Source organism: Taudactylus pleione, unplaced genomic scaffold (genome assembly GCF_031769625.1).
Source record: "Taudactylus pleione unplaced genomic scaffold, aTauple2 ptg000378l, whole genome shotgun sequence".
In the NCBI taxonomy this organism is placed as follows: Eukaryota; Metazoa; Chordata; class Amphibia; order Anura; family Myobatrachidae; genus Taudactylus; species Taudactylus pleione.
In genome coordinates this window covers 8,514,526-8,635,000 of record NW_028284779.1, presented here as the reverse complement: position 1 = coordinate 8,635,000, position 120,475 = coordinate 8,514,526, and the positions used below count along the sequence as shown (strand labels likewise).

At 46.5% G+C, this 120,475-nt stretch overlaps 2 protein-coding genes across 7 annotated transcripts in view; both read right to left on the bottom strand.

Moving 5' to 3' along the window:
- Positions 1-3,258, bottom strand: part of LOC148507953 (uncharacterized) — a 139,874-nt gene extending 136,616 nt beyond the window's left edge. For all 6 annotated transcript variants that reach the window (XM_088445377.1, XM_088445381.1, XM_088445378.1 and 3 more), the window contains exon 1: positions 3,180-3,258. The gene's annotated coding sequence lies outside the window, so the exon portion shown is untranslated. The remainder of the gene's footprint in view (positions 1-3,179) is intronic.
- Positions 3,259-41,678: 38,420 nt separating this feature from the next.
- Positions 41,679-119,260, bottom strand: CAPN11 (calpain 11). Its single transcript, XM_088445376.1, has 23 exons — positions 119,058-119,260; positions 87,960-88,028; positions 73,624-73,877; positions 72,323-72,392; positions 66,479-66,597; positions 65,868-66,001; positions 55,293-55,461; positions 54,091-54,174; positions 53,888-53,973; positions 53,492-53,566; positions 52,549-52,709; positions 50,248-50,417; positions 50,070-50,081; positions 49,740-49,951; positions 49,477-49,516; positions 49,048-49,113; positions 48,911-48,968; positions 46,916-46,980; positions 46,356-46,424; positions 44,370-44,448; positions 44,117-44,230; positions 43,359-43,417; positions 41,679-42,269 (listed from the first exon to the last, which is right to left on the bottom strand). The coding sequence occupies exons 2-23, from the start codon at positions 87,976-87,978 to the stop codon at positions 42,243-42,245; spliced, it is 2,142 nt and encodes a 713-aa protein (XP_088301502.1). The 5' UTR covers positions 87,979-88,028; positions 119,058-119,260; the 3' UTR covers positions 41,679-42,242.
- Positions 119,261-120,475: the final 1,215 nt, after the last annotated feature.

The window sequence follows — 120,475 nt, the reverse complement described above, 5'->3', positions numbered from 1 at the left end:
TGTATAATACATTACTGGTAATAATACTCCATATAAAACACTGACAGTTACACTGTATATTATATTGCTCTATATAATACACTACTGGTAGTAATACTCCATAGAATACACTGACCATTACACTGTATAGTATACTACTCTATATAATACACTACTGGTAATAAATACTCAATATACATTATTGCACTGACAGTTACACTGTATATTATACTGCTTCATATGATTCACTACTGGTAATAATATTCAATAAAACAAACTGACACACATTTTATATATATATATATATTAGCAAATCAGATGGCACTCTCAAGACTTGTATCGCGTGAATAATGACCTCAATACCAGCCAGTATAGCCAACGTTTCAGGGTATACACCCTTTTATCAAGACTTACATAAATCATACAAATATTTACATTTTATTATATATATATATATATATATATACATGTTGATTTTGGAAGGGCACCCAAGCAGCTGCATGTCACTAGGAGTGCCGGACTCTTGGGCTATTTTATATATATATATATATATATATATATATTTTACTGGTAATAATACACCATATAATAACTGATATATTAGTGCTATGTGGGACCCATTTATCAATAAATATTTGTGGCTTATTCCACGAAAACACCCCCGAATGTATGACATGCTGCGATTCCTCCATTCCCACCGGCAGCCGTATCCCCCATAGGTTTCTATTGGGGATGCGATGCTGCCGTATTTACCAACTTCCAGAATGCGATGCCTTCCGGAGATTGGCCCCCGCAGCTATATGAAGATGGCTGTAGTCAACTGTAGCCTATGGGCTACACATTCCAAATTTCGCCGGTGGAGGGTACCCCCGGAACCATCCTCGGCAATGGCGGACGGGCATGTGCGGAAGCCCGGCAGTACTCAGAGCACATGGCAGGGACAGGCTCCCTGCTAGTGCCAGATGATACATGGCAACAGTAGAATCACATTTTGCAATGTGATCTTGGGCAATAACATTGCGCCAAGATCGCACTGGTAATGTGATTTTTGATAAATGCCCCCTATATAACACACTACTTGTAATAATACTCCATATAACACACTTACAGTTGTAATACTCTATATAATATATACTATTGTATATATTATATTACTAATAATAATAATAGTGCTACTCTGTATAATATACAGTACTCTATAAATAATACACTCTCAGTTATAAAAAGGGTGTATATAATACACTATTGGTAATAAAAGTTGACTCACGTATGATTTCCTGGCGGCATTGAATATGTATGTATATACTAAAGCAGTGAATATGAGCATGATGGTACAGTAGTAGTCATCACCTGCATCACATAACCTGATCCGGACAATGGGCCTGATTCAGAGCCGCTCATAAGCGGCCGCTCGTTCGTTCCGACCGATGTTTGTACAACTGCGCATGCGTACGGATTTTAATACGCATGCGTGAACCAGCCAGTGCGCCCGAAAATCGTGTGCTCGCTGAATAGCGAATGCCTGCTATTTTGAGTGACAGAATGAGGCGTATGTGGGTGGTAACAGGGGAAGGTGCTTGAAAACGGGGAGTGGAGATCAGAACACAGGCGTGCCTAAAGGTCAAAAAGGGCGTTTAGTTAGAACTGCTCGCATGATTGTGGTAGGAAAAACCAACCACAAGAATAGCGAGCAGTTCATACGCTGTCCGATGTACTCGATTAATCTAATATATAGCGGACATGACGTATGATGCGAGCGGCCTGGGGGCGTTTTTTTCAAAATTACGTTCGCATGTTTTGCTCGCTCGTTCAGACATAGAGGCGTGAACAGACCGCAAAGAGCGAACGGTTAATTTAAATAGCCAGCCCCTTTTTCTGGACGAGAGAGCACAAATAGCGTCCGGCTCTGAATCAGGCCCAATGTTCTCTAGTTACATGATATTGTATAATGTTATATAGTCCTCAATTTAAACACATTCTCTCCCTGCATGTGATGTCATACAGTATTTATTAGTGATTTATACTATTATACTAGGAGCAATAACATCTGTTACTACTGTACATTATGTTAATCACATGTGATGTCATACAGTATTTATTAGTGATTTATACTATTATACTAGGAGCAATAACATCTGTTACTACTGTACATTATGTTAATCACATGTGAAGTGATGCTGTATCACCCATTCACTTCTAAGCACAGTGCATGGGTACCATACTGGTAGCATTGGTGCACTACAAACCCCAGCAAGATATTGCTACTGACATTGGGTAAAATGTTATTTAATTGATTTTATATAGGTCTAGTTCTGGCGCTATTATTAACTCCTAGCTCTAATAGCATTGCACTGCTCCATCTACCCCCTGCCAGCTTCACAGTGATATATTCTGCAGACTTCCTATATAGAGATCTGCAGAACATTGCTCTGTTTCATCTACCGTTGACAGATAAATATCTGCAGATTATTACAATACGGACCTCTCTAGAGACGTGCAGAATATACAGTAGCTCTGTTCCACGTACCCCCTGACATATCCACGTTGACTGATATATTCTGCAGATTATTACATTACTGACCTCTCTAGAGCTCTGCAGAACATTTATCTGTCGCACTTACAGGTACATAGTAATATCTTCTGTAGATTACTAGTCACTGACATTTGAGATCTGCGGAACATCTATCTGTTCCATCTGCCCCATGACAAATACATCATAATATATTCTGAAGATTAGTCACTGAGATCTGCAGAACATTTCTCTATTCCATCTTCCCTTCCTTGCAGATACATATTGATATTATATTATTGAGCTCTGTAGAGATCTGCAGAACATTGCTCTATTCCATCTAACCCTGGACAAATACATTGGGACATATTCTGCAGATTATTAGTCACTGATCTGCAGAACATTGCTCTGACAGATATATAGGGCCGGATTCGGAGGTGCATGCAATTCGCACGCAGTGCCGATGTTCACGTAGTGGTGCAAGGGTCGCTGGTGACGTGTCAAGACACACCGGCAGTAGTACAGCGTGCAGAGAGGCAGAAAGTGAGCGTATCAGAGCTTGTACACTTGTACAGAAACTCTCCTCTGTGTATTTCAGCAATGTTGTCATTACCATCTCTGTTGAAAGGCTGTTCCATCCATGTACTACCACCCCCGGCCTGTGATCCCCATGTGAAATGCTGGCTCTTACCTTGTGACAGGGAGAGGGTCCCACTTCTGGCTGGTCTCCCAACACTCAGATGTCCATCCGACCACCTGGCTCTATATACCCATGGCCCTGGCCTGCGTGATGGCTGATGGATGGCTGATGGGGGACAGCAGCTGTGCTGGGGGCTGAGAGCAGCTGTTAGCTCCTGTTAGCGGCAGGTTAACCCTTCCATGTATAAGGGTGCTGGGTCTCTCCTCTGAAGAGACTCTCACTTATCCTGGGGAAATACGGATGATCCATAACTTCAATGGGGGAATAATTCTCTCCTCCACCAATCACAAACAGGGTGAGGGGAAATATAACACTTGTATGTGACCCAAATTTAGGAGGGTAGAACATGACCAAGCACCATGTGATCCTAGCCAAGATACTTGTGTCTTGGGCATTTTACACCCTCTGTTTCTTAAAAAGAAAAAAAAGACATACAAATAGACTAAAGTAATCTGTGCCCATCTGGACCCTAAGGCAGGAACCTAGGTTGTATAATGGATGATTCGGCTGTAGGCTGTACTTCTGAGGGTTCATAATGGCCATAATCTCTACAGACTTCAATGGATCATATAGAGATCTCAGATTTTATTTTATTTGATGTCACAAAATCATTGTGAAATATGTTAACATAAATGACTCTGTCTAGTATGGACCAAACATGTTTCGACTCTCATAGACTTCGTCCACTGTATATAACATCTTTTACAAGTCTAAAAGGTGCGTATCCACTACACGAGAGTGGAACAACTGTATGATTACAATATTGTAATCGTTCAATCGTCCATCATCCTGTGCAGTGGATAATGTGCCCACACTGAACGCTATGTCATTCAGTGCAGGCACCCTCCCTCATCCCCGAACATGCACAACCTGTCAATATTGACCGTTGGCGTGCATGTACAGGCAATGACAAATGCCGACAGCCAGCGGGAGCACGCATCGCTGGTCGTTGCCGGCATATTCACTGCACGATTAATGAACGATAAAGATGTAGTAATCGTTCAATTGCTCATTTTTCTTGTGTAGTGGATACGCACCTTAAATCTTAAGAATTTTCTCATACCTAGGGGCACAAGAGCCTATCTCACTACATACCACCGAGTACCTGCACATCACCTGTCTCATTACACCACCCCATGTACATGTATGTCACCTATCTCACTACATACCACCGAGTACCTGCACATCACCTGTCTCATTACACCACCCCATGTACATGTGTATCACCTATCTCACTACATAACACCGAGTACCTGCACATCACCTGTCTCATTACACCACCCCATGTACATGTATGTCACCTATCTCACTACATACCACCGAGTACCTGCACATCACCTGTCTCATTACACCACCCCATGTACATGTATGTCACCTATCTCACTACATACCACCGAGTACCTGCACATCACCTGTCTCATTACACCACCCCATGTACATGTGTATCACCTATCTCACTACATAACACCGAGTACCTGCACATCACCTGTCTCACTACACCACCCCATGTACATGTATGTCACCTATCTCACTACATACCACCGAGTACCTGCACATCACCTGTCTCATTACACCACCCCATGCACATATATATCACCTATCTCACTACATAACACTGAGTACCTGCACATCACCTGTCTCATTACACCACCCCATGTACATGTATATCACCTATCTCACTACATAGCACCGAGTACCTGCACATCACCTGTCTCATTACACCACCCCATGTCCATGTATATCACCTATCTCACTACATAACACTGAGTACTTGCACATCACCTGTCTCACTACACCACCCCATGTACATGTATGTCACCTATCTCACTACATACCACCGAGTACCTGCACATCACCTGTCTCATTACACCACCCCATGTACATGTGTATCACCTATCTCACTACATAACACCGAGTACCTGCACATCACCTGTCTCACTACACCACCCCATGTACATGTATGTCACCTATCTCACTACATACCACCGAGTACCTGCACATCACCTGTCTCATTACACCACCCCATGCACATATATATCACCTATCTCACTACATAACACTGAGTACCTGCACATCACCTGTCTCATTACACCACCCCATGTACATGTATATCACCTATCTCACTACATAGCACCGAGTACCTGCACATCACCTGTCTCATTACACCACCCCATGTACATGTATATCACCTATCTCACTACATAACACTGAGTACCTGCACATCACCTGTCTCATTACACCACCCCATGTACATGTATATCACCTATCTCACTACATAGCACCGAGTACCTGCACATCACCTGTCTCATTACACCACCCCATGTACATGTATATCACCTATCTCACTACATACCACCGAGTACCTGCACATCACCTGTCTCACTACACCACCCCATGTACATGTATGTCACCTATCTCACTACATACCACCGAGTACCTGCACATCACCTGTCTCATTACACCACCCCATGTACATGTGTATCACCTATCTCACTACATAACACCGAGTACCTGCACATCACCTGTCTCACTACACCACCCCATGTACATGTATGTCACCTATCTCACTACATACCACCGAGTACCTGCACATCACCTGTCTCATTACACCACCCCATGCACATATATATCACCTATCTCACTACATAACACTGAGTACCTGCACATCACCTGTCTCATTACACCACCCCATGTACATGTATATCACCTATCTCACTACATAGCACCGAGTACCTGCACATCACCTGTCTCATTACACCACCCCATGTACATGTATATCACCTATCTCACTACATAACACTGAGTACCTGCACATCACCTGTCTCACTACATCACCCCATGTACATGTATGTCACCTATCTCACTACATACCACCGAGTACCTGCACATCACCTGTCTCATTACACCACCCCATGCACATATATATCACCTATCTCACTACATAACACTGAGTACCTGCACATCACCTGTCTCATTACACCACCCCATGTACATGTATATCACCTATCTCGCTACATAGCACCGAGTACCTGCACATCACCTGTCTCATTACACCACCCCATGTACATGTATATCACCTATCTCACTACATAGCACCGAGTACCTGCACATCACCTGTCTCATTACACCACCCCATGTACATGTATATCACCTGTCTCATTACACCACCCTATGTACATGTATATCACCTACATCACTACATAAGACAGAGTACCTGCACATCACCTGTCTCATTACATGGCCCATTTATTATTAATTAGATATCTGCTGCTGCCCATCCATTTCCACTAGCACCGCAACCCCCATAGGTTTCTATGGGGGATGTGATGCTGATGGAAGATGGCATAAGCCGCTGTAGCCTATGCATTACATATCGCAATACTATGGGCTACACATCTCATTGCTAGTCGGGAGAGGGTCCCCCCCTGGCAATGGCCGCTGTGCATGTGTGGTCTGTCTGTGTAGAGTGCCAACTCCTCAGTGACAGGAACCGAGTGCTGCCCTGGAGCATTATGTGCAGCAATCGGCTTCTGACACAGTGAGGGAGCCGGCACTGTACACAGGCTGGTCCCCGGGGGCAGTCCACATTTCCGGGCCCCCGGGGTGACTAAAACGGGTGTTTGGGCCGAGATGCCACACCCCCTACCCTCGAGGCCACGCCCCCTTTTCCCCAGAAGCCGCACACTACTTTCCTCTCCGGGGCCCGCAATGAGTGTCGCCAGGGTGAGTAACGACACTGGCCCCTACATCACATTGTGTAACTTTGGGGTAGATTTATCAAACCTTGGAGAGATATAAAGTACCAACCAATCATCTAACTGCCATTTTTCAAACAGCCTGTAAACTGACAGGAGCTGTTTGGCTGGTACTTTATATCTCTTCACTTTATCACTCTCCAAGGTTTGATACCCCCATGTAACTTCATATCAGTTGTGTTATTATATTGATTCTTTATAATAAGACTTTATTATTCATCTATATTTAAAATATCTACTTTCTAGCACTGTACTGTAAATCTTTTTGCTGTTTCTATAAATCTACTGGTGGTACAGTTATCTGCTACAGCAGCTGGAGGTATATATTTATATTCAGCACTAAAGGGGTTAATCTTTGTTTTTTTTCCCCGAAACTTAAATGAAACAGTGACTGGTCTCAGGTGGCGCAGTTGGAATAATGGTGATGGGTATGTGGTAATGATAATCTGAGGAGGGGCATTTGGAGTAAACAGTAGCTGATTTCTGGTGTGGCACTAAGCTAAAATGGTGACTGACCTCAGGTGGTGGCCGTTGTCGCAAATGGTGACTGAGCTCAGTTGGGGCATTTGTGGTAAACATGGCTGATCTCAGGTGTGGTAGTTGGCATAAACAGTGACTCACCTCATGTGGGGCCGTTGGTGTAAATAGTGACTAGATAGGGTGGTTACCTTAAACAGTGTTTAGTCTCAGGTGGGGCATTTGGGGTATGCCATGACTGATCTTAGGTGGGGTAGATGGGGTAAGTGCTCCCCTGAGTTGGACATATAGGGTAAATGGTGGCTGACCTCAGATGGGGTGGTTGGAGTAAACAGTGACTGAGCATAGGTGTGGCATTTAGAGTAGACGGTGGCAGATTTCAGGTGTTCAGTTAGCTAAAATGGTGGCTGCTCTCAGGTAGGGCATTTGGCATAAATGGTGACTTATTTCAGGTGTAGCTGTTGGAGAGAGCAGTGACTGAGCTCAGGTGCTGCATTTGAAGTAAATGGTGGATGATTTCAGGTGGGTTGGTTGGAGTATGCAGTATCTGAGCTCAGGTGCGACAGCAAAAACAGTGACTGATCTCGGGTGGGGTAGTTGGTGTAAACAATTTCTAATCTTAGGTAGGGTAGTAGGAGTAAACAATGGCAGATATCAGGGTAGTAGGAGTGGGTGTGATATGTATTACCACCGGGCGTCAGCGGCTGTAAGTATTTACTAACCTAACCCCCCTAACCCTAACCCCCCCTCTAAGTGCCTAAACCTAACCCCCCCTTCCCCGCTGCCTAAACCTAAGTCCCCCGGGGTGGTGCCTAACCCTAACCTCCCCCCCGGGGGTGCCTAACCCTCCCTCCCCCTAGCCTAACCCTAACCTCCCCGGGGGGAGCCTAACCCTAAGTCCCCCCCGGGAGCCCTAAACCTAACCCTCCCCCCCTCCCCCCCCCCCCCCGCGGCTGTCTGCTGTGGCGCCCGGCATCCGCTCGATCGGGATGCTGGGAGCCGGACTCCAGACGTCGGGCAAATTACAGGCGTCTACATTTAGACGCCTGTCATTCGTCCCAAGTCGGGATAAAGCAGTCTGGAAGCCGGCGGTCGGCATTTAGACCGTCGGGTTCCATACTACATCCCGTAGGAGTAAACAATGACTGATCTCAGGTAGCGTAGTAGGAATAAACAATGGCTGATCTCAGTACATAACAGCGAGTACCTGCAAATCACCTTTCTCATTACACCACTCCATGTACATGTATATCATCTATCTCACTACATAACACCGAGTAGGAATGATGAGTGGCTGATCTCAGGTGGGGTAGTAGGAATAAACAATGGCTGGTCTCAGGTTGGGCATTTGGCGTAAACAATGGCTGATCTCAGGTAGGGTATTAGGAATAAATAGTGGATGATCCCAGGTGGGGCAGTTGGTGTAAACAATGGCTGATCTCAGGTAGGGTAGTAGAAATAAACAATGGCTGATCTCAGGTAGGGTAGTAGGAATAAACTGGATGATCCCAGGTGGGGTAGTTGGTGTAAACAATGGCTGATCTCAGGTAGGGTATTAGGAATAAATAGTGGATGATCCCAGGTGGGGCAGTTGGTGTAAACAATGACTAATCTCAGGTAGGATAGTAGGAATAAACAATGGCTGATCTCAGGTAGGATAGTAGAAATAAACAATGGCTGATCTCAGGTAGGGTATTAGGAATAAATAGTGGATGATCCCAGGTGGGGCAGTTGGTGTAAACAATTACTAATCTCAGGTAGGATAGTAGGAATAAACAATGGCTGATCTCAGGTAGGATAGTAGGAATAAACAATGGCTGATTTCAGGTAGGGTAGTAGGAATGAAGAGTGGCTGATCTAGGGTAGGGTAGTAGGAATAAACAATGGCTGGTCTCAGGTGGGGCATTTGGTGTAAACAATGGCTGATCTCAGGTAGGGTAGTAGAAATAAACTAATATAGTTTGTAAATATACAACCTATATAACTTTCAGGCGCTCACAATTGGTAATGATAGCTGACAGTATGGAAATAATGCAAAATAGTGTACGATAGCTGCTCCTAATAAGGAATATACCTGTGATTCCCACCTAGTAAAAAATATTGAAAAGTCTGAACATAGCGTCAATTAATACAATATGCAACACTGATAACAAGTGCTGGTATTGACTAGCATCGACTCATCAGACAAAGAGCGCTAATTTAGCAAAAAGTATATGACAATTTATTAACATCATATGTATGGATACACATATATCTACAACATAATTACATGGAAATAATATGATACATTAAATAAATATAGACACACACAAAAAAAAAAAAATTAAAACCAATCTGGTAAGAAAATATGGGTTGGCTTAAATATATAGCAATAACCAGAAGACATTCACCCCTGCAGTGGGTGTCTCCAGCATAAAAAAATTGTTAAGTTATTTAAATAGCCATATCTGCTCCACACAGCACTAGTCAAATTGTGGAAACAAGAAATCCGTCTTTCCTCTCATACAGGAGGGAGTTTTAGTATATCTCGGCTCAGATCTTTAACAAGTGTAGTTGTCTCCACTTAAAACATTTTATCCCCGTGATTTATATGAATCAGTTCATACAGCAGTGTACACTTTGATCTTTAGCATATTGTAATATAGGGCAATCTGCTTTAGTACAAATAGCAGAGTACGTCAATCAGCATGTTCAGCCCCAGTCAGTTCTCCCCCTCTCGTGCAAAGCACTGTTGCTTACCGCCGGCCGGCTGGTGTGAGGGATATTCTGCTCTGTCTATAGCAGATACTCCACGGTCATTAAATGCCAAGGTGTGGGTAGTTGTTCCTCAGGCTGTACATCCTTCACACTGCGATGTTCGGGTCGCTGCTGGTAGCTGGAGCAAAAGAGACCAAGTTTGTATATTGAAGGGGAAACCCTTACGCATTTCTCCGCTATAATAGATGGCGGTTTCGTCAGAGGGTATTTAAATAACTTAACACATTTTTTATGCTGGAGACACCCACTGCAGGGGTGAATTGCTATATATTCAAGCCAACCCATATTTCTTACCAGATTGGTTTTAATTTTTTTATGTGTCTATATTTATTTCATGTATTATATTATTTCCATGTAATTATGTTGTAGATATATGTGTATCCATACATATGATGTTAATAAATTGTCATATACTTTTTGCTAAATTAGCGCTCTTTGGGCCTGATTCAGAGCCGCTCGCAATTAGCACTCGCTCGTTCAGAAAAAGGGGGTGGCTATTCAAATGAACCGTACGCACTTTGCGGTCTGTTGCCGCCTCCATGTCTGAACGAGCGAGCAAAACATACGCTCGTTTATTAGATAAAAACGCCCCCTGGCCGCTCGCATCATACGTCATGTCCGCTATTTATTAGATTAATCGAGTACATCGAACTGCGTATGAACTGCTCGCTATTCTTGTGGTTGGTTTTTCCTACCACAATATTGCGAGCAGTTCTGTCTATAAAACAACCAAGTGACGTGGTCAATGACGCTGCTGTATTAATTATGCATACCCATAAAACGCCCGCTTTGACCTTTAAACACGCCTGCGTTCTGATCTCCACTCCCTGTTTTTAAGCACCTTCCCCTGTTACCACCCACATACGCCTCATTCTGTCACTCAAAATAGCAGGCACTTGCTATATAGCGAACAAACGATTTTCGGCCGCACTGACTGGTTCGCGCATGCGTACTAAAATCCGTACGCATGCGCAGATGGGCGAACATCGCTCGGAACGAGCGTACTGCCGCTTACGAGCGGCTCTGAATCAGGCCCTTTGATGAGTCAATACTAGTCGATACCAGCACTTGTTATCAGTGTTACATATTGTATTAATTGACGCTATGTTCAGACTTTTTAATAGTAGAAATAAACAATGGCTGATCTCAGGTAGGGTATTAGGAATAAATAGTGGATGATCCCAGGTGGGGCAGTTGGTGTAAACAATGGCTGATCTCAGGTAGGGTAGTAGGAATAAGCAATGGCTGATCTCAGGGTAGTAGGAATAAACAGTGGCTGATATCTGATAGGGTAGTAGGAATAAACAATGGCTGATCTCAGTTAGGGTAGTAGGAATAAACAGTGGCTGAGCTCAGGTGGGGCAGTAGGAATGAACAGTGGCTGATCTCAGATGGGGTAGTTGGTGTAAATGGTGACTAATCTAAGGTGGAGCTCCATTTTTTTTTTACAGTGTCACGTAAGGGACATTTAATGGAATGGCCCTTAAATAGTGGCTGATTTGAGGTTGGCAGATAGCTTAAACTGGCCCTGATCTCAGGTGGGCAGTTGGCATAAACGGTGACCGATCTCAGGTGGTGCAGCTGGAGTAAACAGTGGCTGATCTCAGATGGGGTAGTTGGTGTAAATGGTGACTAATCTAAGGTGGAGCTCCATTTTTTTTTTACAGTGTCACGTATGGGACATTTCATGGAATGGCCCTTAAATAGTGGCTGATTTGAGGTTGGCAGATAGCTTAAACTGGCCCTGATCTCAGGTGGGCAGTTGGCATAAACGGTGACTGATCTCAGGTAGGGTAGTTGGAGTAAGCAGTAAATGATCTCTATTGGACTATTTGGCATTGAAGGTGGCTGATCTCAGGTGGGTCAGATAGATAAAAATGTGGCTGATCTCATGTGGGGCAGTTAGCTAAGATGGTTGCTGATCTCAGGTTAGGCAGATAGCTAAAATGGTGACTGATCTCAAGTGGGGCAGTTGACATAAACAGTGACTGCTCAAATGGGGCAGTTGGAGTAAATGGAGGCTGATCTCACATGGGGTAGTTGGAGTAAATGGTGGCTGATCTGGAACAGTAGGAGTAAACAGTGGCTGATCTCACATGGGGTAGATGGAGTAAATGGTTATTGATCTCAGGTGTGGCAGTTGGAGTAAGCATTGGCTGAGCTTAGGTGAGGCATTTGGAGTAATTAATGGCTTATCTCAAGTGTGGCAGTTGGAGGATACAGTGAATGATCAATGGTGGGGCAATTTAAGTTATCTGCTATAGATAGGATGAGCGCTCTCATGTAGAAGAGAGTAAAGCCAGGTACACACGGAACGATATGCTACATGAGCGATATTGTTCAGTATTGTTGTCTCACCTGCTGGGCTCAATGTCGTTCCCGATATTGAACATACACACTGAACAATATCATTCCGTGTGTATGCAGCTTAAGTGTGGTTGATGTTAGGCGAGGGTGCCGGCATCGGTAAGTGCATACACACTTGCTGATGCTGGCAGGAGCATTGTTGCAGACCAAGTACACCCCTTCATTGTCAACAGTATTCCCTGACTGCAATGGGCCTCTAGACTTAATGGGTTCAGTTATTTAGGACATGGTCAGAGCTGCTATGGAATTCCGGTATCTTGAGGCGGCTATAGACGTGTAGTGTATTCAGTTTATACCCTGAAACCAGTGTAGGGGTGCCGGATGTCAGCAGGCTCTAGAGCCCTATTATAAGAATAGCACATTACAGGGAAGGACACCGCAACACATAGAATATATGTGAATAAAGAAAACTTTAGTTCCATCTCACCATATCTTAGGATTACAAGAAGCTGGGTACATTACAGCTACGAGGGCTGGGACATTCTCCTGGGGTGAGCTCACCGCCTGTGTGTGACCCCAACTCTCTGGGAGGGATTTTTTATTTGTTTTTTTCAATTTCTAACTAGGGTTGGCTCACATGATATCATCTTAGACATCGTTAACCCTTCACGATCCACATTCTGTATGGCCTGATCTAAGGGATCATGAGCAGGGTTATATACTCAGGGACAGCTATGTAGGATAAAGGTTACATCACTCTTAGAAGCACTATCCTTCATACTTCGTGCAGATTAGTAGTGTGAGTAAAATAGTGTCATCTTTTCACTGGCCACTATATTTTATCTTATTAACGGCCGGAGATGTGCTCTGAGGTCACATCCAAACTGACTACATCCAGATGTGCTGTGCCATGTTACCGACATTATTGCTCACAATAGCATTATCACCAACACACTTTGTAGCTAATGCTGGCCACCCCCGGGGCGACACTGCTGAGTGCAGAGGAATTGGGTACAATGGGGATTTTATCCCTTCTGATAACATCACTGCCCTGACCGCTTACTGCTGCTCCCTTCTGGTAACATTACTGCCCTGACCGCTTACTGCTACTCCCTGCTGATAACAACTCTGCCCTGACCGCTTACTGCTACTCCCTGCTGATAACAACACTGCCCTGACCGCTTACTGCTACTCCCTGCTGATAACATCACTGCCCTGACCGCTTACTGCTGTTCCCTGCTGATAACATCACTACCCTGACCGCTTACTGCTACTCCCTGCTGATAACAACACTGCCCTGACCGCTTACTGCTGCTCCCTGCTGATAACATCACTACCCCTGACCGCTTACTGCTGACTCCCTGCTGATAACAACACTACCCTGACCGCTTACTGCTACTCCCTGCTGATAACAACACTGCCTTGACCGCTTACTGCTGCTCCCTGCTGATAACATCACTACCCTGAACGCTTACTGCTACTCCCTGCTGATAACATCACTACCCTGACCGCTTACTGCTACTCCCTGCTGATAACATCACTACCCTGACCGCTTACTGCTACTCCCTGCTGATAACATCACTGCCCTGACGGCTTACTGCTACTCCCTGCTGATAACATTACTGCCCTGACCGCTTACTGCTACTCCCTGCTGATAACATTACTGTCCTGACCGCTTACTGCTATTCCCTGCTGATAACATCACTGCCCTGACCGCTTACTGCTGCTCCCTGCTGATAACATTACTGCCCTGACCGCTTACTGCTACTCCCTGCTGATAACATCACTGCCCTGACCGCTTACTGCTACTCCCTGCTGATAACATTACTGCCCTGACCGCTTACTGCTACTCCCTGCTGATAACATTACTGTCCTGACCGCTTACTGCTACTCTCTGCTAATAACATCACTGCCCTGACTGGTTACAGCTACTCCCTGCTGATAACATCACTGCCCTGCTCGCTTACTGCTACTCCCTGCTGATAACATTACTGCCCTGACCGCTTATTGCTACTCCCTGCTGATAACATCACTGCCCTGACCTCTTACTGCTACTCCCGTTTGATAACATTACTGCCCTGACCTCTTACTGCTACTCCCTGCTGATAACATCACTGCCCTGACCACTTACAGCTACTCCCTGCTGATAACATCACTGCCCTGCTCGCTTACTGTTACTCCCTGCTGATAACATTACTGCCCTGACCGCTTACTGCTGCTCCCTGCTGATAACATCACTGCCCTGACCTCTTACTGCTACTCCCTGCTCTCTTACTGCTACTCCCTGCCGATAACATCACTGCCCTGACCTCTTACTGCTACTCCCTGCTGATAACATCACTGCCCTGACCGCTTACTGCTACTCCTTGCTGATAACACCACTGCCCTGACCGCTTACTGCTACTCCCTGCTGATAACACCACTGCCCTGACCTCTTACCGCTACTCCCTGCTTATAACATTACTGCCCTGACCGCGTACTGCTACTCCCTGCTGATAACATCACTGCCCTGACCACTTACTGCTACTCCCTGCTGATAACATCACTGCCCTGACCTCTTGCTGCTACTCCCTGCTGATAACATCACTGCCCTGACCGCTTACTGTTACTCCCTGCTGATAACATCACTGCCCTGACCGCTTACTGCTACTCCCAGCTGATAACATCACTGCCCTGACCTCTTACTGCTGCTCCCTGCTGATAACATCACTGCCCTGACCGCTTACTGCTACTCCCTGCTGATAACATTACTGCCCTGACCGCTTATTGCTACTCCCTGCTGATAACATCACTGCCCTGACCTCTTACTGCTACTCCCGTTGATAACATTACTGCCCTGACCTCTTACTGCTACTCCCTGCTGATAACATCACTGCCCTGACCACTTACAGCTACTCCCTGCTGATAACATCACTGCCCTGCTCGCTTACTGCTACTCCCTGCTGATAACATTACTGCCCTGACCGCTTACTGCTGCTCCCTGCTGATAACATCACTGCCCTGACCTCTTACTGCTACTCCTGCTCTCTTACTGCTACTCCCTGCCGATAACATCACTGCCCTGACCTCTTACTGCTACTCCCTGCTGATAACATCACTGCCCTGACCGCTTACTGCTACTCCTTGCTGATAACACCACTGCCCTGACCGCTTACTGCTACTCCTGCTGATAACAACACTGCCCTGACCTCTTACCGCTACTCCCTGCTTATAACATTACTGCCCTGACCGCGTACTGCTACTCCCCTGCTGATAACATCACTGCCCTGACCACTTACTGCTACTCCCTGCTGATAACATCACTGCCCTGACCTCTTGCTGCTACTCCCTGCTGATAACATCACTGCCCTGACCGCTTACTGTTACTCCCTGCTGATAACATCACTGCCCTGACCGCTTACTGCTACTCCCAGCTGATAACATCACTGCCCTGACCGCTTACTGCTACTCCCTGCTGATAACATCACTGCCCTGACCGCTTACTGCTACTCCCTGCTGATAACATTACTGCCCTGACCGCTTACTGCTGCTCCCTGCTGATAACCTCACTGCCCTGACCGCTTACTGCTGCTCCCTGCTGATAACCTCACTGCCCTGACCGCTTACTGCTGCTCCCTGCTGAGAACCTCACTGCCCTGACCGCTTACTGCTGCTCCCTGCTGATAACCTCACTGCCCAGACCTCTTACTGCTACTCCCTGCTGATAACATCACTGCCCTGACCGCTTACAGATGCTCCCAACCCTACTAATATCAACATCACTTTCCTGTCCTCTAACAGAAGTTCCCTACTTATAGCAACATCACTGCCCTGACCTCTTAGAGCTACTCCCTACTGATATCACTTCCCAGAGCTCATACAGATGCTCCCTACTAATAGCGACATCACTGCCCTGTCATCACAGAGCTACTCTCTACTGATAACTTTACTGCTCTGTGCTCTTACATTTGCTCCCTACTAATAACATCACTGCCCTGTCCTCTCATTCTGTCATTTAACTGCTCCCTACTGATTATAGCACTTCCCTGTCTTCTCACAGTTGCTCCCTACTAATAGCAACACTGCCCTTTTCTCTCACAGCCCTCCCTAATGATAATGTCACTGCCCTTTCCACTTATAGCCATTCCCCTACTGATAGCATCACTGTCCTGTTCTCTCACAGACACTCTCTACTGATAAAGTCACAGCCTTGTCCTCTTACAGTCGCTCCCTACTGATAACATCTCTGGCCTGCCCTCTCACAGCCACTCCCTACTGATAACATCACTGCAGCCGTCTCAATCTTTTATCCCCAGCACCTATCAGTTTTAATTTGGTACAAGGACTCCATCAGGTTGCAAACTTCAGAGACATTGGGGTTTATAGTACTTATGTATTGAGGGTGCAACCAATCAGTCTATTTATTAGTAGTGCAGCCCTTTTATTATGATCAGAAGCGGTACGTGCTTACAAGGTCAGCGCGGTTGGTGTAATGGTTAGCTGTCTCACAGCACTGAGGCCTTTGGTTCGACTTCCACCATGGCCTCATTTACCAATGAGTTTTATCATTCACGAGTGGTAAAACGCGCTGTGTATGATAAATGGTGCTCCAGCCAATCAGCTCCCAACTGTCATCTGTTTGAAAAATGACAGTTGGGAGCTGATTGGCTGGAGCACCATTTATCATACACAACAAGTTTTATCACTCGTTGTGAATGATAAAACTTGTTGGTAAATAAGGCCCTAACTGTGGTGTTTGTACGTTCTCCCCATGCTTGCGTGGGTTTCCTCCCGCAATCCAAAAATATACTGGTAGGTTAATTGGCTCCCAGGTTGTTTTGTAATGTGGATGGAGGCCCAGCACCTTATTTCCCTCCTCTCACCTGGCGTGTCACTGCTGCTGGGATCTTTATCATAAGAGACATATTGGGTCACTGAGGAGAATTTATACCCATAACAAATGACGTTGGGTATTATCAGACATTGGCAAATCTATAATCAAAGGGGTTTTCCACCTTCCAATAACTGTCACTTAGAGGCTTGTGAGTGGCCTCCAGCTCTGTCATATCCAGGGGCAACTGGTATATGAAATGCTCCCTAATGATATAGATACATGGCTGAAAAACACAGAGGTAAAGCCATGTGTTTGGCAAAAGTTGCAGGAGGGCGCATACACACCAATAAGCCAGAGTCATCTTAAGACTGGCGATCCCTTTATTTCCTCTTGCATTTAGAGATTAGATTATGAGGATGTGATACAGCTGAGGGACAGAACTATTTAAGGCACCCAGAGTATGGCAGGAGCTCGGTGCGTCCCTGTGCTGGGTGCGGTAATGAGTGGTCCTGTACGTGCAGGGGGGGCACTGCTCACAATGAGGGCTCTGTACACATGCTATGTGTGTGAGTGGGGACAGCTGACACTGGACACCTGCTGCCATCTAACTCACTAACAATGGACATGTTGGGTCCTTCTCTGGGTGTGACACAAACTCCCTCAGAAACTATTCCTGGCAGGCCGAGTGTGGTAAGGTGGGCACATGCAGCTGCCATAGGCATCTTTAGCCCATGCAGGGTGCCCACCAGTCTAATTGACGTGTATTTTGCATAAAACACATTTATTTTCATCTTATTGGTCATTATGTTTTGTAGCCATAGCCAAGTTCGCTGATTCTGAAAACACTTTAAGGTGCCTACAAACTTGGCGATATTTTACCCGATCTGGACGATTCTGATGCATCGGAACGACAGATCGTGTAATATATGCTCAAATCGTGAGTCCCCACTCACGACCATGTTGTGATGCGCGTCCCCGCTGTTCGCACATCGCATCATCAGATCTGCCGTGGTGTAGGGCAGATCTGACAATCTGGAACACAATGCACTGTAAAAAAAAGAAAGAAAGGATGCACGATGTATCATTTGTACATACACCAAATCGTGAGCAGGACTGCTGGGGAGCTTCAAGAGGAATCATACACATCGTCGGATCAGCAGCACATCGCCAAGTGTGTAGGCACCTTTACACTGTCTTGTGAATCTGATCCCAGAAATCTGTGCGCATTTATCAGGCTAATGGAGGGACTTCTTTCCCCTTTAACGATACATTTACCATCCTCTGGTTGGATACAGATATCGCCAGTACGCTGCCAGTCTCATGTATTGCAACAAAAGATTGATAGGAAAGATTCCTGGACTGCACACCCTGAATATATATAATGGGAGGTGCTACCCGTTGAGACTTCTTGCAGACACAGAAACAGACAAATCACAGATGCACAACTCCAAATTACTGATTGCAAAATGTTATTGCATAATGTATATATAATCAATAGAGGTTATTAGCATAATCATGGCCAAGGTTATGGGCCTACCCACCATATCCAGGTAACCTCTACAGGGTAGGTCCCTAACATACTAGGGTTCAAACCCTGCAGCTTCCGGATGGGGGGTGCTGCTGATCGGCCAGCACGGCAGTCACTGGGGGAGGGTGCAAGGGTGCAGAAGGGCTGGGAGGTCCCTCTGACATTGGGAACTGCTGGAAGATTATCTTCCTGCAGCCGCTCAGTGTGCGTTTCTGACTGGTTGCATTTGTTGCGACCATGTCAGGAAACGCACAGCGTGGTCGCAAATGATGCAACCACGCCTTAGATATCGCTCACGAACACGATCAGATGTTCCCGGATTTACAACCCAAAGCTTTGTAAATAAGGTATCTTCATGTACTGTGCAGTGTTTCTTGTGCTGTCTGCAAAAAGCAGATAAGTAGCTGCATCTGCACACACTGTTGGGCTTGTACTTTCTGGTTCGTGAAATGAGACCAAGGTTTCAAACAATCATCTACTATTATAATCTACAAGATAATTTATCACAAATTAATGTTTATAAATTTAGGATGTGGTTGTTGTTTCCTATTAGTTAATTTGTGAATGATATATAATTTGACGATCGTATCAAAGTAATAGACGTGATACAGATTCAAAGACATAACCTCGGTTTCAGTAGTTATATGTAAACAGTTCAGGTGACTTGTGCCACAATTAGTCCTATGTGACGTGATTCTCAGGGAATCGATATGTAATGCTGACCGCCTGGATGCCTTCTGTCAAAATACCGACAGCGGCATCCCGATGGCTGGTAACCCGAACCCTCGCCGTTAGTGCCTAATCCTAACCCCCCCAGTGGTGTCTAACCCTAACCTCCGCCCTAAAAAACCCTAACCTCGCTACGCTGTCTAAAACCCCCCGGCTAACAGCTAAGACGCCCCGGACTTATCTTGTTCAGGCTGGCGTCCTGCTGGATTCCGGCGTCGGGATTAAGATAGGCATCGGTATTTCGATGCCCATCTTACGTCCCGTGTCGGCAGGGCCGGTTCTAGACATTGTGGAGCTCAGGGCGAAAGTTCCCAGTTGCGCCCCCCCCGAGTAATAACACACTATGCCACACGCAGTTATGCCCTTTATAACACATTATACCACACGCAGTAATGCCCTTTATAACACATTATGCCACATGCAGTAATGCCCTGTATAATACATTGTGCCACACACAGTAATTACCTTTATAATACATTATCCCCAATTCAAATTACACCACACAGTAGTCCCTTATGTTATGACACACAGTGGTGCCCCTTTTACATAATGCCAAAATGAGTGTCCCTTATACACAAGGCCCACAGTAGTGGTGCCCCTAATACATTGCCCACCGTAGTAGTGCCCCTTACACAATGGCCCCAGTAGTGGTGCCCCCCATGCAGTGCCCGCATTAGTAGTACCCCCAGTGGTAATGCCCCCTATAGTAGTTCCCCCAGTAGTAAAGCTCCACAGTAGTAATCTCCCAATTAGTAATACCCATTATAGTAGTGCCCCCATTAGTAATGCTCCCCAGTAGTAATTCCCCCATTAGTAGTGCCCACAGTAGTAATGTCCCTTATAGTAGTTCCCCCAGTAGTAATGCTCCCCAGTAGTAATGTCCCTTATAGTAGTTCCCCCCAGTAGTAGTTCCCCCAGTAGTAATGCCCCCATTAGTAGTAATGTCTCTTATAGTAGTTCCCCCAGTAGTAATGTCCATTAATAATGCTCCCCAGTAGTAATCCCCCCATTAGTAATGCCCCCTATAGTAGTGCCCCCATTAGTAATGCTCCCCAGTAGTAATCCCCCCCTATAGTAGCACCCCCATTAGTAGAGCCCCCATTAGTAATGCTCCCCAGTAGTAATCCCCCCTATTGTAGTACCCCCATTAGTAATGCTTCCCAGTAGTACTGCCCCCATAAATAATGCCCCCTGTAGTTGTGCCCACTAGTAGTAATGCCCCCTATAGTCGTCCCTCAGTAGTAATGCCCCTATAAACGTGCCCCCAGTGCTGGTGCTTCCGACTGAAAAAAAAAAAAACTACAATACTTACCTTTAGCCCTGCTTCCGCTGCCGTCTGGTCCGACCGCGGATCCTCGGATCTATGGGAGATACGTCATGACATCATGACGTCCCTCCCATAGTACTCTCTCTGCCGGAAGCCGGAGCTCAGTAGTGAGCTCCGGCTTTCGGCTGCAGGGAGGGAGCCAGGTGCCTGCTGATAACAAATATCAGCGGGCGCCCGGCAATGCAGCCTCCCGGCGGTGGCTGGCGGGGAAGGGGGCCTGGCGTACTTTTATTTACATTTTTTCTTCTAGGTTTTTTTTCAAGGGGGGGGGACTCAGTGGCGCCCTCTAGGTGTCGGCGCTCCGGGCGACGGCCCTGTTAGCCTGCACCTAGAACCGTCACTGCGTGTCGGGAATCAGACCGGCGACATGCCGTTTGCCGGTCTGATAACTGCATCCCGATTCTCAGACTATACAGTACACAACTTCTCAGGAAGTGACACATGTCTTATTTAGGAGTCATTATTTCCTTTGATAGTTGCAGGTGTAAAAATTAGTTTTAGGCCTTTATATCCCGATTATCACTGTGCCTGATATGATCTCGCTCCTGTGAATATGGACTCGTCCACACGAAACGCGTTCAAGAAATGACATGTGATGCCAGGAGACAGCAAGTGAAAAGGTGTATAATAAATAACAGTAAATGGTGTACAGTATGTTCTGCCTATACAGACCGCAATGAATGTGAGACAGATATTTATCTATACAGAAATATATAGGTGTAGATTGGACAGTGATCGTGAGCACACAGCTAATAAAATAGCTGCTATTAGCCCAGATTTATCAACGAGTGATATTCTTGTTATCACTGGTTGCTAATCTTAAATGGTGCTCCAACCAATCAGCTCCTAACTGTCATTTTTAAAGACAAGACAGGAGCTGATTGGTTGGAGCAATGTTTAAGATTTGTAACAAGTGATAACAAGAATATTACTCGTTGATAAATCTGAGCCATTGTGTCATACATAAAGCTCTCCCGGCCTATGGCTGTACATTTTGCTCGGTCTCTGTGGTGGTGAGAAGCCATAATCGTGTGAGTGATGCCCATTCCCTGACCCAGCCTCCAAGATGCAGCATCTGGAAGCACATAGGGTATAGCATTTCCCTTCTAACTTCAGCATCCCCCGACTGCCCAATTGGTGCCACCCAGCATCGGGGAATTTCTGGGGAGAATATTGGTATAAAGGTTTATTTGGTCAGGACCCTCCGCCTAAATGATTATACCAAACGTCATTTGTAATGGGTATAAATTCTCCTCAGTGACCCAATATGTCTCTTGTGATAAAGATCCCTCTAACACTATCCATGTCTCCAGTGTTTCTCCTCCTCAGAGACTATGGGGCCCATTTCTCAAAGTGTATTTGAGGTAAAATCCCCCGGGTGTTTTCGGGGGTTTACCTCACATACTAAGTACCCCCCGTATGTATGAAGGAGGGACCCCGTGTCCCGGATGATACATCCCGCCGAAGAGATCGTTTTTTGCAAAACGATCAGGGGCGTTACTGACATGCCCTGATCACTTTGCAAAAGCGATCCTTGATAAATGGGCCCCTATGACACGGTTTGCTTGCCCACAGGTTGGGTACAGGATCATCATATGCCCAACTGACTAACAATGCTATTTACTTACAGCGTAGTTAGTTGATGGGTGTTGTACTTATGCGGTTACTCAGTTATTTTCGGCAGGGTTTTTGTTTATCCCCTTGTACAGAACAGCAAATTCTTATAAATAAAAACAAATAATTACGCTCGCTCACATGTAATAATTATAATAAATTTCTCTTGCGACATCATTGTGGGCTAATTGTTACATTTTGATTGGCACTTTGGGCCTGTTTCAGAGGTCTTTTGCCGCAGTCGTGCCTGCATTTTTATGCTAATGCCACGTCCACTTGCAGCGACTCTATTTCCATCATGGTGTATCTGTAGGCGCACCATCGATGTGCAGTTTCTCCGTCTGTGTATGGCCTCCTGCGTGAGTGGTGGTGCATCTTTTAAAGCAGCTGCGGCGTTTGGGGGGGGGGTGGGGTGGTGACCAGGGACGTTCGACAAGACGGGGTACCGAACCCAGTGATTGCAGACTTCCTGGACCCAGCAGACCTGTTCCAACGGCCATTCTGGAGTAAGCTTCAGCTGCGACCATCAATGACCGCACCACTCAGATCACAGGTGTATGCAGTAGGCGTCTATTTCCTACAGACACCTCCTGTGCCATTTGCATTTCAGTTTTATGGTATTGCTCAGCCCCTTCCCTGCAGCTGTGCAACACCATCCACATCAGAATCTGTGGGCAGCCAATTGGAAAGCATCGCTGTGTGACTCGGACGCAGTACAATAAATATCAGTCATTTGCGCACATGTCAGCGTGCGTCCGCCTCTGAATTAATTTTTTTTTACAATAATAGCACATTTTTAATGATCTGTTGGGCATTAATTTTTTGTTAATAGCTAGTAATTAATGACATGTCTATTGCTTGCTTTCCATATCCTCTGACTAATAAATAACTTTTCCTGGCAATCGTTTCACAATATGAACTCGTCTGCAGGGAAAATATTATTTCCTTATAGGTGACACTGGATCATTTCCTTGTAAACTCTGCGTCATATTCAATCTGCCTGGAATTCTCAATCAATAATCATCGTTCACCTCGCTACGTAATATCAGCATTATCTCCTCGTAGCATTTTATACACCATCGCCTACTGCTGCATTGATGTGATAACAAGAGCTGATACTCTCCCATGTATGGAATGGAATTCTGATACAGTTGCTGGACAATGTGAGTCTCCTGGAACTGTATACAGTATGTGGAATATTCTATTTTTGGACTATAAACAGACATCTCTCACAACAGGTTTGGAAGCCCCAGCAGCTGACGGTCACAATACCTCCATTGTATTTCTCTGCTTACAGCTGTGTCTCTCTAGATCCATCTCATCACCATAGAGAGTGTCAGCTGTCTCTTCCTATATAATGCTTAACCATCTGTGGGCCCCTGAGAGCCTAGAATTGACCCTTCGCCGGCCGCAGAATAATGCAGGGAGACAGGCGACTAACTCTGTTCCAGCAACTGCGACCCAATCTGATCTGTGACTCTGCTGTCACACTGCAGAGATAAAATGATTAAATGATGTATTACATGAAATAGTCAGTGATGTCCCCTTCCACTGATAGGGGTAAGCTGTAGATTATCATCCTTTTACGCCAGTGTGGTGTGGTGCAGATTGTGTACATCCTCGGGTTACTCAGGATGTCCGGAAAAATCACGCTGCGGGGGTAAGTGAAGCTGCGTCCATTGCCTTTGGCACATCCAGAAAACATGGCCCACGTTGTCTGGAGCGCTCCATGTCGCTGCACCTAAGTCCCAGCAGCATGTCAGACACGCTGCGATGTTTGGGGCACTGCGAGCGGCATTGCATTCATAGATCTGCACAAGCGCAGATCTAAAAACATTGGAGAGGTGTGTAAACTTTACATACGGAATAGCACACCGACCCATTACACACCATAGCAACCTGGCCAATCTACGGCATAGCACCCACCATACCAACTTGGCCAATCTACGTTATAGCACACCGAGTCATTACACACCATACCAACCTGGCCAATCTACGGCATAGCACACCAAGCCATTACACAACATACCAACCTGGCCAATCTACGGCATAGCACACCATACCAACTTGGCCAATCTATGGCATAGCACACAGAACCATTACACACCATACCAACCTGGCCAATCTATGGCATAGCACACCGAGCCATTACACACCATACCAATTGGCCAATCTACAGCATAGAACACCGAGCCATTACACACCATACCAACCTGGCCAATCTATGGCATAGCACCCAGAGCCATTACACACCATACCAACTTGGCCAAACCACAGCACAGCACCCCGAGCCATTACACACCATACCAACCTGGCAATCTATGGCATAGCACACCGAGCTATTACACACCATACCAACTTGGCCAATCCACAGCATAGCACACCGAGCCATTACACACCATACCAACCTGGCCAATCTACGGCATAGCACCCCGCGCCATTACACACCATACCAATTGGCCAATCTACAGCATAGCACACCGAGCCATTACACACCATACCAACCTGGCCAATCTACGGCATAGCACCCCGCGCCATTACACACCATACCAACTTGGCCAATCCACAGCATAGCACCCCGCGCCATTACACACCATACCAACCTGGCCAATCTATGGCATAGCACACCGAGCTATTACACACCATACCAACTTGGCCAATCCACAGCATAGCACACCGAGCCATTACACACAACACAGGCCTGACCCATATTATGTTACAGTTGGACACACCACACTCTGACCTGACCCCTCTCACACCATGCTGACCTGAGTACACCAGAGAGACATTTGTCTGGTTTATTATTATATTTACAGTTTCACAGAATTATGCTGGGCTCTGACAGAGTCCCCTCACTTAGTAGATATATGAACATTTGTGGCAGCAGCTTCTACATAACAATTGCTGGGTGATGACCCTATATAAGGACACAGACGTGGCGGTGTAAGGAGTTATTCGGGCAGTGACCATCCCGGCCCTGGGTGTTGGTTATTATCCAAGTACTTTCCTTTATGCGGCCTTACATTAAGTCTGGGACAATAACATTCCATTCACCGTAAGACACAAAGGGGTCAATCCTATAAGGTGCAAATTGCAAGTAGCAAGTTTGTTTCTTGAAACCCGCAGACTTCGCACTAATGCGCGATCCCGAGAACTCTCCAGTCCAATTAAAAATGCCTATTTGCTGTACTCGCAGCAGAGGTTTGCAAATTAACTGCCAAATGAGATGTGAGAAGTGCATAAAGTGGGGAGACCATCCTGGACCCCCCAAAATTGATAATTTTGTTGGCAGGACCGTATAGAAGGTTGTTTGTGGGCATTAGGAAGGTACTGAAGGGTTTTAAATGGTGGCAATTTTTTTTCTGTAAAATTCAAAAACAATTATAAAAAGCTTTTTTTTTATCTCAAACTAATTAAAACGAAAAAAATTCAAAAATATAAATAATTTTTTTCAATTAAACAAATTGAGTACCTAAACTAACAAAACAGTTGATTTTGGGGGTATTTGAGAACATTTTCTTTTTTACATCCAAAATTCCATGTAATTATTGGACTAATTAAGCTAATTGGAAACCTCCAATTGCCTAATTAGTCATTAGGGGGTTGTCCAAAGAGTTCAGCACGGTGCCCCGACATTTTCACCTTAAAATACAGATTTTCCCTTCCATCTCTCACCCTCAGGGAGGTGTGAATGGAAAAATGTGAATTCAGTCTGACTGGTTCAGTGCGAGTTGCTAATTGGATTGCAAAATGAATTCGCTGTGCGAATTCGAAGAGAAAATAGCAACTCGCAATTTGCATCTTATACCTCTTTTCCACCAAAAACCCAGGTCCGACCTGGGTTTTTGGACATGGTTCCAACCCTGGTCAGACCCATTTACACTGCACCTTTGATCTGGGTTACTCCCAGGTCAGCCCTGTTCACACTGAACTCAGGTCTGCCCTGCTAAACCTGTGAGGTCATAAAAAGTGGGAGGTGAATGCTCCACAACCACCAATCCGCTCATTTTAGGCATGAGCCAGGTCAGATAACCCGGGTTGCACCGTTTACACTGCACCATTACCTGGGCCCATCCTGGGTCCAACCCTGGTAGCTACCTGGGTTGGTTTGCAGGGTCACTTGACCCAGGTTATTTTTCAGGGACCCTTTTACACTGAGCTGTGACCCGGGTAGACCCAGCAAAAACCCAGGTTTTTGCTCTGGTGTAAAAGGGGTATAATAGGATTGACCCAAAAGTATTTAAGAGGATTTCTTACATAATTAATGTATTTGTTTCTCTTATTTAATGATATTGGAAACTGGGGACATTTTTCTAGACACATACATTTCCACAGACAAACATTGGAATGTTCCTGAGAAATAGCTCTGTATATTATAATAGAATTTAAAAAAATTAGCATTTAGGGAGCCCTCTTGTGTTAGGGAGAAGCATTGCAGTTCTGTATTCATAGTTCTAGGTGAATGGGCAACTAATAGAAAGCTCTATACCACTTGCTATAATCCACCCACCTTCCAGGCAATGCTGCATTGTCCCCACCTCCAAAGCCTTCCCTACCCCCTGAGGCCCCTGCTCTGCTGACAGTAGAGAGGTTTTAAGGGCATTACTAGGCCCTTACCCAAAAATTTTCTAAGGTGGCGATGCACTGTTCCGTCCCTGTCTCCCACTTACTATAAAAGACTGATACAGGATGTCCACATGCTGCTTTCAGGACACATAGCCTAACTCCTACATAGAGGAAAACAGCAGATCAGGCTCATTATCTCCATTATCTTTTCCTTTTTAAGCTTTTGTGATAAAGGAATTGGGGAAGTTATTGTTGGAAGGTATATATGTCCCAGGTTCTTAACTTCTATCGGCTAATCACCAGGTAATGAGCAACCTTGATTGCCAGACTACCTGTGAGAGGCTGATAAAATTTGTACATTTTTCTAGTCAGTCTTTCGCTACCTGGGGTATACAACTGTGAAGACACTGGTTTTGTTTGATGTAAGTGCTGAGCTAAATGCAGTTTTGTTTGTGAGTTGGACATTACAGTAGATTGTTCCACCCAGAGAGAGGGAACTTTATGTTAGAGTCAGACAGCCTAGGTTTTATTTTTATGTTTTGTTTATTTTAAGCTGCCAAATAAAACTAGCTGTGGATACTTGTGTCGAAGCACTAGACAGGTGTGCTATTGCTTCGCTGCTGCAAAAGAAGTGCTGCCATTTACCCCCAGTTGATGGCACCCCTAGCCTGATCTTGCAACACTTTATATAATGTTTATTATGTCTTATACAGTACATGTCACAAGCCTCCACTGTGTCTTGCCTAACAATAGTGCTCCAAGTTTTTCTCTCATGTCCATTGCTAAGAGACCGGGACGCCGGGCTGTCATTCCGAGAGGTCCTCCTACCTGGCTGCTCTATTATCTTCGCCCTGTCCTGATAGGATCCCTCTCCTTTTTTACCTCTGCTGAGTCTCTGCTCAGATGCTGGCTATAGCGTTCATTATGTGGCTTCCGGTTCCGTGTGTGATATCATCCTCGTGGTGTGTTCCAGTCTTCTCCTGTCTAGCATATATCTTGCTAGTCAGTACTGTACTGTGGCATCTGAGGCAACTTTGTATCTATTTCATCGCGACAGTCTCAGCCTCACTGCAGTGTTCCAGTGGACCATTTGTTTACAGCTGTCTCAGTCACACTGCTGCATCTGAGTGGACTCTTGTTACTAACTTTTACTACTGTTTCAGTCGCACTGCTGCGTTTAAGTGGACTACAGTTATTACATCACAGCTGTCTCAGCCACGTTCATATCAGCCCTCAAGACTGCAACTTGGCCGCAAGGCTACATCCCAGCCAAGTACACATCAGCTCTCAAGGCTGCAACTTTGCCGCAAGGCCACATCCCAGCCAGATATACATCAGCCCTCAAGGCTGCAACTTGGCCACAAGGTCACATCTTAGCCAAGCTCATATCAGCCCTCAAGGCTGCAACTTGGCCACAACCTCAGCCAAGTACACATCAGCTCTCAAGGCTGCAACTTGGCCATCAGGCCACATGCCAATCAAGTACACTCCAATCCTCAAAGCTTCTTTATCAATTGACTCATCAATCGATTCCTCAAAGCTACCTTATCAATTGACTCCTCAAAACTGCTTTACCAATTGATTCCTCAAAGCTTCTTTATCAATCGATTCACACCTCCTATATTATGAGCATTCTATTCCTGATAAACCATTCTACTGTGGATCATCCCAGAGATTCATAACAATACATTATTGTGACTTGTTTGTCCAACTTAATGCTTTTTATTTCTCATATCTTACCTCTCTCTTGTACACCCTGTCACACACACACACACACACACACACACACACACACATTACGCTCCCCATCCAGTCCTAGATTTCTGACCAGAGACCACATCATCATCACTACTAAGATGATTACTCATATGGAAAACTAGTTATCTCCAGTTATCATCACCCTAGCCACCCTATCCTACAGTATTACTTATCCTCAATCTAGGATGTACACTCTCACGCGCAGGGCCTTCTTCCCTCGCGTTTTTCTTCCTAATAACAATGTTTATTATTTAAAAAAAAATATTAAAAGACCCATAATGGCCGACCCACCCCTTATAGGTGCCATTTTAAATAGTTTTTCAGCAGGGGCAGCAGTCGCTATGTATTTCAGATATGACAGATTTTTTAATGATTAACTTAAATGCAAACAATTCAGTATGATAAGTAATAGGGTATTAGTGGCAGAGAAAATGTTGTGTGGTCTATTTGTTATATTATCAGTACCATCCAGTACAATGGATCCCCAACTTCTTTTATTCCTCTGTCTAAGAAACAGTATTGCGGGGTTGTCTTGTGCCAGGATTTGCTAAGAGGACCACCCTTCTTGTGGCAAAAAAAAGGAAGAGATGCAAAAGTACTTCACTATGGGGCACACTATAGCAAACAGTTAAAATAATAATACCACTGTCACTCTCACATTTCCCTCAAATCCTTATCGTGATAACATGGTGGTTTCCTGCATATTTAGCCTCTTCCACAGATTTCCGTTCTTATCTTAAGTCAAAATGGTCCAATTTTATAGATGATAATATTGAACACTGGGACAACCCTGGACTCATGTGGGAAACCTCAAAAGCGGTGTTAAGGGGCCACATCATTGGTTATATGGCTAAGCGAAAACGCGAAACAATGACTACTTGTACTACATTACGTGCATCTGTTACCCAAGCCTTTGCCACATATACTTCAGATCCATCCCCTGATCATCTGCGGCTTTATAAGCAAGCTCGCCAGCTGTTAGAGTCTGGAATTCTCCAAACATAAATATTATCGCTGGGGCAACAATGTTGGACGTTTTTTGGCCACCATAGCCAAATCATGACGGCCTAGGAATCATATCTCTGCAGTTCTTAATCCTTCTACTTGTTCTCCTGCTACTGATTCACAGACCATTTTGTCCCTATTTAACACTTATTATTCAACACTAAATTCCCCACAGCCAGTTGATTCAGAACAACAGAGACTCATACTAGACGAGGCTCGTCTACCTAAACTTAGTCAAGACCAACGTGACATCTTAGATTCGGAAATCACTGAACAAGAACTTTCTGAAGTTATTAAGGCCTTGCCCGCCCATAAAGCCCCTGGTCCAGATGGCTACTCAGGAGAGTACTACAAAATCCTTCAAGATGATCTCTCCCCACTTCTTTTAGATTTGTTTCGCCATATTCATCGCGACCCTCCCTCCCTTAGGTCTTTTAATATTTCCCATACGATTCTACTACCCAAGCCGGAGAAAGATCCCCTCCTTCTCGGTTCATACCGTCCCATTACATTATTAAATGTAGATTTTAAATTACTTGCGAAAATCATGGCCACTCTTTTGACTGAACACCAGTTAGGATTCGTGGCAGGAAGGCATTCGGTTAAAGGTATCCATACTGCTCTTGCCACCATAGTTGCCTCCAATCAGAACCCTCACGCTCAAAACATACTCCTGAGCCTTGATACACACAAGGCATTTGATACAGTTCTCTGGCCTCACTTATTTGAGGTTTTGGGTCGTAGAGAATTTCTCCAAACTTTATTAACCTTCTTAATTTTTTTTAATCATTCCCCCTCAACGTAATGAATGATTAATGGATTACGTGGTACTCCCATGGACCCAGGAAGAGGCACTCGGCAGGGCTGTCCCCTCTCTCCTCTCCTTTTTAATCTTGCCATTGATCCCCTCTTTCGTATTTTGCAACAATGGTCTAGTTCTCAGGGAGTTCGTGTGGGCACTCAAAATGTCAAACTCACAGTATACGCAAATGACATTCTTTTATACATTCAGAACCCTCAACATACTTTACATTTAATTATGCAAAATGTCAATTTGGCAGCATCTCTGGCCTTCAAATCAATGCAGATAAATCAAGAGCAATGTTTCTTCACCCCACCATTGTCAGCCCCCATTGCGCCTCGCTTTTTTTCCTTCTCCTGGGCCTCCTCACAGTTGGAATATTTAGGTATTATTTTACCCAAAAACTCGACTTATTACTGAGGAGCTCCGGAGTTGGAGACATTCGACGCTCTCATACCTTGGAAGAGCTGCCCTTATTAAAATGATGACCTTTCCCCGTCTTCTTTATATGTTGCAGGCATTACCCATTCTTCTCATTAAAAAGGATGTTCAATTAATTGTTTCGGCCATTTTTGTGGTAGGGCTCGCATCAGTCTTAGGAAAGTATGCCAACCTAAATCTAATGGAGGGATAAACTTCCCTAATGTTCTAGATTATAACCATGCCTCCTTAATGAGGTTTTTGATTGATTGGCTACAAGATCAAGAGATATATGCTAATACGTCCCTTGAATCACAATTTTTACCTATTATGGCCCTGAAATATTTCCTTCACGATCAAGAGGTTCCGACAGAGGTCCCTGACAATCCTTTACTAATGACTGCTGCAGTAGGCGCCTCTGGCATATTCTGCGTCACAGATCTTGTCTTAATGCTCACAAATCCATTCACCTTCCTCTGTTGGGTAACTTGGATTTTCTAGATGGAGGGGCAACATATCCCGTTACGGTATGGAGAGAGAAGGGAATTTATAATATAAGTCATTTGCTTTATGTAGATACTCGGAAGCCCCTGCCATTCTCTGAGGCAACCGCGAGATTTGAGACTCTAAAGGGCTTATCCTACTGAAGTCTCGTACACTATTAACCGCTAGTTCATATAATGAACTCTTTTTAAATGTGTATCATAGGACTTATTTGTCCCCTTACAGATTATACAGAATGGGTCTATCCAACTCTCACAATTGCCCTAGATGTGCCAAGGAATAGGCCGATCCAGTAGTCCAGGGTTTCTGGAGGCAAGTATGACAGGAGGCTGAAAACCACCTAGTCAATTTTGTACCATTTACTCCAGAATGGGCCATCCTGGGTATCTTTCCAAGGGGTCAGAGGCTCACCGCGGGGAGCAGAAAATTATTACTTGCAATAAGTGCCACAGCAAAAAAGACCTTTTTGCAGGATTGGATACACCCAACTCCCATCAATTTTCAATTATATAAAGAAAAATAAAATTTTATTTTCCGTATGGATTGGATTGAAGCGGTGTTTGAAAAGGAGAGGAGGGTCGCCTTTTTTTTTTTCCCCGATACCTGGGAAAGTTTCAATGCGACTCTGCCAATTTTAACACAAACCCAAATTTATCATAGTATGTGTCTGACCCAATGGTATGAAACGAGAATCCTTTTGGGTGATCCTCCTATTACGCTGCCTGGTGGGTGAGTGCCGGACAGTCTTTCTTTTGTATTTACTTAGTAAATAATTATTTGTTTATTGTCTATTATTGGTGTCTAAATTTTAATTTGTATAGGATTAAAATGGTAATTGCTTCAATAAAATTAAAAAAATAAAATAATACTTTCTATTAATAATAAGACTCACCACAGACAGACATACTAACACAAACAGAGAGGAAAACAAATAGAGATATACAAGGATGCCAGGGAGGGAGTGGTGGGTACTACTTACCCGGGCCAAGGCTGGTTGGGGGTGCTCAGGTCAGCGATCCACCCACCGCAGAAAAATTCTCTCTGCCCACTGCCACTGTGGCCGCTTGTGTGTAAGAGCGAAGCCACAGATTGGGCAGTGAGCATAGAGTCAGTCTCCTCTCTCTCACTGCCCGATGTGCTGCTGCAGCTACGCTGTATAACCGTAGGATGTACTAATAAGACTTGTGTAAAAGTCTCTGAAATGTGGCATCAGACAGAGCATCTGATTAGACATAAGCTGTGTACACACTATTTTATGTATCATATGATATATCGTTCCAATGTGGATTGGAACGATATATCATACGCATCTGTCATTCCCGATAGTCATGTTAACAGCAATGAGTCATTCATTGCATCATCCCATCTGCTATGCAGGACAGCAGATGAGACAATGCAAAGATTGACGCAGTGCTGTTACATGCAGCATATAGCGATACATTGTGCCGTTGAACACCATATCGTGCAGTGCATATAGCACGTGCGATTTATCGATACATCGTCGCTGGGTCGCACAGTCATATGGTGTGCACCCAGCATTAGACTGAATGCTTAAAGAGCTCTGACTCCTACTTTCCCCCGTTTGCTGTAGCATTGGACAGGGGATGAGCGGGTAGGCACAATGGCTCAGTAAAGGTATCAGTACAGCGATGTATCTTCTGTTCGCAGTGAAGTGCCCTGACACAGCCGCAGTGCTGGGCAAACATGGAGAAGCCCCCGATGAGAATACAGCTTTCCAGTGAACAAGCCTCACTGTGAGATGTGCATCCGGTCACAGGGTACCCTTGTAGCGCTTGAGGGTACCACCCCAAACACCAACACTACTAGAACCTGCCTCCGACTATGACAAGGTGCCGCTCTCTTTCAGCTGTACTCTCATCGGGGGCATCTCCAGGTCTGCTCTGCGTCGTGGCTGCATAAGGGTACTTCACTACAGACAGACCTAACAGGTGATACAGCGCATTTTTTAAATCAATTCTTCTAAATCAATAGCGATGAGCCTCATCGTTTCTCCTGCTGTTCTCTCTGGTTTGCAAAAGGCTCTCTTTAAATGGCATCCTTCACATTTAAAATATTTAGGAGTGCGTCTTCCCAGAGACCTCTCTAAGGTGCACTCACTCATCTTTGTTCCCATCCAAGATCCAACAGGAGCTAACCTCATGGACACATGGGAGCATCTCCTGGTTTGGGAGGATGAATGTAATCAAAAAATATGAGATATGGTAAGAACTTACCCTTGTTATCTCTATTTCTACGAAGTCCATAGGGTTCCACAGGATACCTTGGGGTATAGGTGTGATGTCAGTCGCAGGGCACCAAAGAGTTAAGCTTTCAGCCTCCCAGGATGCACTGGGTCCCCCTCCTATACCCCACCCCCGAGCCAAGGCACCTCAGTTAGTTACCAAGCCATAGGCCGGAGGAGGAGAAGGAAGAGAGAGAACAAAGGAACAAAGATCTGGACACATACAAGAATCACATTCTCACCAGAGGGAGACGGAAAACCGGTGACCAGAGCAAAGCCCATCTGCAGCACAGGTGCGACAGGGCGGGAGTCCTGTGGAACCCTATGGACTTCGTAGAAATAGAGATAACAAGGGTAAGTTCTTACCATATCTCATATTTTCTACTTCAGGGTCCATAGGGTATCCACAGGATACCTTGGGGATGTCCCAAAGCAGTATCCTTTAAGGGTGGGGACGCTCCTGTGCTGAAAGGAGAATCCGCCGCCCGAAGGAAGCATCCTGAGAGGCGAAGGTGTCAAACCTGTAATACCTCACGAAGGTATGGACAGAGGACCACGTAGCAGCCTTGCAGATCTGGACTGCAGAGGTACCACGTCGAGCTGCCCACGAAGGACCCACAGACCTAGTGGAATGAGCCTTCACAGAAGGAGGAACCGGCAGGCCTTCATGAAGAGAAGCTTCAGAAATAGCCATACGGATCCAGGCTGCCAAAGTTTGCTTTGAAGCAGGCCAACCCTTTTTACAGAAGCCATAGAGGACAAACAAAGCGTCCGACTTCCTAAACGAAGAAGTGCGGTCAACATAAGTCCTTAAGGCCCGCACAACATCCAAAGAGGCCTCACCCACGGAAAGACCCGGTGAGTTAAAGGCCGGAACAACGATTTCCTCGTTAACATGAAACTGGGAAACAACTTTGGGAAGAAACTCGGGCCGAGTGCGGAGCACTGCCCTGTTCCCATGAAAAACCAAGAAAGGGGGTCTACAAGAAAGAGCCCCTAACTCAGAAACACGTCTGGCCGAAGCAATAGCCAGAAGGAAAACAGTCTTAGCTGTTAGCCATTTAAGATCCACTGAGCCCAGTGGTTCAAACGGCGGTCCTTGGAGAGCCCTCAGGACCACAGCCAAATCCCAAGGCGCCACAGGTGGAACAAAGGGCGGCTGAATGCGGACAACACCTTGCATAAAGGTGCGCACATCCGAGATTGTAGCAATCCTACGGTGAAACCAGACAGATAGGGCCGAAACCTGTACCTTCAAAGAAGCAAGGCGAAGCCCATGATCTAGTCCCGCTTGCAGGAAGGCGAGAATCCGAGACAGACGAAACTCCCGCGGTGCATAACCTCTCGGTCGACACCACTGGAAGAACGTATGCCACACGCGATGGTATATCCTCGCGGAAGACGGTTTCCGAGCTCGCAACATGGTACGCACCACAGAGCTGGAAAACCCCCGGGACCTCAGCATGGCCGTCTCAACAACCACGCCGTCAAAGACAGCCGAGTCAGGTCCGGGTGACGACAAGGACCCTGAGACAAGAGGTCCGGTCGTAGCGGCAACCGCAGAGGACTGTCCACGGACAGACCCTGAAGGTCTGAGAACCAGTGCCGTCTGGGCCACGCGGGAGCTATCAACAGGAGCGTCCCTCCTTCCTGTTTGAATTTCCGGATTACCCGTGGAAGAAGGGAGACCGGAGGGAACAGATATGCAAACCGGAACGTCCACCGGACGGACAGAGCATCCACCAGAGACGCCCCTTCGTCTCTTGTGCGAGACCCGTACACCGGCAACTTGTTGTTGTGCCGGGACGCCATGAGGTCGATCTCTGGAAGACCCCATCTGTCCACCAGTAGTTGAAAAACGTCCGGGTGCAGGGACCATTCCCCTGGATGAACATCCTGGCGACTTAGAAAGTCCGCCTCCCAATTGAGCACTCCCGGGATGAAGACCGCTGATATGGCCGGAAGATTGCGCTCCGCCCAAACCAGGATCCGAGACACCTCTATGAGAGCCGCCCGGCTTCGAGTTCCTCCTTGCCTGTTTATGTAGACCACGGTGGTAGCGTTGTCCGACTGGACCTGTACCGGGTGACCCTGGAGAAACCGATGTGCCTGCTGGAGAGCATTGAAGACCGCACGGAGTTCCAAGATATTGATTGGAAGCTCCGCTTCTGTCGGAGTCCACCTGCCCTGGAACAGATGTGGACCCGAAACTGCTCCCCAGCCCCGAAGACTGGCGTCCGTTGTCAACAGGACCCAATTTGGAATCCAGAACGGACGTCCCTCGCTGAGGTGGGTCGTCTGTAACCACCAAGCAAGGGACAGGCGAACCTCTGGGGTGAACACAATTGTCTGGGACTTCAGAGACTGAGGCAGCCCGTTCCACTTTCCACCGACACCATGGAGCCCAGTAACCTCATCGCCGAGTGTAGAGACACCTGGCGGCTGTGCAGACAACTGCGCACCCTTGACTGTAAAGCAGAGATCTTTTCCTCCGTCACGAAGATCTTTTGCTGCCCCGAGTCCAATAAGGCTCCAAGATGCAGAATCCTCCAAGACGGGATTAGAGTGGACTTCTGCCAGTTGATTAACCAGCCGTGCCGTTGCAGCAGGGCAATGGTCAGGTCTAAGTGGCGTAACAGGAGCTCTGGAGATCCCGCCACCAATAACAGGTCGTCCAAGTACGGCAACATGCGGACTCCCTGCAGCCGCAGAGAAGCCGCCATGACCGCCATCACCTTGGTGAAAACACGTGGTGCTGTCGCCAGGCCAAAAGGTAACGCCCGAAACTGGAAGTGGTCGCTGCGGATTGCAAACCTGAGGAACTGTTGATGGCGCAAAAGAATAGGGACATGCAGGTAAGCGTCCTGTATGTCCAATGACACCATGTAGTCCCCCGGTTCCAGCGCCAGAATGATGGACCGTAGGGTCTCCATCCGAAACTTCGGTACCCGCAAAGACTTGTTGAGTGCTTTGAGGTTGAGAATCGGACGATACGACCCATTGGGTTTCTGTACCAAAAAAAGATTTGAATAGAAACCCTGGCCCCTCTACCTTCTGCAGCTCTGTAGCCTTGTTCCGGTCTGATGGTAGACCCGTGGTGAAGAATCGAGCCGGGGGTCTGTGCCGGAAGGAGAGGGCGTACCCGTGGGAGACCACCTCCAGAACCCAAGTGTCTGTCATAGTGACCGACCAACACTGGGCGAACTGCAGCAGGCGGCCTCCCACCCTGGGATCCCCCAAAGGGAGGCCTGGACCGTCAGGCCGCAGGCTTGTCATCTGTCTTGGGGGCCAGACGTCTGGTACTCCATGCCTGCTTCCGGGGCTTGACCGATTTCCTAGGGCCAGCCTGACGAGGAAACGACTGTGGTTTGGGCCTGCCCTGGGCCCTAAATGACCGAAAGGACGATGGTCCAGAACCAGAAGGAGCAGCGGCCGACGGGAGACAAGCCGATTTGGCTGCCGCCAGCGTGGCCACAATCTTATCCAGATCCGGACCGAAGAGAACTTCTCCGGTAAACGGCAAGGCTTCCAGACCCTTCTTGGAATCTGCGTCCGCCTTCCAGGATCGCAGCCACAAGGTGCGACGAGCAGCTACCGCTGCTGAAGAAATTCTAGACACCAGAGTACTAATGTCTAGAGCCGCCTCGTTGATGTAAGTGGCCGAATCACGGAGATTGCCAATCAACTCCGCCTGTTCGGCCGGACAGTCGGAATCAAAAGAAGCCTCTAATGAATCCGCCCAGCGCTCCATCGCTCTGGCAACCCAGCAAATGGCCATAGCCGGCCGAGCTGCCCCCCCGCAAGGGAATAAGCGGACTTCAGGCAGATTTCCACCTTGCGGTCCGTAGCATCCTTAAGGGAGGACATGGATGCATCGGCAATGTGGCACTACGGACAAGACGGGTCACGTGAGAATCCACCTGTGGAGGGGATTCCCACTTAGCAAAATAATTATCCGCGAACGGATAAGCCACCGCCAGGCGTCTCTGCGGCTGGTATCTTTTGCCAGGCTGTTTCCACGCCTCCTCTAAATGGTCCACCAACTGACCCGAAAGAGGAAAGACTGTGGCATCGCCCTTCACATCTTTGAAAAAGGCATATTTAGACTTAGCCGCTGGGGGAACTTCGTCCTCAATCACCAAGGCTGTGCGGACCGCCCGAATAAGTCCAGGAATATATACTTTGGACTTAGCATCAGCGTCCTTAGTATGGAGAGGTTCCTGATCGTAAGGATCCAGAATCTCCCCATCATCAGACGTCCCTTCGTCATCCTCATAAGGAGCGGACAGAGACGCCACCGGCCGTTTATGAGGCCGCATCACAGACTCCCCTTGCAATACAGACAAGTGCTGTACAGAACTCGTCAGGGAGTTAACCCACGCTGCCTCCTGAGAAACCGGGAGCGGGGAAATAGGGAGACTGTGGGGTACCACCAATTGTCGTGGGAAACCCTGCATGGGTGACGACACCACAGACTGCTGGGACAAACCCATCGGAGTAAACGCGGGCTGCGGAGCTAACTGGCCCACTAAAGCTGTTAGCGCCTGAGCGAAACAAGCCCAGGACGGCTCCTGTACCGGTGCTGTAACCGTAAGAGGCCGCGCCATGGACAAACACTGCCGGCAAAGGCCCTCCGCGCTACCCTCCCCCTCCGCTAACGGTACTTTACACGTGGTACACTGTAGCCGGAGGGGAAAATCACTTTCAGACATGATGGCACCACGTATGTGACCCCTCTCACCAATTATATATTAAATAGGCGAGAAACCACCCTGCAGCACCGCACCGCAAGGGCTTAGCAGAAAGAACAGGGACAGTAATAAAGCTGACAGTTTAGAGAAGAAAAGTTACAGGCAGCGCTAGCACAGTCACATACAATGCAAAGAAAATCAATTCCTGCACTAACAGCGCTGATCACTCAACTACACAGACACAGGGCCTGGTAGGACACAGCGCTGCATACACAGACCTGACCACAGCGGAGGAGAGGTATGCGGGGGGACCCAGACCACGATGCTTCCGTCCAGTGCTTCCAGCAGCGTTGCATTGGAGAAGATGGCCGCCGAGGAGCAGAGAGGAGGCTAGCCTGGGGGAGGAGCGCTGACACAGGGCCAGTCAGCACAGTGCAGACAGGGCTGTGTGCAGCGGGGGAGGCGCCGGCTGTGAGACAGGGAAGGCGCGCTCCCCTGGCATGCATTTAACCCCTGGGACGCCGCAGCGCTACCGCTCTGCTGCGGTCCGCTGTCCCAGGGGGTAGTGGAAGCGCAGGTTGGTCGCCTGGCTCCACGCTGCAGCCAGTCCCCAGGGAGCCCCCTGCCTGGGGACTTAGGACCATGTGATCAGCGGGGACCCACCACGGGACCCCGCTGCTTACCTCTGTCCCCCTTGAATCCGGCCATGGTCCGGAACATCTGGGGTCACCGCTAGCTGTGACCCCAGATGCCCACCAGCATCCCCGGATCAGTACCGGCGTTCTGGTACCGGCGGGGAGTAGGGAAGACAGCATGGACGTCAGGACTGACTGTCCATGCTGTTCATCCCGATGTGCAGCCACAGCTGCATGAAGAAAAAGCTTCAGGGGCTCTTCTAGCCCCCACTCCAACAGGTGCACCCGACTCCGGCCGGGCACCAAACTAAACTGGGGTGCCTTGGCTCGGGGGTGGGGTATAGGAGGGGGACCCAGTGCATCCTGGGAGGCTGAAAGCTTAACTCTTTGGTGCCCTGCGACTGACGTCACACCTATACCCCAAGGTATCCTGTGGATACCCTATGGACCCTGAAGTAGAAATGAATATTTAACCCCATTTGCTTTATCTACTGCAAACTTTACCGGTGCTGATCCCACATGGTTGGTTGGTTTACAGATCTTCACAGGGATAGAAACTTTGTGGAGGGTGGGAGAACTCTCCAGTATAAACCAGTCACGTATCCAGGGGGGGGGCGATTGGAGCGATGGCCCCCCCTTAGCACAGTTTGTCCGACCTTTATCATCTCTCTCCTCTGCATCATTCAGACGAGAGAGATGATAAAGGCTGTGCTGTGATCGGAGCTCCAGTCTCCCAGTCAGGGGGATGTGTAAGTGACAGGCTGTCACCTGACCCGGGAGCCGGGGAGGAAGTGATCACAGCCGGCTCCTCACACCCTGTGATCAGCTGTGTGATCTAAACAGACCACACGCTGATCACTGCTACAAAAAAACAACTTACCTCTGTCCAGGGACTGAAGATCGAGGCTCCGGTGATGTCCTCCCTCCAGTCAGCTGGTCTCCTGGCTCCTGCACTGTGACCCTGGTCAGCTGCTGCATTAAACAGCTGACCGGGTCACATGCAGGATAGGAGAGCAGCTGGCCGAAGCCCGGAGGGAGAACATCACCGGAGCAGCGGAGGTAAGTGAAAATCGAGGGGGGTAGCCGCGAGGGGGGGGGGGGGGTCGGTGGGGGGGAGGGGGAGTTGCCGCAAGGGGGGAGGGGGTGGAATTAATCATTATTTACTCGCCCCCCCTAATACAACAGTCTAGATCCGCCCCTGGTATAAACATGATGTTTTGTTTATGAGACGTCATTTGGGTGAATTTCAACCCTCATTTTAGTACTTATTAATGAGCAGTTTTGCTCAGCAGCAGTGCTTAAAGTGGTCCTAGAGAAGTGGTGGAACTCACCCACCCTTGGCGCTTTTTCAATAAAGGGACAGCGCACGCCGAATAAAGGGCATGGTCTCAAAAGAAAAGGACGTGATCACACAATAGTATTCCCAATTCAAATTACGCCACACAGTAACACAATCCTATCCACATTACACCGCACATAGTGCCCCTGATTCACATTACACCACATAGAAGTGTCCCTTATTCATGTTATGACACACACTAGTGCCCCTTTTACACAATGCCCACAGTAGTGCCACTTATACACAATGCCCACAGTAGTAGTGCCCCTAATACACATGCCTACAGTAGTAGTGCCCCTATGCAATGCCTCCATAAATATAAAATATTCCCCTATATATATTTTCATGGACTTTGGTATATTTTTATTTCATTTATATGTACTCGATACCCTTTTATGTGTTATGGCAGCTTGTCATTTTTCCCATTTCTGTGAATTTAACATTTTATAAAATTTACTTGCACACAAAAAAAAAAAAAGAAAAATTGGATGATGCAGATAAATGGCCGCTTACAGTCTGATATTTTGTCCCATCAATTTCACTTCATAAAAATGGCGACAATCAAAATATTAAGCTTTAAAAACAGAGGGCCTGATTCACTACCGATCTCTATTGCGATCGCAGCCACGATTACGCACGCAGACCCTCTGCGAAAATACGCTAATGATTGCAAAGCCAGCATAGAGACGCCAACTACGCCTTTCACACATCTGTAAATACCTCGCAGACCTGCGTATTCATCGGTACCATCGAGTAACATCGGCCCCTCACGCACGATTACAACAGGCCTGACATTACTCAGAAGAAGTCGCAGTACACAAGCTGCATATGCCGTCGCAGTGGCTAATTTATGAACGCCCAGGAAACGGCGTTCAAACGGACAGACACGTCTGCGTTTCTACAACCACTCCCCTGTCACCACCCCCAAATGCTGACTTCCCGTCCCTCGATCTGCGGGGGCTTTGTATCTGCGTAGGTGATCGCAGTACGATTGCAATGCCAACTCACTCACGCGCACTGTGGTGCATGCACAGTACGCGCCATCGGCCAATCTGCGCACGCTGTTGCGATCCGTGATGAATCAGACTCGGAGGTAGGAGTCGTATCAGTCTCTCTGGGTCACATTTTCTAAGTCAGCAAATTTCGCTGTTCGTCACCCACTACTGGCGCAGTCCGTTCTGCCCTACAATGGTTACACTGACACAGAGGAATATGAATTTTTTTTTTATTAACATGCGGTCTGGCAATATCCCCAGCCAGAGAGACATTTCCATGTTCCCAAATGAAGAAACAGCCAGTCAGCCAAACACAAATCCCCCCCCAGCCGCTGTCATGTATTTAGCCCTTACAAGAAGAGCTACCTCTCTCAAATGAGAGAGGGTCTCTGGGGTCCTTAGGCTGCAGGGCCCATACTTCATACAATGATTTTTGGAGGGACGAAATTGCTAATAGAAAGGTTGGGAAGAAAGAGCCCCCGGAGGGGGAGGGGCAACACCGCCACAATGATTGTACTGAATATCTGTAAGGCACCGGAGAGCCTCTCTCACATGTAAGTAAGCAGTGCTCGGATTGGCTGGATCTCAGAGTTTGGCTAAAGTGCATCGGGGCATTGGGTAGAAAGTTTTCTCTTGTGCAGAGGCTTCTGGGAAATCTGTGGCCGGACCACAGCTCGTGACGTGATGCAGCATGTTTGTGTTCTAGTGATTAAATCCCTATAGGATGAGGTTAGCGAGAGCAGGTACAAAAAAGGGAGTGTCTGGAACCCAGGAGAAATCAGCAGGGAATCTATCCGCACATTGTCAGCGTCAACCACTGCAAAAGAGGAGACAGCAACAGGTTATCACTGCAACACACAACTAGCCGGTATCTACCCCAGGGACACGACCTTTCTGTAACTTCCTACATCACTACCAAGGGATCATTGTTACATTATATTATTACAGCACACTCAAGTCTGGAGATTCTTCCTTACGGTCATGTAAATGATCCACTTTGTATTGATAACACATTGCTACAGCTTTATATTCTATATATGTAATAACTGCGAGAAGCTCCATTCTCAGGGTTAGCAAATCTTAGACATCCACTAAACCTAACAAGCTACTTTCTATAGGATCCATATGGCTGATGATAATCAAAGGTTACATGCAGAAAGGTCTTAGGAACTGTCCATCAATGAGGACATTTAGAGGCGGCTGCAATTCACGGAAGCCTGCGGCCGTATGAAGACCAGACAGGGACTACTATTTTGTTATTAATCACGGGGGCCTGTACGATATTATACAATATTGGCCATGAATTAATCTGTATAGTGGACAGCTAGTTGCATAGACTGATGCCGCTGCCTGTACTTTGCTGCCCTCTGGTGCACATTCTGTATAATACCCTAACGCTCTACAATTTAAACCTTAAGAATTATTCGCAAAATGTGCGAGAGCCAGCGTGAGATAGAAAAAGAGAATTTGTCGGCAGATAAGAACAACTTGGCCCATCTAATCTGCCCCATTTGATAACTGATGACTGAGATAACATAAAATAGCTTACATATAGCTACATAGCACGGGTTAAATACCTCAAGTTCTGTCATTGACAACATGTTATTTATATATATTTTATGTGTGTATTTGGGAGTGTTTCAAGATGTCCTTTCATTCTGTAATGCATGTTTACATTTTATAAAGCCTACAACTTTGTTGACCTTCGATTGCATTGGAATATTAGGCAGACACTGGGCAAAAAGTACAATATTTCATCCTTGGCCCCAACTCCTGATGGATGAATCTGTCCTGCAGACATCAGCCATACCGTCTGCTTCCCCTCTGGACCACTGCAGGTTAGTTGATGCATATTATTTGGGTGACTCAGTGGTAAAGAACGTAACAGAGCAGCTCACATACTCACCTCTCCCAGTTTCATTTCTGCCGAGCCACTACCGTCGGGATCCATAGCCTTGAAAAATCCTGGGGGATAAACAGTGTGGTCAGTAAGAGATCAGATCCCACCGGGTTCGCGACTCGCTGACGATCACTTAATACAATGGCCGAGTATCACGTGTATTTTTAGGGTTCCTCCCATTATGCTGATACAGAGGTGTCCTTATACACTGTTCAGGTCACGGCAAATAGCCCCTCTCTACGCACAAGGTCCCAGGTGACTGTTGCGCCGAGCGTCTTTCTAGCTCAAAATGTGCATTTTATTCGCGATTACAACCGGAAGCGACAAAACGACTTTGCACTGATCAATTTGACGTGAGACATTTGTACATCTGTGTGCGAATAATTCAGAATCTGTGTAAGCAGCGCTACGATGCAGGGCCGCGGCTTTTACTCACGCCAAGTTCCGTTGCGCTTCATCTGCGACTTCATAGGTGGTTTAATACTAATTCCTGTGCGGTTAAAGTCCAGCGTCTCTAGTTTTGCTGCGTCTGCGATGCTGATAGGATGCAAAATTTTAAGGAAAAGGACGGTGTGCTACACCCCTGGGAGCGTCTCAGTCTCGCAGTGCATCCCACGCAGTAAGGCGTATAGACACTACGTGCATAAGAACACATCTGTAGCCGAGACCCAACTACCTCTACCATGTGCGATATCCGCAGATCAATCTAACACCTAGACTGACAGGCCCCAGCCAGAACAGAGGCCTGTACACGGGGGACTCACTGAACATCGCATCCAGCTTCACCAGACAGCACACAAAGTTGTCAAAGTCAACTCCCAGGTCGTCAGAGTAACGAGCCACCAGCACTTGCATGATCTTATTATTCAGCTTGAACCCTAAACAGAGGGAGAACGTTTATAGGTAACAATATATGGTCACATTACGGCCAAGCATCATCTATGAGAAGAACGTGTCAGGATTATAATTCTGTGCTGAAGGTAACGGCACAGACCCAGCGTCCCCCCCCCCACTCACCCGCACTTTCCAGGGCAAGACGCAGCTCATATGAGCTCATGGTTCCAGATTTGTCCAGGTCGTGCTGCCGGAACACCGTCTAACGGAGAGAGGGTGGAAGTGATATAACAATATACAAACTAATACATTCTATACTGTACCCTTGGGAGGAGAAACCGCTACACGAGGTCTCCAACAAATGCTGCAAGTTTTTAAGCTACATTTTTATTATTTTATATTTTTCAATCACATAAAAAATAATGATGGAGCCAAAATAATGTAAAAAAATAAATAACTGGATCAAACATGAAAAGACATTCGGGGGGGACTGAGAACAGAAGGAATAACAGCAGCTTATGTTCAGCAAACACAACAAACATGAAGTAAGAACAACTCATTTAAATACATTTACACAAAAGTAACTTTATATTTATTTTAAATGCGGCACTAAATTTCTGTTAACAGCTAGCTCCTCCGAGTCCCTTATATGCGGCCTGAACCATCAGTTAAACCAGGGGGTCTTTAGTGGAAACTGAGGGTCCCGTTTCACACTGCCACTGGAAGACAGTCACATTTCCACACACTGACCATGTATCAGTCTCTCTCATGTCTCATCCTGCCGCCTCGCCCTGGATGACCCAGCACTCTCTCAAATGAAACATGACCAAAGCGGAGCTAATTTTTTTAATCCCTTCTAGGGCCACCTCATCTCGCCCCATCTCTCTGTTGAGAATATCGCCCTCCTTGCTGTCCCCCAAGTCCACTGCCTGAGTGTCATTCACCCCACACATTCAATATTTCTCTCACTCCTGCTGTTTCCACCTCAACATATCTAGGATCAGGCCCTGATGCCACAAAGACTCTTCTATCTCCCGCCTCAACTACTGTAACCTCCGGGTACCCACCTCAATCTATCCTGAAGGCAGCGGCTAGTCTCATTTTCATCTCTTGCAGCTCTGTGTCGACACGCCCCCTCTGCAACCTGCTTCATTGGCTCCCATCTCCCTCAGAATCCAGTTCAAGCTCTTAACTCGCTCATATTAAATCACTTCACCTCCTCCTAAATCTCCAACCGTGTTTCTGTCCACTCCCCCTCCTGTCCCCTCTGCTCTTCCCGCAATTCCCACCTCTCAGCTTTCTTCCGCTCCAACCCCTTCCTCTGGAACTGGAAAGTCAGATTTTCTATCAGTCTCGCCAGCTTCAAACGTGCGCTCCAAACACATCTTTTCATCAGAGCCTACCATCCTTCCTTCCTTCTAGATCTACATCTTCCTCTCCTCACCGTCTATTCCAAATCACCTTCTAACTGTTCACCCCTTAGCATCTAAGCATTCAGACAGGGCCCTCCTCCTCTCACATGTGTGCCCCATAGCATTATATATGCCACCAGTGCTCCTTGTCTCCTAATCCCATTCAGCGACTCAGACACTGTATACTCGCCCTTACGTTGGGTACACGCTCATCAAGTGCTGAACTCCCTTTCGGTCACCTCCTACACTGGCCCATCAAGATACAGTGAGTCACCCTACCCTCGCCCCTTGTCCGTGTCCTACCTAGTCAGTCAGTTTATCACTCTGTGTTGTCCCTATGATAGGTCACCTTACATTTACTGTACCTGCGATAGGTCAGTTATGTATATTCCCTGTATGGAGTTAAGGACACTATGGGCTTGATCCAATTAGCGGGAGTCCCCTCGCGACACCAGTAAGTGCAATTATATGCCGCACTTATGGCAGCGCCAGGCTCAGATTTTTTCTTTGCAGCCTCGTATTGCTGCATACAAAAATGTGCAAGTCCGGTATCAGGCCGCAAGGGGGGCAAAATGTACGCCGTTGCCCAACTTCAAACCGAATTGGATTAAGACCAATGAGGTGCATTACAAATAGAAGATAATATCAACACTTTCCTGGATTTACACATTTCATGCAATTAATGTCTGTGGCCCCAATTTTAGGAATATACTCCTAAAAAAAAAAAAAGTGCCTTTTTATCCCCCATAGAACTTACCAGCCAATTCCGGATTTTGTTCCACAGAATCTGAAACTCCACAATGCCCAGCTTCCCGCTGCCATCTTTCTGTGAGCACCAGCGTTAAGGAGATTTTCTAATAAACAGGAAGGCAGAAGAATTGGGCCATAGGTTTGTGTAGACCTATTTGTGCCACAAGGGGATTAATGATCGCACTCCTACTTTATGTACATACATCTGTTATGGAAATTGGATTGTATGTGGGACTCAGGAAAACCTTCCACATGGAGTAAGTGATGATGATGATTCTGGGATACCATACCCTGCCATGTTATATAGAACATACTGGCCTCATACAGGTCTAATCCAATGTACCCTTCTACTGATATCATAAGATGTATGAGAGACCTACAGATTATGGCATCCGCTTTCAGGAGTCCCGTGTGTGGAAAGAAGGTTGCCCCACACAGCTTATTCTGGACAGGATATTTTAAACACCATCTAATTTGTAACCACCTAATTGCCCAAACCAGCAGGACCTAACCAAGAACCATTTATTATAGCCCTGACAACGCCTTATATTGGCTGACGTAGGATACATCCATCATGTTGACCATCTGCCGACACGACTCCATGCTGAAACCATCTGTCTTAATGTCTTTGTCTAGAGAGAGAGAGAAAAAAATAAAATAAAATAACATTCTTGATGAGATTTGACCTATACCAGTATTCTGATGGCCCCATAGATGTCCTCTCACATAGCTTATCCATGTTAGATGTCGGAAGGTGGTCAGATAATGATAAGGGTATAATAGGTCCTTCCTATTTGGAGATATAAATATTGGACAAAAGAAGGTACTATCCTGGTCACACTTTAAGTGTGTGTGTGCGCGCGTGAGTATGTGTGTCTGTATGTGTTTATGTGTATAAACAGGGCTTGACAAATTTTTCTAAAATCTAGGATCCAGGATGAAAGTGTGGAGCACAGCTCTGTGTGCTATGCAACTGTTATACACACTATACTAGTCCACAAAGTGGTCACAGTTGAATGGATACAGTAAAATGGAGGTCCCCTCACTGCTCTGCACAGCTCCCCTGCTCCACACCCCACACTCCAGTAATAACGGACCACATTTCACATAAGATAATAGTGCCAGAAAGTACAACAAAACCCCCCTCCCGTCGTGGTAACAACACTATCTCTCTGAAGCCGCTCCGCAATCCCTGGCTACGTATAGACCCTACGACCGGAAAGTTCTATGCAGCCGGAGATAGGAGACAGTAGACAGCCGGGACGTACAGGAGGATCAGCGTAGACTGGGACAGACAACAGGGATCAGAGCAGGCCAGGATGGGGAGGAGTGGTCAGTGCAGGCCGGAACAAACAGAGGTACAGCAGTCACTCCTGTGCATGACATGAACACTGCAATACTATAGGCACGAATCTCCACCGGAGCTAATGAGGATCTGCTTCCTCTCCCTCACTGCAAAATCTAGAAGCCAGGCAGCAAAATCTGGTAGCCATGGCGACCTGGCCCCCGGGATTTGTCGAGCCCTGATATACACCCATCAGCCGTGTGCTGCAAAAACGGCACTAATCCTACGAGACATGGACTCCAGAAGACCTCTGAAGGTGTCCTGTGGCATCTGGCAACAAAATGTTGGCATGCAGAACCTTTAAGTCCTGTAAGTTGCGAGGTGGGGCTTCCATGGCTCGGACTTGTTTTTCCAGCACATCCCACAGATGCTCAATCAGGTTGAGATCTGGGGAATTTGGAGGCCAAGTCAACACCTTGAACTCTTTGTCATGTTCCTCAAACCATTCATGAACAATGTTTGCAGTGAGGCAGGGCGCATTCTCCTGCTGAAAGAGGCCACTGCCATCCGGGAATACCGTTATCATGAAGGGGTGTACTTGGTCTGCAACAATGTTTAGTTAGGTGGTAGGCATCAAAGTAACATCCACATGAATGGCAGGATCCAAGGTTACCCAGCAGAACATTGCCCAGAGCATCATACTTCCTCTGCCACCTTGCCTTCTTCCCACAGTGCAGTCTGGTGCCATTGCTGCCCCAGGTACACAATGTACACGCACCCAGTCATCCACATTATGTAAAAGAAAAATTGACCAAACAGACCAGATCACCGTCTTCTACTGGCCCATGGTCTAGTACTGACGCTCACATGCCCATTGTAGGTGCTTTCAGTGGTGGACAGGGGTCAGCATGGGCACTCTGACCGGTCTATGGCTACGCAGCCCCAAGCTGTGATGCACTGTGCGTTCTGACAACTTTCTATCATAGCCAGCATCAACTTTTTCTGCAATTTGTGCTACTGTAGCTCTTCTGTGGGATAGGACCAGGCGGGCTAGCCTTCACTCTCCACACATATCAATGAGCCTTGGGTGTCCATGACCCTGTCACTGGCTCACCGATTGTCCTTCCTTGGACCACTTTTTTTAGGTACTAAACACTGCATATTGGGATCAACACATCAACTTCACTCGCTGCCTAATAGATCACACCCCTTGACAGGTGCCCTTATAACAGACTAATGTGTGTCCACCCAATTTCCCACAGGAATCACTGACTTACGTCTTGTCACCACTCTGTTGAGTATAGTTTTGAGCTCAAATACACTAATCTCCATATCCTGGAGGGAAGAAGAGAGACCAATGTCACCATAGAGTCCATAAAACCAGCGATACATAAACCCCTTCCTATCAACTCACGTCTCCCGCCAGCTGCCTGAACATGTTCCTGAAAGAGTCATCAACATCGTCCTCTGTTATGTCCTCCTGAGAAGAGATGGAACTGTTAGGACAAGTCAGCACTTCAGTAAATCTAGTCTACAAAATTAAGCAATCCCTGTATTGGCCAATAGATTCCTAATGGGAATGGGGAGGAGGTGAATCAGTCTTACACTAGCCTCTATTAATTAACTGTCTATAGTAGTGTAAAAAATCCTGCTACTATTGATGTAACCATCCCATGACCCCTATCCCCACTCCCGGTCCCAGTACCCATACATAATCCCCAATCTGCTGGTCCGGTATTCCCAGCTCAAGCATTCCAGATGTTCAAACACCTCTGCCCAGGTACTTCTAAACACTGCCACCTGTGGACCCAACCCAACGTCTCTGGCTGGAGTAGTTTCTCACCTGATCAGGAAGATCTGCTGATACCTCCTCATCCAGCTCCCTGTAGAAGAAAGTCATAGGTTAGGGACCAAGCTGCACCCCAAACCCTTGCTCACCAATACTAGAGATAGACTATACTTTTATATGCAATTCACACCCTTCTAATAGGCGTTAAAAATGTTTTTGTTACTTATCCTGACCCTAATCCAAAAGGCACAACGTCGGGTGTATTAATTACAGAGGGGAAAGAATGTTACCTCAGATAACCCTCCCCCAACACTCACTCAACGTCCGACTGTTTCTCTGTGAATACCCTCAATACAAAGTCCCCCTCTTTATTTGGTTCAAATGTGGATGGGACAATGAGATACTCTCCGGGAGGAAGGCGGATCTCGTTGCTCACTTCCCGCAGGTTGATGAAAGTTTCGGAGCGGGCACAAGACTGATGCCGTAAGAAGAAATCCTTCTTTAGATGGACGTTCTGGCAGCCTTTGAACTGCAACAGGAAGGAAAGAGCGTGAAACGCGTTGGGTCACTGTGGAAACATCTTCCTAGATATCTGTGTGAAATAGGGCATTCAGGAACCACAGATTACCCACGTACAACGTACTTACCTCATCAGGTACCTACAGGGAAGAAGAGAAAAAAAAAAACTGATTAGTGACATATCGGAACCGCTATTATATCTATAAATTGTAAATCTGAAGATATTTCCCTCTTGTAAATCACTAGAGCGATGCAGTAACATCTATAAAGGGCGAATTTCTCATTTGTATCCCAGCGCGGTCTCACCTCGTACACCGCAAAGCCGATTGTGTGCATGTCTCCTCCAACTTTACGTTCCCGCCTTCGGTTCTTCTGCATTAGGGCCACAAGGAAGCTGCAAGCCAGCTCGTTATCGTCTGGGTCATCGTCCTCCTCCAGGAGGGTGATCTTAAACTGAGGGTTAATCCAAAAAGTGGCTGAAACAAGAGGGGCAACATAGGTAACAAATGCAGCAATGTTTTTCTTTTTAAAAGCGCTGTCATTTAATACTTTAAGCTGTCCCATGTGATGGGATCAAATTGACTTATAAGGAAATAAATGTATATAACCATGCGTACAGAAAGGCTATCTGTATATTCAGCGCCACAACCATACGCCAGGTGATCAGCAGTGACCCAGCCCATGTAAAGCTTTATCATTATTCTCATTGTGTTCCATCAATATCTATTGTACCCAGATAAGGGTGGGGGGAGACACAACCTGCACCTCTCCACTACGGTAGAGAAGTCCCATTGGTTCCCAGCCAATGGGAAGACGGGGGAATTCCAGTTGTCCCTTAGAACGGAATAATGGATAGAAGGTCCCTTTAGTGCATGTGTACGGAGTAGGACTAAGAAGAAATGTAGCGTATACGGTATATACAGTAACTGAACGGTCTTCATTCTGAATGTATACAAGTCCCCTAATCAAGGTGAGAGCATTCAGATAATATCACTTAGGGACGGATTCTGAGCTGCACGCAGCAGCGCCCATTGGCGAGTTTGTGCAAACACCGCAGCCAACTCCATCCCTGATATACGCCCACGTGGCTAAATGTGCAAGGACTGAGACACCCACTTTTAGCATCCAGGAACGCTGTAATACAGATTGGAACGTCCTTATACTCCACCATCGGGTCGCACCATCCAAACTTACCGTCTTTCCCAATCGCAGCAGCACCTATTTACGTACACTCTGTGCAATGCAAGCGCTGCAGGACTTAAGAAATTTCCACTCATGCGCAGTTGCAAAAATAAAAAAAATTTAATTAAAAATGCTCAACTACGTGAACATCGGCCCAGCGTGCGGATTGTGGGTCTGATTCTGAGATGGACGCTAATGCGATCGCAGCTGCAAAAATATGCTAATGTTTAAAAGACCACCCGAGCATAAGGACGCCCACTGCTGCCTACTTACCTGCGTGCAATGTCACTTACCTGCGTAAATAACTGTAACATTGACACACAGCGAGCGGCCATCTTGCCCTTACGCCAGGTCCGACCAGTCGCAGACTTGGCAGCTCTCCTGCTGCGTAGGAGATCGCAATGGCTAATATATGCGCGCCCATATAACGGCATTTAAACCGACAAACACACCTGCATTTTTCTGACCCCCCTTTACCACCCCTAACTGCGGACAACCTGGCACTTTGCGATGGGATCCTCAGTGCGTCCGTAATTACAATGCGATTGCTGCGCACTCGCAATGTAACTTAGACGCATGCGCAATGGCAAATATTCGCTTGATTGTTTGAAAAACGCATTAGCGTCCATACCTGAATCAGCTCCTGTGTGCGGGCCTAGTGCTAAACTCCTAACCCTCCCCCCAACCCCGTTACTTACCGGCGTCGGAATTCCCTACGCCGGTAATGTAAGCATCGGCATCCCAACTGCCGGGATGCCAAACGCATCCATAACAAAGGAATAATCTCAACGTCCTTCACCTTGATTAGGTGAGTTGTATACATTAAATACAAAGAGCATTCAATTATATACAGTATGTACTATATACAGTATGGACTATATTTCTTCATTGTCATTCCCTGTACACCTGCACTAAGGAGAACTTCTATCCATCTTTCCAAGTAAGTAACCTGCCCTGTGCTAAGAACTCCCACTTCCATCTGCCCCTCATCTTCTATACTGCAGACAGAATTACTAGAGTTTCTTATCTAATAGGCCCTATGGTTCTCAAACTCGGTCCTCAGGACCCCACACAGGTCACATTTTCCAAGTCACCCAGCAGGTGCACAGGTGTATTCGTTACTCACTGACACATTTTGAAAGATTCACAGGTGAAGCTAATTGTGATTGTCAGGAGACCTGGAAAACATGTACTGTGTGGAGTCCTGAGGACCGAGTTTGAGAACCTGTGTATAGGGGATAGGGTGGGAGGGAGCAGAAGGGATCGCTATGGACCATTCAAGGCTGACCACTATGTGCAGATTCCCCATCTCTGACAGAAATGTGTTTATCCCAAAAAAAAACTATTTCACATTTTGCTTCTGACCCAAAACTAGAAACATTAATATGATCAGTGGGAATTGATGGATAACTCTGCTGCTCTCACCGGGGTTATTTCTGCAGCCCCCGGCAGTACTGCCCCTCCGCCAGGTCCCATCATACAGCGTTGTGTGCCACTTGCCGATATCATCCTTGCTGAGTGCGTCGGGCGTGAGATTACAGATCTCCAGCCGGTTGAACTGGCGCAGGAATTCCTGGAAAGACATCCTGAGATAAAGGAAAGTGAAGAGAATAAGTCAGATTTTTATATGAGAGTAGAAAAAAATCCAGGGATCAATGCGAAGGGATAATATGGAAATCCCAAGTAGATAACCAACAGACACCCTAACATGCGTCATGAACCTATTGTCTCAGCAGCCCGTGACATGCAACAATGTTTTGGTGGGACTCAACGGAACCTCCCGCAGGACCAACCACTTAGGTTGCCGGACACAAGAGTCCGAATCTCATAAGTTACGCACCGATAAGAGTGCGTCTGCCCCTCTCTCCTCTAATTGGCTGCACATGTCCGTCATCTGTGAAGAGAAGCAGAAAGAAGATCCTGCCTCTACAATGCAGAGCGACCAAGGAAAGAGGGTCAGTGTTGGAGTGAGGGGGTTCATATGGAAGGGATGTGAAGGGACAGGGAGGTGTACTAATTTATTGAGGAGTGTGGTTGCTCACTAATCATTGGGTGGGACATATTTTATTGGTGAGGATTATTTATTTTATGATGGGAGGGTAGAGAGCAGAACATTCTGCCAACTGTCCCGATTCTGGATGGGTAGTTCTGAACTTGGGTGACTGACCTGCTTAGTCAGAACTTTGGTCAGACTGCAAGGACAGTTAGGCGATGTGTTCTACATCACGCAGTCCTGCTTGTGGTGTTATAATGAGGGTGGCACTCCAGAAAAAGTTTTCAGTTGGAATGTTGACCATCTGGCACCCAAAGTGAAAAAACATTGCCCACCCCTGGGTTAACCTTTCATAATTCTTTCCGAACATCTCACCAGAATTCTCCGTCTTCCATCTTCAGCTGTAGGTCTTCACGCTCAGAAGGGTCAACTTCATTCCACTCAGAGGAGCTGGGGATTAATCAATGGATGGTCAACTGGTCATTTCTACACATCGCTGTCCATCAGCATCCACCTTCATCAGCTAATCCTGTCATCAGTTACATTCAAAAAGATCCTACCACTGAATTCTGGACACTTCCCAATCACTTCCCCATAGTAACAAGCAACTCTACTCTGAAGCAGTGACACATATAAGTATACGGTTATGGCCACGTTACTAGAACTCTTGACCCATAATAGTCCAGAATCCCATTTGCCCAAAGTTTACAGGCAGCCACTTTTAATAAATCCTCCACAGAACAGGGTCCACAGATAAAGATATATTCTCACTTATCACTCCAGGCTCCTGTCCATTCCACCTGCCCCCAAGGATTGCGAATACGAATGAGCTTCTCTGTTTGACCTCGGTAATTCACCTGTCAGAAATGAGGGGAGGGGATGAGAAGGGACTTCATGAATGATCAAACTGAAAGAACCAGGGTAGCAGTTCATTCATTTATCCAGTGCCCGAGAAAAGCCTGTGTTGCACCCACCTCTTTAAGACCAGTTACCGAATACGCATGGCCCTTCACAAGCTTCTTAAAGGTCACAGCTTCCATGTCAAAGGCACTTGTTATCTAAAAGCACAGACAAAAAAAATATTCACATCAGAGAGAGAATAGATCATGTGACTCTCAATTACAGCTCAATAGACATCCTACTACAGGTCAAGCCAATCCCAAAAAAGGCTCGAGACATTCCGTTAGAGCTCAAGAAACAGATCTTGGATGGCCAAAACGGACGATACCAATCAATCATCCGGCTCCATTGCATCTTGTTAGCACAATTGGAAGAGGACCAGACACACAGCATGGTAATTTTCAACCATACCCAATAAGGAAATGATTAATATTGGGAAATGTGGTCAGTTGTAGTGACACACGCTGTAATCTTGTCCATTCCCCTGTCCCATCATAGCACATGAGCGCCAACAGATCCCAACATGGCTGATGATGACAGAGGACAAGAACGCTATGTTACATACAACATCCCAATATGCTATGAGCGTTGCGTGTGCATCTGTGAATGCATCCCATGTCTTTTCATATTGCATAAACTTAGATTCTTTCTCCGTAGGCTAAGGGCTAAATTTAAGAAGTCCTTGTTGAGGCATATTCTTAGTGTGGTAAAGGCTGCAATAATGGCGCACTGGAGATTCCCCCCCCCCCCCTTCCAGCTCCCTACTAAATTCGACTTTTACATGAGTATGGATGAACTCATTATGTCTCCAGCCGCCAAGTACCAGGAGTATTGTGCGACTTGGGCCAGTTGGCTGGACTGTAACGATTCTGCTCACTATCGCTCCTTTTTTCTCTGTGGCACGATGAATTCTCCTGTCTGTGCAAGAGTTGCCACAACTGTTTTGCCTTGCATACTTTTATTTTCTCTTACGGTTGTTCTGCACTGGAAACCACCATAGATTGTTGCGGCTCATATGCTCAGGGAAGTCCCCCCTCCCGCATCCTTTCCCGCTTCTCACCTTTGTGTGTTGTGTTTTACCCTCTTTTCTTGTTTGACTATATGTACTGATCTGCTCTGTAGTCCTTGAAGTCACACGCTAAGAGTCATTGTTTTATGGTTACCAAGACGCCCTTTTACAATCAGCCTCTGTTTTCGGTACTTAAATAAAAAAAGATTGCAAAAATAAATAAAATAAAGATTATATTAGATTTAGTAGCCATTTAAAATGTAGTACATCAATTGAGCAGCCCAGGAGCGACCCTCGTTGTAGCGCCCGGCTGATGATTTTGTCAAGGTCTCGGGGGGCCTTTTTAAGGTCATACATTGTGGCGACGCCACCGGTGAAGTCCTCAAACCCTTCGGTAGTGCTGCCGCCGGAGAGCGCCTCGTAAGAGCCATTCAGTCTGGAGGAGAGAACCAGAGATACCATTATAATAAGTATATATAGTTCGTTATACCAGAGATAACATATCGATAAAGTAGATAAATACTTCTATGTACATATATACAGGGCCAGATTAAGGTTTGTGGGGGCTCTACGGTAACTAACTTGTGGGGGCCCCTACAAATAAAATATGAATATGATAGGCTGGTGATGTTTTTAAAAAGTATAATGCGTAAGTACTCCCAGTACCACAAATGTCTTGAACACACTGTAGTGGCCCCAAGTTCACATTATGCCATACAGGAGCCCCAGTTCACATATACCAAAGTGTTAAAGTAGCTCTGTGTGTGGGGGCCCCTGGGCAATCATCCCGGCTGCCCTGTTAATGCGGCATTGCATACATACCGCTATAGTACACCTCCGTTATGTATATTTACATCACATCATCTATCCACAACAGCCTTCTAACCAAATTTGATCAAATAACAAGAGATATGGTAAGAACTTACCTTTGTTATCTCTGTTTCTACGAAGTCCATACGGTCCACAGGGTTGACCTTGGGGTATAGCTGGATCTGGATCCACGGGCACCACGCAGTTAAAGCTTTGCTGCTCCCAGGATGCACTTGGGTCCGTCCTCCTCTATACCCCGCCCCGGCCACAGGCACCTCAGTTGGTAAGCAGCTAAGGCCGGAGGAGGAGACTAAACAGAGAGAAGGAAGACTGGAACACACAAGAAACCATACTCACAGAAATGGGAGACGGAAAACCGGTGACCAGCCACACAGCCCATTTGAAGCCAGGTGCGTCAGGGCGGGCGCCCTGTGGACCCTATGGACTTCGTAGAAACAGAGATAACAAAGGTAAGTTCTTACCATATCTCTTGTTTTCTACTTCAGGGTCCATAGGGGGTCCACAGGGTTGACCTTGGGGATGTCCCAAAGCAGTTCAACTAAGGGCGGGGACGCTCCTGTGCTGAAAGGAGTACCCGGCGCCCAAAGGATGCATCCTGAGAGGCGAAGGTGTCAAACGCATAAAACCTCAAAAACGTCTGAATTGAAGACCAAGTAGCCGCCTTACACAGCTGAACAGCGGAGGCGCCACGTCTAGCAGCCCAAGAGGGACCCACAGAACGAGTGGAATGAGCCTTAACAGAGGCTGGCACAGGTAAACCCTCCTGCGCATAAGCATCACAAATAACTGAACGAAGCCAACGGGCTAACGTTTGCTTGTTGGCAGGCCAACCCCTCTTGTGAAAACCGAAGAGGACAAACAAAGAATCCGACTTCCTAACCGAAGCAGTCCGGTCCACATAGATTCTAAGTGCCCGGACCACATCCAAGGAAGCCTCACCAGCAGCAAGATCAGGTGACTGAAAAGCTGGCACAACAAGTTCCTGATTAATGTGGAACTTTGAAACCACTTTGGGCAAAAACTCAGGACGCGTGCGGAGCACTGCCCTGTCCTGGTGAAAAATCAGAAAAGGAGGGCGACAGGAAAGCGCCCCCAATTCTGAAACCCTCCTGGCCGAAGCAATTGCCAGGAGAAAAATGGTCTTAAACGTCAGCCACTTGAGCTCCACCGACTCAAGCGGCTCAAAAGGAGGACCCTGCAAGACCCTCAGTACCACCGTCAAGTCCCACGGAGCCACCGGAGGCACGAAGGGAGGCTGGATCCTGAGAACACCTTGGAAAAAGGTGTAAACATCTGGCAGTGTAGCAATCCGTCGCTGAAACCACACGGACAAAGCAGACACATGAACCTTCAGAGAGGCCAGGCGTAAGCCGAGGTCCAAACCCGATTGAAGAAATTCCAAGATTCTGGAAACCCGGAACACCTGCGGATCATAGTTTCTGGATTCACACCACTGAAAATAAGTGCGCCACACCCTGTGGTAAATCCGCGCTGAAGCAGGCTTGCGTGCCCTAAGCATGGTACCAATCACTGAACTGGAGAAACCCCTAGACCTCAAGACGGCTGTCTCAAGAGCCACGCCATCAAAGACAGCCGACCCAGATCCGGGTAAAGGCAGGGCCCCTGAGACAACAGGTCCCGAAGCTGAGGAAGAAGGTACGGAGCGTCGATGGAGAGGCACCTCAGATCGGAGTACCAAGGACGTCTGGGCCACGCCGGAGCCACCAGCACGAGCGTGCCGCCGTCCTGCTTGAATTTCCGCAGAACCCGAGGAAGTAAGGATATCGGAGGAAACAGATACGCCAGGTGAAACGTCCATTTCACCGACAGAGCGTCTACCAGACAGGCGCCTGCGTCTCTTGTCCTTGACCCGTAAACGGGCAACTTGTGATTGTGACGGGAGGCCATCAAGTCCAGCTCCGGCAGCCCCCACCTGTCCACGAGTAGCTGAAACACCTCTGGGTGAAGCGACCATTCCCCGGGATGCACATCGTGACGGCTGAGGAAGTCCGCCTCCCAATTGAGGACTCCGGGAATGAAGACTGCCGAGATCGCTGGAACGTGACACTCCGCCCAAGCAAGAATGCGAGACACCTCCGACATTGCTGCCCGACTGCGAGTTCCCCCTTGGTGGTTGATGTACGCCACCGTGGTGGCGTTGTCGGACTGCACCTGAACCGCCCTTCCGTGAAGAGCGGGGCCGGACGACTGCAGGGCCCTGTACACAGCCCGCAGTTCCAGGATGTTGATGGGGAGAAGTGCTTCTTCCGCGGACCAACGACCCTGAAGCGATAATGAGCCGGTCACTGCCCCCCAACCCCGAAGACTGGCATCCGTCGTGAGCAGGACCCAGTCCGGGATCCAAAAGGGGCGCCCCTCGACCAGATGCGCCGTCTGAAGCCACCAAGCCAAAGACTGCCGAACCTCCGCGGACAACACCAGCATCTGAGAGCGGATCCAGTGAGGTAACCCGTTCCATTCCGATAGAATCAGCCCCTGCAGGGGCCGGGAATGGAACTGGGCAAATTCCACCATGTCGAATGTCGACACCATGGACCCCAGAACTCTCATAGCTGAATGGACCGACAGGCGGCAACTGCTCAGGCAACTGTGTATCCGCAGCTGCAGGGAGGAGACCTTCTCTGGAGTCAGGAAAATCCGCTGCTGACGAGAATCCAGCAGGGCTCCCAAATGAGCCATCCGCTGTGATGGAATCAGGGAGGACTTCTTCCAGTTTATCAACCACCCGTGTGCTTGAAGACAAGCAATGGTCAGGTGGAGATGTCGAAGAAGCACCTCCAGGGAGCTCGCCAGCAGCAGAAGATCGTCCAGGTACGGCAACAGACGTAGACCCTGACCCCGAAGGTGGGCAGCCATAACCGCCATCACCTTGGTGAACACCCTCGGAGCCGTGGAAAGGCCAAAAGGCAACGCCCGAAATTGGTAGTGATGGTTCAGGATAGCAAACCTCAGATACCGCTGATGTGCCAGTGCTATGGGCACATGGAGATAGGCGTCCTGGATATCGAGGGAGACCATATAATCCCCGGGTTCCATTGCCAGAATGATGGAACGTAACGTTTCCATCCTGAACCTGGGAACTCTGAGGTATCTGTTCAGAGACTTCAAATTCAAGATAGGGCGATGAGAACCATTGGGTTTCTGTACCAGAAACAGAGTAGAATAGTACCCCGTCCCGCGCTGAGACTGCGGAACGGGAACAATGACCCCTGCTTGTAGCAAGGATTCTATAGCTACCTGAATCTGACCAGCTTTGGTCTTGTCCAGAGAAGGACTCGTACAGAAAAACTGGTGGGGCGGCCTGAACCGAAAAGACAGGGCGTACCCCTGAGAGACTACTTCTCGAACCCAGGCATCCGTGGTGGTATTGTGCCAACACTGGGCGAATTGGAGAAGTCGGCCTCCCACTCTGGGGTCCCCCAGAGAGAGGCCCGTCCCATCAGGCAGCAGGCTTATCCTCCTGCTTGGAAGAAGGGCGCCGAGCACTCCATGCCTGCTTCTTGGGCTTGGGTGCGGCCTTGGTCGCCGAATGTCTCGGGAAGGACTGGCCCTTGGCCTTACCCTGAACCCGAAAGGACCGAAAGGCAGAGCTCCTCACTTTAGCCGGCGCAGAGGCCGAAGGGAGAAAAGCCGACTTGGACTTAGCCAAAGTATCCACTATTCTGTCCAAATCCGGACCAAATAGTAAATCACCATTAAAAGGCAAGGCCTCCAGACCCTTTTTTGAATCTGCATCAGCCCTCCAGGACCTCAGCCACAGGGAGCGCCGAGCAGACACCGCTGCAGCCGACACCCTAGAAGTGAGCAGGCTGGCATCCAAAGACGCTTCCCCAATATAGGAAGCTGCATCCCGCATCTGTCCCACTAACGCTCTCTGGATATCCGGAGCCTCATCAGGAAAGGTATCCTCCAAGGCATTGGCCCATGCCTCAATGGCTTTAGCCACCCAGGAGATAGCCATGGACGGGCGAGCCACCGCCCCGGAAAGAGAATAAATGGACTTTAAACAAGTCTCCACCTTCCTGTCCGTGGGATCCTTCAAAGAGGAGATAGACGGCAATGGCAGCGTCGCGCTTTTGATCAAGCGGGTAACGTGGGAATCCACCGCCGGCGGAGTTTCCCATTTCCTGCAATGAGCTTCAGGAAAAGGATAGTTCGCCGCCAACCTCTTCTGTGGATGGAACCTCTTACTAGGTAATTGCCAGGCCGCCGCCATATGATCCGATAATTGATCAGACAGGGGGAACACAGTTGAGGTCACCTTGGCCTTTTTAAAATTAGGAAACTTCGACCTAGGAGCCGGCGCATCATCCTCAACATGTAGGATAGCCCGCACCGCCCTAACTAAGGCTGGAACATTAATGGAGGACTTAGCTTCCACCTCCTGCCCCATGACATCAGAGTCAGAGTCCTCATGGATTTCTCCATCATCTGAGGACACTTCCGAGTCCGACAACTGCGCAGCTAGTGAACTCACAACCGGACGTTTAGACACCCTTGGTGGCACATCACCTTGCAACATGGACTGAAACGCCGAGGATGAAGCCGCCAGACTCTGTACGGAGCTGGATAGAACATCCACCCAAGGCGGAGGAGCCGTCGGAGCAAAACTCTGCAAAGGCACTACAGACTGACGCGTCCCTGGGGAAGACTGCACATACACAGGCAGTCCCGAGTAAGGACCCACAGTCTGGGCCCCGGGGGAAGACCGCAACATTTGTGGAACCCTCGGGGAATGGGGGATGGTGGGCTGCGGTAACGCCCTAGAAGGGACCGCTGATGGGACCGATAACCGGTCCGCAATAGACGCCAGCACCTGTGAAAACATCGCCCAAGGAGGGTCCTGTGATACAGGGGGGTTGGAGGGGCCCGGTACCAGCTGGCACCGCCCGCACAGACCATCCTGAGATAAGTCCTCCCCATCAACTCCAGCAGCACAGCGTCTGCAGGAAAATAGCACAGGAGCCACAGAGCGCTCAGTCTCCTCATCAGACATGATACCGTAAATCACAAGAAATAGGTATCACCAGAGGAATTACGGTTTTAACACCCGCGCACTCACCAGTATGCGACACAACAGCCCAGATATGGTACTGTGTAGCACACAACAGTATGTGACTGACCCCACAAATACGTGTTTTATATAAGTGAGGGTCTCAGAAAAACGCCCTTCCCCCACACACCTGCCGGGCCGTAGGAGAAGGAAAGGGATAGTTATAAGCTGACAGTAAGGAGAATAAGTCACAGACAGGCAGCACTAGCAATAGTCACATACAATGCAGAAAAGTTAATACTCACTGCACCTTCCGCTACAATCAACCGCCCAGATTCAGTGTCTGGGAGGGCTATAGCGCTGTGTACACTGTCCTTTTGCAGGGGAGAGGTACACAGGGGGACCGGTCCACTTGATACCGCCTGGGAGTCTGCGATGTGCCAGTAAAGATGGCCGCCGGAGACCTCAGAGGAGGAGTGGCCGAGAGATAAGAGCAGCTCAGCGACGCCAGACTCCTAGTTGAAAGGCGCGCTGAGCTGAGGGGAGGAGCCACTAGACAGGGAAGGCTGCCTCCCCTGGCTAGCAATTAACCCCCGGGTTGCCGGTCCCGCTACCAGCCTGATACCCTGGTGGTCTAGCGTACACGCGGGGTATTCCTCAATTGAGGGGGAGCCCGCCGCCGCCGCTAGCGCCTCCGGTCTGTCCCCAGAGACCGGAGGCTCCTGACTGCATTGAAGTATCCGCGGCCCGCCGCACGCGGCGACCCGCGGCTTACCTGATCCCCGTCGCGTCCGGCAGCAGTCAAGGGAGTCCCCAGAGCCCGGCTAGTACAGGCTCTGGGGTCCCGCCGCGATCCCCAGAGCTGTACTGGCGTCGCGGCGCCAGCGGGGAGAAGGAGCGGCAGCGTGGACGTCCTAAAGGACAGTCTGATGCTGCCGCTCTAACAGTGTAAAAAAAGTAGAAAAAAATAAAAAATTTCTCTTTTAAAATAAAGCTTAGGCCACTGCGACAGGGTGACCCGACTCCGGCCGGGCACCAACTAAAACTGAGGTGCCTGTGGCCGGGGCGGGGTATAGAGGAGGACGGACCCAAGTGCATCCTGGGAGCAGCAAAGCTTTAACTGCGTGGTGCCCGTGGATCCAGATCCAGCTATACCCCAAGGTCAACCCTGTGGACCCCCTATGGACCCTGAAGTAGAAACCTTGGTTACAACCGCTCTGGTGTTTTGTTTTACACCTGAAGGTGTAAATTTTATGGATATTGGCAAAAACTTGTCATGTAATAGTGAGCGGTTCTTGTGCTCCTAATTTTTATGTCATTTATACGGATTTACAGGCTATTTATAAAAAACCTCACACTTCGTAAATGGTTGCAGGGATCTGACAAAATGTTACCAACGCAGCGCCCAATATTAGATGAATTTGTGCAACAGGCTGTTGGAAAAGGAAGTATCCCGACACATGTGTAAGTAAATGACAGAGCACTGGGGTATAAAAATGTGCTTTCAAATCTGTATTTCAATAAATGTACCTTTGGCATTGCAGCCTGTCAGCGGACAAGGACCTTGACTAGGGATATGCTGTTGGCATGTATTTAAAAAAAATATATACATATTTTTTTAAATAACACACTTATTTTGTTCCTGGTGGTCTAGTGGGGATCTGGGGTATCCTTATGGTGGCTTCTGTCCACTGACTGCGGGGACTAGAGCTCTGCACTACTAAGAGGAGTATCCACCATCCTGTAGGTATAGTGAGGGGCTGCTCCTAGCCGGCAACTACAGTCAGTCAGCTGCTGGAGGGTCTTACTACTGTGCCTCCTGAGTGTGAATGAACTCAGCAGGTACAAAGAAAGCTGGAAGTCCCAACCAGCCTTCACTAGCGGTATTCAGGGGACCATTGTCACAGGACCAGCCACTCTCTGGAAGGTTTTTTGTGGGTGATTAAATAGAAGAACTCTCCTACCCAGACTGAAAATGTGTGTGTGGCCGAACCTGGTCCTGATAGGTCACTGCTCCTGTGCAATTCCATTCTATCAGTAATTGCATTTTTGGAATTCTTCCTACTGGAACCTCTTACTTCTAGGTATGTGTGTGGTCACTCTGTTGCAGCACCTCCAAATAGTGACGCATAATTCCCCACTAGAAGCTTAATCAGGCAAACTGGGCTCAAATCAAATCGCTTATCTGGGGGGTCACAGGATACAGGCAGATGCAGACATCAGGAAACAAATCAATGTTTATTATCTCCCTCCAACAGAAAATATTCCCAATTAAAGGTACTAGGAAAATTAGATGTACTTGGAAGTTCAGATATATATTCTGAGCTCACGAAATATCTTTTCATACAAAGTTCAACACACGCATGTTGGCAGCAGGTAAACCAGACCACTGACTATTTAAACCAGTTAAGATTAGTTGCCAGATCTTGCATGCAAATCAATACATTTGTACACCTATCCACCGTTATAACCTTACATCGGGAAGAAATGCATTCCAAAACTGAATATAAACTCAATTGGCAGCAATCGGAAAATATTCAAAGAATTAACTTGATTGACAAAGTAGAATACCCATAATGGAGCATAACCCCCTGCGGTGCATCTAGTTTAAGATTCTACAATTAATCCAACTATTTATTTTGAGTCAAACCATAATATGATTATCAAACTACATGCCACAAGCAGCAAAGCCTTAATAAATGAAATATATTAAAAATAAATTTCTACAAACTACGCAGATTACTAGAACTTGACCCCGTTGAGTGTTGGATATGAATTATTCCGGCAAATATAACATTATTGAAGGTGTTTAATGATACTTTGTATAACAATAGCTATATAGTCAGTCCATGTTAGATGCATAGTGCCAATATTTCCCCTCTATATTGCAACAGCGCAGGAACTATTTCTGTGCCGTAGTGGCCAATTTAGCCACGTGGATCGGGTCCCCGCCCATAGCCTGTGAGGGGAATGGGCTGTTGCAAGGTTGTTCTCTATTATGTTCTGACAACTTACCAAGTGTAAAAGAGAGGTCCAGCATCACTCATAAAATGATAGACAAAGACCAAGGGTGGATTGTAACAGGGTACGAATTTGTAAAATTGCAGATTTTTTTAGCATTTTTTTTTTTATATATAGGAATGTAAAAAATCAGTAATTGGGGCATTAATTTACAATCAAGTGCAATTTTATGGTTGAAACATACAGGTAAAATAGGGGTCACAAACGTTGCGCTGTCACCTGGTTATTTTAGGTTGGACGTGTTTCACAACACTCATGGCTCAAAATAAACAGGAAGAATGCAGCGGTATACTGGATATGCCAGACACTGACATCACACGGATGACCAGGACTGGCATGTTATATGTAATTGAGTGTAAAAAAATTAAAAAGTCCAAGTAAGTAAGTAAAAGAGCTGACATATTTCCCCCTTCCCCAAGGTGGCCCGGGCTGGTTACAGCTACTATGGGGGAACAAATAGCGCGGGGTCATCAGAATGCGTAACAAAATGAAATATTGCACGTGAGCATCAGACTTGCTTCTAATTGTAACTTAACTTAAGCATTTCATATCTATAACTCAGGGATGTTACCTGCTTGTGAGCAGTTTGTTGAGCAATAAACCGTCCCAATAAACGACTGACCCGAGTCAACCGGAACGGGGCGGAACTGCGTTCTTTCACTTCTACTTGGAGACGGAACCAGTTCCGCCTCCTCCGACCCACCTCAGCCAATCGCCGCAGGGAGGCTCCATTTGCCGGGCGCCCGCTGAGAATTTGTTACCAGTGGGCGCCTGGCTACCTCCCCGCAGCGCCAGCAGCAGCCGAAGGCTGGAGCTCACTCCTGAGCTCCAGATTCCGCCTCCCGCAGTGTGCAGTGCACTATGGGAGAGACCTCATGACGTCTCTCCCATAGCTCAGAGGAGCAGCCAGGCGGACTGAAGTCAGCAGACGCAGGAGCGGGGCTTCAGGTAAGTATTGTTGTTGGGTTTTTTTGTTTGTTTAAATGGCTTCTCTATAGGGGGCATTACTTCTGGGGGAATTACTAATGGGGGGCATTACTCCTGGGGGCACCACCACTGTGGGCACTGCATAATAGGCACTACCACTACTGGGGGCACTGCATAAGGGGCACCACTACTGGGGTCACTGAATAAGGGACACTACCACTACTATGGGCACTGCATAAGGGGCACTGCAAAATTGGCACTACCACTACTGGGGTCACTGCATAAGGGGCACTACCACTACTGGAGGCAATGCAAAAGGGGCACTACCACTACTGGAGGCAATGCAAAAGGGGCACTACCACTACTGGAGGCAATGCATAAGGGGCACTACCACTACTGGAGGCAATGCATAAGGGGCACTACCACTACTCGGGCCACTGCATAAGGGGCATTACAACTACTGAGGGCACTGCATAAGGGGCATTACCACTACTGAGGGCACTACATAAGAGGCATTACCACTACTGAGGGCACTGCATAAGGGGGCACTACTGCTGTGGGCATTATGTGTATTAGGAGCACTACTACTGTGGGCATTATGTGTATTAGGGGTACGAATGTGGGCATTGTGTAAAAGGGGCACTGCTGTGTCTTAAGAATGAATAAGGGACACTACTATGTGGTGTAATGTGAATCAAGATTGTACTACTGTGTGGCGTAATTTGAATTGGGAATACTATTGTGTGACCACACCACTTTCTTTTGAGACCACACCCCTTTTTTACGGCGCACACTGTCCCTTTTTTTTTTTTTTCTTTAAGCGCTGAGGGGGGTTGGTGAGTTCCACCACTTTTTTAGGACCTCTTTAAGCACTGGACCTGACCAAATATACAAGTGTGTGTCTCAAGTCAATACCAAACAGATATTTTGTTTTTCTATAGACAAGAGGGTTTCACATAACCAAGAAGAACTCATCTAACCCATGTAAATCCCACCGGTTGGTCTGCTCAATGTAACTTTGTGTCTGGTGTGGCGGGACGCATACTCACTTGGCATACGCCTTCTCCAGCAGGGCGCTCCAGAACTCCGAACACTCGGCGGAGTGGACAAAAACCAATTCTCCATCCTTCACCGGCAGACGGTCATCTATTACCACGTCCACCCACTCTCCAAACTGCCAGATCTAGAGATGGGGTAACAAGGGGTGCGCAGAGGTGAGGGACCAGACCAAAAGGAACTCTCATCCATAAGAAGGTTGGGGGTGGAGGTCATTTTCTATATTGTATAACTATAACCCATGTCCTCCCTATAGTGACTGTACTGGTAGTCCTGTGACCTCTGTTGAGTCTTCTGTTATTGGGTGCCTATCAATGGCATAATTATATACATACACACATAAATACATTCACCTATACACATGTAACTGACAGAACTACAGAGAAAATACATTTACAGATGTTCTAAAAATATCCCATCGGTCAGGATGAGCAATAAATGAAGCCATCACTTCTGCATTATATTGACATAGAATCTAGAAAACCTCCGCTCTAGTCACCAACCTTCTCCATTCCCATCTAATGTGCCCCCTCCCCACCACTACGACCACAGCAGCAGACTTTGCTATTATAATAACGCTTCTTCTCCCGACGCCCCGTCATACCTGGAAATGGAAAATTCCAGCATAATCCTCCTGGAAGCTCTGTCCGTGGGGGACGACGCGGTGTAAGAGATCCTCATTCAGCGTCAGGGAACCGATCGCAGCCAGAAGCCAGCAGTCACCTTTATATGAATATAAGAAGGGGCATAACTACCAGTGGCATCCACGTTATATTATGTACCCATTGTAGAAATAGGTCATACAATTAGATGCAGGCAGTCTGAACATGACTTGTGATTTTATCCATTAACGTGCACAGCGCATGTCATTAGCGTGTGCACCCAGGGAATTCTAGAGATGCTCTGTGCCGAATACGCAGGGTCTAGCACTATACCCCCATGTATCACAGTGTACCCCCAATCTGCCCCATGTCATGTCTCACCCAGTTATCCCCCATCAATCCAACTCCTTACCACCGTGTACCCCCAATCTGCCCCATATGGTGTCTCACCCAGTTATCCCCCATCAATCCAACTCCTTACCACCGTGTACCCCCAATCTGCCCCATATGGTGTCTCACCCAGTTATCCCCCATCAATCCAACTCCTTATCACCGTGTACCCCCAATCTGCCCCATATGGTGTCTCACCCAGTTATCCCCCATCAATCCAACTCCTTATCACCGTGCACCACCAATCTGCCCCATATGATGTCTCAACCAATTATCCCCCCAACTCCACCTTACTTACTTATGACCTTATTAAGACACATTAGTGTCCCAAATTCATACTGTACCATATAGTAATTGCCAGTAAATTTTATATAGTACTTGTACAACTCCTTGTCTGGCACACTTTGGATCCTATGTGCGCAGGGGTTCCTCAGGTTGGAGGTCCAGCACCAAATCAAATTATTTATGGTCAATGTAATGTAAATATGTGGGCAAACAGAAGCGCAAACCTGTCCTCCACTATATAACTGAGCCTAAGGATGACAGGTAGCAAACTTAGGGGTGCCATGAAAACAATGCTGATACTCTAGGGCACCGTGACTCAAAAAAGTTTGGGAACCACTGGAATAAACTGTGTAGAAAGAACCAAATACAGATATTTTATCAGACTTTATTCCATGGCTATATAACTATGTTGTTACAGAGAGGTATATTTACTAAGAGGCAAAAAGCCCTTATCATTCTCAGCAGTGACTAACTAGGCTTTTTTTTCTATCACCCTACACATCAAAATGGTTACTGTTGTTGATATGATTGGCCCATGACAGCTCCCCCCGAGCCTTCGCACAAGGAATCCATTTAACTTTTTTTTTTCCCAATGTTTAAAAGTTGCTTTTCTTTATCTTTTTGACCTGTCGTTTAACCATTTATTTTGGACAAACGGAACGGCATACACCTATCCCCAGAGAATGACAGTAAGTTATTCAGCAACCTCAGCAAGATTTGTTTGGCCCCAATAATGAACATTCTAACTCGATGCGAGCGCTGGGGCAATTCATCATTGCTCCAGCAGGGAGACAGCTGATCCGAAAATCAGTTATCTCCCCGAAGTACATCACTGATCCGGGATGGGTAGGCAAATCATTGATGGGAATTGACACTTTATACTTCTATTGATTTTGTTGCAATCTTCGTGTACGGTTACCTGAGAAACTAGACTGACCATCTAAGACCAGTCCTGATGTAATAAGGCCACCAAGCTCTGCAATGTGTTGCATTGCTGAGCACTAGCGCACGCAGGGGGCGTTTCTGAGTACCCAGAAGCCCCCCCCCCTGACAGACTGGAGAGCAGGCACCATTTTCTTAAGCTCCACCCCCTCATGGAGAAATGCAGCGATTCGTATGTCAATCGCTGTCAAAATCCTGCGTTTGCCCCTGCTGCAGGATCCACATCATCATGACACATCGGCCTACAAGGTGCAGTTCTCCCACCTGTCCTCAGCCCACCAGCCGTCTCAATTGCTGCTTCCTGCTGTTATTTGCAAACCGTCCATTGTTATCATGGCTTAACCTGTATTAAGCATTAGGATAACGGCATTAGGCTGCGGCTCTGCCACTTTGTCCTATAACTGAAGTTTCTAACTTTGTAGAAAATGAAAAACACTGGAATGTTAAGTACATTAATAAATACAGTGTACTATGAATACATTTATAATTCATTGTAATTTCTCCTAAGTATTCGCTCGGCTCCAGCTTGTCCTTTGTTCAGTTCATATTAGGAAACTATGACTATTTCAATTCTCCAATCACATCATGGCAAAGTAGTAGTGCAGGAATGTCCGGCAGGGCAGGTGTTAAGGATTACTGACAAACGTGGCTTCTATAATTAGCAGCTATTCCTGAGCTATCACACACACAGGGTAAGCCAGGCTGACCAAGGCTGGAGAGGGTGTGAGAATGGACACCGGGCTGCATTATGTGTGTTACAGTAGCTGTGTACCAACCATTGGTGTAACATCAGATTTCTAGTACTGCTTAACAAATAAAAGGAAATAACTACACAGTACCTGATTGTTCTACTTCCCAAGTGCTGCTGCCCAGTGCTGTCCGGTGTAACTACAGGTTTAAGGCTGTGGTATTTGTATGATCAGTAGCAGCAACAGGAGCAGAACATTGTGTGCTGGGTGCAAATGGGTCTAGATGAGCAGTCTGGTAATGCCCTGCTTTATTTTCATTGTAGTTTTGTTTCTATGGGGAAGATGTATGAAGCTCTAGGAAGTGATGAAGTCAGGCCCGGCGAGAGGGGGGGAGGGGGGGGGGATGACTACGGGCATGCCTGTGCTGGGCCCCGAAAGTTCTGACGGGGTCCGAGGGCTCAGGGCAGTGGCGTAACTACGGAGGGTGCAGGGGGTGTGGTTGCTATAGGGCCCGGCGGATTAAGGGGCCCGACGACCCAGCGATCGCACCCCTTGCACCCTCCATTTGCCGGGCGCCCGCTGAGATTGTGTCATGACGTCACTCCCATAGTTCTGAGGAGCAGGCACTGGGACGGACGGCAACAGGCACTGGAGCGGGGTTTAAGGTAAGTTCTTTTTTTTTGTGTGTATGTCGGGGGGGCATTACTACTGGGGGCATAATATGGGGGCATTACTACCGGGAACATAATATGGGGGCAATACAGGGGGCATTACTACTGGGGGCACTAAAGGGGGCATTACTACTGGGGGGCATAATATGGGGGCACTACAGGGGGCATTACAGGGGCCTTACAACTGGGCATAATATGGGGCCACTACAGGGGCCTTACTACTGGGGGCACTAAAGGGGGCATACTACTGGGGGGGGCATGATATTGGGGCACTCCAGGGGTCTTACAACTGGGGGCATAATATGGGGCCACTACAGGGGGCATTACTACTGGGGGGGCATAATATGGGGGCACTACAGGGGGCATTACAGGGGCCTTACAACTGGGGCATAATATGGGGCCACTTCAGGGGCCTTACTACTGGGGGCACTAAAGGGGGCATTACTACTGGGGGGGCATAATATGGGGGCACTACAGGGGCATAATATGGGGCCACTACAGGGGCCTTACTACTGGGGGGGCATAATATGGGGGCACTACAGGGGGCTTACTACTGGGGGGGGCATAATATGGGGGCACTACAGGGGGCATTACAGGGGGCTTACAACTGGGGCATAATATGGGGCCACTTCAGGGGCCTTACTACTGGGGGCACTAAAGAGGGCATTACTACTGGGGGGGCATAATATGGGGGCACTACAGGGGCATAATATGGGGCCACTACAGGGGCCTTACTACTGGGGGGGCATAATATGGGGGCACTACAGGGGGCTTACTACTGGGGGGGCATAATATGGGGCCACTACAGGGGCCTTACTACTGGGGGCACTAAAGGGGGCATTACTACTGGGGGTGCATAATATGGGGGCACTACAGGGGGCATTACAGGGGCCATAATATGGGGCCACTACAGGGGCCTTACTACTGGGGGCACTAAAGGGGGCATTACTACTGGGGGGGGGGCATAATATGGGGGCACTACAGGGGCCTTACTACTGGGGGCACTAAAGGTGGCATTACTACTGGGGGGGCTTCATATGGGGGCACTACAGGGGCCTTACAACTGGGGGCATAATATGGGGCCACTACAGGGGCCTTACTACTGGGGGCACTAAAGGGGGCATTACTACTAGGGGGGATATAATATGGGGGCATTACAGGGACCTTACAACTGGGGCATAATATGGGGCCACTACAGGGGCATTACTACTGGGGGCATTACTACTGGGGGTGCATAATATGGGGGCACTACAGGGGGCATTACAGGGGCCTTACAACTGGGGGCATAATATGGGGCCACTACAGGGGCCTTACTACTGGGGGCACTAAAGGGGGCATTACTACTGGGGGGGCATAATATGTGGGCACTACAGGGGCCTTACTACTGGGGGCACTAAAGGGGGCATTACTACTGGGGGGGGCTTCATATGGGGGCACTACAGGGGCCTTACAACTGGGGGCATAATATGGGGCCACTACAGGGACATTACTACTGGGGGCACTAAAGGGGGCATTACTACTAGGGGGGGCATAATATGGGAGCACTACAGGGGGCATTACAGGGGCCTTACAACTGGGGGCATAATATGGGGCCACTACAGGGGCCTTACTACTGGGGGCACTAAAGGGGGCATTACTACTGGGGGGGGGGCATAATATGGGGGCACTACAGGGGGCTTTCTACTGGGGGCACTACAGGGGTCTTACAACTGGGGGCATAATATGGAGCCACTACAGGGGCCTTACTACTGGGGGCATTACTACTGGGAGGGCATAATATGGAGGCACTACAGGGGGCTTACTACTGGTGGCACTACAGGGGTCTTACAACTGGGGGCATAATATGGGGACTGTCACTGCTGGCATCGGCAAGAGGTCGGGGTCAAGGGGGGGGCCCAGAAATATCTGTGTACAGAGTGATAAAGGACCAACCACTCAGCTCCCAACTGTCATTTTTCAAATACAGCCTGTAACATGACAGTTGGGAGCTGACTGGTTGGGCGTTTATCACTCTGCACTTTATCACTTCCCAGAGCTTCATACATCTGCCCCAATGATTCATAACAGACACAAATATTAATTTATTCTGAACAGAAACCCATGCTGTTGATTGGCTAATAAAGATTAAACATCAGCCTTAAGGATCTATTCTCCTGATTAGTGTCAGAAAAAGTTTCTCCTCTGATAAAGTGAAATGTTGTCTCTTTCCCCCTCAGTGATCGGATATTTCCATCGTGCACAGGAGGCCACACAGGATGTATTACTATGCTGGGCAGGATGTCACCCTTACAGTATTACAGACCAGCTGCCATCCTGCCTGGTATAAAACCACTGCCACCAATTATAATAAAGTGCCATTGAGGAGGTCACAGCCTGGCATAACAGAGCAGTGAGGTGCCCTCACACCTGGCAATGCCTCCATGATTACTTTACTAGGAGAAGAGACAGCGGCACAAGTCTCTCCTGGAAGCTGCTCACCAAAACGCAATCCTTTGTGTGAGGTCCAGCCAGAACCATGCATTAGCCAACCTAGGCCCCCATGTAGAGCCAAGATCACTCTAACCAGTATCATGCCTTAGAACCTACGAGGATATAATCAGAATCTGGGTCTGGTAAATGGCACTTCCAGTGATGTAAGAGATGGTTTGGAAGCAGATTTTTATTTTTTTTTCAATTGGCCTAATTGACTATAAGGGAACAGAGCCCCCCTGTGGCCAGAGATGACCAGTTTGTGATCTAGCATAGGGTACACCATGCATATATACTGTCATGTTGCCGGAGAGTTTCCCTTTAGATATATTATTATTCATGAAGCATATACTGATAATATGTTGTGACCGATACATATCACCGGCTCTGACAGACTTACCTAGGGCTCCCTGACAGATGTCTGTTCTGGTAGCTCCACCAACAATGAACTGCGGATCCCCAGCTATTTCCTGAGGAGGAACACAGAGGAGAACATTACACGGGACCCCTAACATCGATCGCACCCAAACCGGCACTGCTGCCGGGGGCGCACCCCAACCGGCACTGCTGCCGGGGGCGCACCCCAACCGGCACTGCTGCCGGGGGAGCACCCCAACCTGCAACTCATTACGCAAAGCTGAGGGAACATAGTAATACCATATTAATAAACAATGATAGAAAAGTGAAGTGTTAGACAAAAAAAACCACAAAGCAAAATAAACATAAATGAAGTGAAAGCTGACATTTGTCTAATTACAGTCTTTATTATATTTGTTAAGATTCATTTTGCTGACTACAGAAATACAGATTTTAGCAGCATTTGGTTTAATCTTGTGTCTAACACTTTACAGAATGTCTTTAGTGTAATAAGGGCCTGATTCAGCAGCCTACGCCATTGTGATCGCAGCTGCGATATCGTACGTAACACAGCTGCGAAAATATGCTAATGCTTGCCAAGGTACAGCCGGCATAGGGATGCCCACTGCGGCCTTCTCATATCCGTCCAATGTTGCTTTTCTGCATAAACATCGGTACCATCGTCGCACATCAGGCCGCCTCGCAGCATTTACCCCAGGTGTGACCAGCCGCAGAAACTGCAAGACTCCTCGCACGCAGAGAGCTCCCATGCCGCGTGTGCTATCGCAGTGGCTAATTTATGCACTCCCAGGAATCGGCGTTCATACAGACAGATACGCCGGTGTTTTTCGGACCACTGCCCTGTCACCACCCCCAAATGCTGACATCCTGTCGCTCACTTGGCTTGGATTCCTTTGTGCGTCTGTAATCACAATGTGATCGCTGAGCACCCGCAGTGCAGCTTGTACGTATGTGCAATGGCAAACAATCGCTCTGCGTCCGTAATCGCTATTGCTTACGCTGCTGAATCAGGCCCTATAGCCATTTCTCTATACAATAAACCTTTTCAGGACGACGTTTGATCCGTGGGAGGCTTGGAAAGATTATAAAAGAGCAGTCCTAACAAGTCCCTCTCCAACCACTGCAGAACTACAGGGCCCTGTACGCTGGGTCTTGTAGTTCCACGACACCTGGTAACCTAGAGACATTTGGCTGCAATTTCCCAGTCACTATGATGAGGGCTCACTGGACTCTTACTGGTTTATATCACAGTGGACAATATATTATATAATGTGGGGCTTATACGCCCTCTAGCCACATCCGAGACCCCGTTGTCACACTCACCGATGGCCGCTTCCACCGCACCCCTTGCACTTTGCTGGAGCCAGGACCTAGCTCTTTAAATCCTAAGGAGGAAGTGGCAGTTGGGAAGTGGGGGTCCTCAAACAGGGTCCCATTCTCCAGACAGGACTGGCGGAGGGTCTCATAGTCCTGGTTCAGGTATTTCACAGCACACTCGTGGGACCCCACTCCGGATGCCTTCAGCCGATCGATCTTTAGCTTAGACGCTATGCCACCGAAAGGCATCATCTTGCCCGCTGGAAGAGAAGAGGAGACAGTTAGTGAGAGATCTGGGGGCTGCAGGGTGGGGGTGGGGGGCAGATATACTTCATTATTAAATTTCACAGATTAGCTGCTCTTCCATCCCTCGTTTTACAGACTCGTGATGCAGGGAAATTACAGCGAGGCGTGGGGTCTCCATCCGGTGCGTGCACAGTGCACTTTAAAGAGGTCTCTACCACTGAGCCTTATGATAGCATTACCCTATCAGCGTCAGCTTTTGTATTGGGGACGTATTATCGCTTTCATTCACAAGACAGATTTAATTTAATTTAATGAATTGCAGCGATAACTAGTTTAGTTAGTTACTACTGCACTAGAGACATTAGGCCTGATTCAGCTTTGGGAATAGAGTAAGAAAGAGCAGGTAACTGTGCCCCTTGGTAATACCATGCTGCATTACAGGTGGGGCAGATGTAACGTGTGTAGAGAGATCTAGATTTGGGAGGGACCGGGTCAAAATGTCATCTAAATTAATAAATTATAATAAAGCTGTGCAGTATTTGAGGGCTACATACAGAAGCAGCCAGTATTTACCCTGCATACAAAAAAAAATGTATGTATTTGCACCCCTTGCATTGCAATATGGTTTGTCCAGGCAAAGAGTTACCTGCAATGTTGCACTCTATTCCCAAAGCTGAATCAGGCCCATTGTACATAAATAGACCCCTATATGCGTTACAGATCTACTGGCCTAATTACAATATAAATACAGTATAGAATAGATAAATGATTAGTGTGTAAATGGTTGGTTCATCTCTTATCAAGGTGTGACTATATAATACTAATATAGCCCGCTGTCATTACTGATCTAATATTAGGTCAAATCAATTATAAATAGCTCTGCGATGTTAATGCTGAAATTATGAGTGAAATACTCCAATAATTAATAAATTATGTTTCTGGCTTATATCAGTGAAGCGGCCGATGCAATGTGCCCGGCACTGAGAGGGGCTCGGCCATGCAATGTGCCCGGCACTGAGAGGGGCTCGGCCATGCAATGTGCCCGGCACTGAGAGGGGCTCGGCCATGCAATGTGCCCGGCACTGAGAGGGGCTCGGCCATGCAATGTGCCCGGCACTGAGAGGGGCTCGGCCATGCAATGTGCCCGGCACTGAGAGGGGCTCGGCCATGCAATGTGCCCGGCACTGAGAGGGGCTCGGCCATGCAATGTGCCCGGCACTGAGAGGGGCTCGGCCATGCAATGTGCCTGGCACTGAGAGGGGCTCGGCCATGCAGGTCCATCTGCTCTACCTTTCTGGGCATTCCAGGACTTTCCAGATTAGGTCTCATTGCACATGCACTGGTACCCGAGCACGCTCAGTAAAACCATTTGGGTCCGTCAAGAGCAGATCACTGGTCCCCAAAATGGCGTGTTATGTACCCGACTGCCATTATTATGTCACCTATTTACTCCTGTTAAAAAGTAGCAGCAATAGGAATCCTATTCCTATTGCGGGATGCAGTCAGGAAGCAGACGGTCGAAATGCTGGATGCCGGCTTACTGACTGTCTAATCCCAAGGCCTATCATTATCCCTATGCCGGGAGCCCGACGCCCGGCATACCGAACGAACGAATGTAAGCCGGGGGGGGGGGGGGGGTTATGGGGGGTGTGTTAGGGTTAGGACCAACCCCGGGAGACTTAGGTTTAGGCTGCAGGGATGGGGGGGTTAGGTTTAGGCACCAGGGGGATGCTTAGGGTTAGGCACCCCTAAGGGAGGGTTAGGGGGGAGACAGAGTAAGTTGAACTTACCTAAATCGCCTATCGGGATAGTCACTCCTGCCGGTCTTCCGGCGTCGGGATTTCAACATGCCAATATGCTATTACCTTACTAGTCCCATACTGCTGCTTCCTTTATACTCCTTACACTACTGCCAAATACGGATTCCTTTATACTTCTACACTCCTGCCAATATACTATTACCTTACTCCCATACTACCGCCAATTTACGGCTTCCTTTATACACTTGTACTACTGCCATTATATTGCTTCCTTTATACAGTACATCTATACTACTGCCATTATACTGCTTCCTTTATACAGTACATCTATACTACTGCCATTATACTGCTTCCTTTATACAGTACATCTATACTACTGCCATTATACTGCTTCCTTTATAAAGTACATCTATACTACTGCCATTATACTGCTTCCTTTATAAACTTGTACTACTGCCATTATACTGCTTCCTTTATACAGTACATCTATACTACTGCCATTAAACTGCTTCCTTTATACAGTACATCTATACTACTGCCATTAATGCTTCCTTTATACAGTACATCTATACTACTGCCATTATACTGCTTCCTTTATACAGTACATCTATACTACTGCCATTATACTGCTTCCTTTATACACTTGTACTACTGCCATTATACTGCTTCCTTTATACAGTACATCTATACTACTGCCATTATACTGCTTCCTTTATACAGTACATCTATACTACTGCAATTATACTGCTTCATTTATACAGTACATCTATACTACTGCCATTATACTGCTTCCTTTATACAGCACATCTATACTACTGCCATTATACTGCTTCCTTTATACATCTATACTACTGCCATTATACTGCTTCCTTTATACAGTACATCTATACTACTGCCATTATACTGCTTCCTTTGTACACCTATACTACTGCCATTATACTGCTTCCTTTATACAGTACATCTATACTACTGCCATTATACTGCTTCCTTTATACAGTACATCTATACTACTGCCATTATACTGCTTCCTTTGTACACCTATACTACTGCCATTATACTGCTTCCTTTATACACGTATACTACTGCCATTATACTGCTTCCTTTATACACCTATACTACTGCCATTATACTGCTTCCTTTATACAGTACACCTATACTACTGCCATTAATGCTTCCTTTGTAAACCTATACTACTGCCATTAATGCATCCTTTGTACACCTATACTACTGCCATTATACTGCTTCCTTTGTGTACCTATACCACTGCCATTATACTACTTCCTTTGTACACCTATACTACTGCCATTAATGCTTCCTTAGTATAATGGCAGTAGTATAGGTGTACAAAGGAAGCATTAATGGCAGTAGTATAGGTGTACAGATTCCTTTGTACACCTATACTACTGCCATTATACACCTACACTACTGCCATTATACTGCTTCCTTTATACAGCTATACTACTGCCATTATACACCTACACTACTGCCATTATACTGCTTCCTTTGTACACCTATACTACTGCCATTAATGCATCCTTTGTACACCTATACTACTGCCATTAATGCATCATTTGTACACCTATACTACTGCCATTATACTGCTTCCTTTGTACACCTATACTACTGCCATTAATGCATCCTTTGTACACCTATACTACTGCCATTAATGCTTCCTTTGTACACCTATACTACTGCCATTAATGCATCCTTTGTACACCTATACTACTGCCATTATACTGCTTCTTTTATACACCTATACTACTGCCATTATACTGCTTCCTTTGTACACCTATACTACTGCCATTATACTGCTTCCTTTGTACACCTATACTACTGCCATTATACTGCTTCCTTTGTACACCTATACTACTGCCATTATACTGCTTCCTTTGTACACCTATACTACTGCCATTATACTGCTTCCTTTGTACACCTATACTACTGCCATTATACTCCTATACTACTGCCATTATACTGCTTCCTTTGTACACCTATACTACTGCCATTATACTGCTTCCTTTGTACACCTATACTACTGCCATTAATGATTCCTTTGTACACCTATACTACTGCCATTATACTGCTTCCTTTGTACACCTATACTACTGCCATTATACTGCTTCCTTTGTACACCTATACTACTGCCATTATACTGCTTCCTTTGTACACCTATACTACTGCCATTATACTGCTTCCTTTGTACAGCTATACTACTGCCATTATACACCTATACTACTGCCATTAATGCATCCTTTGTACACCTATACTACTGCCATTATACTGCTTCCTTTGTACACCTATACTACTGCCATTATACTGCTTCCTTTGTACATCTATACTACTGCCATTATACTGCTTCCTTTGTACACCTATACTACTGCCATTATACTGCTTCCTTTGTACACCTATACTACTGCCATTATACTGCTTCCTTTGTACAGCTATACTACTGCCATTATACACCTATACTACTGCCATTAATGCATCCTTTGTACACCTATACTACTGCCATTATACTGCTTCCTTTGTGTACCTATACCACTGCCATTATACACCTATACTACTGCCATTATACTGCTTCCTTTGTACACCTATACTACTGCCATTATACTGCTTCCTTTGTACACCTATACTACTGCCATTATACTGCTTCCTTTGTACACCTATACTACTGCCATTATACTGCTTCCTTTGTACACCTATACTACTGCCATTAATGCATCCTTTGTACACTTATACTACTGCCATTATACTCCTATACTACTGCCATTAATGCTTCCTTTGTACACCTATACTACTGCCATTAATGCATCCTTTGTACACCTATACTACTGCCATTATACTGCTTCCTTTGTGTACCTATACCACTGCCATTATACTGCTTCTTTTATACACCTATACTACTGCCATTATACTGCTTCTTTTATACACCTATACTACTGCCATTATACTGCTTCCTTTGTACACCTATACTACTGCCATTAATGCTTCCTTTGTACACCTATACTACTGCCATTATACTGCTTCCTTTGTACACCTATACTACTGCCATTATACTGCTTCTTGTATACACCTATACTACTGCCATTATACTGCTTCCTTTGTACACCTATACTACTGCCATTATACTGCTTTCTTTGTATACACCTATACTACTGCCATTAATGCTTCCTTTGTACACCTATACTACTGCCATTATACTGCTTCCTTTGTACACCTATACTACTGCCATTATACTGCCATTAATGCTTCCTTTGTACACCTATACTACTGCCATTAATGCTTCCTTTGTACACCTATACTACTGCCATTATACTGCTTCCTTTGTACACCTATACTACTGCCATTATACTGCTTCCTTTGTACACCTATACTACTGCCATTATACTGCTTCCTTTGTACACCTATACTACTGCCATTATACACCTATACTACTGCCATTATACTGCTTCCTTTGTACAGCTATACTACTGCCATTATACACCTACACTACTGCCATTAATGCATCCTTTGTACACCTATACTACTGCCATTATACTGCTTCCTTTGTACACCTATACTACTGCCATTATACTGCTTCCTTTGTACACCTATACTACTGCCATTATACTACTTCCTTTGTACACCTATACTACTGCCATTATACTGCTTCCTTTGTACACCTATACTACTGCCATTTTACTGCTTCCTTTGTACACCTATACTACTGCCATTATACTGCTTCCTTTGTACACCTATACTACTGCCATTATACTACTTCCTTTGTACACCTATACTACTGCCATTATACTGCTTCCTTTGTACACCTATACTACTGCCATTATACACCTATACTACTGCCATTATACTGCTTCCTTTGTACACCTATACTACTGCCATTATACACCTATACTACTGCCATTATACTGCTTCCTTTGTACACCTATACTACTGCCATTATACACCTATACTACTGCCATTATACTGCTTCCTTTGTACACCTATACTACTGCCATTATACACCTATACTACTGCCATTATACACCTATACTACTGCCATTATACACCTATACTACTGCCATTATACACCTATACTACTGCCATTATACTGCTTCCTTTATACTCCACTACTAGTGCCATTATATTCCTGTAATAAATCACACGTCCAAACATTAGCATAACTAAAACTTAATTAATTATAAATAATATAAATAAATCAGTCTAACAGACAGTACTATACCATCCTATACCACGACTGTAATATGCAGAACATCCAGCAATTCACTACAACCTGGCCTGAGATGCTAGTGACACCCACCTAGGAGTTGTCAGTACATCTATCAAGCGACTCCGTAAAACCAACACAGGTTGTTGTTACACAGGATGTGTTACCAGTGATCCCCTCCTCCCGAAGGATGATCCTTTAATGGGCAAGCCCCACACCTACTACAAGACAGAGGACAGATGCTACAATGATAACTACCCAGGAAAACAGATTACCTGGTTGCTGTTGGGAAATGCACAGAAGCCGCAGCCTCACCCCGGGCTTCTTCCCATATCTGGGCTCTGAGTCATCATTGGTTCTGAGCCAGCTCCTGTCACTGTGTGAGGAGGAATCCCTGTACCAGAGTCGGAGTGTATACAGTACGTGGGTGCGCTGCCTCTTCCGTAACAAAAAAAGCTCAGACTATCCCCACAGAATAGACACCCAGATCCGCATTATAATGTTATTGTACTGCAGTAAGCTGGAGCATTCAGCTGTAATCCTCAGGCCTATTTATTCCTTTACAAAAGACTCACTAAACACGATTCCAATGTGCTGGAAATCCAGAGATAACCTACCTACGTGGTGCCTCTACCACTTCAGTGTGACAGGACCTAAAGCACAAAGCGATTGATTCAGAGGTGGATCGTTTTTTTTTTGTCGACGAAGCAGAGCAGAAGAGGACGGCGTGAGGAGAAGCCGGGGCCGCTCCACGCCACACTTTCAGACTATGCCATCTAGCAGAGTAGTTTTGTCACTTTCAGTTGTTTTATTTATGCGAATAAGATATTTTTTCAGCGAGAAAGACGCCCGAAGTATCCGTGTCGCCCGGGACCTGGCCTGTCAAGAGGGGCTATTTGCCGCAAATTGAGCAACATCTGTATGTCTGCGTCAATATAATATAATAGGAGTGCGTCATAAATTGTCACTCACTCTCAGACTCGGGGGGAGATGTATCAAACCTTCTAATGAGGATAAGTGGAGGTTTTGCCAATAACGACCTGTCAGATTTATCTATCATTTATCTTGTACATTCCATAAAACGGTAGCTGATTTGGTTGCTATGGCAGGATGGGTGGAGCTTGGGGAAAGTGGGAGGAGCCTTGCAGCACCCCAAGTCGCGTCACTGTGCGGGCGTGCCCAGCACTCTCTGAGATGCCAGGCTGCCCCTAGGCTCCACCGCCTGCAACGTGAATAGATGCCGTCTCTTCTCTCGCTGCTTACCCAGTGTGTGTTCCTCCAATTCCCAAACCCCCCCACACACACACACGCATACCGCAGGACACTGCGGCCCGTGGGATGGACAGTCTTAGAAAAACGTGACTGTCCCGCTGAATGTGGGACAGTCGGGACCTATGCTATGGGCGACACTTCCTCTTGTCCTTTTTAGAAGGTTTAGAGCATTCCTCAGGGAAGGTAAAAGGCATATTTGCTGGGGTGGAACTTAGAGCTTGGGGTCACCAAGACTGAGCATTTGACCTGCGAAAGTAGTCTGCCATCCTGATACATAGTGTTAAACCAAATCATATTTGTATACTGTACAGGAAGAGTGTGTGGATCACCCTCATCCTGTCTACTTCCTAGTGTATAATGCCAGGAATCACAAATGTGTATGGAGGGGGCTGGGCTAAACCATACTTCTCTACTATCCTGGATGGTGCAGGAGGCTCCCGATTTTTCGGGTAACCCCCCCGCACCCCCCCAGAACAGTGACCATATCTCAGGCATCCCTCCCACTTGCTAATGAAGTGGACAGAATGGGGGAGATATTAACGGGAATCACCAGTCTATGGGGGAGAGGGCGAGGCTTAATGATGGACCAGCGAATTGCGGAATTTTGCCATGGCGGGGGTGTGGCCTAATGACATATGCTCCCGTCCCCGCCCCCGAAAGTAAACAGCTGCATCCCCCTTTCTGGGCTTCTCCTGGAGTGGAGATGGAAAATGTAGGCAAGTGTGGGCTAAAATAAGGCGAATCATGCCGTTCCAGCCCTGCTCCGACCAACACACAGACATGCCATCTCAGACCTTGTGCCGCAACAGGGATGGGGCCTAATGAAGGGAAGAGCCCTGCCCTGCCCCCAAAGTGCTCAGCTACATAAAGTTAGCAACTATGCAAGTTACAATGTGAGCATCATCTTGAAGGAAGGTATTAGTAACACAAGATATAGAGTATACATGTGTGATAAATACAGTATAACACACCAAAGTTAATCACGCAGGGAATATGTTTCTTTCAGGGATGTGCAGGCAGGGGAGGCATACTCATGAAATTTGATATAAATATCTTCTCTGTATTATTCTAATCATTTTTATAACTTCTAAAACATCTTCCTTGTTTATTTTAATCATTTTTACTTATCACTCACCAGCTTTGTGGAGCTCCCTGGGACTGCAGGAAGATGAGAGATGAGGCAGCAACAGCACAGCGTCACTTCTGTATAGTCACAGACACTGCTTGCAGAGCTGGGGGCGGGGCCACACCATGGGGAGTGAGCTGCACAGTACCAGCTAATAGAGGCATGCCTCTGAGTATGGGGGCGTGCCTTGAGCACTAATGGTCACCATGGATGTGTCATGTGACCAGGAAGTGCACTGCTGTGTTTAGAGATTGGATCCCAGTCAGCAGCAGCAAGAGAAGACACAGTGATGCAGGTAGGAGAATCAATGGACACTAAAGCTTAGTATAGTGAGTGGAGAGTTACAGGGCTCTATTTACTACAATACGCATTTGTAATGCAGATTGTAGTGTGATATTACGGACTAAATTCGCATTGTGAATTCAGGCAATATCACAGGGATTTACTAAAAATCCCTTGCAGGGACAGAGCTTGCGATAAAGCTCTGTCCCTGCGAATCCCCTCCGCACACTTATCACAGTATTTTTGCAAAAAATACTGTGACAAGTGCCGGCGCATGCGCCGACGACCGTAGCTAAGCCCCACCCCCGTGATCGCAGCCCTCCCCCTCCCTTAATTACACTTTTTTTTTTTTTTCATTTACAGTGAATCAGCTAATTACTGAGGCCGGCTCTGGGCTCTGCTCTGCCCATTAGAGCGGAGCAGGAGTCCGGTAACCGGGGGAGACCCTGGATAACGCCACCTCCTGGTGGCGTTATTATCACAGGGCTTACCCCGGTATTTTTTCACAATTTATTTTAATAACTTGCAGACAGATCACATTTCCCATTACAATTATGGGAAATGCGATCTGCTCACTAAAAATAAGTGATAATTAGGGGTTGGAGTAGAATTTTACGAATTCTACTCCAATTGCCCTTTAGTAGTTTAGGTGAAATTAAAATAATGTGAAAAGGGTGTGAAAACACCCTTTTTCACTTTATTTTAATAAAAATAATGCTAATAAATAGAGCCCACAGTGAGTAGGGGGATAAGACAGGTTACCAACGCTCAGACCCATCTCCATGTGTGTCTACCCAGCCATTGACCTCACCGCATGACACTAGTTTCTATGGCACGCCTGACTTCCTGTCACACAGGATGTAGTTGTCTGAATTTGTAGCCAGAAACAACAGAATTGCCAACTCTCATCCAAACAGCATGAATAGAATTTCAAACACCTTTAGATTAAGGAAGGCATGTAAACCCTAATACAGTATATGAAAACATTAAAGAACATATCTCTACACACCTTTTAATGTCACGACATCAGTGTAAGGAAATATGTCATCCTGCTTCTCCTGTATATTCAGACATTTGTCCTTAATGTGGATTTCCCTGCTCAGTAACCATTCCATATCCACCACAAGATGGAGGTCTAGAGACTCACCATCCATGATTGCCAGGTACCTCTGGCCCCAATGTGATCTCCAAAGGCATATTCGTTAGTATCACTGCGATACTAAACAAAATATGACGCTGGTAAGAAGACTCATTATTATATGGTGCCCCAAAATAAATAGTTATGGGTTCATCGTGCCATCTAAACCATAAGCGCTGGCTGCTTGGGAATAAATACTGTTATATCCAGTGCAAAACCTCAATCTGAAGTCTGTAATCTCACGTACAAACATGATGTTCCGGATCACCACCATATTACAACAAGAAGGAGAGGAGGACCACGCTGCAGTTAAGGCGCACCAGGCACTCGCTACTCACCCCAAAGTCCTACTTGACGCAGATGTCTGCTCACACATCGTGAGGGTGTGAGCAGAAATCAGTGATAAGTACAGCCTCGGGGCTCGTTGCCCTAAACAATTGAATAGCTCCTGGTCATTTTAGACAGGAGCGATAAACCTATGAATCGCCCTCAGTGAATATAATATTACAGTATGCGGTGAATGTACTGGTTTATACTTTTATCACAGTGTAGTAAATGAATAATTACCAACACCCAGGTTTTTATCTCAGTCTACTGTGGAAAAAGGACAGGAGAGGAATAGGAATCACTTACATGAGAAACGTTTCTATTGTCCAATAAACCGGCCGGCCGGGAGTCTAGTATTTATTAGTGATTCTCTCCCCTTCCTATACTGATATATAAAGGTCACATTCTCACTATTATCCTTACACACAAATGATCCCCTGCCTAATAAGGAAAGTGATTACTAATGGTATAAATATTTACATTTCCCTCCCACACAGCCAGCTCTATATCTGTAGGCCTGGTCTGCGCTTATTCTCTGTGTCCTCCTAATCTAGTGCTCCTATAAAGGTCCTCCATTACTACCCTCCATTTCTATGCCCATATCCTCCATTACTACCCTCCATTACTATCCCAATACCCTCCATTACTATCCCCATACCCTCCATTACTACCCCCATATCCTCCATTTCTATGCCCATATCCTCCATTACCACCTCCCATTACTATGCCCAAATCCTCCATTACCACCTCCCATTACTATGCCCATATCCTCCATTACTATCTCCCATAACTATCCCCATATCCTCCATTACTATCTCCAATTACTATTCCCATATCCTCCATTACTATCCCCAATTACTATATCCAATTACTAGTCTTATATCCTCCATTACTATCTCCCATAACTATCCCCATATCCTCCATTACTATGCCCATATCCATTACTATCTCCAATTACTATCCTCCATTACTATCTCCAATTCCTATTCCCATATCCTCCTTTACTATCCCCAATTACTATATCCAATTACTAGTCTTATATCCTCCATTACTATCTCCCATAACTATCCCCATATCCTCCATTACTATCTCCAATTACTATTCCCATATCCTCCATTACTATCCCCAATTACTAGCTTCATATCGCCCATTACTATCTCCAATTACTATCCCCATATCCTCCATTACTATCCGCAATTACTATCCCCATATCCTCCATTACTCTCCCCAATTACTATCCCCATATCCTCCATTACTATCTCCAATTACTATCACCATATCCTCCATTACTATCTCCCATAACTATCCCCATATCCTATATTACTATCTCCAATTACTAGCTTCATATCGTCCATTACTCCCTCAGCGGCTTCATTCTTGGCAGGCTCCTTACCCAGCAACCTCATGCAAGGTACTTTCCCTGGTCAAGGCGGGTAATCATGACCCCGTAACTGATCACAAGTGCTTTACTGAAAGGATCACTGATAGGGGGTGGAGGACTCTCAGAGGGTGGCTAATACTACTGTAGTTATGGTGCTGTATTTACATTACTGTATTGTATGCTGTGTACAATAAAGGTATTGTTGTACCATCACTAGCGTCTTTCCTGTGGGATCAAGGGACTCAAAAGGAACTGGGGTGCCGTGCGGGATCTATAACTGCTGCCTTACTCAAGGCAGTGACTTCCAATCGGCGAGGATAATGCATTTATAATCCAGGTATGCTCATACTCTTATCCTCCATTCCTATCCCCATACCCACCATTCTTATCTCCATATCCCACCATTCCTAGCCACACATCTTGCTATTCCTATATCTGTACCCTCCATTCATATCACCACATCCTGCCAGTCCTGTCCCCACATCCTGCCACTCCTATTCTCTTTTCCTATCCCCACATCCTGCCATTCCTATCCCTGAACCCTCCATTCCTGCCAGTCCTGTCCCCACATCCTACCACTCCTATCCTCCTTTCCTATCCCCACACCCTGCCATTCCTATTCCCTGCACCCTCCATTCCTGCCGGTCCTGTCCCCACATCCTGCCACTCCTATTCTCCTTTCCTGTCCCCACATCCTGCCATTCCTATCCTCCTTTCCTATCCCCATCCTGCCGGTCCTGTCCCCACATCCTGCCATTCCTACTCTCCTTTCCTGTCCCCACATCCTGCCATTCATATTCCCTGCACCCTCCATTCCTGCCGGTCCTGTCCCCACATCCTGCCATTCCTATCCTCCTTTCCTGTCCCCACACCCTGCCGGTCCTGTCCCTACATCCTGCCGGTCCTATTCTCCTTTCCTGTCCCCACATCCTGCCATTCCTATTCCCTGCACTCTCCATTTCTGCTGGTCGTGTCCCCACATCCTGCCATTCCTATCCTCCTTTCCTATCCCCACACCCTGCCGGTCCTGTCCCCACATCCTGCCGGTCCTGTCCCCACATCCTGCCATTCCTATCCTCCTTTCCTGTCCCCCCCACATCCTGCCATTCCTATTCTCCTTTCCTGCCCCCACATCCTGCCATTCCTATTCTCCTTTCCTGTCCCCACATCCTGCCATTCCTATTCTCCTTTCCTGCCCCCACATCCTGCCATTCCTATTCTCCTTTCCTGTCCCCACATCCTGCCATTCCTATTCTCCTTTCCTGTCCCCACATCCTGCCATTCCTATTCTCCTTTCCTGTCCCCACATCCTGCCATTCCTATTCTCCTTTCCTGTCCCCACATCCTGCCATTCCTAATCTCCTTTCCTGTCCCCACATCCTGCCATTCCTATTCCCTGCACCCCCCATTCCAGCCGGTCCTGTCCCCACATCCTGCCATTCCTATCCTCTTTTCCTATCCCCACACCCTGCCGGTCCTGTCCCCACATCCTGCCATTCCTGTCCTCCTTTCCTATCCCCACATCCTGCCATTCCTATTCTCCTTTCCTGTCCCCACATCCAGCCATTCCTATTCTCCTTTCCTGCCCCCACATCCTGCCACTCCTATAATCCTTTCCTATCCCCACACCCTCCATTCCTATCCCTGCACCCTCCATTCCTGCCATTCCTATTCCCCATTCCTACCCCCACACCTTCCATTTCTATGCTCCAGTAGTAACCCCATTTCCACCAATGGCTTCTACATTCCATGCACAAATAGATCATTAGCTAAGGGGCTCTGGACTGTATGGGATCCCAGCTACACACACCTGCAATAGGGAAGAATATGGGTCTAGTAGGGGTACAGTACACATGTGTTTTTTGCACACCATGGACATAAGAGTGTAAAAAGCGATAATTACATTCAGAATGTAGATTTAGCCTGTGAGATATAGAACGTGTCACTTATATAGTCTATAAAGTTAGACTGGATTAGGCATTTTAAATATCAACTAACTCCAGGTAAGTTGTACAAAAAAAAAAAAAAGTGGAAAAAGCAGAAGTAGACTGTTATCCTACTGTGAATACAGCTTACAGCTCAGTGCACTGGACAGGAGACAAATGTGGCTATAGTGTTATGTGGCTATAAGCTGCCAGAGTGATAGCCCTCAGAAATTCACCAAGCACGGTGAGGGTAGGAGGTATTCTGACCAGTCTGTGCAACATCGCAGGAAAATGCTGAATCGGCAACTGTCTCACTTATCTTGCAGAGTGATAAATTAGAGAGTAATAAAGTACCAATCAGCTCCCAACTGTCAGTTGACAGGCTGTGTTTGAAAAATGACAGGAGCTGATTGGTTGGTACTTTACCACTTTCCATTTTATCACTCTCCAAAGCTTAGTGCATCTCGCCACAAAGCAGAAATCCAGTGAGGTCTCATCCACAACCAATGTGGATATCCACAGAACTCACTAGACAAAGAACCTTGATTAATAAATTAATTAAAAAAAAAAAAAAAAAGTTTCACATTCCTCTATATGGCACGTTCCCCACAGTTATTTAAAGCACTGGCCACTCAATGTTATAATAAAGGGCAGCTGGCATATGATCTATAGCATACATACCTGATGATATGGTCGCCATCAGCACTTACAGTACTCCGAGGAGCAAGGTGTGCAATGGTGTGCGTGCGGCTGGAGGTGTGGTATTGATTGCAGAGTGCAGGTAAGAAAAATAAAGAGAAATGGCAATCAGCGGAATAAGCAACATACGGGAATACACAGAACTGTACCATAATATAAAATACATAGCCATGCTATTATAGCAGACAGGGCCCGAGACAACAGGGGACACAAGAAAATACACAGTATCGTACCTTAAAATAACAACATAACAGTGCACAGGGCCCAACACCACATGTGACATAAGGAAATATATAGTATCGCACCACAACATAACACACAGTACACAGGGCCCAACACCACATGTGACATAAGGAAATATATAGTACTGCACCACAACATAACACACAGTACACAGGGCCCAACACCACATGCTACATAAGGAAATACATAGTACTGCACCACAACATAACACACAGTACACAGGGCCCAACACCACATGTGACATAAGGAAATACATAGTATCGCACCACAACATAACACACTACACAGGGCCCAACACCACATGTGACATAAGGAACTATATAGTATCGTACCACAATATAATACACAGTACACAGGGCCCAACACCACATGTGACATAAGGAAATACATAGTATCGCACCACAAAATAACACACAGTACACAGAGCCCAACACCACATGTGACATAAGGAAATATATAGTATCGCACCACAATATAACACACAGTACACAGGGCCCAACACCACATGTGACATAAGGAAATACATAGTACTACACCACAATATAACACACAGTACACAGGGCCCAACACCACATGCGACATAAGGAAATACATAGTACTACACCACAATATAAACACCACATGTGACAAAGAAATAGATAGTACTGCACCACAATATAACACACAGGATCCGCATGTAACAGCATCAATTATAAATCAGGTTCACAAAAGTCTCAAAATCCAGTTACAACTTCTCGGAGAACAATACCTTAAAGAATAGCTAGTTCAGCATTTCCCAATCCCGGTCCCCATGGTCCAATCACAGTCCAGGCACTAAGGAGATCCGTGCAAGAGAACAATTATGACCTCAGTCAGTTTGATTTACCCACCTACGCAGAAGCAGGGATGTCCCTTACAGCTGTGAGATGACCATGAGGACCGGGTTTGGCAAACACTGTGTTACTTCATAAATATATACACGTTTCAATAACTTATGAAATATAATATTTCAAGTAGGGGGGGGGCTGGGGGGAGGCTTCTTCCCTATGCAGGTTAGTCGGCTAGACAGTAGCTACATAAAACACACACACAGAAGGTAATTTATATATGGAGGATGCACAGTGCCCATCTGTCCTCCTCGCACGCATAGGTAAAATCCTGCTCTGTCTACATAAGCTATGGCGGTACGGTGGGTACAGGAGGAAGCGAGCATGGAGGGGAAAAATAAAATGTTCCCCTATTCACCATTAGTTTTTTTTTTCCCCCCTACAATTTTGCACATTCAATCCCACACTGCATTACAGGGTGATTATTGTTGCTGAAGTCACCATTTCAAGGCCTGAAATACTACTTACATTGAAATGTTACACAGACGACTCTTTGTGGTCCGGCCTGAATTATAGATTGTTTTCTAGAGCACAATAAATATAAGATATATGGTACTTATGTTAAAGTGTGACTCTACATGTGTGAGAGCCTGCTGTAGGTGTGACCCTATGCATGTGTGAGAGCCTGCTGTGTGTAGAGCCCTAAACATGCGGGAGAGCCTGCTGTAGGTGTGACCCTATACATGTGGGAGAGCCTGCTGTAAGTGTGACCCTATACATGTGGGAGAGCCTGCTGTAAGTGTGACCCTATGCATATAGGAGAGCCTGCTGTAGGTGTGACCCTATGTGTATGTGGGAGTCTGCTGTGAGTGTGACCCTATGCATGTGTGAGAGTCTGCTGTAGGTGTGACCCTATGCATGTGTGAGAGCCTGCTGTAGGTGTGACCCTATGCATGTGTGAGAGCCTGCTGTAGGTGTGACCCTATGCATGTGTGAGAGCCTGCTGTAGGTGTGACCCTATGCATGTGTGAGAGCCTGCTGTGAGTGTGACCCTATGCATAAAGGAGAGCCTGCTGTGAGTGAGACCCTATGCATGTGTGAGAGCCTGCTGTAGGTGTCACCCTATGCATGTGGGAGAGCCTGCTGTAGGTGTGACCCTATGCATGTGTGAGAGCCTGCTGTGAGTGTGACCCTATGCATGTGTGAGAGCCTGCTGTGAGTGTGACCCTATGCATGTGTGAGAGCCTGCTGTGAGTGTGACCATGCTTGTGTGAGAGCCTGCTGTGAGTGTGACCATGCTTGTGTGAGAGCCTGCTGTGAGTGTGACCCTATGCATATAGGAGAGCCTGCTGTGAGACCCTATGCATGTGTGAGAGCCTGCTGTAGGGGTGACCCTATACATGTGTGAGAGACTGCTGTAGGGGTGACCCTATACATGTGTGAGAGACTGCTGTAGGGGTGACCCTATACATGTGTGAGAGCCTGCTGTGTGTGTGACCCTAAACTGCATCACATTCTAAACAACCCCACTGTGAATATCAGGCACACATACACACACACAAATTGCTCCCTGCATATGCATCCAATATGGAATTCTAACCAGCAGAAATCTTACAGCAGTCAGATACATTGTGAAGGTCACATAGATACATTATATTCTCTAGTACAACAAAAAGACACAGAGTGACAGATAACCAATTACTGACACTTTACTATTTACCAATAAAATACTGTGATATTGAGCTCCCTGACAATACTAGCTGGCAGCAAGACCAGGCTAGTACACACGTGTACAGTGTGCTAGTACAGTTACACACACACGCGTGAAGGTATGCAGAGACTGAAGTGCATCATTTATGAAATAATGGGTACAAAATGCGATATGACAGACTTTGAAGTAGAACGATTATTGACGCTCACAGCAGCGGTGCAAACATTAGCAAACCGGCTGCCCTGGTGAATTGGTCAAGGGTGGCAGTAACTGGCTGCATGTGTACGGGCGGTCGGCTGATCGCTGATGGACAGATACATCTGCAGATAAATCTGACCATTGGCTGTGCAGCACAGCTGACGCAGTAGGTCTGTGAACAACATTGTACAGACATATCACTGGTACACACTGGCAGACGGGCACCAGATATATTGGCCGATCAATTGATCGGACAATATATCTGTCAGTGTGTACCCAGCTTTACTCGATTCCTAAATCTGAATCGGGACCATTATTTATTATTAAACCCAATGCTCCCAAATATGAGAACAGGTAAGGATATATCGCCATGGTGCCTCTAGAACAGTCTAGTCTTCTGCTACTGGGTTGTATATCGGCGGTTCAATCGAAAGGGCCAATATATCGCGAGCGCGTCGGCGGGTGTGTACCCCCGATACAACTGAATGACGTCATTCACAGACATATCACATCGGCTGTGCAGCACAACAGATGACCATTATATCTGCAGATATATCGGAGCATCTGCTGGTGTGTACGGGCGACCTGCCGATTACCCATATACATGGTGCCGAGTCCCGGCGGTGATTGACAGCTCAACTGGGAGGGAAAATTTAAATGGCCGCCCAGTTGTGACGTCAGGCCAGGCGGACGATTGGTAAGTGTATATGCAGTTACCAATCATCAGATAGGTCAGCCATTAACCTTGTTTGTACCCAGCATAAGATCCTTAAATCCCTCCCACTCTGGAAATGAGTGGAAAAACAACAGACACTTTCATTACCAGATAAAGGAAATCGGCACAACCCATGGGATAAAGATATCGGTCTGTGGGGGAGATCGCAGCAGCCATGACAGTGAGCGGTTTAATAGAAGTTATTCTTTATTATGTAGCACCTACATATTCTGCAGCGCCTTACAGGCCGAGCATCTTATTCATGTACTTTAGTCTAAGTAAAAGGTGCAACACTAAAATAAAATAAATAATAATATATATAATATACATGTTCTGCAGGAAAGACTGTCTGCACTAGTAAACTGCACAAAACACTCAAAGGCTCCCTGAAATATTGGTGATTTCCCTGAAAAGGAACTAATGATAAAGGGATCTATTTATCAGTGTCCCCACCCACAGCAATACCCCGCTACCTCTGTGTTACTAGTACAGAGCAGTAAGGGCTGGCTAGCTAGCTATAGTCAGTCTCTGCAGTTGTGTGCATGCGTAAAGCATCTGTTACAATGATTTTCATCCATTATCGGCCTCCTGATATGGTGATATGGTATTGTGGAGGTATAAGTAATATATGGTGATATGGTATTGTGGTGGTATAAGTAATATATGGTGATATGGTATTGTGGTGGTATAAGTAATATATGGTGATATGGTATAAGTAATATAAGGTGATATGGTATTGTGGTGGTATAAGTAATATATGGTGATATGGTATTGTGGTAATATAAGTAATATAAGGTGATATGGTATTGTGGTAGTATAAGTAATATATGGTGATATGGTATTGTGGTGGTATAAGTAATATAAGGTGATATGGTATTGTGGTGGTATAAGTAATATAAGGTGATATGGTATTGTGGTGGTATAAGTAATATATGGTGATATGGTATTGTGGTAGTATAAGTAATATAAGGTGATATGGTATTGTGGTAGTATAAGTAATATATGGTGATATGGTATTGTGGTGGTATAAGTAATATAAGGTGATATGGTATTGTGGTAGTATAAGTAATATATGGTGATATGGTATTGTGGTAGTATAAGTAATATAAGGTGATATGGTATTGTGGTGGTATAAGTAATATAAGGTGATATGGTATTGTGGTGGTATAAGTAATATATGGTGATATGGTATTGTGGTGGTATAAGTAATATATGGTGATATGGTATTGTGGAGGTATAAGTAATATAAGGTGATATGGTATTGTGGAGGTATAAGTAATATATGGTGATATGGTATTGTGGTAGTATAAGTAATATAAGGTGATATGGTATTGTGGTAGTATAAGTAATATATGGTGATATGGTATTGTGGTAGTATAAGTAATATAAGGTGATATGGTATTGTGGTGGTATAAGTAATATATGGTGATATGGTATTGTGGTGGTATAAGTAATATAAGGTGATATGGTATTGTGGTGGTATAAGTAATATATGGTGATATGGTATTGTGGTGGTATAAGTAATATATGGTGATATGGTATTGTGGTGGTATAAGTAATATATGGTGATATGGTATTGTGGTGGTATAAGTAATATATGGTGATATGGTATTGTGGTGGTATAAGTAATATATGGTGAAATGGTATAAGTAATATAAGGTGATATGGTATTGTGGAGGTATAAGTAATATAAGGTGATATGGTATTGTGGTGGTATAAGTAATATATGGTGATATGGTATTGTGGAGGTATAAGTAATATATGGTGATATGGTATTGTGGTAGTATAAGTAATATATGGTGATATGGTATTGTGGTAGTATAAGTAATATATGGTGATATGGTATTGTGGTGGTATAAGTAATATATGGTGATATGGTATTGTGGAGGTATAAGTAATATATGGTGAAATGGTATAAGTAATATAAGGTGATATGGTATTGTGGAGGTATAAGTAATATAAGGTGATATGGTATTGTGGAGGTATAAGTAATATATGGTGATATGGTATTGTGGTAGTATAAGTAATATATGGTGATATGGTATTGTGGTAGTATAAGTAATATAAGGTGATGTGGTATTGTGGTAATATAAGTAATATAAGGTGATGTGGTATTGTGGTAATATAAGTAATATAAGGTGATATGGTATTGTGGTAGTATAAGTAATATATGGTGATATGGTATTGTGGTAGTATAAGTAAGATATGGTATTGTGGTGGTATAAGTAATATATGGTGATATGGTATTGTGGTGGTTTAAGTAATATAAGGTGATATGGTATTATGGTAGTATAAGTAATATATGGTGATATGGTATTGTGGTAGTATAAGTAATATATGGTGATATGGTATTGTGGTAGTATAAGTAATATATGGTGATATGGTATTGTGGTGGTATAAGTAATATATGGTGATATGGTATTGTGGTGGTTTAAGTAATATAAGGTGATATGGTATTGTGGTAATATAAGTAATATAAGGTGATATGGTATTGTGGTGGTATAAGTAATATAAGGTGATATGGTATTGTGGTGGTATAAGTAATATATGGTGATATGGTATTGTGGAGGTATAAGTAATATATGGTGATATGGTATTGTGGAGGTATAAGTAATATATGATGATATGGTATTGTGGTGGTATAAGTAATATATGGTGATATGGTATTGTGGTAGTATAAGTAATATATGGTGATATGGTATTGTGGTGGTATAAGTAATATATGGTGATATGGTATTGTGGTGGTTTAAGTAATATAAGGTGATATGGTATTGTGGTAATATAAGTAATATAAGGTGATATGGTATTGTGGTGGTATAAGTAATATAAGATGATATGGTATTGTGGTGGTATAAGTAATATAAGGTGATATGGTATTGTGGAGGTATAAGTAATATATGGTGATATGGTATTGTGGTGGTATAAGTAATATAATGGTATTGTGGAGGTATAAGTAATATATGGTGAAATGGTATAAGTAATATAAGGTGATATGGTATTGTGGAGGTATAAGTAATATATGGTGATATGGTATTGTAGTGGTATAAGTAATATATGGTGATATGGTATTGTGGTGGTATAAGTAATATATGGTGATATGGTATTGTGGAGGTATAAGTAATATATGGTGATATGGTATTGTGGTGGTATAAGTAATATATGGGGATATGGTATTGTGGAGGTATAAGTAATATATGGTGATATGGTATTGTGGAGGTATAAGTAATATATGGTGATATGGTATTGTGGTGGTATAAGTAATATATGGTGATATGGTATTGTAGTGGTATAAGTAATATATGGTGATATGGTATTGTGGTGGTATAAGTAATATATGGTGATATGGTATTGTGGTGGTATAAGTAATATATGGTGATATGGTATTGTGGTGGTACAATTAATATATGGTGATATGGTATTGTGGTGGTATAAGTAATATATGGTGATATGGTATTGTGGTGGTATAAGTAATATATGGTGATATGGTATTGTGGAGGCATAAGTAATATATGGTGATATGGTATTGTGGAGGTACAATTAATATATGGTGATATGGTATTGTGGTGGTACAATTAATATATGGTGAAATGGTATTGTGGTAATATAAGGTGATATGGTATTGTGGAGGTATAAGTAATATAAGGTGATATGGTATTGTGGTGGTATAAGTAATATATGGTGATATGGCATTGTGGTGGTATAAGTAATATATGGTGATATGGTATTGTGGAGGCATAAGTAATATATGGTGATATGGTATTGTGGTGGTACAATTAATATATGGTATTGTGGTGGTACAATTAATATATGGTGAAATGGTATTGTGGTAATATATGGTGATATGGTATTGTGGAGGTATAAGTAATATATGGTGAAATGGTATTGTGGAGGTATAAGTAATATATGGTGATATGGTATTGTGGTGGTACAATTAATATATGGTGAAATGGTATTGTGGTAATAAAGGTGATATGGTATTGTGGAGGTATAAGTAATATAAGGTGATATGGTATTGTGGTGGTATAAGTAATATATGGTGATATGGTATTGTGGAGGTATAAGTAATATATGGTGATATGGTATTGTGGAGGTATAAGTAATATATGGTGATATGGTATTGTGGAGGTATAAGTAATATATGGTATTGTGATAGTATAAGTAATACATGGTATTGTGGTGGTATAAGTAATATATGGTGATATGGTATTGTGGAGGTATAAGTAATATATGGTGATATGGTATTGTAGTGGTATAAGTAATATATGGTGATATGGTATTGTGGTGGTATAAGTAATATATGGTGATATGGTATTGTGGAGGTATAAGTAATATATGGTGATATGGTATTGTAGTGGTATAAGTAATATATGGTGATATGGTATTGTGGTGGTATAAGTAATATAAGGTGATATGGTATTATGGTAGTATAAGTAATATATGGTGATATGGTATTGTGGTGGTATAAGTAATATATGGTGATATGGTATTGTGGTGGTATAAGTAATATATGGTGATATGGTATTGTTGAGGTATAAGTAATATATGGTGATATGGTATTGTGGAGGTATAAGTAATATATGGTATTGTGATAGTATAAGTAATACATGGTATTGTGGTGGTATAAGTAATATATGGTGATATGGTATTGTGGTAGTATAAGTAATATATGGTGATATGGTATTGTGGTGGTATAAGTAATATATGGTGATATGGTATTGTGGTGGTTTAAGTAATATAAGGTGATATGGTATTGTGGTAATAGAAGTAATATAAGGTGATATGGTATTGTGGTGGTATAAGTAATATAAGATGATATGGTATTGTGGTGGTATAAGTAATATATGGTGATATGGTATTGTGGTAGTATAAGTAATATAAGGTGATATGGTATTGTGGTGGTATAAGTAATATATGGTGATATGGTATTGTGGTAGTATAAGTAATATATGGTGATATGGTATTGTGGTAGTATAAGTAATATATGGTGATATGGTATTGTGGTGGTATAAGTAATATATGGTGATATGGTATTGTGGTGGTATAAGTAATATAAGGTGATATGGTATTGTGGTAATATAAGTAATATAAGGTGATATGGTATTGTGGTGGTATAAGTAATATAAGGTGATATGGTATTGTGGTGGTATAAGTAATATATGGTGATATGGTATTGTGGAGGTATAAGTAATATATTGTCATATGGTATTGTGGAGGTATAAGTAATATATGGTGATATGGTATTGTGGTGGTATAAGTAATATATGGTGATATGGTATTGTGGTGGTACAATTAATATATGGTATTGTGGTGGCACAATTAATATATGGTGAAATGGTATTGTGGTAATATATGGTGATATGGTATTGTGGAGGTATAAGTAATATATGGTATTGTGGTGGTATAAGTAATATATGGTGATATGGTATTGTGGAAGTATAAGTAATATATGGTGATATGGTATTGTGGTGGTACAATTAATATATGGTATTGTGGTGGTACAATTAATATATGGTGAAATGGTATTGTGGTAATATATGGTGATATGGTATTGTGGAGGTATAAGTAATATATGGTGATATGGTATTGTGGTGGTATAAGTAATATATGGTGATATGGTATTGTGGAAGTATAAGTAATATATGGTGATATGGTATTGTGGAGGTATAAGTAATATATGGTGATATGGTATTGTGGTGGTATAAGTAATATATGGTGATATGGTATTGTGGTAATATAAGTAATATAAGGTGATATGGTATTGTGGTGGTATAAGTAATATATGGTGATATGGTATTGTGGAAGTATAAGTAATATATGGTGATATGGTATTGTGGTGGTATAAGTAATATAAGGTGATATGGTATTGTGGTAATATAAGTAATATAAGGTGATATGGTATTGTGGTGGTATAAGTAATATATGGTATTGTGGGGGTATAAGTAATATATGGTGATATGGTATTGTGGTGGTATAAGTAATATAAGGTGATATGGTATTGTGGAGGTATAAGTAATATATGGTATTGTGGTGGTATAAGTAATATATGGTGATATGGTATTGTGGTGGTATAAGTAATACATGGTGATATGGTATTGTGGTGGTATAAGTAATATAAGGTGATATGGTATTGTGGAAGTATAAGTAATATATGGTGATATGGTATTGTGGAGGTATAAGTAATATATGGTATTGTGGTAATATAAGTAATATATGGTGATATGGTATTGTGGTGGTATAAGTAATACATGGTGATATGGTATTGTGGTGGTATAAGTAATATAAGGTGATATGGTATTGTGGTGGTATAAGTAATATAAGGTGATGTGGTATTGTGGAGGTATAAGTAATATATGGTGATATGGTATTGTGGAGGTATAAGTAATATATGGTGATATGGTATTGTGGAGGTATAAGTAATATATGGTGATATGGTATTGTGGTGGTATAAGTAATATAAGGTGATATGGTATTGTGGTGGTATAAGTAATATATGGTGATATGATAATTGTGGTGGTATAATTAATATATGGTATTGTGGGGGTATAAGTAATATATGGTGATATGGTACTGTGGTGGTATAAGTAATATATGGTGATATGGTATTGTGGTGGTATAAGTAATATATGGTGATATGGTATTGTGGTGGTATAAGTAATATATGGTGATATGGTATTGTGGAGGTATAAGTAATATATGGTGATATGGTATTGTGGTGGTATAAGTAATACATGGTGATATGGTATTGTGGTCGTATAAGTAATATATGGTGATAAAAGTTAAATAGGCTTCCGCATGTGAAGGGGGCTCTTTTGGGACCAAAATGTAGACAATGTGCCTGTCAGCATTTCAACACAATGTTTTTCTAGTGTTAGGGTGTGATAAATCAATTTAATCGCCCCTTATCTCCCTTCTACAGTGACGCGAGATTGGGGTGTGATATGCATGGGGGTGTGATCACGCATGTTGCGCCCAAATAGACTTGGTTTCGCAATGTTAAACAACTAAACCTGTCTAAAGTTCTACTTTGGGCACCCAAAGTGCTGACTTATAGCACATTTCTGCTCGCCTGCCCGGGGGGCTGCCAGCAGAAATGTGTGCACCCGAGGGCCAAAAGAATTAAGTCACCCCCTCAGAGCCCTAAGCCTTTGTTAATTCCTGACGTCGACATAATAACCATAATGACTACACATCTTTTGGGGAAGATTCAGCAATCTTATTTACGAGAGGATAACTGTCTGTGGCCACTTGTTCTGTAAATTCATAATGTCGACATAATGGCAATGTCAACATTCAGACCATATCGACATAATGACTCCATACCCTTTGGGGAATCATCCATCCATGTTATTTATTAAACTTAAGCATAGCTGCCCGCGGACACTTGTTCTGTTGATACAGGTACCAACCATAATTATAGGTATAGATCTCATTGCTCTATGAGCGCTTTTCTCTATCTCCTCAGAATGTCTAATGAGATACCTCACAAACACATCATAACACGTCACACATTCCTATCATTCCACACACAGCTCATAGGAAAAACTCAGCACCCTCCCACTTCCCGTCCATTGCTCAGCAAGAGTTACATACAGAAGGTGCAGTCACTATGGAAGGGGAGGAACTCCATTTGTTTTGGGTGCCCGTATGTAATTGTCGCACGACAGAGCCATTCAATTGTTCCTCCGATTGGGTAGGAGTGCCACAGGGGGACCACATTTCTGCTCGCACTGCCCTGAGGTGGCGAACAAAAATCTGCTGAAAAGTCGAAAGCTGCTGTTTGGGCGCGCTGCACAGTACTTTAGATGGGTTTAGCCACTTTAAGTGGCTAAACTCGGTGCATTTTTGCATGACAAGCGCTATAACCGTGGCATTTGCGCCCGATCTGAGTAACAATTGAACAGCTCTGTTGGGCACCCATGACTAACAGGCGCCCAAAACTAATGGAACTCCCCCCTTTGTTGGAAAACACATGAAGTGCAGTAAGTTATTTTGGTACTTCCGTATCTTTGCAGCCCCTGGTTACGCTACTTGCGTATCTACACTATTCAGTGAAGATAGTTAAGTAGCGTAAACTTCAGGAAATACTATTCGGACCCTTGCGGGCTCGCTGCGCTCGCCACATGGATTTATTCCCTCTCCATACCCACTTGGATGGTATGGAATGACGTTGGATGGTAGCGAATGACGTTGGACACAAGCTTATAAGCCAGCGTCCAACGTCATTCCGTACCATCCAAGTGGGCATAGAGGGGGAATAAAACCATGTGGCGAGCGAAGCGAGCCACCGTGCCCGCAGCGTGGCGAGCGCAGCGAGCCCGCAAGGGTCCGAATAGTATTTCCTGAAGTTTACGCTACTTACCTATCTTCAACGCACATCCAGCAGGGGGCCACAAACATACGTAAGTACCGTTATTTCTACATTTCAAGTCAGCAGAATACTGTAGTTAGGGTTTCTGATTTGTAGTATTTACAATGACCACTCCATTATACATTACTACTTAGTGTCCTAAATGTGACACGGAAGCGGCTATGGGTTCAGTTCTGTATATACAAGCATGTACATGGCACTGGTGATGGACTCAGGGGGAGGTGTAGGAACGGGTGTTAGGTGTAACTTTGGTAACTGTGAATGTTATGTATAAATGCAGGGAAGTGATCAGCATGACAGGGTTCCGAAGTGGTGTTATAAATGGTCAGTGGCTCTAACCGTTCAGACAACTGCAGATATTGATGTTGACAGCTGCCGTTGCCACACCACGGCACTATACCGGCCTGCTGGAATATAAAGCCAGGGACAAAAACAACGGCAAAAACAATAAAAAAAATAAAAATAAAAAAAAAACAGTGCAGGTGACGTTTTTGTTGTGGGGCCAGTTCTGTATGTACAGAAATATACACAGCGCCGGTGATGGTCTATGTTCTGTATGTATGGACATATACACAGTGTGAGGATACCGGGTGTCCTGGGTATCCTGGGGTTCAGGGATCACACAGTGGAGCAGGTTATAATGAAGGAATGATGAACTTTATTCATGGAGACACAGAAATTCAGCAAACAGTAAGCAGGGTTATATCATTACAGTCCACTCAGAGTTCAGCAAAGTCTTTTCCAGCTGCTGTATATCTCTTCCCTACCTGGCCAGCTGTAACAGGGAACACAGAGCTGCTATATATCTCTTCCCTACCTGGCCAGCTGTAACGGGGCACACAGAGCTGTTATATATCTTAAGACACTGAGAGGGGACAACACCCCAACCTTCAGAGTCACACTCTACACACACACTATCCCACAATTCCTCTTGCTGCACCACCCTACTTCCCTCTCTCTCCCTCATTGGTGGGCTCAGGTGTCAGTCTTTGCAGAGAGGAAGGAGGAGGGTTTTGTAACAGGAACACACCTTTGCTGTCTGCTGCTGGCAAACTTCCTGTATGAGACATGCAGACTGAGGGTTTCAATTTAAGAACACAGAACTGGGTCATAACTCTTTTCAACATGCAGGCAAGTCCTAGAAGTCCTTTTCCCTTGTCTCCTCACATACCTCCCCCTTCTTAAATCGAGGAGACAGACATGGTCCCAATGTTGGAGTCCTGACTGTCGACTCGGCCCGAGGGTCTGCGAAGCTTGATATTTGTTTACTCACATCTGGATAGCCCGTCAGCATTGTGATGTTCTCGTCCCTTTTTGTGAGAAATGGAAAAGTTGAAACTTTGTAACGCCAGACTCCACCTCAACAACCTCCCATTTTCCCCCGAGGTTCTGTTTAGCCAATACAACGGGTTATGGTCAGTGACAACAGTAAATTCTTTCCCATAAAGATATGGTTGTAGCTTCTTTAAGGCCCAGACTATGGCTAGACATTCTTTTTCAATAGTGGCGTAGGCTATCTCTCGGTCAGCTAGTTTACGGGATAGATACACAATTGGATGTTCCCTACCATCTGCTCCCACTTGACTCAACACTGCCCCAAGTCCACACCCTGATGCGTCTGTCTGCACAATAAACTTTCTGTTGTAGTCAGGGGCAGCCAACACTGGGGCTCGAGTCAGCAAGTCTTTTAAGGTGTTGAAAGCTTGCTCACATTCAACAGTCCATTCAATATTCCGAGCATATCTCTTTTTGGTCAAGTCTGTCAGAGCCTTGGCCACGGTGCTGTAATGTGGTATAAATTTCCTGTAATAGCCAGCGACTCCAAGGAACGCCCGCACTTGTTTTTGGTTGACAGGTTGGGGCCAATTGGAAATAGCCTCCACCTTTGCCGGATCAGGTCTGATAGCACCTCCTCCGACCCGATGTCCTAGGTACTGAACCTCAGCCATCCCCATTTGACACTTATCTGGGCGTATGGTGAGTCCAGCCTGTCTAATCCTCTTCAGCACTTCTGTCACCTGAATTAAATGCTCCTCCCAGGTATGGCTGAAGATGGCAATGTCATCTAAGTAGGCTTGGGAAAAGTCTTGACACCCCTCCAAGAGGTCATTAACCATTCGCTGGAATGTGGCAGGGGCGTTCTTCATCCCGAAAGGCATTGTAGTCCACTCAAAGAGTCCTTCCGGTGTGATGAAGGCAGAACGCTCCTGGGCCTCTTTGGTAAGTGGGATTTGCCAGTAGCCTTTGCTCAAATCCAATGTTGAGACAAACTCAGCCCCTCCAATCCGATCCAGTAGCTCATCAACACGGGGCATAGGGTAAGCATCAGTGGTGGTGACTTCGTTCAATTTGCGATAGTCCACACAAAACCGTGTGGTCCCATCTTTCTTGGGAACCAACACAACCCCAGCAGCCCATGGGCTTTTAGATGGCACTATGACCCCCAAAGCTAGCATCTCCTCGATCTCAGCCTTTACCTGCCTCATAACACCTGGAGTCATCCGGTAAGCGACTTGTCGGATGGGCCTAGCACTCCCAGTGTCCACATGGTGGGCGGTCAGATGAGTTCGACCAGGTAGACAAGAAAACTGGGCCTGTTCAGCCTCTAAGATCCTCCACATCTCTTGCTGCTGGGCTGCATTCAACTGTTGTCCCACCTGGACTGATTCCACTCCTTTCTTCTCTTTAGCAGCTCCCAAAAGGTCAAGCAATGGATCAGTTTCTGGTGCCTCCATTGGAGGACAACATACCGCCATTGTTACTACTTGACGATCACGATAGGCCTTAATTCGATTTATATGGAAGGTGCGTAGGTACTTCCCTCCCTTATCCAGGGCAATCACGTAATTGACCGGCCCGGTGCGCCTTACCACGGTATACGGTCCTTCCCACATAGCCTGCAGTTTGTTTCTTCGCACTGGGATAAGCACCATTACTTTTTGCCCTGGATGCAACTCTCGGTCTTGAGCATGGGCGTCATACCATTCCTTTTGTCTCTCTTGTGATTCCCTGAGATGCTCTTGGGTTAACTGTAGCAATCTTCTCATGCGGTTCCGCATATTCTCTACATATTGTAAAATGGGCTGCTGGTGTTCTTGGAAAGTTCCCTCCCAGCTCTCTTTGACCAGGTCTAGAGGCCCCCGCACTTTCCGGCCGTACAAAAGTTCAAATGGGGAATATCCAGTAGACGCCTGTGGGACTTCCCGATAAGCGAAGAGAAGCTGTTGAAGGGCTCTCTCCCAGTCCCTCCCCTCGGACAGCACGTAAGCTTGTAGAAGTCTTTTTAGCGTTCCATTGAAACGTTCACAGAGTCCGTTGGTCTGTGGATGGTAAGAGGTGGTCCGAAGAGGTCGAACCCCCCACTTTTCCCACAGGGTTTGCATTAGTTCACCTTGGAATTGGGGCCCTTGATCTGTGATGACTTCCTGTGGGTATCCAAGCCGACTGAATATGTCTGTTAATGCTTGCGCAACGTGTTCTGTGTCAATAGATGATAGGGCCACAGCCTCAGGATAGCGTGTAGCAAAGTCCACCAGTGTTAGGATGTACTTCTTTCCCGTATGACTGGGAATAGCTAATGGTCCAATTAGGTCTATGGCAACACGGGCAAAGGGCTCCCCTATAATAGGTAATGGGTGCAGAGGAGCTTTTCGCTGGGGCTTCCCGAGCCTTTGGCAGGTATTGCAGGTGTCTCGATACTGCTTAACGTCTCTAGAGATTCGTGGCCAGAAGAAATTCCGCAACAATCGTGCCAGTGTTTTACGGGTGCCAAAATGCCCGGCCGCTGGAATGTCATGAGCAAGGGCTAGTAATTGTGCTCTGTACGGTGTAGGTACCACCAACTGTTTAGTAGGCATTACTGTTTCCTGTCCAGACTGAAGAACGACCACTCGGTACAGCAATTCCTCTTCCCAAACTATCTTGCTCCCATCAGCTGTTTCCAACCCCAGGTCGGCTGTGCTCCTTAATTTACTTAGGGAAGGGTCTGTCCGTTGGGCCTGTCGAAACTCGCTCCGGTCCACCTCCCCCAAGTCTAACTCTGAAGTACTGGACAAGAAACTGGAATCACTCACCATTGTGGTCGGGGTAGGTTGGTTCTGTTCTGAATCTGTCACCTGGGTCACTGCTCTTTGGGTTTGGCTCCGGGTCACCACTTGAACGAAGCGTGTCACCAGTCCCTGTCCCAGATCATTCCCGAGGATGACCTTGGCTGGTAGCCCCTTGAGTACTCCGACCTCCACGATTCCTTGATCAGCTCCCCAGTCGAGATGTATCTTGGCGACGGGGATATCGGTCTGTTGTCCCCCGGCGGTGGCAATTCGTACATACTGTCCAGGAATCACCCGGGAGGTGGGAATCAGGTCTGGCTCAATCAATGTGAGTGAGGCCCCAGAATCTCGTAGGCCCTGTACCCGCTGGTCCTCTACCAACACAGGCTGTAAGTGCCCCTGCATATTCTGAGGAGTTGCCTGCTCCTCCCCCAGAACCAGGTCTACAATATACACCCCATCCATCATCTCGGTCGCATCTGAATGGATGACCTCCTCGCAATAATCCTCCATGGGGTAACATACCACAGAGACTGGGGCCGGTCTAGCCCCAGGGAATGGCCCTCGCGTGCGTGGACAGTCCCTCAACAAGTGTCCTGGTTGATTGCAGCGGTAGCACTTCCGAGGTTCTGGGTTAGCCACTTTGAATCTGGGTGGTTGATAAGAAATGTTTTTGATAGGGCCTCCTTTACTACTATCATTTATGCGTGGTTCTCTGTCAGGGAGCTTCTCCGCTCGTGGGGTTCTTGTACCACCTGTTGCACTGAAGACTCTCCATTGGGGACGGTTAGCTATATATTCATCAGCCCATTCTGCAGCTTGTTCAGGCGTGCTGGGCTTCCGGTCTGCGACCCACTCCCGTATCTCTGGTGCCATCTTAATCATTAGTTGTTCTGCCACAATTAGGTTGATGATCTGCTCCACGGTAGAGGCCTGTCTACCCTCGAGCCATTTTCCACAAGCTTGCCGTAGCTGACTGGCAAACTCTTGGTAGGAAGCAGTCCCACTTTTGCTCAGTGTCCTGAATTTGAGACGATAAGATTCTGCAGTGATCTGAAACTTAGCCAGCAATGCCTTCTTTATGCAGGTGTAGATTCCACATTCCTGGGAAGTTAGAGCCCTGTAGGCTTCCAAAGCCCTACCGGTGAGACTTGGCCCCAAGTACTTGGGCCATTCAGCTGGCTCTATCCCGTGCACTCCCATGAGATTCTCAAAGATCTGCAGGTGAGTGTCAATGTCAGTTTCATTCTCTCGAAATGTGGGAACATCCTTAAATCCCAAGCGCCGCTTCTCTTGTTCAGCCCCTCTGGGCGACAGCACAGTTCCGCTGCTAGTAGGGATTTGTACCCCTAATATTGCTTGGATCACTCCAGCTCTCTCTTGTGTAGTTGCACTTTCACCTAGCGCCCCCAGCCAGCTCTGTAGTAGGGCGGGAGTAGCGGTGGTTGACTCGGGTAACCGACTGGAAGTGCTTCCACTGCCTGTCGGTCCTTCTTCATCATCACTCAGGTGGTCGGGATCCTCTGGGTGTGCACGATCCCACTCCAACAACCGTAGTACCAGAATCTCCCGGGTGTCAGTCCCATTATAAGCAATTCCCTTCATCCTGCAAAATCCTTGCAGGTGCGGTTTCCGGGCTGTCCGGTAAAACTTCTCCTGCTCTCTCATGACGTTTTCAATTTGGCCGCCGGTTGCAACTGCTGACTGACTCTCCATGCTGATATTCTCTGGTATTAGCGTGGCTTCTACTCACTCCCCTGGAATTACTGCAGGAACTGTGTGACGTCCCACCGCTGCCGCCAAATGTGAGGATACCGGGTGTCCTGGGTATCCTGGGGTTCAGGGATCACACAGTGGAGCAGGTTATAATGAAGGAATGATGAACTTTATTCATGGAGACACAGAAATTCAGCAAACAGTAAGCAGGGTTATATCATTACAGTCCACTCAGAGTTCAGCAAAGTCTTTTCCAGCTGCTGTATATCTCTTCCCTACCTGGCCAGCTGTAACAGGGAACACAGAGCTGCTATATATCTCTTCCCTACCTGGCCAGCTGTAACGGGGCACACAGAGCTGTTATATATCTTAAGACACTGAGAGGGGACAACACCCCAACCTTCAGAGTCACACTCTACACACACACTATCCCACAATTCCTCTTGCTGCACCACCCTACTTCCCTCTCTCTCCCTCATTGGTGGGCTCAGGTGTCAGTCTTTGCAGAGAGGAAGGAGGAGGGTTTTGTAACAGGAACACACCTTTGCTGTCTGCTGCTGGCAAACTTCCTGTATGAGACATGCAGACTGAGGGTTTCAATTTAAGAACACAGAACTGGGTCATAACTCTTTTCAACATGCAGGCAAGTCCTAGAAGTCCTTTTCCCTTGTCTCCTCACATACCTCCCCCTTCTTAAATCGAGGAGACAGACATGGTCCCAATGTTGGAGTCCTGACTGTCGACTCGGCCCGAGGGTCTGCGAAGCTTGATATTTGTTTACTCACATCTGGATAGCCCGTCAGCATTGTGATGTTCTCGTCCCTTTTTGTGAGAAATGGAAAAGTTGAAACTTTGTAACGCCAGACTCCACCTCAACAACCTCCCATTTTCCCCCGAGGTTCTGTTTAGCCAATACAACGGGTTATGGTCAGTGACAACAGTAAATTCTTTCCCATAAAGATATGGTTGTAGCTTCTTTAAGGCCCAGACTATGGCTAGACATTCTTTTTCAATAGTGGCGTAGGCTATCTCTCGGTCAGCTAGTTTACGGGATAGATACACAATTGGATGTTCCCTACCATCTGCTCCCACTTGACTCAACACTGCCCCAAGTCCACACCCTGATGCGTCTGTCTGCACAATAAACTTTCTGTTGTAGTCAGGGGCAGCCAACACTGGGGCTCGAGTCAGCAAGTCTTTTAAGGTGTTGAAAGCTTGCTCACATTCAACAGTCCATTCAATATTCCGAGCATATCTCTTTTTGGTCAAGTCTGTCAGAGCCTTGGCCACGGTGCTGTAATGTGGTATAAATTTCCTGTAATAGCCAGCGACTCCAAGGAACGCCCGCACTTGTTTTTGGTTGACAGGTTGGGGCCAATTGGAAATAGCCTCCACCTTTGCCGGATCAGGTCTGATAGCACCTCCTCCGACCCGATGTCCTAGGTACTGAACCTCAGCCATCCCCATTTGACACTTATCTGGGCGTATGGTGAGTCCAGCCTGTCTAATCCTCTTCAGCACTTCTGTCACCTGAATTAAATGCTCCTCCCAGGTATGGCTGAAGATGGCAATGTCATCTAAGTAGGCTTGGGAAAAGTCTTGACACCCCTCCAAGAGGTCATTAACCATTCGCTGGAATGTGGCAGGGGCGTTCTTCATCCCGAAAGGCATTGTAGTCCACTCAAAGAGTCCTTCCGGTGTGATGAAGGCAGAACGCTCCTGGGCCTCTTTGGTAAGTGGGATTTGCCAGTAGCCTTTGCTCAAATCCAATGTTGAGACAAACTCAGCCCCTCCAATCCGATCCAGTAGCTCATCAACACGGGGCATAGGGTAAGCATCAGTGGTGGTGACTTCGTTCAATTTGCGATAGTCCACACAAAACCGTGTGGTCCCATCTTTCTTGGGAACCAACACAACCCCAGCAGCCCATGGGCTTTTAGATGGCACTATGACCCCCAAAGCTAGCATCTCCTCGATCTCAGCCTTTACCTGCCTCATAACACCTGGAGTCATCCGGTAAGCGACTTGTCGGATGGGCCTAGCACTCCCAGTGTCCACATGGTGGGCGGTCAGATGAGTTCGACCAGGTAGACAAGAAAACTGGGCCTGTTCAGCCTCTAAGATCCTCCACATCTCTTGCTGCTGGGCTGCATTCAACTGTTGTCCCACCTGGACTGATTCCACTCCTTTCTTCTCTTTAGCAGCTCCCAAAAGGTCAAGCAATGGATCAGTTTCTGGTGCCTCCATTGGAGGACAACATACCGCCATTGTTACTACTTGACGATCACGATAGGCCTTAATTCGATTTATATGGAAGGTGCGTAGGTACTTCCCTCCCTTATCCAGGGCAATCACGTAATTGACCGGCCCGGTGCGCCTTACCACGGTATACGGTCCTTCCCACATAGCCTGCAGTTTGTTTCTTCGCACTGGGATAAGCACCATTACTTTTTGCCCTGGATGCAACTCTCGGTCTTGAGCATGGGCGTCATACCATTCCTTTTGTCTCTCTTGTGATTCCCTGAGATGCTCTTGGGTTAACTGTAGCAATCTTCTCATGCGGTTCCGCATATTCTCTACATATTGTAAAATGGGCTGCTGGTGTTCTTGGAAAGTTCCCTCCCAGCTCTCTTTGACCAGGTCTAGAGGCCCCCGCACTTTCCGGCCGTACAAAAGTTCAAATGGGGAATATCCAGTAGACGCCTGTGGGACTTCCCGATAAGCGAAGAGAAGCTGTTGAAGGGCTCTCTCCCAGTCCCTCCCCTCGGACAGCACGTAAGCTTGTAGAAGTCTTTTTAGCGTTCCATTGAAACGTTCACAGAGTCCGTTGGTCTGTGGATGGTAAGAGGTGGTCCGAAGAGGTCGAACCCCCCACTTTTCCCACAGGGTTTGCATTAGTTCACCTTGGAATTGGGGCCCTTGATCTGTGATGACTTCCTGTGGGTATCCAAGCCGACTGAATATGTCTGTTAATGCTTGCGCAACGTGTTCTGTGTCAATAGATGATAGGGCCACAGCCTCAGGATAGCGTGTAGCAAAGTCCACCAGTGTTAGGATGTACTTCTTTCCCGTATGACTGGGAATAGCTAATGGTCCAATTAGGTCTATGGCAACACGGGCAAAGGGCTCCCCTATAATAGGTAATGGGTGCAGAGGAGCTTTTCGCTGGGGCTTCCCGAGCCTTTGGCAGGTATTGCAGGTGTCTCGATACTGCTTAACGTCTCTAGAGATTCGTGGCCAGAAGAAATTCCGCAACAATCGTGCCAGTGTTTTACGGGTGCCAAAATGCCCGGCCGCTGGAATGTCATGAGCAAGGGCTAGTAATTGTGCTCTGTACGGTGTAGGTACCACCAACTGTTTAGTAGGCATTACTGTTTCCTGTCCAGACTGAAGAACGACCACTCGGTACAGCAATTCCTCTTCCCAAACTATCTTGCTCCCATCAGCTGTTTCCAACCCCAGGTCGGCTGTGCTCCTTAATTTACTTAGGGAAGGGTCTGTCCGTTGGGCCTGTCGAAACTCGCTCCGGTCCACCTCCCCCAAGTCTAACTCTGAAGTACTGGACAAGAAACTGGAATCACTCACCATTGTGGTCGGGGTAGGTTGGTTCTGTTCTGAATCTGTCACCTGGGTCACTGCTCTTTGGGTTTGGCTCCGGGTCACCACTTGAACGAAGCGTGTCACCAGTCCCTGTCCCAGATCATTCCCGAGGATGACCTTGGCTGGTAGCCCCTTGAGTACTCCGACCTCCACGATTCCTTGATCAGCTCCCCAGTCGAGATGTATCTTGGCGACGGGGATATCGGTCTGTTGTCCCCCGGCGGTGGCAATTCGTACATACTGTCCAGGAATCACCCGGGAGGTGGGAATCAGGTCTGGCTCAATCAATGTGAGTGAGGCCCCAGAATCTCGTAGGCCCTGTACCCGCTGGTCCTCTACCAACACAGGCTGTAAGTGCCCCTGCATATTCTGAGGAGTTGCCTGCTCCTCCCCCAGAACCAGGTCTACAATATACACCCCATCCATCATCTCGGTCGCATCTGAATGGATGACCTCCTCGCAATAATCCTCCATGGGGTAACATACCACAGAGACTGGGGCCGGTCTAGCCCCAGGGAATGGCCCTCGCGTGCGTGGACAGTCCCTCAACAAGTGTCCTGGTTGATTGCAGCGGTAGCACTTCCGAGGTTCTGGGTTAGCCACTTTGAATCTGGGTGGTTGATAAGAAATGTTTTTGATAGGGCCTCCTTTACTACTATCATTTATGCGTGGTTCTCTGTCAGGGAGCTTCTCCGCTCGTGGGGTTCTTGTACCACCTGTTGCACTGAAGACTCTCCATTGGGGACGGTTAGCTATATATTCATCAGCCCATTCTGCAGCTTGTTCAGGCGTGCTGGGCTTCCGGTCTGCGACCCACTCCCGTATCTCTGGTGCCATCTTAATCATTAGTTGTTCTGCCACAATTAGGTTGATGATCTGCTCCACGGTAGAGGCCTGTCTACCCTCGAGCCATTTTCCACAAGCTTGCCGTAGCTGACTGGCAAACTCTTGGTAGGAAGCAGTCCCACTTTTGCTCAGTGTCCTGAATTTGAGACGATAAGATTCTGCAGTGATCTGAAACTTAGCCAGCAATGCCTTCTTTATGCAGGTGTAGATTCCACATTCCTGGGAAGTTAGAGCCCTGTAGGCTTCCAAAGCCCTACCGGTGAGACTTGGCCCCAAGTACTTGGGCCATTCAGCTGGCTCTATCCCGTGCACTCCCATGAGATTCTCAAAGATCTGCAGGTGAGTGTCAATGTCAGTTTCATTCTCTCGAAATGTGGGAACATCCTTAAATCCCAAGCGCCGCTTCTCTTGTTCAGCCCCTCTGGGCGACAGCACAGTTCCGCTGCTAGTAGGGATTTGTACCCCTAATATTGCTTGGATCACTCCAGCTCTCTCTTGTGTAGTTGCACTTTCACCTAGCGCCCCCAGCCAGCTCTGTAGTAGGGCGGGAGTAGCGGTGGTTGACTCGGGTAACCGACTGGAAGTGCTTCCACTGCCTGTCGGTCCTTCTTCATCATCACTCAGGTGGTCGGGATCCTCTGGGTGTGCACGATCCCACTCCAACAACCGTAGTACCAGAATCTCCCGGGTGTCAGTCCCATTATAAGCAATTCCCTTCATCCTGCAAAATCCTTGCAGGTGCGGTTTCCGGGCTGTCCGGTAAAACTTCTCCTGCTCTCTCATGACGTTTTCAATTTGGCCGCCGGTTGCAACTGCTGACTGACTCTCCATGCTGATATTCTCTGGTATTAGCGTGGCTTCTACTCACTCCCCTGGAATTACTGCAGGAACTGTGTGACGTCCCACCGCTGCCGCCAAATGTGAGGATACCGGGTGTCCTGGGTATCCTGGGGTTCAGGGATCACACAGTGGAGCAGGTTATAATGAAGGAATGATGAACTTTATTCATGGAGACACAGAAATTCAGCAAACAGTAAGCAGGGTTATATCATTACAGTCCACTCAGAGTTCAGCAAAGTCTTTTCCAGCTGCTGTATATCTCTTCCCTACCTGGCCAGCTGTAACAGGGAACACAGAGCTGCTATATATCTCTTCCCTACCTGGCCAGCTGTAACGGGGCACACAGAGCTGTTATATATCTTAAGACACTGAGAGGGGACAACACCCCAACCTTCAGAGTCACACTCTACACACACACTATCCCACAATTCCTCTTGCTGCACCACCCTACTTCCCTCTCTCTCCCTCATTGGTGGGCTCAGGTGTCAGTCTTTGCAGAGAGGAAGGAGGAGGGTTTTGTAACAGGAACACACCTTTGCTGTCTGCTGCTGGCAAACTTCCTGTATGAGACATGCAGACTGAGGGTTTCAATTTAAGAACACAGAACTGGGTCATAACTCTTTTCAACATGCAGGCAAGTCCTAGAAGTCCTTTTCCCTTGTCTCCTCACACACAGCGTCAGTGATTATCTAAGTTCGGTATGTATGGACATATACACAGCGCCGGTGATGGTCTTAGTTCTGTATGTATGGACATATACACAGCACCGGTGATGGTCTAAGTCCTGTATGTATGGACATATACACAGCGCCGGTGATGGTCTAAGTTCTGTATGTACGGACATATACACAGTGCCGGTGATGGTCTAGGGGCCTGATTCAGAGCCGGACGCAATTAGCGCTCGCTCGTCCAGAAAATAGGGGTGGCTATTCAAATCAACCATTCGTTCTTTGCGGTCTGTTCACGCCTCTAGGTCTGAACAAGCGAACAAAACTTGCGGTCGTTTTTTGAAAAAATACGCCCCCTGGCCGCTCGCATCCTATGTCATGTCCGCTATTTATTAGATTAATCGAGTACATCGACCAGTGTATGAACTGCTCGCTATTCTTGAGGTTGGTTTTTGCTACCACAATTTTGCGAGCAGTTCTGGCTATAAAATAACCCAGTGACGTGGTCAATGACGCTGCTGTTTTAATTATGCACACCCATAAAACGCCCGATTTGACCTTTAAGCACGCCTGCGTTCGGATCTCCACTCCCCGTTTTCAAGCACCTTCCCCCATTACCACCCACATACGCCTACTCCTGTCACTCAAATTATCAGGCATTCGCTATTTTGCGAGCACATGAATTTTGACCTCACTGACTGGTTCGCGCATGCGTATAACGATCCGTACGCATGCGCAGTTGGGCAAACATCACTCGGAGCGAACGAGCGGCTCTGAATCAGGCCCTAAGTCCTGTATGTATGGACATATACACAGTATCAGTGATGGTCTAAGTTCTGTATGTACAGAAATATACACAGCACCAGTGATGGTCTAAGTTCTGTATGTACAGAAATATACACAGCGCCGGTGTTGGTCTAAGGCCCTGATTCAGACCCACTCGCGAGCGGCTGTCCGCTCGCAAGTGGGTCGATGTTCTGCACTGAGCATGCGCACGACGGAGGGAGTTCCGTCGTGCGAATGCGCCAGACGCGACGAGCGAAGGAAAGTCCTTCGCTCGTTGTGTCTGATCAAAGGGGGCGTGCTGTCGATGTTGATTGACAGCACGCCCCCTTTGGTGGGCGTGCCGGGGGCGTGCCTCCCTGACGGGGGCGTTCCCACGGGAACGCCTCCCGTCAGAAGCCGGCCAGTGGGAGTGATTTTGGCTCTGATAGAGCCAAAATCACTCCGGGGCTTGCGGTTGAAAACCTCAACCGCAGGCTCTGGCTCGCAGTTTCGATGGTCGCGATGGTCACGACCATCGCGGCCATCAAACTGCACGCTCGTATAGGCTGTGGGTGGTGACCCACAGCTATACGAGCGTCCAGGAGGACGCTCCATTTTTATGGAGGGCGGCCCTCATTCAGAGCGTGCGCTCTGCTCAGAGCGTACGGCTCTGAATGAGGGCCTAAGTTCTGTATGTACAGAAATATACACAGCGCCGGTGATGGTCTAAGTTCTGTATGTATGGACATATACACAGCGCCGGTGATGGTCTAAGTTCTGTATGTATGTACATATACACAGCGTCAGTGATGGTCTAAGTTCTGTATGTATGGACATATACACAGCGCTGGTGATGGTCTAAGTTCTGTATGTATGGACATATACACAGCGCCGGTGATGGTCTAAGTTCTGTATGTATGGACATATACACAGCGCCGGTGATGGTCTAAGTTCTGTATGTATGGACATATACACAGCGTCAGTGATGGTCTAAGTTCTGTATGTATGGACATATACACAGCGCTGGTGATGGTCTAAGTTCTGTATGTATGGACATATACACAGCGCCGGTGATGGTCTAAGTTCTGTATGTATGGACATATACACAGCGCCGGTGATGGTCTAAGTTCTGTATGTATGGACATATACACAGCGTCAGTGATGAGCTTAATTATGTATGTACAGAAATATACCCAGCACTGGTCATGGGCTCAGTTTTGCACGAACAGAAATATACATGGGACTGGTAATAGGGTCAGTTCTCTATACACAGAGATATATATATATATATATAGCACTGATAAGGGGGTCAGTTTTGTACATACAGATATATATGGAATCGGTATGTAATGCCGGCTGTCTGGATGCCTACTGTCAAAATACCGACAGCGGCATACCGATGGTTGGCATCCTGACAGAGGTCTGGTAAGTATGCTTACCCTCCCCCCTTCTCCCCCTAACCCTCCCTTGTAGCCTAACACTAACCCTCAGCACTCCGCACCCTAACCCTCCCCATTAGTGCCTAAACCTAAGTCCCCCCCTTCCGCCAGAATCTATGCAGCAGTGCCACCTGGAGCGTCCTTAGGATGCCTCACATGGTCACACAGCTGCCCTTACAGCTCCCCGGAGCATCCTCAGGATGCTCCTGGCATTGCTGTAATCACCGTCGATTGTGGCCTCGCCCCCACCGGAAAAAAATGTACATATCTCAAAATGGCCCTTGGCAGAAAAAAGGTTCCCCACCCCTGGTATAGCCATATATACAGCACCGTTGATGGGTTTAGTTCTGTATATACAGCCATATACACAGCACTTTATGATGTACCGGTCATGTACTCTCTGATTGCTGGTCGCTGTTTGTCTATATGGGCTCATATATGGCAAAACGCCCCATTCACCCCATGTTACTTTACCCATCTGCTGCTCATCATTTTAGAGGCCATTTACCAAGTGCACTCCACCCCCCTCCCGCACCCAAACAGCCGCAGCATGGCAATCATTGGCTTGGGGACACTACGTGCTAACACACAGGGCTCGCTCTGCACATGACCAGACACACAAAAATTGGAGATGTACATAAACCACTGGGTTTACATATATATCTGAATCAGGCTGTATGTCTGTATAATGTAATATAATTGCATTATGATCATGTGGGTGGTGTAGTATCCTATATCTGTATAGAGTATAATATCATTGTATTATGATCATGCCCAGTGTTCAGTTCAAGTTGGGGGGCAGTGGCGCAACTAAGGGGGGGTCGAGTCCGGCCTGTCCTAGCTAGGCAGTGTAGCCGACTGCAGTGAGTGTGGTCAGCGCTAAACATTTACAGAGGACAGGCGCTAGGCTTCCCAGCACCGGACCTGTGCTGCACAGCCGAGCACCTTCCCTCCCCCTGAGCGCTTACCAAGTAGCGCCAGGAGGAGGGTGGGAGGCGGGCTCAGGCTGTGCAGTAACACACACATCGCCGCCAGCACGGCAGCGATGTGTGTGTTAACCAGCAGCCAATGAGAGTCAGACAGACTCTCATTGACTGCTGCAGCGGCCAATGCAAGAGCCGGGCTGGAGCTCACTCATGAGCGCCGCCTTCCGGCTCTGGCAGTGGGTAATGGGAGAGACGTCATGACGGTCAGAGTGACGATAAAGGGGTGTGTGTCATGTGAACACGCCCCATTTTTAGTGACCACGCCCATTTATTTATTTTTTTGTGGGGGGGGGAGACTAATGCTGGGGGCAGGGCCGTTGAGAGCGTTGCCAGACCCCAGTAAAGAGGGGGCATGGCCTAATCGCGGGAGGCGTGGCCACGCCCCCTCGAATAAAGAAGTAAAAAAAAGTATACATTTAGTATAAAAAGTATACATTTGCAGCGCTGCGAGCCCCTCAGCCTGGCGCAAAGCCAGGGGGGACGCGATCAGTGTGATCGCTCCCCCCCTCAGGCATAGGAGACTGCTTGCGGCTGCTAAGCAGCAGCCACAGCAATCTCCCGTGCTGGGAGATAGTGAGGAGGGAGGGGGGGGGCCGCGCCTGACCCGGTCTCCCGCCGGGCCCCTCTGGAAGCCCGGGCAAATTGTACCTGCCCCCCCCCCTCTCGGCGCCCCTGGCTGGGGGCACTACAAAAGGGGCTTACTACTAAGGGTACTGCACTGGTGGGACCACTACTGGGGGCACTAAATAGGGAGGACCACTACAGGGGGCACTGTATAAGGGGCACTGGATAGGAGGGACTACTACTGGGGGCACTATACAAAGGGCACTGCATTGGGGGGACTATATAAGGGGCACCACTACTGGAGGCACTTCATAGAGGGGACCACTACATAGGGCACTGTATAGTTCGGCCTTCGGCGTGCGCAAATAGGTGGAGGGGGGCTCCATTTTTACATTTGCCCTAAGCTCCATATACCCTAGTTACGCCCCTGGTTGGGGGTGTAATGCCCAAAGTCTGTATAGAGTCATGCTTACCGACATTCTGGCTGCCCCTTCCGGGAGCAGCCAGATCGGCATGGCAGGGGGGCGTGTCCAGACAGCTTGTGGGCGGAGCAGGAGCGGGACCCGATTTTTGGGAGGCTCGCGGCCAATGTGGTCAGGTCATGTCAGGGGAGTAGTGTCCTATGTCTGTATAGAGTGTAATAGATGTGCATTATGGTCATGTACAGTGGTCAGGTCATGTTGGGGGCGTAGTGTCCTATGTCTGTATACAGTGTAATAGATGTGTATTATGATCACGTACAGTGGTCAGGTCATGTTGGAGGTGTAGTGTCCTATGTCTGTACAGTGTGTAATAGATGTGTAGTATAATCATGTACAGTGGTCAGGACATGTTGGGGGTGTAGTGTCCTATGTCTGTATACAGTGTAATAGATGTGCATTATGGTCATGTACAGTGGTCAGGTCACGTTGGAGGTGTAGTGTCCTATGTCTGTATAGAGTGTAATAGATGTATATTATGATCATGTACAGTGGTCAGCTCATGTTGGGGGCGTAGTGTCCTATGTCTGTACAGAGTGTAATAGATGTGTATTATGGTCATGTACAGTGGTCAGGTCATGTTGGGGTGTAGTGTCCTATGTCTGTATAGAGTGTAATAGATGTGTATTATGGTCATGTGCACTGGTCAGGTCATGTTGGGGGCGTAGTGTCCTATGTCTGTATACAGTGTAATAGATGTGTATTATGATCACGTACAGCGGTCAGGTCATGTTGGGGGTGTAGTGCCCTATGTCTATATACAGTGTAATAGATGTGTATTATGATCATGTACAGTGGTCAGGTCATGTTGGGGGCGTAGTGTCCTATGTCTGTATACAGTGTAACAGATGTGTATTATGATCACGTACAGTGGTCAGGTCATGTTGGGGGCGTAGTGTCCTATGTCTGTATACAGTGTAACAGATGTGTATTATGATCACGTACAGCGGTCAGGTCATGTTGGGGGCGTAGTGTCCTATGTCTGTATACAGTGTAATAGAGGTGTATTATGATCACGTACAGCGGTCAGGACATGTTGGGGGTGTAGTGTCCTATGTCTGTATACAGTGTAATAGATGTGTATTATGATCATGTACAGCGGTCAGGACATGTTGGGGGTGTAGTGTCCTATCTGTATACAGTGTCATAGATTTGTATTATGATCATGTACAGTGGTCAGGACATGTTGGGGGTGTAGTGTCCTATGTCTGTATACAGTGTAATAGATGTGTAGTATGATGATGTACAGTGGTCAGGTCATGTTGGGGGTGTAGGGTCCTATGTCTGTATACAGTGTAATAGATGTGTAGTATGATCATGTACAGTGGTGCATTTTACAGTTTTAAAATTGGACAGGAAGCAGCACCCCGCTAAAACAGCTTAGCGGAAATACTACTCTATACAGACATAGGACAGTACACCCAACACGACCTGACCACTGGATATGATCATAATCCGTGGTGGTTGCAGCACAGACCAAAAATAGTAAGTGAGGGGGGGAGGGGGGTGGATAAAACATAACCCGAACGGTAACTTTATCAGCGCCATGTGTCACAGCCGCTGCAGGCGGGACAAAGCAATCAGCTCCTCCCTCCTGTATCTACCCGCATCCAGACTCCCGTGTAACTAGCCAATAGGAGTGCAAGAGCTTACCTTCCTGGCAGACACCCGGCAATATTAAAAACAAGTTTAAAGGGTTATGTTTTAACCCGCCCCCCCCTCTCTCCCTATTTTTTCTCTACGTTGCAGCCCCCACTGAGCAATCACCAATGAAGATTTACATTCCACCCAGATTTGCACTATGTATAGGGCTGGTGTAAATGTGTAATGACGGCTACTACTACAAGCAGAGGGTTGGGAGCCGTGCATAAAAACAGCCAACTCTAGGCCTGATTCAGAGCCGAATGGTCTGACCAGAGCGCTCGCTCTGAATCAGGGCCCTCCTCCCTCAACTTGGAACCGCCTCATGGCCGCTCGCATAGCTGTGGGTTACCACCCACAGCTATAGCGAGCGTCCATGATGATGGTCGCGATGGTCAAGACCATCGGGCTTGCGACGAGACCCTGCGGTAGGGTCTCGGTGACTGCAAGCCATGGAGTGATTTTGGCTCTATCAGAGCCAAAATCACTCCCACTGACATCACTAGTGATGTCAGTGGGGCCGGACTCAGACTGTAGGCGTTCCCATGGGAACGCCTCCGTCTGGCAGCCACGCCCCCGGCACGCCCACCAAAGGGGGCCTGCTGTCAATCAACATCGACAGCACGCCCCCATTGGTGCGAGACCCATAGTCGTTATTCGGGTCTCGCGCATGTGCACGACGGAGCTCCCGCCGTCGTGCGCATGCGCAATTCGGCACCATCGACCCGCTTGCGAGCGGGTCTGAATGACCCCCTCTGAATGGAGGTATAAGGGGTATATTTACTAAAGGTTGTTTTTAATCTATCAACATCGATGTTGTGTTTCTGGGGCTAAATCACACATTTACTAATACAACACTAGAATTGTCTGTAAATGTGCAATTTAGCCCCAGAAACACAACATCGATGTTGATTGATTTTTATTTATTTTAAATGGACCAAAATCGACCATTAGTAAATATACCCTAATATAAATATAAGTGTTTACCATGTGTAATCTGTACCAAACCCCAGAATGAAGCAGGCACTAGTAACACCCCAGTCTATCTCAGGCTGTGGATGGGATTGGAATCACAGCTGTCAGGGAGAAGTTTGTTTAAATTCTGCTCTTCTCGGAAGTTATTCAAACAAACTGGGCCTCTCGCCCACACCCCCAGGGGGGTTCTGGGTAATCTGCACCACCCAAAATAAACTAATGTCTGAATATAATAGAGAGCTGAGAGTGACTTCCCCACCAGCAGGGAGGGGGTTAATCAGAGCTGTCAGTCCACCCCCCCCCCCCGCTTCTGTCCTGTTAGATAGGACACCCCGCAGTGCCTGAGAAGTTTGGGGCATGAGCCCAGTGGGCGGGGTGACAGCTGCGGGGACGGGGTGGGTGAGGCACAGACTGGGGAACAGCCACTCTCATGCTATTGACACAAAGTATTAGAGGATTAATAATACTCACATTTTTGGGGTGTCCAGAGGCTGCCAATCTGTCTCCTACCCGAGCGATGCTCTCTGTCCCCCCTGTATATATATTACAGGAGATATATATGTGTATCTATAGGGTGTATGTATCTCTGCAGCCGCTTGTTACTTTGTGTCAGCCCCTCTCCCCCTCCCTCACTGCAGTGTGGATAGGGCTGGGGGCGGGTCTAGCAGGGGATGTGGTTCATGCTGGGAGGGGAGGGGGAATCTTAAAGTTGCAGTTGCTGCAAAACGCTGCAGTCACAATCTGATTTCTGCTCATCCACTCTTACTGCAGGTCTGCTAATAATCAGTCAGGCCTGCAGCCTACACAGTACACACACAGTCATCTACTTGTGTATCCTGTGCTCCCAGGGCGCTACCTCTTAGGTCATAAACTCCCCTGGGCAGGTGCATCGATTACTTCTGATCGATAATATATATATATATATATATATATATATATATCACTGCAAGGTTTCTGCAATAGATGGAAGATACAAGTTATTGCTACTGATGTGATCGTTTCTTATGCACAGTTACAGCCCCCAAGAGTTTATTAACATTTCTTTATATATATATATATATATATATATATATATCGCCTGTTCTGTTTCACTTTAATTGGTTTTGTGTACTGGGAGCAATTCTCAGTGTCTGTTCCTAGGCTGCTCTGTCTGTATGTGAGGACAGCTTCATATCACCACTTACATTGTTCTGTATGCTGGATGTAATTCTTAGTATCTGTTCTCATCATGTATGTATGGACACTTGCAAGTACATTACTCCTCTTGTCCTGGGTGTATATGGGCCTGACAACACCAATGGTGAGAGACCTGCGCAGGATCTGTACTGTGCATGTCTCCCTCTGAGAGATCGCTCGCAGATCGCAGCCTGTTTGACATTGTGAAAACGTGTGCATGTCGCCCCTGTTTTCTGGAAGTGTCGATAACAGGGTCTGCATTTTCCGATGGAGCTACAAGGGGCAATCTGAGTAACCTCAGGGTTACCCCATGGCCGTAACTAGGGAAGTGCGGCCGGTGCCATCGCACAGAGCACCACAGGTCAGGGGGGCGCTGTTTGGGCCTGTGAAATTTCTGTTTATTATCATTCTTGCTTGTAGCCAGTGGCGTAACTACTGCCCCCGCAGCCCCCGCGGGGGCTTGGAGGCGCTGGGTAGCCATAGTGCCGAGGAGTGGACGCCGGGGATGGAGCTCAAGAGTGAGCTCCGTCTTCCGGGTCCCGCAGAGCACTATGGGAGTGACGTAATGACGTCACTCCCATAGTGCCGAGGAGCGGACGCCGGGGTATGGACAGCAGCAGCACTGGAGCGGGGATAAAGGTAAGTGTTTGTGTTTTTTTCTTTTGTGTGTGTTTGTTTGTGTGCGCGCGGAGGGGGGAAGCAACTACAGGGGG

Bases quoted from the DNA above. Each gene is read 5' to 3' on its own strand.
- CAPN11 (XM_088445376.1), bottom strand. The intron at 72,393-73,623 runs GTGAGTGTGACA...GTTCCTCCTCAG, and splicing joins TGCGGTGGAAGCGGCCATCG to GAAATAGCTGGGGATCCGCA. The intron at 49,114-49,476 runs GTGAGAAACTAC...ATCTCTTCTCAG, and splicing joins CAGCAGATCTTCCTGATCAG to GAGGACATAACAGAGGACGA.